The sequence below is a fragment of the Neolamprologus multifasciatus genome, chromosome 1 (genome assembly GCF_963576455.1).
Source record: "Neolamprologus multifasciatus chromosome 1, fNeoMul1.2, whole genome shotgun sequence".
In the NCBI taxonomy this organism is placed as follows: domain Eukaryota; kingdom Metazoa; phylum Chordata; class Actinopteri; order Cichliformes; family Cichlidae; genus Neolamprologus; species Neolamprologus multifasciatus.
In genome coordinates, this window is record NC_140439.1 from 16,971,276 (window position 1) to 17,084,490 (window position 113,215).

General features: G+C 41.6%; 1 protein-coding gene across 7 annotated transcripts; it reads right to left on the bottom strand.

Annotated features, from left to right (window-relative positions):
* Positions 1-3,182: 3,182 nt before the first annotated feature.
* On the bottom strand, positions 3,183-60,992 carry cbfa2t3 (CBFA2/RUNX1 partner transcriptional co-repressor 3). 7 transcript variants are annotated; one of them, XM_085167329.1, is made up of 13 exons: positions 60,846-60,991; positions 46,332-57,421; positions 23,312-23,467; positions 21,016-21,338; positions 20,662-20,751; positions 17,954-18,135; positions 15,533-15,816; positions 14,772-14,857; positions 13,407-13,686; positions 12,767-12,835; positions 12,005-12,058; positions 10,122-10,312; positions 3,183-8,725 (listed from the first exon to the last, which is right to left on the bottom strand). In XM_085167329.1, the coding sequence occupies exons 2-13, from the start codon at positions 46,576-46,578 to the stop codon at positions 8,342-8,344; spliced, it is 2,346 nt and encodes a 781-aa protein (XP_085023455.1). In that variant the 5' UTR covers positions 46,579-57,421; positions 60,846-60,991; the 3' UTR covers positions 3,183-8,341. The 7 variants fall into 7 exon arrangements, with proteins under 7 accessions (XP_085023455.1, XP_085023694.1, XP_085023380.1 ...); XM_085167568.1 differs by having other exon boundaries at positions 13,551-13,686; positions 46,332-60,992; XM_085167254.1 differs by having other exon boundaries at positions 46,332-60,991.
* Positions 60,993-113,215: the final 52,223 nt, after the last annotated feature.

The window sequence follows — 113,215 nt, forward strand, 5'->3', positions numbered from 1 at the left end:
ATTCTACTTGTTTAATATTTGGCAACTGACTTGTCATTGAAGAATATCTTATTTATTTACCTTGTGAAATTCTTGGGTTGCTTTTGCAATATGATTCTAGTCATTATCATTTGCACTGTGAAGTGCTGTCCAATCAATTTTGCAGCACTGGACTGAATCTGAGCTGAGAGTATAGCCCTCTACACTTTACAATTAATCCTGCTACTTCTGTCAGGAGTCACATCATCAGTAAAAACTATTGCTGCTAGTTCCACTGGCAGCCACACATACTCATGCCATAACGTTACCATAACCATATTGGACAGGTAATGTCATCGGATCATGAGCTGTTTCTCTCCTTCTCCATACTTTTCAGTTTTTATCGTTCTTTTACAAGTTCATCTTGGTTGCATCTCTCCAGAAATGTTCAGGCTCTGTTAGATGTTTTCTGACCCCCCTGTTCTTCAGTGGTTTGGACCTTAGTATAAACCAGGGTTCCCCAATCCCAGTCCACGAGGGCCGGTGTCCCTGCAGGTTTTAGATCTCAGCCTGGGTCAACACACCTGAATCACATGATTAGTTCAATACCAGGCCTCTGGAGAACTTTAAGACATGTTGAGCAGATCATTTATCCATTTAAATCAGCTGTGATGGATCAAGGACACATCTAAAACCTGCAGGGACATCGGCCCTCGTGGACTGGGATTGGGGACCCCTGGTATAAACCCTCTGTATTTCCATTCATAATGGCACTTCTTGTTTGTAGACCTTGACAATGATACACCTGCCTCCTTGAGAGTGTTCTTGGCAGAATTTTGCGATCATTTGCTTTGGTTGTACTCTGTAGTGCACCTTTTAAAGACTGTACCAGACAATAAAGTTGCCCACCTTTGGCCACTAATGTTTTTCATATCTCTCTGTCTATTTTTCAGCTTGATGGCTTCCTTCATTTGCAACAACATCTCACATGGAAAATTCCCTTGACAAGTTACCAAATAGGTTCAACACTTGGTATTAACTCCAAATCTTGTGTTTGCTTAATTTCTCATAAATTAACAAGGGAACAGACTTCACCAGTGAAACAGCCTGCCAGCCAGTTACTTTTAACAATTTGAAAATGTGGGACTGTGTATAAAAAAATCTGTCATTCCTAAACAGATAATGCAATATTTCTTGCAAAACCCCTTGAAAAATAAAACTGAAAATGTGCACTTAAACCATATCTTGACTGTGGTGCTGTAATAACTGAAATAAGTAAAGAAGATCAACAGCCCATTTATGCAAGATAATTCATAATTTTATTGAGGGGAGTTATATTGGCTGGGTCTGATTATTTGGGTGGGGGGGGGGCATAACCCCCCTAACCCCGCTGGAAATTACACCCCTGGGAAGAAAGCATGTACAATAAAAATCTCAGAATTAAGCAGCTTAAGAGAATTTAGTCAATAATAATTCTGTTGTTTTATCTTATTTTATGTATTATTTTATTTCGCCAGTGAAAAAGGCCTCATCTGTTGATTTTATGTTCAGGAACCACTCGGAAATACCACAAATATTTTGACATAAGACCAGTTAAACATATGAGAAGAAATAACTAAATAAGAGTAAATGGTGGGGAGAGGTTTTGCAGCTTTTAATAAACATAGCCACATACCAAATGTGTCATTTGAAAATTAAGAAAATATAGAAAGAAACTGCAGTAAAAAGGTGTCTGTTGTTTGGTTTTTCCATTAACATACATTGACCTTTTCTCTTCCCTTTTCTCAGTCCTCTTCTTTTAAGTCACACTGCCAGACTGCATAACCTGCTCCAGCTGTTTAATTCAGTTCAGCTTTATTTATGTAGCGCTAAAACACACACACACACAAAAGTTGGCTCTAGTTGCTTTATATCGTAAGATAAAAACTCTACAATAATACAGAGCAAACCCCAACAATGAGACGACCCCTGATGAGCAAGCTTTTGGTGAAAGTGGAGAGGAAAAACTCGCTTTTAACAGGAAGAAACCTCCAGCAGAACCAGGTTCAGGGAGGGGTGGCCATATGCCGTGACCGGTTGGGGGTGATGGGAGGAAGAAAAAACTCATACATGGAGTGTCATTAATGTCATTTCTATAGGAGCCCTGGGAAGGTTTGGATAACTTTAAAAAATGTAAAATAAAGTTCTGCGGTTTAGATGTAGGGAGGCAAGTCCAGGATCAACATTGCATCTGGCAATTACTTTGTTAAGGTGTCATAGCTTTGCAACTTGGAAAAAAACTGCCGATGCCCACTGAGGGAAAAAAAAATCCAAAAACGGGGTCAGTTAAGGTCAAGGTTATGGATGGGGGTTGGGATGTGATCATGAATGGGTTTAGGGTTACTGGGCTATAGTAAGATTCTATCGGATTAGGCTTATGTTTGGTATGTGGTGTTATGGTGTTTCCATGTTACAAAACTATGACATCACTACAATTTGATTGGTCACTTGTGTTGTTGAACCTGGGCAAATATTAGATTTGTTGACAAACCTGTCCACCGTGTGCCTCATTATAAGAAGGGAAGAAATTGATTTTTTTTAAACCTAGCAGGTGATTCAAAAGAGGCTAAAAGTATAATAAGATTTAATCAGACTATTACATTTACTTTAGTATAAAATCCAAAGCAACGGACAGTGCACAAAATACCTAAAGAAAAAACAGTTGGTAGGGTGGAAAGGGACAGCTTAGGTTGAGCTGTCTGGAGAGAGTTGGAGAGGCTGAGATGATTTGGACATGTGCAGATGAAATAATAAACAGGAAGACCAGACAAAGGATGTTGAAGATGGAGCTGCCAGGCAGGAGGAAAAGACCACAGAGGAGATTAATGGATGCAGTGAAGGAGGACATGGAGAGGGTTGGTGTGACAGAAGGAAATGCTATGAATAGGGTCAATGGAGGCAGGTGTAAAAATGAAAATGGAGTAATGCAGCCGAAAGAAGAAGAATTAGTAGAAGAGGTGACTTTAACACGAGGCCAGAGTTGTTTAGTAATGTTTTTGTGTGTCACTGTTGTAATATACTTACATCATCTTCATGGTATGTCTAGATTTTTTGGTGATATGTCAACATTTGGGATAATGACTCTGTGTTAATAATTATTTAATAACAATGGATCAGTTTCATTTTCTGGGCATGTAATCTTAGAATATTCCCACATTTGAAAAAGACGAGAGAGAACAGCAATGAATACTTCATTTCATGTTTTAATTACACAGTTACATTGTTCAACACAGACAATAACCTGAATTAGAATGTTTTACAGCTTCACACATCCAACAGAGCGAACAGTTAAAGAGCGGTATTAGCAACAGGGAGGAAAGCATGCAAGAAATAAATACAAATAAGAATTGAATTCTTCTGGCACAGTTTACTTCATCTAAAAATGGCAACAGGACCGTTTGAAGAGGGAAATTAAACAAAAGGGAAAAGATCTTCAAAGCGCCATCCTTTCCTACAGAAACATGTTTTTCTGTAATAATGTATTGCACATTACAGTATAGAATGCTTCCCTACACATAAAAAAACATAAACCTTTATTCAGTTTATGTAAAGATAAAAACAAGACCATCCTGAGCCATGGCTTTTGGGAAAACAAGTTCTGTATCCACTGTTTGCCACCTTAGCTTTCTACTGTAGCTATATATTGGAGCCTGTTTCACAGGAAGGACAAGTCAGCGTCACATCTGATGAGCTTTGAAGCTTCTCTGGTTGGAGTTGGGAGGAACAAACACCAACCTGCTAATATCTGTCTTCTCTAAACATGTGTTTTGCCCATATCATGTACATAGTTAAACAAATAAGACACATGGCCAATGCAAAGTGTTTGGAGACCCTTGGATGGTATTCACAACAGCACAGCCCTTATGTGTTTGCCATATATAATATCTTCACAGAGAAAAGTAAATGACACCACAGCACTAATGCACTAATTGCATTTGTTTCATTACCCCAGCTGTTCTTCTGTATCCTACTGTCCACTGAACCTAGGAGGAGTGAAGGACAATTTTGCTCTTTCCTGTGCAGATTCGAACTGCAGTCTCATATCTCACACAATCAATCACAGCTGACGTTCTCTACTGCTGGGACATAACACGAAAATTAGAACCAAAGCGAAATTGAACTGAGATGGTTGTAGCTTTTGGTTGTGTTTTGGTCATTTATAATGGTCTGTTGGGTTTGGCTTTGTTTCGTTTATCTTAGGGCTTACTCACAGACATGGAGGCACACACACAAGCAGTGCGCTCGAAAGATGAACGGAACTGCCGCCACAATGTTGGATGTGGATGTTATAGAAAAACGTGTCACTGTACTGCAAAAAGCTGCTGCTACATACTGTGAATCAATGTGCCACTGTACACGGCCTGGGATGTTTCATTAAAGCTCTGAAGGTTTCAAGTAGTTTGTACAGAGACATAAAGAAAAAAAGACTTACAAAAACACACACACGCAACCATATGCACACACACGCACACACACCATGCATTCATTTTTTATCTCTGCAAGGCTTTGTGACTGTAAGAACACGCAATCAGTAGGCTGTTTGAAAGGAGAGGCTTCTATTATTTTTACAGAAGCACTTTTCAGTATGTAGACAACAAGCGCTTTGATTGCTTGAATAATAATTCTACACTTCTGAAACTCAGCCGGTTCATTGAGGGCGGTCTTCACTCCTGGGCTCTGAGCGTGTGTATTTCAGACACTTTGGTTAACTGGTGTAGCTGAGCTCTAACCTTTATTACTTCTGGTCTGCTGATTCACACCATTTTCAGAACCTACTATGGCAATACAGGAGTACTTTGGTCTGTGCTTTTATTGGTTTTGGACAACAAATGGCATGTCATGGTCAATTCTCTGATCGGTTTGGTAATACGGAGGTCTGACTGCATGTGTGCCTGTTACTAAATTCTAGCAGTATCTGTTTTTTTAGTGGGATGTGTTTTTAAAAAAAGAAAAAGAGAGACACTAGGGTCTGAGAGGAATAAATAGATTTAAACATTATGAGTAAAGACAGTTCTCTACAACGCTATTTCCTTTTATGACGACTTTTGAGCGGGCATGTGTGTGTGTGTCCATGTCTGCTCTCAACCCAGCTTTTCAAAGTCCAGGTCAACCTCTCCTGGTGGTTAGCTGTATGGTCACAGGAGGTAGCTAGTGTGAAGGGAGGGTTGTGAGCAGTGGTTTGTGGTAGTAGTGGAGGAATTCGACATCAGGGTAAAAGGAACAAGTCACAGAAAAAGAAAATAGGCTGAGGTCAGCGCCTTAACATGGTAATTCTAACACACATACATAAATGCTACACACGAATGAAGGGGTACCTTGCAGCTTATGTCATTTGAAATATGGTCTCAGATAGTCAAAAAAAAAAAATCAATCCAACAAAAACTAAAAAGTAACAAAGAGTTTTTGTTTTCCCATGCCCCAACTGCAAAAACAAAGTTACTCTTTTTTCCCCTTTTGGTCCAAGCAAAGGACGCCAAGCATGTAAGCTATACAATAATCAATATAAAATATGCGCACACATTTTTTTCAAGGCTTTTTGACTGTTTAGTATTCTCGTGTTAACCTTATTGCTGAGGCGTGTGGGAAAGCCTGGAAAAGAAAAAAACAGAGCGAAAGAAGTCGTGCTACTCTCTTGGCCTGAAACTAAAGACCTGCCTCCCACCCCGCCCCCCCACCCCCAAGTCAGCAGCTTATACTCAAATTGTGTCTTTACAAATGAACAATAAGCAGCGAGGAGTAAAGAACAACATTTTAAAGATTGGGTATCAAATTAGATTTGTCATGTACTGTAGCTTAACACTGGCGTATCGCTTAATCCTGCACCATGGGAGAAACAAACACTGTTAACCACATGCACGCAGACTGATGAGGACCAAGAGAGAGAGGATCACCACAGGGGCGCTGGAGCTAAACGGCTGGTAAGAAACTGAGTGCTTGACGTGATGTGTCAAGTATGACATTTCCAAAAATTGGTGTAAATGAGAAGGAAAAAACAAACTAATTGAGTTACCACTGAGCCTTTCTATTAATACACACTGTTGAGTCACCTACTGCAGCATGCAGAGCTGTTTTGCCACTGTTGCCAACAGTTTCCTCCACTCAGAGTCACATGACACTTTGATTTGAGTGAAAATTGAAAAAGTGTTTAACTTGTATGAGAGAAAAAAAAATTGATCAATTTTAAAAACAAATGTACTGTGAAAAAAATCTGGACATTAAACTTTAAAGGTTTCTGTTATTTGGCAAACACATTTTTGGACCTCTTTAAATACTATGTACATTCACATTAAGTTACTGATGTTACTTTAAATATATTTATATGTATCTATATTATATGACACCCTATGGGCAGTTGCTGAGGTTCCATTCAGTAGCTGAATTCTCTTCATATTGCACCTCCGTCCTCTCACTGTCTTACAATGCGAGCAATACAAAATATTCTACAAGAGGGGTTTCCATCTCATTGATATAGATTCAACAAATCAAACAATAAGTACAATGCAGGCCTTCCTCTCATAAACATAAGCGTCCTTGCTCTGTCTTCACTGCTCAACCCGAACTCAAAGGAGGAAAGTGAAAGGTAGCAAAACTAAAACAAAAGTCTGTCTTTCCGGATATACACAAGGGCAGCACGTGTGGACATCAGCAACAAGAGACATTATTGAAAAATGAAAAAGAGGAACGATATCTACAAGCGGGTTCAGCCCTACCCGTGGGACTTGCTTTGTGGCTCTCTGTCCAAAGCCAGCGGAGGGGTAGGGCACACGTGAGTCAAGTAGTTGGGGAAGAACATGGAAGGGAGGAGAGGGGTGAGGGGAGGTAGAAAGAGAGAGGAGAACAAAGTCTACACCGCCCTTTTTTAGGCTCTGTCTTGTGTTTATCATGCTTTGGAAAAGGAGGGAGTGAATGTAAAGGTAATTCCTTCAAAGATCTCCTCGCTGTGGAGCGTATATTACAAACAAAACAAAAAACAACAAAAACTTACAAACAATCCTTCCACGTATCTCCATAGTTTGTAATGCCATCTTGGACAATGTTTTCAAGCTTGTGTTGAGGTTTTTTTTTTTCTGTTTCGGCAGCTCCTTTGCCATGTACACACCATCGTCTCCTTTGAGGCTGTGTAGCTTTTTTTCGTTCCTCTTTGTCCTCTCTACCATTTAAACAAAAACACACTGTTGCAGGGTTTCCATCTATTTCATTAAGTCTTTCTTGTAGGTAAGTTCAGAGCATTGTCCATATTCACTAGTCTGGGCCGTCTCTGAGGAATCGCTGTACTTTTACCCAGACTGCAGGAGGCAGCTGCACATCAAAGCAGGTCACAGTTTGCTGTCTCTGGGTCCCGTTTTGCAGCTCCTCTGCAGCCCGGTCGTCTCAGGCTGGCTTATCTGCTGAGGAGGTGATGTTGCTTTGTGTTTGGTTACAAGATGAGTGCTTCTCTTTATCGCTTACTTACTCACTTTGGCAGTGTAATACAAAGGTTTGGATCATGTTATTTTTCATCTTTGAAATCATTTGGGTTCATAATGGTGCAGAGAGGTGAGTCCGGTGTAGATTTTCTTGGCTCGCTAGCAAGGTAGTTAGCAGTTCAAAATTAAGTTATTTTTTCATATCATTACTGTTATCATAATCAACGTCAGCATCATCGCTATTATTCTTTATTTAGAATATTTGGACTTCTCTTTGTTTTCCCTTAAAGCCAGAAAAGAACTTTTAATAAATACTAAGCTGTGTTTCCGAGGAATTAATCGCATTCCAACTTTTACCCCTTCCCTCAAAAATAACAAAAAAGGTATTATGCTCCTTGCCTTTCTCCTATGGGATACTAGAAAAAGTCCCACATCTGGGAACTGTTTGGACTGTTAGTGCACATCTCAGGGCTCATCTCATTGGTGCTAAATTAAAGGGAAATCCTATCCAGGTGCTAATCGGCCTAGTCATCCCCCATTGATGCTGCCTCCTCACAGCCCTTATAGTGGACATTATTTACCATGCTTACGTTACTGAGGGCAAATCTTCAAGTCAAAGCTTATTTTCTCAGCAAACACGTCTGATATGTTTCTTCAACAGAGAAAGGAGACACTGCACTCGTCATGCTTTACACTACATTGAACCCCAGACCACAATCTTTGTATCTGTGGCTGTGAAAGAGAAAGTATTCTGGAGGAAGGTGAGGAAACAAGTCCATCATCAGGTTAAAGAGAAGATGTTAAAGATCGGGATATGAGGGAAATAAGAGGTAAAGGAGGGGACTGGAGCAGTTTGCGATGAAGATTCCTCAGTTTGGTTTTGTGTGGAGTGTGAGCGCTGTCACTTCGGTATGCAGGGAAGGGACGAAGTTCAGACGTCAGCGAGAGGTGGCATCCAGTAGCGCGGGGGTGGCTGGAGTTGTGGAGCGAGAGGCACTGCTAGAACTGCTCTCTTTGGGGCTGGCAGAAACACTTCCGCTGCCGCTGCCGGCCCCTCCCGCAATACTGCTCTGGGCTGCGAGTGACAGGGGTCCTGGAGGAGTGCGCTCGGAGTGAGTTGGGGGCGCGCTGGAGGAGGCGGAGGAGCTGGAGGAGGGGGTTCCTAGAGGGACACTGCTGCCCCCTGGCAGCCCCTGAAGGCCTTGACCACAGACGTGGTGGTGCTTCTCCCAGTCTTTGTGTTGGCAGAAGGAGCCACAGTAGCGAGCTGTGTTGCAGCCGCTGCACGTCTCGCTGGCTTTCCTCCCACAATTCCAGCAGCTCTGTTGAGACAGTAGGGAGAGAGTGGGTCGATAAAAATAAGTCTATTTTGTACTCAACCAAGCAGCGTTTACACTTCCTAACGCTGCAACAAGAGTCTAGATTTGCCAGCAGGAAATATGTTTTTTTTCCACTGCATTACTTTAATATGCAGCTTATTTTTCCAAAAAATATTACAGTATCGTTACGATGTAACTCAATGTGCCGTTTGGGTGATATGAAAACAAAACAACAACTATATTATACCACAAGACTGCACAGTAGGTATGTTCCTCAAAGGCATCAGCTTTTACATTTTTTAAACTTTATTCATTAAAAACAATGCATTACAGTTCAGAATGTACTGTATTTTTAAAACAATTTCTCACATTGTACATGTTAAAACCTAAACTAAGTGGCATTTACAAGCCAGTTTGTGTGTGTCATCCACAATTTGTCTGCTCCTCTTTGCATGGGGATTCGATGTTATGGATTTAATTCTTGGTCCAAGGCCACTGGTTTGTGTTACCAGCAGGTGGTGGTCAACTGCTCACTAATGGCCTCAGCCTGGCACTCTGCTCCAACCATCTGGGTCTGTCTGCTTTTATTTACACAGACAACTGGACTGCTTCTGCAGTAATGATGACAACATGCTGCTGCACCAAAGCCAGCTGCAAGGATTACACAATGCAAGGTAATGTCATGGTCCTGAGTCTGTCGACTCAGTGTTTTGTGTTTCTTTATATTATTCTATGTTCTTGTTTATTCTGTTATATCTTTTGTTAAGGTTTTCCATTTGTTAGGATTTTGTTCTATGCCTGCCTGCTCCCACTTCTCCGTGTTCCCTCTCTGTCCATGGTGTCACACTGTATGCCCGTGAATCTGTCTGTTAAGTTCAGTGTCTTGTCTGGTTCTCTGTGTAAGTGAGTGTGTTCAGTTTACGGTTCCCCTGTCTCGTCAGCTCTGATTTCTCCCAGGTGTGTTCCCCTCCTGTCTCTCATCCCTTGATTATTGCTGTGTGTATTTAAGCCCTGTGTGTTCTCCTGCCTGTTGCAGTTATTTCCCTGCATCACCCTATGTTGGTTCCCTGAGTCTTCCTGGAGCTCCAGTTCATGTCTGTTTGTGTTAGTTTTTCCCAGTTTAGTTAATCTTAGGTTCGGCACTTGCCACCTATTTGCTGTTTGTTCTATCTCCGTCACAATAAAGCTCACTGTCATCAAAGTCAGTGCTTGCATCTTGGGTCCTACGTCCAACCTCCACTCGTCTGCCACTGCGGACGTGACAGGTAAGGGGAGTGGAGCAAACGGTAATGGATCAAGAAAGCCTTGAAACAAAGGGCCTGATGAGTGATTAGGGAATTTAAAGTTCCAATGAGAGGAGGATGAGGCAATATGTCGGTAGGGGGTCTATGATACTCACTTCACTGGAGTCTTCCTGCTGGTTGATGACTGTTAATGCATCCTCAGAGGCTTGCCTCTTGGCTTCGGCCAGTGCCCTCTCCATTTTAGAGCGCTCGGCAGAAATCATCTCATGAGCCTTCCTCTCAGCATCTGACACTGCTTTCTGCAGCTCCGACATCGCCTGTCGCTTCACCTCATTCACTGCCTCCTCTGAGAGAGAGAAAGAGAGAGAGTGTTAGTGCTTATGGCCATCGTCCCATCCAGCCTGCTCTGTCTGTCATCCTTTATTAAGGTTCTTAAAGCTGCCGTCTTGTTGCAACGCGGCAAACAGATGTACATCATCCAAGATTTAAAACTTTATGCCAGGAGAAGTGTAAAAAAAAGAAAAGAAACCAGACTTCAATAATTTATTCAAACACGTCTGGTCACAATCATTTTCAGAGCTGACAACAGCAGATGTCACCAACTTGGTTGTTCATCAAGCACCCTGAATGAATTGTCATCCTATCACAAGAACAGTTTTACCAGAAACTGACAAGAGTTTACAGTAAAGGGCGAATAATTTCCCCCTGCAGCCGGCACACATATCTCCACCGGCTGACTTCCTACAATGTAGGCTTCATCACATGGTCTTTTGTTTTTCCAGCAGGAGTCCACCATATGAGTAAGGAGGCTTTGTTTTTATAACAGGCAGGTGGGTAGACTCCTTTCCAGATGGCAGTCGAAAATAGAAACTTCCTGTAGTTCCTTCTCAGTAAGAAGCAGAAGTGATTACGTTTTGTGGTCTTTCATTACTGGCCTCGCAGCGCACAACATGTTTTCCCGTAGGGCTTCATTCGCCTCGGAAATAGTTTGCCAAAAACACACTGTTTAGCATTCAAATGCTAATGTGGTATGTTGTGATGACAAGATGTGAATTCCTCTAACATATTTTCTACCAGCAAAGACAGCAATATTTTCATACATTGAATAATATTTCTCCAGATAACCCACATGAGCCAATTATAGCAACGTGCGCACACGTATAAAGACACAAATGACACCCTAAAGTGGATTGCTAGGCGGGTTAGACAACGCAGTTCTCTCCCCTGCTCAACATTTCCTCCAGTCAGTGTTTGTTTGAAGGGGAACTCATAAATAACTGTCACTTTTCCTCACCGCTCCACTCCAGTTGTTTCAAACTACTGTGCAGAAAGATAGGGAGTGAGGGGGAGCCTTATCCACACTTTGCTGCTGTGTACATGCGCATGGCAGCATGTGCATGGAGTTCTATGTGAGCTTGTGTGAATTCAGCGCTCTTGTGCTAAAAAAAGTTTGCATTCTGTCAACGCTGTACACATATAGTTACACTTAAGGCACACGTGTCTATGCTGTCCCACATCCCGTCATTCCCTCACTACCTTCATTTTATTCCTACTCCTCCCCCCCCTTACACCCCTCCTTCTCCTCCTCTTCTTTCTTCTCTACCTTGCAAACACTATCTGCATTATTCCAAGCTTCTCAATTATCTGGCCTAATGCATGCACCACTAAGATTAGTTTGCAAATTTAATTAATTCTTATCAAGGAGACTGCATAGCAGATGCTGGGGCAATTAGCACTTAATGGAAAACACGGGGGCAGCAATATTAATGTTTTAATTCTGCAGGGATTTGGCAAGTCCCTGAGATGTGTTATTTCTGTCTGCTTTTTCACACTTCAGATCTTATTTTTCAAAAGCAATGCAGTCTCTCAATGTGAACCAGACCAGAGAACACGTGTCTGGTTTTAATTAAAAAAAGCGAGAGGTGCCGCAGTTACATCAGCACAGACTACCTGGGTGCTGAGATAGAGCTGACACATATGCACATACACGCACACAAACATTGGAGGTGAGATGCTGGGAGTGAGATATGTTACTCACCCTGCTTGTTTTGGAGGTGCTTTAGTGCTGGGGAGAGCGGGATGCTTGTAGTACCTGTATGAAAAACAACTGCAATTAAAAGAGCCTTTTGCTGCCGGTGAAAATGCAGTACAGTATTTTGCAGACAGCAGCAGCATCTATTCCTCCGCAGGGTATTGGAGTATGAATGCAGCATAATGGTGCTGGGACTGAGGTGGAACAAGGGCTGAACCAGACCGCTCCCGGGACAGGCTCTATCTAACATGCAGGTCCCATGCGGTGCAACGCTCCCACCTGCTTCCCTTTGGCAAAATTAGCCAAAAATAAAGCCTTTTTTGGATTTCTTTTTCTTTTGTCTCTATATCTCAGCAGTTTGATTCTTATTCCCTTCAGTCAAAGGTCTGTGTATGAAATGTGAGTGGAAAAAGTGGGATAAAAATTCAAGTGCTCCCGATGATGGAGACCAGTTAAAACTCCACCTTGTGCTGTGCTGCCGCGGCCTACCGTAGGCCCACTGACTGCATTTTCACTGCAGCTTTAACTGCAGTGGCCTTTCATGGTGGTGACAGATGGAGGGCATTTATCCTAATGACACAGAGGACGTCCAATCCTCTGGCCTGATGGACCTACAGCTGTAAGGCCTCTGCTCTGTCTGTCTGCAGCCGGGGTGAGGGCCATGAAGAATGACGACAGTGTTTGTGTTTGTGTGTTTTGTTAGTCTGTGTGAGGTCAATCATGGAGACAATAGAAAGAAGAAGAAGAAGGAAGACGCTTGACTCTTACCAGCTTTCCTCCAGATTTCTTCCGGGAGGTATCCTGAGGGAGGCCTGTGTAAGAAGTCTCGATGGATCTCTGAAACACACACGCAGGCTCACACTCAGTGTCGATTACATGCACACGGCGACAAACTGTTGATCTGCTCGAACACACATCCATCCATGACTGCCCTACAGTTTCTAGTTCTATTTTCGGAATCGATAAAAGGGTATAAAAAGGTAAAAATGTATATATATATATATATATATATATATATATATATATATATATATATATATACATATATATATATGTGTGTGTGTGGCAACATCAGTGCAGTAAACAGGCTGCCATAGACTTTCTCCAACTATTTGTGGGAAGGAAGTGGAATATGGGAGCTAGAAGTGAACACAAATCTTAATTACGAATGAGCATGCTGTCGACATAAGGGTGCAATCAGCTGGTTAAAGATCCAGGATATTGCAAGGAGATGTTTTGTATGCCTCACAGTTTGAGCTAAAATTTGTAAATCTGCTGTAAATATCATCATCTGACTGACTCTCTGTGTCTAAATTGATATATTATGGCGTTTCCAGCATTTTAAGTAAGCCCTACCTTGCCGTGAGTGTTTTGCTTTGCCAAACATACCCTGCGTGTGTTTGTCTACCTGTCTGTCTGCCTGTCTGCCTTTCAGCAGCCGAGGAAGTTCCTACGGGCAGTGACTCGCTGCTGCTAGCTGTGTTGGAGGAGGAGTTGTGGTGAGGAGGAGGAAGAGGAGGAGGAGGAAGGCAGTGCTGTCCGTTGCTCCCACCTTTTTTCATCTCCTCCACGTCACTGTAGCGCCGGATCCAGTGATTCATCTCCTCCCGGTCGGCCTCCTGGCAGCGGCGCAGCACTGTCAAAGAGCGCCTTGTCTTCTCTACCATGTCCATGATGCAGTTGAGGAGCTGCAAAGGCAAATGATATTTACTTAAAGTGATTAATGAACAAGAGGAGACGTTTACTGGTCCCTTCCGCCCCAGAATAAAGTAAACTAACGGGAGGGAAGTTAAACTTTCAAATGAAAGGTTTTGAAAGGGACCAGATTTTTAAATAGATTGTTTTTCCTAATAGCTCATAAGAACAAAACCTCTCCAAAACGTAAGAGCCACTTTTCGAGCCACTTTTCCTGTCCCAAAACCAGACGTGTGCTTGCGAGCAGTGTGTGTTAGTGTCTCGACCTATTTGTTCATGAATTCCGTGCTTGTTGGTGAATGTCTGACAGCATTACGATGATGCAACGATGATAATTTAACAGCTGGGCTGCTGATGACAGTGTTGAACCGATTCCTTCTACCCTTCTGCTCTGCTCCTTGCCAGCTCAACAGATTTCCTTCCCCCTCCACCTCCCCCTTTATTGTAACCAGTGTAACTGTTTTCCAAAGTGCCCTGTCTTTCCAGACATAGAAAGATCTGCTAAATGGGTTTAGCATGGTTGACATTCAATCTATATCATTATTCCCATTCGTCTTTCCCTCTCTCTGTCTCTGACTTCTTTCCCCTGCCTCTCCACCACCTCCCTCCCCTCTGAGTTAGCTATATTTATTTCAGTGAAGTGTTTCTAATTTGGCAGGGGTCCAGGCCTGGCCGGTTCTCTCCATGACTGCAGCTCTTGTCTCAGCTGCTCACCCCAGCTGGAGCTGCTCTCTGCTGGGTCCTGAGCTCCATCTGGGGCCCTGTTTCTCTCTCTCTCTGTGTTTCTCACTCTTGCATTGTGTGTGCGTGTATGTGTTTCTAGCCTACATGGTTTCTCATAGAGTTGAGTGCTAGGAATCCAGATAGGCGTGTGTCTGTTGTTAATTCACCGCACTGACGCAAACCTCGTAAGGTCAACTGTCTGTCAGCAGCTCCTGTCCCTGTCATCTGCATGCCGTCAATTGCACTAAAACAAACTTTCATCACCCGCTGACCTCTTAGCTCCCCCCCATTGTTTTAATTTGAATGAAGTAAAGAGGTGGTTGTCATTAAACACAGCTGCTTTGCAGATTCGTACATTATCGAGGTGCTTCCATTCCTCTGCCCACTCTCGATCTGTAAGACGGTGATCAATCACTTCCTCTTGGCGAGCTCCGAGGACTGCTATAAAAAAAGAAACCCACAAACACAGAGAGGTTTGTGCCACATTATTGTCATGTAGACTTCACACATCATCAACTCATTTTTTTAATAACTGTGTCGACATAATGAAATAAACTCCCTGACTTATTTCTTAGGCCTTACTAGCTATGTCAGTATGGCAGTGGTTGTTAGCTTTGTCCATTAGCTGAGCGCACTGCTTTAATTTTCTTGTTTTTTGATTTTTTATACTTCCTGTACAACTCCTGCTGTATGCATTTTAATGTAAGTCATATAATAAAGCATATAAAGACGCTGAATTATACAAATTTAGCACAAATCAAATTAGAAGAGTCACTGAAACACGCTCTAGCATTAAATCCACTATACATTGTCTATACATTGTTTATAATAAAAACACACGCTCATATCTAATCAGTGAGATTATTTGTATAAGAACCAGAAGGAAGGCATGTATGGTTGCTGCAGGTGACCACATGGGCATGTATGGCTGTGGTCTTTTTATAGACACAGTGCCACAAGGATTATCACACTGGACTGACAGGTGGCCTTTGTTCTCTACATACACCCCATTTATATACACTGAAGCTCACTCGGTCTTGACCGTGAAACTGTGTGTAGTGTCACTGTGGTATTACTGACTTATCTAACCAAATGAATGCTTTGCAGCTGTTCTACCTGTCTGCCGGTGCCTGTCACGGGCTTCACGGTGTTCGTTATGCCTGTAAGCATCTCTGTATTGGTGTGCCAGAGCCATGTCTTCTAAACGGTAGTGCTGGGGTCCCACTTGGGGGTTTGGCGGGTGGGGGATGCCATTGGGAGGGTGTGTGGGGAGTCCATTGAGAGGAGGGTGAGCAGGAAGACCTGTGCTGGGGCTGAAGCGTTGGCTGGGGCTGATGGTGCAGGGCCTCTTAGCCAGGTGCTCCGAGTGCAACCCATCTCTCTCAGAGCTGTCTTTGGTCCTGTGAAAGAGGACAGGGTGGTGGATTAATTCAGTGTTTCTGAGCCCAGATGGCCTGGAAAGGGTGATTTAGCGGCATAGCCACAAATTATTTTGCTTTTTTCTTTTTTTGGATGTCATCAGTGGTAAAGTAATTGCAAATGTATCAAACCTTTAAAACTTTATTCCAATGTTATCTCAAGTGTCATAATACTTAAAAATACACAAAACTCATTATTATTCATCTCATATATATATATATATATATATATATATATATATATATATATATATATATATATATATATATATATATATATATATATCATCTCACTTTGGCATGTCTGCAAGAAAAGAATCAACCTTTATACAGACTACATGTTTCTCTTGTTATTCCATCCTTGGCCTTGCCAGACCACAGTGACTAATATGGAAACTGTGGGATGGCTTTGCAAGCATCGATATCCAATGCCAATGTATTATGTCAGAGTTCAGGAGGGCACAATAAAGTGAAAGCCAGAATCTCCTTTTAGGAGAAAAGACTAGCTCTAAACATGTAGATGTGATTCCTTTTATGATACCTATCCGTTGTCTGTCTTCTAATGTATCTTTGTATTTGGTGTACGGTTAAATATCAAATGGTAACAGCAGAGTCTGATGGATAATTATTAAATGAAGACTCCAGTATTGCAAGTTAAACCTGTTTGAAGAGGCTTCAGGAAGGAACACAAATCTGTCTTTTTTTTTTAAAGTTGAGCAACTCCCATATGGTGTATGCCAGCGCACATACATCCTCATGCACACATCTTGCGTATCCCTGCTGAGAGGTGCTTGTTGTTCAACTGCGGTAAGTCAGCGCCTCTCCAAAGCTTTTGCACAGCTGTACGCCATATGTACCAAACAAAACCAAGTCCAAGCATACACCCTGCATCTCAAGCTCTTAATCTGAATATCCCTCAGCCTACTCTTAGATTGCAAGTATTTCTCCCACCCTGCTCTTGGGCTTAAGGGGCAATATGGGCTGAATGCTGTGTGTTTGGCAGATGTTTAGTGACTCTCATTTGTGTCTGTGTACTTTAAGTGTGTGTGTGTGTGCGAGAGGTTGTGTTTTCAAGCCATCTGGACAGTTTAAATGGGAGTGTTGATATTAATCTGTTTAGCTGGATGGCAATAGCTAGGCATTCAGATGGAAATCACTCTTTATTATCCTGGGGATCAAAGGCGAATAAATGCAACACTGATGATGGTGTGTGTTTATGTGTGTGCGTACTCGTTCTCAGTTATCCGTGTCTTTATTATTGTGCATGTCAGCTATAATCGTACACATCCCTGGTTGTACTGTCTAGCAAATCAGAGGTATAGCTGGCATGACGTAGGCCTTGGCCCAGCTGTACACCCCCACCTCCCGTCCTCTGAGTCCTGCCTGCTGCGTATAAGCCAGAGGTTGTGAAGAGGATGTGTGGGGATTACAGTGGGATTGCATGTCCAGCTCCAACCTCTAGTCCCATTCAAAACCATAGCCACCACCTGTCTCCCCACACCCTGCCTAGGATGTGCTCAGCATTGTGGCCAGCACATCACCATCTGGACACGTCTCTGACATATGGACAGCGGCCGGGAGCCCGCAGGTCAGGCAATGTAAGAAGGGGAGTGAGAGAGCGGGGTGAAGAAGTCATCAGAAAAGAAGGGCAGTGCCAGTAAGAGAAGAAGGAAGAAATGAAAAAGGGAAACGTCAGTTAATTCTCTCGTGTGTTATCCTCTTAGCTGAGCGAATAAATCAGAGAGCCGGGGAGAAATGTGGGACAATAGCTCTGTTAGACCTCCTGTCTGTCTTTGGATAATGTTCAGGACATGTACTGTACTTCGCTCCCTGCGCTCCCCTTTGGATCTCGTTTTCTTTCGCCTCTCAGTCTCTCTTTTTTCTTTTCCTATGCTGCATTTATCTCTCTCCTCCCTCACAGACAGCTGGCAGAGGCAGTCTGGCATCAGGGCTGTCCAGACTTCCGCCTCCCGCACAGAGGATTTATAGCCTCCCCTTGTCGCTTGGCATTCTGAAATACCCTAAAATAATTCATTTACAACAGTCTGTGTAAGACTCTGCCAATGCATGTTCATTTCTGAAGTCTGTGCTTTCTTGTGTTTAAACAGAGAGATGTTACCTGTCAGGGGTCCTTCTCTTGCCATGCTCATTCATCTCCAGCATTATCTCGGAGGAGTCGAGTGGTGAGCTGGCGTTTGCGTCCAGGAGTAGCTGCTCGTGTTGGGCCAGATACTGGGCTGGGGTCTGCTTGGCCAACCTGGCACAGTGAAGCAGTTCTCTCTGCAGCAAGGGCAGGTTTGCCTTCAGTGGAAAAAAGAGGGAAGACAGTATGTAAGTTGTAGGGGTGCAACGATACTCGTATGATATCGAACCGTTCGATACAGTGCTTTCGGTTCGGTAAGCATATGTATCGAACAATACAACATTTTTAATTTATTTTATCAACTTTCCTTCTGACGATGCTGTCTGTGTTGAGCGCTCAGTGGATCTGCGCTCGACAGTGCAGCCTAGGCGGAGTAGTCGAACACAGATTCACTGAGCACAGGGCAAGCTAGCTAGACAGAAGCTAGGCTAGTTGCAACATGGCAAATTGAACCTCCCCCGCCCTCATTCAGATCTGGCGTTTGGAACTATTTTGGTTTTCATGTGACGTATGACCCTGAAGGTAAGCGTGTCATGGACAAAAGTAAAACAGTATGTTGGATGTGCCAGCAATGCTCAATTGGTGGGAACTAGTGTGTTAGCGCAGTTAGCTCATTAATGTGTTGACGTCTTCCAGCCCCACTCATGAGGCGATCCGCGGTAGCTCGTTAACGGAGATTTGCCGTGTTGTGACGTTAACGTCATTTCAGATTAACGCTGACAGCACTAGTGGGAACACAACCAATATGACTGCACATTTACTCCGACATCATCCTAGTGCAAAGACAAGTGGAAGCAGACAAAAACAAGCGCGCATGCTACAAGCTTTACCCGAGTCATTTAGACAGCCGTTAGCACATGATTCTCCTTATGGGGACCTGATATGTTTAATATGCTGCTGAGAATATAGCCCAGAAGAAGCGTATAGTATAGCTTTTATTTTGGAAAGAGACATTTCTCCATAAAAAACTCTCTTTTCCAAAGATGAGTGATTCCTCAATCAGATACAGGGCTCGCAAAATCGCTAGCCTGACGTCCTGGGGCTTTTTTCCAGTCGGGCTACCAAAATCTATCTCTGCCCTGCCCGTCGGCCTATCGTAGGAAGGAAAAATATATGTCAATGCTTTTGCATTCTTTCGGAAATGTAGCTGGGTAATTATGTCATTGGCATCGGCCACTGTCAATATGTGACATACTGAAATCGCGTTTGAATTTGCGCTTGTTTTTTGCTTTCACTTTGCAATCGCGTGAACTGTGAGTGATGATAATTTGCGCACCAATTCCTCTGACATCGTCTTATCAATCGTTAGCTTACTATGCAAACATGACAAGTGAAATCTCCCGCAGCTTAAACATGTGAGAGGTTGATCGCGCAGAGAATCGCTGAGCGTTATGTTAGTGCGTGTGTAAAAGCAGCAGGATATATATTTTAGTTCTGCTGAGCCAAATAAGACAGGTCAGGGTGAAGAAGTGACAAAACGGAAAAGTTATGACAAATCAGACTATAAGGCAAAAAGAAAGTGCAGCTTTATGGTTTCATGGACAAAAGAATTTCTGTGGCTGCAATATGACGAGCTAAATAACCAGGGCTGCACATAAGTGGTCCGCAGGTGCGCATTCGCTGTCAAAATAAAAACCCGCACAAGATAAGAAGTTGCAACGCGTGTTTGCGTACATAAGATTTTCAGGAGGAGGACAGACATTTGTTTAGAACTCTTAAAGATGTCGAAGAAGCTCCTTTAAGCAATTACTGTGATGTTCCTCCACTTCCAAAGAAATGTCAGAAGGAGTCCGAACCACAAAAGAAGCACGTATTCTCGGAAAAGTGGTTGCAGGAGGTGAGCTGGCTTCAAACAAATGATGAACGCACAGAGATGTGGTGCAGAATGTGCCGTGAAAATTTAATAAATGACAAATTAATAAAAAGGCATGAACATTTTTTTTGTATCGAAAAAATATCGAACCGTGACACCAAAGTATCGAAACGAACCGAACCGTGAATTTTGTGTATCGTTGCACCCCTAGTAAGTTGTTATAGGAAGGACATGCCGTAGATTTACTGAACCTGTAGGAACATAGATTGTTGAGTGGACAGGAAAAGAGCTAGAAACTCACGGTGGAATCACAGATAGATGGCGGTGGAATCACAGATAGATGGGGTGAGAGTGAAATAATGCCAGATTAGGGTGAGGAAAAAGAAAGTGATAGATGAAGAGACAGGATGAGATAAGACAGGTCCCTTGACACATTCCTCTACCATGTGTCTCCCTCTCTTTCTCCGGGGTGTGCTGTTGTGTGTCTTTTATCTGTGTGTGTACGTGTGAATGTGTGTGTAACAGTGCTGTCAAATAGCTCTCTCAGACCTGTCTGGTTGATATAACACAGCTATTGCTGCGATGTCCCAGATGTGGAGGATCATCGCACGCCAGGAGGTCTGACACTCACACACACAAACTCACACACACCCTTTTTGTCAGACATTACCATGCACGTCTTACCACTGTTTATGTACAGTATGATGGCTACCGCATGTACACACTGTACACATATAGATTCCCCTTTTTACTACTCTTTGAATACTTTCACTGAAACGCTGTCCTGAGCGCTGACCACAGTGAGAAGTAAAGTTTGTGCATTTAACTAGAGGACATCAGGCTTGATTTGTTGAAATGTGCAGACGTTTACCTTTAAGAAAGGAATGACGAACGGCCTCAGAGGGAAGTTGGTGGCTTCGTGAAGTTTAGAGTGAAATTCTTCAATGGTGAGAGTGGAATTCTATCCAAGACAACAAGAAGAAAAAAGTGCTTTTAATGCTTTATAGATAGCTCGCACAATCATTCCAACACATGCCATTTCCTTATTGTCTTCTCCACATGCTTATATCTGTTTGTATTATGTGCACACATTCTTGATTCTCAATGAACAAATAACACAATAAGTTCCACGTATTAGCTTAATGTAGCTTCAGATATTTATACAAAACGTTGTTACTGAAAAGATTCATCAGGCAAATTCTACACGAGCATAATCACAACTTACCACCAGTCCCAGGACGAGGCTGCGCACTCTCTCTCCAATCTCAGGTGATATGTCGTTGCCAAATTGCTGCAGCGTGGTCAGGAAGCGCTTCAGTTTGCAGAGCTGCCGGGCACCGCAGGCCGGCGGGAGCTGCTGGTTGGACAACGAGGCTGTCGAGGACATGGCCGGCCCGTTGCTGAAGCCGTTAGGAGTGGACGGAGCACCGTTTAGCGATGTAGGAGAGTGGCTGCTCCCATTCAGCACTGCAGATAAACAGACAGGAGGAGGAGGCGGCGTGAACTGGGTCAGTAGTTTCGGAGGGGCCTGAGGGGCATCTGACAGATCTAGGGGCATGACAAGGGCAGAAGCTTTTAAATCCTGCTGACAGAAGAGTGTTTGGCTGAGATGAATTAAATAAAGCACACAACAGATTTAAAGTCGATACCACGCCTCCGGTAAATGACAACTGTAGTGATGCAATTTTCTGCTATTTTTCTGCAGTAACTTCAGCTGTCTCACAAGTGGTACCATTTGACTCCCACCCCGACCCATCCATCTGCCTCTGTATCAGTCTATTTCACCCTGCTTCTCGCTCACTCACTCACTAGGACACAACTATATGAGGAACTTGTTAAAGAGATGCCAAAAATAGTCCTATGGCCTGTGTTACTTTTATTCCAGTAGCAGGTGTGTAGCTAAATCTGGGCCCGCACATGTCCACCAGCTGAAAGTACATTTGCAGCTTTGAGGTTCAGAATAGGCACAGCATTCATACACATTTATACTCACTCGCGTATTTTTCTTAATGCAGGCACAAACAAACAGAGAAAAACAAAAACACGTATGACCTCTCCCCTGAAATGCTCTTCTCCGGTCAGTCCCGTGTCTCACCAATTTGAAATAAATATATTTGCGTCTGTGTATGAATGCTGCGTGTTTGCTGGAATACCTAATGATGACACAACGTGGCATTTTTTCCTAAAGCTGTATATAGCTTAAACTTCACGATAACAGCATATGACAGCACTTACAGTGAGCACAGCATCCAACCAGCTGCATAATCTTTTCAGTGTGTATTTTTAGGGCTCTGTAGTGAGCTACTGTCAGGTATGATACTTTTCCATCATATTTTGATAAAGCAAAGACTATAGGCAGTTCAAATGTCCACTGGTGTGTAGCTGCTTTGGTTCCTCTCAGGCATGCTTGTTGCTCTAATCCACGGAACGAAGGCCTGAACACATATGGACTAACCCATGTGATTCTAATAGGCTGCACTTGTGTTCTGGTTTTAGAGAGCGAGGGAGAGGTGCAAGGAGAGATCTACACTCCTGACCACCCGCCACAACAGGTGAAACAACATAGTCTGCCATTGCTATATAGGGAAGAAAGCACTCTACACACTGAAACACCATCCTGGCTGATGTCCCTGTACCGACTGCCGCCTGACCAGCTGGTAAACAACACAGGCACACACGCATACACAATGCCATACACTTACATAGACACTCAAAGACACTTGTCCCACCAGCAAGGGCGTTATGCACTCCAAAAGACACAAGCACACACGGACGCCTGCAGGGAAACACACCTGACGCACAAGTGACTTCAACACTTGTTCATCAGAGCAGAGAAGAAACACATATTTGGAATTTCTCTTCCTTTACACAAGCGTATAGAGTGACACATGACAAAAGCAGAACAAATGGCTGCGAAGTTCATCACAGACGGCTGCTAAGGTATTACAAAAATGTATGCATTTGTGAAGAGTCTGATCGGCATGTGGTAGGTCTTAACGAATGAATTTTTCTTATTCTTACTGGAATAGCCCTACTTTCGTTTTCATGGCAAATTTAGGGGAAGGAAGGAAGAGTTTTAAGTCCTAGCAAAGACACAATAAGGCCAAAGTCACAACAAATCATAGACATTGTGATTAAAATATGACATCTATATTAACAGCTAAACCACAAACTGATCCAGTTTGGTGTAAAGCAGCTTTTACCCCAATACCAACTACCTAATCTATGCTGTAAAGAAGCATTTACAATGCCTTGGACACCAGCACAGCCACATCCTGTTTACTATGAGATAAAGGTTTAGAGCGACTCCATTCAAAAGTCACCAAAGCAGCACACCAGTCAATGTTTTTCTTACACCCGTCTCACAGCGTGTAAGCGCTCAGTGGGTTATGAACAATTTATTCCAAAAAGTTTGGACGCTCATAGTAAATAAATCACGGACTAAAGATGTTAAAGTATAAAGTGGACGTGTTGTTTTTCCTACTTAAAAATAGGATGGAATAGATAGAAAGGATCCTTACTTGATTTACTAGTGGTAGGGGTGAACGAAGCATTGCGATTGGTTGATTGGCTGACAGCCGGGGGTGGAGGAGGCATGGTGGGTGGGGTGGACCTGGGCTGGGTTTTCACATCCGCAGGTGAATCTGGCATTGTTCCAACCTTCTGCACTCTGCTACCTACAATATGAAAGGAGAAGACAGACACAGTTTGTCAAGAACGAACTCCAGCTTTACAAAAACAAAAAAAGTGTATACCTAAAACTTCAAAGTGGAGACTGGTGGTTTAAAAGACAGCACTGACATCGTCACCTGGGAGCCATTAGATGTTTTCTTAAGCCAGAAGCCCCACATATACAGAACAAAAACAAATCAATGCAGCAAGTGGAAATGAATCCAAACTTCTTTTGTCTTTCCCGATGGAAGTTCATGGGCCTGGGAGACATAAAACACCTGCTCACTAGCTCAGCTGCTGCTGACTGAGAGCCCCCTTTCGCTTCCCTCTTGCTCTCTCTCCTTCACACATGCACAATCCATGTAGCTGTGAGATCCCAATCAGACCCCCTCCACTGTAACCTCCAACACCCACACACTTCCCCCCGCCTGTCCCTTCTCGTTCCCCAGTTCAGACAGCCGGCTTGATAGCCAGTGACAAGTGCAGCTGGATCTGCTGCTGTCCATCACTGTGGACTGGCTTTCAGCGGGGCTCTGTCCTGCTACCAGAGGCTTCACTGTCCTCTGCCAGACAGCCTGCCAGGACCAAACAAGGCAAGGCCAAGCTCTGTAGTGTGAAGGGAATGGATGGTACATCAACGGACATGAGAAGAAAACACAACACGTGGTTTATGTGACATGGCCACACGCATGTGCGTGGACAGATGCGCTACGTTGTACACTAGTGGCAAAGGGCCTCACGTAGTACAGAAAATCTTACACAAAAACACGGTCATGTGAAAAACTGCAAACACTAAGTCGATGTATCTATTTATCTAGCTATCTATAGAGCGTTGTCTTTCTGTCTGACTGTCAGTGCAGCTGCTGGATCCTTCTGCAATGTAAACTTGAGCTGAGGGTGTGATGACTTTTTCAGCTTAAGAAGATATTTTATAATGATGTGTGTGACTGGCAAAGTGCAATGAATGCGCACCATGTCATAAGAAACAATAAAATCACTATTAACACTCAGTTTATGCATACGGTTGAGTACTAAAACTCTATTACTCAAGTAAACCCATCTATTCATGAACAAAGCCTAAGACAGAGGCCCGTCTTCCCTACTCTAGCAAAGCAGCACACTGTAGACTTTATGTGGCATTAAATGCTTCCTACCCCATCCCTCACCTTCTCTCTTTTTCTTATTTTCATCTGTCTTGTCATCACTGGATTTAAAAAAAAAAAAAGTAATAATAATTCTGTCCTGTCTCACTAACACAGACCAAACAACCCAAATAACCCAAACAAGTGACCACAGTAGTTTTCATAGATCTTCATATAGTTGGCAGAACAGTATAAGCAAACCAACTTAGGGGCCAAGAGAAACTGTTCTTTTCCTCTCTTTCCTTAATTTTCTTGGCTCAGTTTATGTATTTTGTTTTCTACTGTTACCATCCAAAATACAATATCAGACCACATTTATGATCTGGTTAAATAATACCACTGGTTTAAAGTGTTCCTGCTGCCGATATCAGAGCTGATGTCACATTCATGTGCACATCATGGATGTTAACTGCATTTTAATGCAAGCACAGTAAGTGAGACTAACTTATTTGTGACAATAAGTATCTCTGAGAAGACAGCGACCAAAAGTTTGAATTCAGATATTTGCCAAATTTAAAGAGATTCATAAAACTGTCTAAAGTTATCATTAATATCTTTATACGATGTGACCAGGTTTCCATTACGTGATCTAATTTTGTGAATCGTTCTGTCATTTTCTAACTTCTTTAGTTGTCTAGCTAACAACTTGTGTGGTTTATCCCCAAATTCAAAATACAAAAATGAACGCTCTATTAATATTGCTAGTTAATATCTGGTTTAGTTTGTATTTTAATGCACAAATAGTGTTGTATTTATCTAAAGAGGGAGCCTTTGCATTGTTAGCGTCCAAATCATGGATTATTTTTTCTAATTTTAACTGTTCTAGTTTATTATTTTTATTCCGTGAAGCTTGATATGATATTATGGACCCCCTAATATAAGCTTTAAACGTTTCCTATAATATGTCCGGTGAGGTCTCGGCATTATCGTTTATATCGAAGAATAAAGAGGTCTGAGAACTTATATACTGTTGAAATTTTAAATCGCACAGTAGTTGTGGGTCGAATCTCCAATTCCTGTATGCTTTAGTGAGATTACGTGCGAAGGAGCAGGTGACAGAGCAAATTTAGAAGAGGAGACAAATAATTATTTGCCACAGACAGCATTTTTGCAAAGTCAATAAAGTGTCCCTTGACTCAATAACTCACAGTCAGCTTCTTTAAGGTAGTCTGGGGGCTTTTACCTTAGCAGATGGTTTTGAAATATCGGATTTTACCATCATTAAACATGACACAAAATAGCGTAACAGATTAAATCTGTTTAAACAGTGTGTTCACACATATCTGCTGCTTGTCTTGGCTGGTAAAATGCACTAGAGGCACAGAGGAGCCTGCACCATGTTACAGCAACATGCCGAGACAATATTTTTTCAAACAAAGGAAAAAATTACACATCACTTTGCCAGTTTCACAAGAATGGACAAATGATTAGGCGTATGATTCACTGTCTAAGTTTATGAACTTTCCCCTGCCGTAAAAACACACACATTTTGAATTTTTAAGAGAGTCTGGAAGTTTCTCCTTTGTCTCTCTGACATTGCGTGCTGCTTTTTCCTTGTTCGCCTATGTTTGAATCTTGTCTGTGTGCTTTGAGGATGTTGTTGATGTAAGAAAAGTGTGGCGAACGCCATTACAAATGACAAATACAAATACAAATTTTTGATTTATAAATTAATGTCATCCTGAGCCAAACATAACCAGTTAGCGATAATGTCTGGTAATGCATTTCTGCTAATCAAAAAGAGCTAATAAAAACTCTACCAGCATCGCTACTGAAGCATAATGTTTAACACTCACTGGGCTTTTTGTATCTTTACCCTGGTGTGTAGCTGGAGTATAGTAATCAGCTAATATATCAAATCACTACCACATAATGTGTTTTTCATTTCACTCCTGCGAAATGTTTTCCTACGCACACCTCCTGCCTCAGTCGGCCTCAGTCCTTGGTGTTAGCCTATTTCTGAGAGCTCCGTTCAACAGCTGGTGTCTGTATTTAAAGAGTGCCACACTGGAGTGTGCAGTGTGAGAGCCATTGACACACTGATCCTCAAGAACACGAGGGGCACTCTGCTGTTTGCCCGATGCCAGACGCTCTAAACATAAACGAGGCTGGTTTGTATAAATAGATGCTCCTCTATACAGCACTAAACACGTAAAAACACATTACATGCTGTTGAATTGGTGGCCTTATTCCTTTATAGAAGCAGCCATATGTTTCAGTAAACCTCGTCTTTGAGCAAATTTATTATGTCACTCTCTGTACAAGATCTTTTCTAGTGTGTACGGTTAGTTTTTGAGAGGAGAGGAGATGAGAGGCGAGGAGGAGAGGACGAGGATAAGGGGACCATTCAGCCTGTCTGCTCCCACCGTGGGATTATAGACAGCTGTTTAATCTGACCAGCTACAGAGACAGGGCGCACACGTACACACCATGCTCTGGATTTTACTTTTAATACATTAGGAAGTCTGCAAGGTCTGCATCCCCATCTGTGGCCATCTGTGCTCCAATTGTGCTTCGCGTTGAAGGACAAAATATTTATACCAAAAGAAGTATAAAAAGAGAGCTGGGTATGGCAGGTGAAGTGGACCTGTGGTTAAGATTCAGGTTTGGACCATGCTATTTCTCCCTCACTTGCACACATCTGAGTCTACTAAGAAGGCCACTTTAGGGACAAATACATCTTTTTTTTGGTCCAAAATATCTCTGAATATTGTGCTGAAAATTCGACGGCACGATACAACCGTTACCTTCCTCTCTGAGGCTGTTTGCCTCTGTTTCTCAGACTCTCTGAACAGCTGTATCTCTCTGTGTTTGACGTAATCAGGGCTAAAAGATTGCTCACCAAAGAAACAGTCCTCAGTCTGAGTTCTAAAAATGTTCTCTGTCTCCTGTTCTCTCCTTGTGCCATGATGAAATGAGATGAAAAACAATTCACTGCAAGGCACACAAAACCACAGATAACATACTGTATGCAGGCATATGCACAGTGCAGTGGTTTGTCTAAGTCATTTGAGGGTCTCATTATAGATTCAGAGACACATGTTTTCATTTTAGTTCCTTAAGACGAGCGCAGATAGACATATAACGACCACCGTGTAATGATAAGATATTAGAAGGTCATTCAGATGCTGGTTGTGCAGCGTGGTCTCATTTTACGCATGCATTTGCCCGCGTGTTGACTGTATGTGTATCTAGGCATTTGTTCTTCCACTGGAAATGCGGCTGAAACTTATTAGCTTTAGCTAACCACTGCAGAACAGTCCCCTTAAATCCCCCCTGTCTATTCAGTCTCTCATACTCCACAGAGACTCTTGTCAGTGACCACATAGCCCTAAAATTCTCTCTCTGTCTCTCGCTCCCTCCCTCCCACTGTAATTCCCCTAGTCTCCAGGAATGCTGTTGTTTTTAATTTCTCCCAGCTGCTCTGGCTGGCTGCCCAGCCGCCTGGCTTTCCACATCTGTTCTCTATCACGCCGCTGTGGAGTCCACACAAACAGAGCCTAAGCCCCTGGCCCCCAGACCCCCACCAGGCCTTAGAATCAAAACACTGGGGATTGCAGGCCTTGCTTTTTGGACCTGGGACTAAGGGCTACAGCACCTACAGTACAATCCATTATTATAGTACCAGCACAAATATCATTCAAATAAAAAGGAAGTGTGAACATCATTAGCACACAATTAATGTCATCTTCCCAAAACCTAGAGCAAGTCAATGTATTTGTTTCTGTCTGTGTGCCTGCTTCTCCATTTTGACATTTACCTTGTTATCTGGGTGCACCGCGCCACAGGTAAGATAGGAATGTGTGTGCGTGCATAAATATTTGTGAGTCTGCACCGAGGCTGCTGCTGCAGACAGATCCCAGACTCCGCTTCATCTTGAGCTGATTTAGAGTTCAGAGGCTTTAAAGCCCTCACTAATGACAGGGTGGGAGGCAGGCCGGTGCAGTGTGTGCGCACACAAACGCGCTTGTACATCTATCTTTATGAGGACTCACATTAAAGTAGTGTATTCCCTGTCCCCATCGCACTAACCCTAATCTAAACCAATTTCTAACCTTAAGTCTTAACTCTGAAGCTGCCTGTTGAAGGTAACTTCATAGCAATGTCCTCACTCCTACGGTTCAGATTACAGTTGCTCAAGAACACTCTCAAACACACACACACACACACTATAAACAGATGCACAGATGGTTTCACACGTGCTTACAAGTTTTCAAAATACGTATGCTCATGCTGTGGACACAAACATGGACATTTTGCCCTTTGTTACTTAAGAATCGCTGTGATATTACACATGTGCAGCATATGGCATAATAAACACGGTGACCAATAACAAACAGGGGAATAAGGAAGGGAGGATGGGGGAGGATGGGGGAGGACTGGTTGTCTTCAAGCACTGACAACAGCCGGGCTGTCTTTGATCAGATTACAACAAGCAGATCATTGACAATTTCAAGCTTTTCAAAGTCGAAAAGATCTCCATTTTCTTTTAAATGATCATACTGGGGAGGGAAGAGTAAGAATAACTACAGGACAAGCAGAAGGTGAGGACAGATCAAAGACAATTTATCCAGGACCAGAGGTGCTAAGGTTAGAAAAGCCGTATTTCTGCCTCTCAAAGCTGCAGGGATGCTGTCATACACTGCTTATATCTGTGAAAGCTGTTGATGTAATTGTATTGAAGTTCTAGCGACCATCTGTTCTCCTTTGGGAGGGCCTGGCTCCTCTCGTCGGCAGTGAAGTGGTTATGTGCAGCATATCACTGCTGCCGACGTGCTCGCAGAGAAAAAACTTCCTTTTCAGATTTTCCCAACGGCTGCTAATAAAATCCAGATGCTAGACTGTTTCTGCCTCACTCCCGCTTCCCTCACTCCTCCCTCTCTATCTTCTGTCCTTCTACATCTCCTCTTTTTGCCCCCCCCCACCCTCTCCCCCACCCTGAGCTATCCTGTCTTCCTACATTGCTAATCATTTTTTTGCTTTTCTTTTTTTTTTTTTTAAATCTACCTGTCCTCCCTTTGCCCTGTTCTTCATTCCCTCACCACCCGTCCATCCTCACCTCCTTCTTTTCTCCAGCCACTAACTCAGAGCCATTCCTAAATAAAGGAAAGTATTTGTGACATTTGGCCGAGGCAGGCTGTGCCAAGAACAACTCCCTGGCTAGCCAGACACATCTGGAGTGTGTTAGGACTGCACTGGGCACTGGTACTGACACTGGCTATCCCACCACACACACACACACACACACACACACACACACACACACACACACAGAGAGAGAGAAAATGGTCCCACATATAAGATCACCAAAAAACCATAAAAATTGCTCTCCTTACATGCCAGAAGCTGCAGGCACAAATTCTCAGTTGTACTTGTTATTGTATCGCTTACACTTCCTCAGAAGCAACAGGGAAATACACAGGTTTTTATGGATAATTATGCAAGTACATGACTACACGCATGCGTTCTGTGTAGGTATGTAAACAGCATCTGAGTGCACGCATGTGTTTTGTGCTTCTGCATGTGTGCAAATGTGTGTGGGTTTGCCTGTGTGCGTGCTTGTGTGGCTCCAGGGTCCCTGTGTGAGAGGAGCTGAACACCTGAACATCAATAACTGTCATGTGAGCCACCTGGGACCCCACAGCCAGCTTGCACCATGGGCACACAGCCATCACCAGCACAGCTGCCACAGAGAGGGGAGGGGATGGGGTTATAGGAAGAGAGAGAGAGAGAGAGAGAGAGAGAGAGAGAGAAGGACTGATGAGAGCAGAGATGTGGGGGAGGAAGTGGGAGACAAGACAGAGTCACAGATATGAGGAAGTGACTGTGCATGTACATCTAGGAATGGACCAGCAAAGCAGGCAGGCAGACAAACAAAAGCAGAAAAATTTACATGTAGCTTCTGCCGTGCATGAAAACTCTCATTTGTTTTTGCTCATCTACATCTTTTTTTCCCTCATCTTGTCAGCCATGCACCTAATTTTGCCAGCTGAGAGCTCAGCCCCAGGCAGCCAACATCATCGGATAAGACTTTCTGTTGTCTTCACTTTTTGATGAGCCCAAAAGTGACATAATTCATCCTCGCAACGAGTGCACTCGTGTAAAATCCAGTTTTGCTGAAGCAGGAAACATTTTTTGTGCAATGTATGGAGTCATGATTGGTATCACAGTAAAGTGGAAGCGTAAACACAACATCTACCTAGGCATCTGATTTTGTTTTAGGTAACAGGATTCAGTAGATAAATTCTATTGAGAAATCACGTTACCGCCTTATCGATCATCTTGAGCATCTAGTACCGATTTCCTTAATGGCCGAGCAATATCAGCTTCATATTTCACTTCAATGGGAATAAAGCCAAAAGACAAAACATATTTGAAAAGAGTATGTTCACGGTGAGCGCACTCCCCCTATCCAAACACCTGCAGCCTCACCCAGCACCAATTAGCTCATCAGGCTTTTAATTACTCTGTTAATTGCATACAGGCAGCGTGAAGGGCAGCCTGGGAATAGGGCAAGGGGGCCTCCTGAGGACCCAGCCTGACAAGCCTGACAAACAAAGAGGAAATTTTCTACCAACAGCAGCCACAACAGAACTACTCTGGAGCCTAGGAGGAGAAGTGAAACGGGAGAAAAATAGCTGCAAGTGCCTTATTCACAGCACTGTGATGTCACTTCCTGTTCGGATCAGAGGCTGAGACCGTGATCTGGGTGATGTGAAAGGCTGGGGCAAGCTGAGATGCAGAGAAAGAGAAGAATCTGAAGGAAGAAAGGAGCAGCACCTTGTACAAAGAGTTATGTGGACATCTGTGAGCAGCCACACCACATCTGGATTAGTTCATGATGGTCACAGGAGAGAGAGAGAGAGAGAGTGAAGGGCTGGGGTGGGTTGGTGCTGGAGGGGCGGGTGAGAGGAGCTAGCGTGGGAATGTCCCACTGTTAAGTTTCGGGCATGCAGGCTTAGTGTATTTGTGGGAGAGTTGGACTGGAGTCTCCACAGTGACCCGTCTGTCACAGAGCTCTGCAATAACAAAAACATCCTCTAAACTGTGCAAACTGGACACACACATTCACATGCAAATATGACTACAAGGCAGCTGATATGAAAACAGTCGGAGCGGCGGGGGAGGAATTCTGTATCTGTTTTCTCCTGCTGCTACAGTGGTTGGCATTTACTCTTCATCCATGTTTTACCGTATCAGAGAGGCCGCCTTCGTGCCTCTCCCTCACAGCAGATGTCCCCCCTTCCATTTCTTCCAGGAGCGGTGTTTGAGGAGGTGTATCCAGGAAACAGTGGCCAGCGCTCACTTCCTGTGTGACAGGTGTGCGATGGAGGCCTGACAGCTGCTGTCCTGCTCTCTCTTTCCCTCTCTGTATTCCTCTCTCCTGTATCTCCCTCTTTCCAGCCAGCTGCAGCAGAGAGCAGTTCTGTTTGTTCTTACGTCACTGCTGCTGCCTGCTGATTTATGGAGCACAAAAGACTTAGAATTGACCCTGGCAACATGCACACACCACAGCAAATGCAGCATCGCTGTGTATCCTTTGCCATAAACTCTTTGCGTGAGTGTGTGTTAACAGAGCGCGTGAACTACGGCTGCCTATTTTTCTCCCCGTGTCTCCCCTCTCTCTTATGTTTTGTGCACCGTTAAAAACCTGACACTGAGCTGTCACTTACAGCTAAGATAGGAAAACAAACAGCAGATTAGTCATTCTCCTGCTTGATGTCTTGTATTTCATTTCATTCTGTGTTAAATGTCTGCTCTGTCACTATGGAGCTGTCAGCGCTGACAAAACTGTCTGTAGCCTGAACTGCTCTCCAGCCTGCCAGCGCTCTCATAGCTCTTCATTTGCCCCGCGGGCACAGTAACAAAAGCTCCTGACATTAGCCAGGCACAGGGAGGGTGTTCTGTATTATCCTGGAGGACCCCATAGGTTTCACACACAGACACGTAAGAAACAAGAATGCAGCAGAGGAGGCGGGGGGAGGGGGGGGGGGAGACATCCATGTGACAGGTTAGAGGGAAGCTTTGACAGTTTCTCCATTTAGCCTACAGCCAGCTCATGCTGGAAGCTGCAGAAATAAATACCAGCAAGTCCTCTGGGACGCAGGCCGACTACAGGACGCCGCCACAAAAACAGAGCGAGTGGCTAAAGGAGGAGAGCGCCCGCTGTGCCAATAACATGGTGATTATGTGAGCTAATTGGGAAATTAAGATGACCTGATGCCGCGCGATGGTCAAGGTGGAGGGAAAACTGCCACTGTAAGGGAACTGTGTAAATTTATGTAAATTTACACAAAACATCTGCATTCTTACACTGGTATAATCTTCCTAGGGAGAGATGACAGGAAAAAAAATCTATATAGTTTATATTAGTGCATGCTTACTAAGTTACAGTTTTTTAGGAAAAAATAAAGCCTAATCCAGGGAAGATAATCTCAGTCTTGTACTTGTCACAAAATTATCCACTCGTATGTCTCCTTATGCTTTGTTCTTCTCTGTTATTACAAGTGCAACTCGTTCATATTACGTAAAAAGAGAGACGCTGTGGAATCAATCATAGTTTCAGGGGAGAAAGTGATATGAGTGAAAACATTACCAGGTGATTATCAGTTCATTTATTGCATAACATTATTTATTATGAGATGAAATTCTGCCACAGACTCAAAAATAATCTTTAAACCTTTTAAAAGATGTTTTCACCAGGTCCAGCTCACCATATCAGAAACTTTGTGGTCCTACAAAGCGTCTTTATGTTTTCTCATATCACATTTATTTCTTTACCTGAAGGTCTCTGGAGGAACTTGTAGATTTCTCCACAAAGACATAACATAGTTTTCAGAAATCTTACAGATGGGCTAATTTCTGTTGGAAGCAATAATTGAAATATCAAACACAACCTCTACACCCTGCAGACGTGACTGCGTCGCTCCTCAAAGTCACCACTACTCTTTGACATATCAAGGAAATCTCTAACCTTCCTCTCTCTACACTTCAAATATATCTGTTTTCTGAAAGGTTGAAATATCAATTTCCAAGTGAAATTAGAACTTTACACGGGCAACACTTTTATCTGAAGGGGCACAGTTTCTCTATTCCTGTGTGTGCGTGTGTGGAGAGACAGACATGCACAGGAAGGAAGGCTGAAGTCAAGATTAAGGTCTGTACAACTAGCTGGTAACACACTCAGTGGCTCAGCCTCCTATTTGAAGAGGGACGGAACCATCTGTGTGGCACAGGATCTGTTTCCAGGAGATAACGACATTTTTAATTTCACAAATACTGTAAGGGGAGAGAGAGAGCGCAAATGTGAGAGACATGCCTTCCTTCCCAATCTCTGTCTGCACGGTCGCCCCGTTGCAGCACTTCCCCAGACGTCCAGAGAGGACGTGTTTTCGAGTGGAGGCCTTAATAACTTCAGTCTGTGTTCCTTTGCGCTTGTTTATCCCACGCCTGTGATAAAGGGCTCGATGTGGGGCAGAAGGAAAGGGAGGGATTCATTATATCATGTAGCGGTGGCGATTTGCACTTCCCATTTTCTCTGCCGGCCTGTTCGCTTGGCGTGATTAAAACACAGCTCGGTGCTACTGTAGATTAGCCCAGCTGTATCCTGTGTCAGAGTCTGATCTGAGCACATTTCCTACAGTGAAGTAGAAAGGGTGGGAGGTGACAAGATGTAGCAGTGGGAATGGGACGAGGAAAAGAAAGGGGTCAAAAGAAGGTCAGAGGTGAGTGACCAGGCGAGGAAGTAAAAAAAGGTGAGGAGGGATAGCGGGAGGTGAAATAGGCACAAGATAAGGAAGGGAGGAGGAGGAAGGTTGTTCTTCTTGGCTGTAGCTGTCAGCATTCCAGCTACATACTGTGGTGACACTGGTTTGAACCTGCATTCACAACCGTGTGTTTATGTGAGCTACAAATGCGCCTCATTTGAAAAATGCATAATTGAGGGTGCAATTTGTGGATGCTTTATATGTTGATGAATTTTTGAAGAGTCAATTCAACAAATAATTTTCAGAAATGCTTAGCTATAAAGGGTGAGTTTTCAACCGTGAATGTTCCAGATAAAGTAATTCAAGCATCTCACCTGCTGTGAGAAAGCCGGAGAAAAGACACCTGATAATTCCAGTGAAAACAGTGTTATTACTAGATATGCCTGTGTGTGTGCTGTGGCGCTTAAGAATATGAGTGGATATGCGCACATTTGGGAGAAAGCAAAAGGAAAAGAGAGAAAGAGTGATATTTCAAACACACAATTGGGGTTTTACTTGGCCTCCACCCACCGCTCTGCTCCCACGCTGTGGCGTCAGCAGGCCAGCCATCCAGCGAGTGTGTTTCTCATTCCATCAGATGTTGGGAAGCTGCTCGCTTCTTGACTCTAGTCTCTGACATTCTCCATCTCCCCAGAGAGGCTGGGCAGCCTTGTCACAGTAATGTCAAACACATGTGGAGCAGACCAGAGAACGGCCGACCAAAAACACACATACACACACACACAAAAGACGGAGGACTGAGCAGCAGGCATCCAGAACCACGCTGGTTTACCCCAGTGTGCGTCAGGATAAACAGCACCGAAACTATAGAGATGCTGCACCTCATCATTTGCTCTCATAAATGTACACAAAAAGCACAAATTTGCATATCACTCTCACTGATCTCACTTCAACTAATAAGTAATAAGCACACTGTTCCTCTGCTGTGAGCAACAGTTCTGCAAAGAACTGCCAGAGAGCAAAAGTCAACTAAGCTGGATGTTTCTCTACATCACAGATGTACAGTATAACTCCCCTGTTAGTCTGAACACACGCAAATATACACTGAGGGCTGCAACAACTGGAACCAACAACTAGTGACTGGCTTCTGTACAATTTGCAGTTTTAGGGTTACTGAAACCATAAGTGCTGTTTTTTTCTCTTTATCTATTAAGGCATAATCTTCTCAAATTAAAGGCAAGGCCATGTGACTTCCTACAGTCAGCTAATCAGAGCAACTGGTGAGAGACAACTAGTATGACAGGGAAGAAGACAATCAGGGGAGTGTACATATGTCAAACAACACAAATATGAACTACTTCAACTTATATTCACCATAAACTTTGCTGCTATAGTGTTTGATTAAGAATTGTGTGTTATTCACATAAGGTTTGCTTCTTAATTAATTAGATATAGTACACACAGCTCCTCCGTTTAATGAGGAAATCACTCACACATAAACCCATCAAAACATCTTCAAAACTGGGATTGCGTTTTTTTTTCTTTTTGTACCACTGACTAAACTTTGCAGAAAAGAGAAGAAGAAATGAAAGATTATCTTCTCAAACCGCCTCGTCTTGTTTATTTCTTCTTCTCTTTGCTGAATAGCGATTTTCCTTTTCAACACACTGTGTTTGAAATTTCCCAGCTACAGCATGAAGAAGAGGGTTTCTATAAATGTTTGTTGACTAGAGAAAGATATGTAAACACACGCAAACACAGGTTTTATATCTTTGGCCTGTGTCAGCCGCTTGACTTGTCTTGTTTGTGATGGCCCAGGTGTCTGTGTTGTGCTGACCACCTGACCGGCTCGCTGTGTGCTTGCAGCTCCCGCCCACCCAGGGCCATCTGCTCCACTCATTAATTAGGAGGCAGCCAGTTTCACCTGCACTGCCTGCATTTAGATCCCAATAATTAACGTGCAGACACACACAAACACACACAGACACATACTCAACAAGCCCACACGCCCATATAACAAACACATAAGCTGAGGCATCAAGTCAAAGTATAAGCGAGAGCCTTTTCTCTGTTAGACACTGAAGGCTTCTATCATCTCCATTTCTGCTGTTGAATGCCTGATATGTAACTCACTGATAAACTAATGAGGTATAACAAACAAAAGAGAAAGCCATCTTGAAGTGAATGGAAGTGAAGTACACTGGCCTGTGGTTTCGCTTGATGCCTTTTCTTCTGAGGAAAAGTGGTCCTATTACTCAAAACCTGTGGTTGTTTCCCTCTGTATATATAAAACAGCAGACATCCTATCCGTGCACCTGTAGTAGATGGGAACTGAACAAACACTCTGCAGGCTCGGGTCATAATGAATGGCCAGCCTTTTAAGAGAGCTACTTAATGATGAAGTGGGGACATCTGCCCTAGCAGGCAGCAGGCCCTCCTGGTCTGAGCGATTGGGCGGCCGGCACTGGGAAGGAGAGAGGACGAGATGCTCACTTGGTGGTGATGGAAGTATAATGTGCGGTGAGGCAGGGTGTCTGCACTGCGGTTTCACCTCTGCAACCTCCCATCTATTGTTCAAGACTATTATCAACTGTTCAATTATTCAGATGATATTTACCAGGGCCAATTACACGGGGCCACATCCTGCAGAGAAAATGGCCGGAGTGTTTTACTGTTGCACTTGCATGCGGAAGAGTGCGCTGCTGAGGCTGTTCAAGTGGGGCTCAGAAACCTTTGGCTGGACTTGTTTTCTTCGCTGGGAGTGTCTCCACACTCACAAGAGTTATTATGAGCCGTCCAGTTCTTTATAACCCACTTCTCTAGTGCCTCCACAGGATGGTATCACCGCAGTGACACGTAAAAGGTTATCCCTCAAAGCTGTTCAAATCTTAACATAAACAAACACTGGTCACACCATACCTTGCACTACACTGTTTTGGGGCACCGAGCAGTTCAGTTAAGGGTAAATGCCTAAATGTATCCCTTCACACCCATTGCCTTCATCCAGACCAAAATCACAGAGACCAAAGATTTTGTGTCACCACTTTGTCTCAGCATCACTTTGATGTGTAGCACAGACTCATGTGGCGAACAACTCATGACCTCCCCTTGCTCTGTCTTTCAGTGTCTCTGCCTTTTTATGTCTAATCTCAGCTCTAAAAAATTAAAAGTACAGGAAAAGAGGAAAGTTCATATAGCACTACTGATATTAATAGCAACAATAATATTAATAGAGTCACTTTTTCCTGCCCCTGTAACTGTCTCTTGTTACCAGTGTTATTCAATTCAATTATATTTACAAGGCAACATCCTACAGTGACCCAGCAGTAACAATCTAAAGACATCATAACACGCAAAGCGACAAAAAAAAAGGCAAAAGCAAAAGTTATCCAGTATCCTGATCTTCACCTTCACGGAGCAATAAAACATTGAATGCTAACCATAATGTGAAAGTTTACACTTGAAATATTTTAGTATTTTAAGCTTTTCCATTTAAAACATCGAAAGAGCAATTAAAAATAATGCATGCCAATAAAAATAATGATAGACATATTTTTTTAAGGGGTTTTGCCGTAGTTTCACTCAAAACTGACTTTTGCAGGTTGTACTTACTTTATGAAGGTCGAGGTCAAGCTGAGGTAACAGTAGCGGAGATAATCCACACCAAATAGTTTCTAAAACCGATTTTTATATGTCATCTCAATCCTCATCATTTGAAAATAATAATAATAATAAAGCTTTGTCGCGGTCTTATTCCTTATTTTTCTGTCTTTGAAATATTGAGAGGAAAGAGCGAGAGTCTAGCAGGAAAAAACAGACGGTTTAACTTTCCTTTGGGTGTTCAGTAGGGGGTCTTGACTTTCCAGGTTTAATAAATTATGAGGTATTTCACTTCTCAGTTATATCGAAAAACGTATAAATAAAATCAAAGCCAGAGCTCTTGGATCTTTAAGCAGATTGATGTCTTTGGTTTTTGCAGTCTGAGTTGTTGTTTTTGTTTTTTTCTTTTAAAGCAAAAATCAGAACTTGTCCCAGGCATGTAAATCCGCACTCTTGCTCATTTTAACCATCCCAGATCGAAGAAGGAAAAACACAGCCGAGTTTCACCTGCAAAAAACCCCAAATATATCTATCTATCTATCTATTTTTTTTAAAGCAAACAAAACTATTAACCTGTCGCTACTGCAGAAATCATCGCATCCCGCAGGCAAAAAAATGAAATTATAAAGATGCGGATCCTCTGTTCGGCAGGGTGCGTCTATTATTCCTCCTGTTACAACTTTAAAACCCTCCTTTTTTAACTTCACAGTTAAGCCACAGTCCGTGGTGTCAGGAGCGAGTCCTTGTACATCCGACGAAACGAAGTGACCTTCTTCTCTTTCTGTCTCTTTTAAAAATATTTAAGCACACAGTCACCCTACAGCCCGTGGACAGGCTGCTCCACCACCACGCTTCTCAGTACGGCACTTCTCCTCCGACGCGCTGTCTTTCAGTGTTGTGGTCTTTAAAGAAAAAAACAGAGGAACGCAAAAAAAAAAAAAAAAAAAAAAGCTTCACTTCCAAAAAAGAAAATCACATTCGGCTGAGCAGATCTGACGGTTTATTTTCCTGTGGATTCACAATTTGGGATTTGCAGACTTGTTTTGTCTTCTTCACTGATGAGTGGAGCTGGCGGGGCCACTGTGCGCAGTAACCGCGGCTCTCTCCTCCTCCTCCTCTCTCTCTCTGTCCTCGCTGTAGCCTTCTGTCTGCGTTTAAACACCATCTGGAGCTCCTAACCTCTCTCTCTCCCTCCCTCTCTCTCTCTCTCCCTCTCTCTCTCTCTCGGGTACCATCATAGGCGAGAGCTGGCAGCTATTGTGCAGGAATCCTTTCTAAATTGAAAAAGATCCAAAATTGCACATTGTAAACCCTGCATTTGTCCAAAGTTATTAAAATTATGCGATTTAACCAGTAAAACCTTTCTAAAAAAAACACACACATCTGCAGTTCTCCAATAAAATGCAGGCAAAAATTAATAATAATAAGCTGGATGAAGATGTATCGTAATGACATTATATGGCTGTATGGCTTGTAATATATAGCCTATCCTTTCCTACCTATATATTTTTTAGAAGTTTTTTTTAGAAGCTAAACAGCTCGAATCCAAAAGCACTGAGACTGAGTGAAATACAACTCTTTTACCGTCCCGCTGTCTGCCCGTGGGGGCCGCTGTTTCCTCATATCAGGACGACGGGGACGACAAGGAAAGCAGACTATATTTACTTTAACACTTGGGGGGAAAAACCACAAGCTTTCTGAGAGCTGAATGAATGCAAAAGAATGCGTCTGTCGGCATGTGACCATACGCCAATAAACGCAACGCGTCTCGTAAAAGTGACAGTTTCCCTTTATGTTCAAGTGTTGTCCTTAATAGTCAAGTCAGTGGACTGTTGTAAAGAAGGATAGCAGGACGATTCGTCTTGTAAAAGAGCTCTATAAATGTGCCCCATATCGTCCCACCCATATACTTGTTTCAACTGCGATCACACGTGGCAACATTAGCATTCCCACTTTGCAATGGATTCACGATTGATGACTGCTTCAACCTTTAATCCTTCTCATTTGATGTAACATCTGTCCGAGGATGATCAATGACAATTAAAAAAATAACAATTCTTTTAAATGGACTAATCTGTCTTTAAAAAAAAAAAAAAAAATTAATCAATTCATTAGCACGTCAATAAAATTTCAGCAGTTTAAACGGTGAAAAATGTCCATCGGAAGTTTTCAGAAGCAAGAAGATGTTCTGCTCTCCGGATCAGCAATCCCAAACTTTTTCATTTATTTATTTAGAAAACGCAGTTTTGTTTTTAGGTTTCTTTTAAATCTGAAAACAATAATATTAAGTACCCATAAATATATAAAGTAATATGAATGCATTGTCCTAAATAGATAAGCAAATACACTGGATAGGCAGACAGAGATACACAAAGAGCGACAGCGAAAAAGGCAGGTACTGTACATCTGCCTCCTCTATAGTGAGAATCCTCCACCTGTCCACACTGGTCTGTTAGTCCCTTTGCCCCACCCACCTGCCCTCTCTCCCTCCAACAGACACACATAGCCATGGAAGGGGACAGAAGACAAAGCTGACACCCTTCTGACCCCTTCTGCGTCGACAGAACAAACAGAACCAGCTTGTAAAGTACACACAGACAGCTGCTGTGCCCTGACTCCAGTCTCACCAGCCTTCGCAAGCACTGAACGCAAATGCTGCCGTCGTATGGAGACTTCTGAAAAAGCCCTCCACTACTGATTAAATAATGTGAGCAAGTGCGCAGGGGGGGAAGCCCCGTTCCTCTCTGACTGGAACAGTTCCCTGCACGGCTGATGAGAGGCAATAACTTCAGGTAACGTCAGCACCAGGTGCCAATGTTCTTTTTTTTCTTCAAGCCACAATATCTGATCAGCTGTTGCTGCAAATGTGATCAAACAAACAAAAGCAGGAGAAATACACCGCAACATTACACACATAAACTGATGCACGGGACATTACAAGGGTGAATCTCTCACAGACTGGGTAGCTAGAGCGAAACTTCAGAGTTTTGGCCCTAAAGCAGCTCTGTATACATGCATGTTGCAGTGTGTGTGTGCACCATTGGTGACTTATTTGCTCTCTGTGCAGAATACTGAGAGATATGTGTGTCTCTGTGTGGCCCTGAGTGACAGAAAGGTAGGCGATGGGGGTTGCATCCAAAGAAAGGATTCCTGTCAAGGTGACAGCTCAGAGATTGACAGGATGCTATTCTCTTCGGGAACAGCGTCAGTCAACCTGTCAGCCTCCCTGTACGACAGCCTCTCACTCCTCTTAATTTGGCCTTTTGTTGAGCGGTCACCGGGTTAGCTCTGACACTCCATGTGGCCAGCCCGATAAACTGCACAATGAAACACACTCACGCAAGGTGGGAACTCGCCTCGATGAACTCTCTGTGGCATAATACTGTGACTGGAAGTCCCTTTGATGGCATTAATGACAAAAACAGCTTTGTCTTCCCTGCCTTTTCACTCTCTATCTCCCTGTCACACCACAAACACCCCCACCCTCCACCTCCTTCCAACCATTGCTCTGGATTCTATTATGTTGGCAGCATCTTCTGGGTAGTTGAGCACAAACTGAGACAGAAGAACTCAGTTCGGTCATTGTGCTGCTTTGGAAATGACTATTTCTGTTTGTGTGTGTCAGACTAAAAGCAAGAAAGAAAGAGAGAAGTTTTGCAGCATTTCCTCCTCTTGCACATTGTAAATCCTTTCCTATAGTGGCAGTCACAGGCTAGTGTGTTGAAAGGAGATAAGGCCCTGAGCCGGCTGAAAGGAACGCTAGACCCATTGTGTCCCTGCGCTCTTCTCCCTTCTGCTATCCTTTCCTCTGTCGTGCGCGTTCAACAGACCACACGTTCGTGGAGCTACCATTAATGTCACCAGTGTAGGCTCCAGGCAGACATGAAGGAGGAAAGAGCACATTTTGATCAAAAGAAGAGGGTGGGGGGGGGTGGGGGGGGAGTTAACTGCACTGAGTTATGCTGTTTGATAGAAACGATTAGAATCATACCGAGCCTCCTCTCCTCTGAGTCACATGCATCGTTTGTGAATATGACTCGTGTACTTTAAACTCTATTTTCTTTGATAAAGCACTTAACAGGATGTTTATCTCTCACTTTGTATTCCAGCATCTTAAATGTGTGCAGGTCCTCCAGCTGCTCCGTCATATTATGAAAGAGAGAGTTTTCCTGTAATATGGCGTGGTGTAACGGATCATTGACCCACCCACTCAAGCACACACGGCAGAATGCTGCTTTTACAAATTGCACCCATAGACCCCCTGACATTTTGTTTGCAATCAAGCAGGAAAGTATCGCCTGTTTGAATCATCCAGACATGATGGGAATCGTAAATTCAATCCATGCTCTTGGACCAAGTACTTCATTTCCAGTATTGTCATCTTCAACTAATAAGAGTACTATCTATTACTGCATTACTGTAGATGCTCCAGCATATGCAATAAAGCTGATTAATTACCCACTATGTGCTTTGGTTAAATTCTGTATTTCAGATGGTTAAATTTGGCACGAGTATCGCAGGGATGTGTTTCATTCATAGTGTTACAACCAAATATGGCTTCAGAGGACTTACACGCTGGCATGAAGTTTTCTTTAACCAGAGTGCTAGGCTATGTGTACACGTGGTCTTATCTGACCAAGAGAAGTGCAAACTTACAAAAGAGGAAGTGACATCTGATCAAATCAAGTGTTGACTCAAGAGCAGGATATGCAGCCTGAGCGAGGCGAGGGGGGACGGACAACGGCCAGTAAAATGTCCGCAGGCAGGTGAACGCGTCCCATACGTTCACATGAAAAAGTCAGCACTAAGTATGTCTGTGTTTCCCAAGAGACAATATGTGTGTGTGTGTGTTTGTGTGGAAGCAGACAGTTGGTGGTGCTGGCACTGGAGATAGTGAGTAGAGGGGGATGAGGCGCTGTATCAAGTTGTGAACATCTGTTCCTCATAGAAACCACAAAGCTGGTACTGAGGAAATAAAGAGGATAACTGCTCTACTGCTCTCTCTCTCTTTCACACACACACACAAACACACACTCATCTCACTTTTTTCCACTCCTTGTTTACTCAGTACTTTTACCTCTTCTTGCATCACTATCAGCATCCATGTTTTTCCAACATTTTTGATCATCCATTCCACATTTATTTGCTCATATCTCTGCTGGAAATCCAGTGATGTAATCATTAAGCAATGGATAATTGCACACAGCCGATGGTATATTTTTATGTAGATGAAGTTTCAAAATACTATTACAAAATATGTCCCGTTGTTCTAGATGCGATAACAATTAGGTAAGCTGGACTTCTAAGAAAGAGTGACATGGCAAAACCGCAAGACCAAGCATTTACAAAGAAGGAGGACAAAAGATAAACTGATCCACAGACTTAGGGTAAACAAAAAACTAAACAAACTAAACAAAAGCACATATGGTTGATTTTCCAATCCTAAAGTCAAAACTGTAAATGGATTGTCAAAAGCAAACTAGGTATTGACTAAAGCTTAATTAAGCTTTAGTCAATACCTAGTTTGCTTTTGACAATCAATAAGATTATTATTAATGCCTCTAGTCACCCGTAGCCTCGTGCAGTCCTCAGAGATTTTGGTCCAGATTGTCATAACACGGTTGCTGCAGATTTATCAGCTTGACATACACGATGAGTCTCCTGCTCCACTACACCCTAACAGTGCTCTGTTGGACTGAGATCTGGTGACTGTGGAGGCCAGTTGAGTACAGTGAACTCATGTTCAAGAAACCAGTTTGAGATGATTTGAGTTTTGTAACCCAGTGGATTATCCCGCTGGAAGCAGCCATCAAAAGATGGGTACACTGTGGTCATAAAAGGTTAGACATGGCCAGCAGCGGTATTCATTTAAGCTGTGAAGCTGAGTTTAATAGTGGTGATTTGATATTAAGGGGGTCAGTGTAAACTATAGCATCAGTTTCCCATTCTCAGATGACAGGTTTTGATCACTGTGGCGTTCTGCGTCTGCTTCATCCGGTCTGCTTCAAGATTTGAATCAAGGTATGCAGAGATGCTCTGCATGCCTTTGCTGTAACGAGTAGTTATTTGAACTACTGTTGTCTTTCTCTGGGCTCAAAACCGAGGTTAAATCCCAGGAGAACAAGAATTTGTGAAATCCTCAGACCAGCCCATCTGGCAGAAACAACAATTCCCTGTTCCAAGTCATTTAAATCATTTTTCTTTCCCTATTATGATGCTCGGTTTGAACTTCAGCAGGTTATCTAGACCATTTCCACAAACCTAGATGCACCGAGTTTCTACCATATGATTGACTGATTATATTTACACTTTACAGAGAAGCAGAACAGGTGTAACTAATGAAATAGCCGGTGGGTGTACACATAGTATTTATTACCGTGCAAAAAGTTTTATAAACATCAGCTGCAACTTAACAAACACGTGGCAGCTCACACATGATTTATAATAGTTATTAGTAAATTCTATTAATGAGTATTTCAGCGTTGACAGTGACAGTAAAACGTTTTAATTAACTATTTAAAATGACTATTATGAAGCGTAATCAAAAAGCTTTATTTAGAGTCTATGTTAGATGACTAATTGTGCAAACAGGTCTTTGGCAAGCCGGATAACAAAGAAAGCATCAAAGTTATGTGCTTATGTACTTATACGAAACTTATTACTGGTGAGATGCCTGTTTTTGTCAAAGAAAATTGTAAAGAATAGCCTCTTCATAGCTATAGTGGATTAGAGTTGGCACAAAATTACAAAGTCTATGATACAGCAGACATGAGCCAAGGCTTTGTTAGGGATTCTCTGCACCTTTTCCATCAAAGACCCTTGATTTAGTCCTTGCTGCTTTTCTTCTTCCTCTCTCCATCTCTCTCACTGCCTTACTGGCTCTATCTGGGCCTGCTGCGAGGTTGTGCGAGCGCTGGGTGGCAGTTCCTTATTGTACAGTGTCTATATGAGTGTGCGTCTGTGTGTATGTGTGAGTCTGTATGCTGTGTGCGACTGATAAGACCCAGGGAGAAGAGCCAGCATGCCGACATATTCTTGCCACCGCGGTTATCGCCTGTCGCAGCTGTGCCTGAGCTCTGCGACATCTGCTCCCTCACAGGAAGCCTATGCTGTGGCTCACAACACCTCTCCCTCAGACACACACACACACACACACGCACACACACCTACACACACACACACACACACACACACACATATGTACATGCATGAACACATACTTTACTCCCGCTTCTCCATACAGTGAGAACATATTACCGGACTGTACCCCCCCACCACACACACACGCACACACAGTTACATCAGGTAAACTACATGAGACAAAGAGCTGTGTTTATAGTTCTCAATGGCACATTTTGTTTTGCTCAGTCTATACATGTGTGCATGTGTGTGTGTGATGAATGGGCTGGAGCACCAACGCTGGAGTTCTACTGGGTTTTTATCACTGAATTACAGGGGGGGATGCTTATGACTAAGCCTAATTATAGAGGCCTTATCGCTGCAACGTTCACAAAGCTCATTACTGCCAAGAGACGGTATGCGCTGCAGGTAATTCACCACGTTGGGTATTAGTCCTCGCACTGGCTTACCGTTTCTACATATTTAGAGTCTATAAAATTAGGCTTTTAATGTCTGATTCTTAATGCATCTCTCTCTTCAAACCCTTCGCTGATTTAAGTGAAGGTTTTCATTTTTATACCTAAAGGCAGTGTTTTCACTTCTTTATGAATCAATTACATTTTTTTCTCTTTTTACTTTTTTTTTTTAACCTCACATGTCTTTTCATGTATTCCTCAGCTGTCTGCTCTCTTAAACCTGTCCATCTGTCATTCACCAGTTTTGACCTTCATGTGTATTATGAAACCATTAAAGCTCAACAGTGAAACTCCAGAATCTGGTTCTGTTCCTTTTAGCTGCTTGGGGAAGCCCAGAGGAAGACACCCCCAGCTCACCCACCCAACCACCAAAAGCTTTCCTTTCCTTTTCCTTTCCAGCGCCCACAGGATAAATGTGCTCCACTGGGCTTGGTAACAACAAGGACAAGTCTATTTAATCTAGACTGGTAATATGAAGAAATTGGGGGGGGGGGGGGGGGGTAGGAGCATGCAGACAAACAACAAAGCGTTAAGAGAGCAATTTAATACCAGTTTTATTTGTTATATAACAGGCCAAAAAAAGCCATGTTTTGATGCCCTTCTGACCTTGAATCCTTTTGCTTCAGTCATCAAATAGCAAGATGAAGAAACCTCACATAACCCCACATAGCATGTAGCACAAAGTCAACACAAACTGATTATACGTCAATCACTTGAACTTAATGAGCAGATCAGACCGCTGCGGGACCCTCCGTCACTCATCGCGATTAACACGATGCCAAAAGACCTTCATAAAAAAGGTCCTGTAAGATGACAAGCTCATACCTTCACTATATCTGTAACGGCTGCTGGCCACCAGGTTGTGATCGAGGCTTCCGGGCTGGAGTATGTGGGCAGCGAATTTATCCCTCAGCTCGCGGTGGCTGATAAGTGTGACGGTAGGGACACGTGGAGCAAACGCTGGAACAGCTCTCAGGTCAGCCCTCTTCTGGCGCTCCAAATGGACCTCAGCAGACATGTTCAGACTTTCCTGTTTATTTGAGAGGTGAGAGGCTTGGAGCAAAAGGGACATGCTCTTTGAAACTCTCTGGCGCACACTGGCAGCTTGGAAGGTTCAACCGTGGAAGCAGCAACAGCACACTTAACACTAAAAGTTAGTATTACCTCCAAAGGCTTTCCTGCTGAATGTTCTCGTTCAGTTTCACTTGAGGATTTCCATGTGTTTCTTTACAATTTCTAGTTTTGCCTTTGAGGGCCCGGTGGATCATTCTGTGACCCGCTCAGCTGTTGTACACATACGGATACGGACTTAGCTTCACTTAAGGCTCCAAAAATTGAAATAGACAGTAACAGCCAGCCTTTCCTTATATTCCTTTCATTCCTTCAGTGAATAAGTTTATCCTGGTTGAAGTATTCCTGGAATCTTCTGGTGTTTTTTTCTTTGCCTCTTGCCTGCGTGCAGGAAAGAGAAATAGATTGTAGTTCTATTCTGTTTTCTCACAAGTAAGTCTTTGTCCTTAACCGCTGTTCCCTTTAACATGGCACATCTTGCATGTAAATCCCCATTTCTTTCTTCTTCTTGGTTCACCCGATCCTCTCAGTCGCTCTTCTCTTCTCCCCAGCAGAGTGTGTGGGAGTTAATCAAGAGTGTGTGTGTGAGTGTCAAAGGCAGGTCAGCTTGTCTTGTGGCTCTGGCTGAGGGGTTGTGCTCTCATCTGAACCCTCCTCCTCCTGCCTGCCACAACAGCTCAAAAGAGAAGTGAGTGCTTGGATGTCACACTATCTGTGTGTGTGGTTATTTTTTCTGTCTTGAGGCTAACACCCCTGGGGAGGCCAGGCAGCAGTGCTGCTTGCGGTGATAGCTGCAGACAGCAGCACGCAGCAGGACCTGGGCCTCAGTCTGGGCTTCCTCTGTCAGGAACCAGCTGTGTCGGCCAGAAGCCGCTCCTTCCCTTACTGCATCCTCCCTTCAGAGGTGCCCTCCTTTGCTTCTGTGCACCTTGCCCGGCGGCTATAATGATGCCGTCTGTGCTCCCTTGTTCAAAATCCTTCCTTGTTGTTCTTCCTCCTGTTTAATTTTTGGGTTTTAATTCAAACCAGTTACTTCGTCATCGGGATTTTTCTTCTGCCTCGCTGCAAAACAACAGACTAAAAAACTTTGGATGTTTTGTTTTTGTATATTTCATGGAAGTTTACAGAACAGGACAACAGGAAATACAACAAAAGCCAAAGTAACTGTTTATCAAACTGTCCACAGAACTGGAACACAGCAAATAATAATCTGCTCTTATACACACAGATGTATCTCAAAAGTTTATAATATTAATCCATGTTTTTGTTTAGCTTTTCTTTTTTAACTCCTAAAAAGTAGATGCTCAGGATTTTTTAGTCCTGGCTTGGTTCATGGTAGACAGATATTTAGTCAAAGTAGTTATGTGACACAGCTACCTATTTTGTTATTTTTTAATATACATCATAGGACTAATAAGCTAGAAGTTGGCCATCAATTCTCCTGACCAGTGATAATATTAATTGTAATAAATGTGTTTATTTCAATCAAATCAAATACTTTGATTTCAGGTTAAATATAAATATTAAAGTAGCATACTAATTGTCAAAACTCATATTTACCATTATAGCACCATAATAGGTCATAATAGAAATATAGAAATGCAGTTAACAACTTCAATATTCTCTTTTTTTTTGCTAACCATTTCACCAGAAATTGCCACCACATGTTACTTTTGTTTTCAGCAGAGTTCTGAGTGGACAGGCCAACCGACCAAATCTACGTTTTACTTCTCTTTTTTTTTTTTTTTCGATAAATGAAGGGTTTCCCTGTGGAAGTTCTTTTTTCCCACTGATAGACAAATGGTGGTGTGTGTTTATCCAAAAGACACATGCATATGTCTGCCTCATATTAGTCCAAAATAATAAAAAGCTTATAACTCATGTCCTCTGTGATTACTGACTGTCTGTATACACTTCATACTTCCTCAATGGCTTTCTGGTGTCGTTGACATCAGCCAAATTAAAGATCGTGACATGATAATTGTTTTGTCACTAATATTTTTTAACTTTTTTATTCATTCCTACTACGTGTGAGCAACATGAAGCTGTTGCTGCAAAGTAGAAAGAAAGTAAGTAGGACTACAGCTGCAGTGGGAAAGAACATGCTGAAACAGGACACATGCTCTCACACACAGGAACCAAAGACATCGACTTTTACCGACTCTGGCCTCTGACCTGGGGGCTCATTGAACAATAACCATAACACAGAGTCCCAGCATTAACCCTCACTGCTGCTACACACACACACACACACACACACACACACACACACACACACACACACTTCCACACAATTTATGTTCGCTTATGTCGTTTACTGATGAGAGAAGTGAGAGGGGATGTGAGTACACAGATGTGCCAAGTGCCTGGTTGAAACTAACACACAGATGGTCATCAGCAGAGAGGAAGTGAGAGAAACCCATGTTGCTTTCTCTGACTTTGGGCGTGGGGAACAAACAGTGTGAGAGAGGGAGACTGAGAGGGAGAGCGAGACCTGATTTCACTATAAACCAACAGTGTGTGAAGAAGATGAAATTTAGGTGTTTTTTAATGTATTTTTATTAGAACAACCATTGGTGATTTCCCAGTCACAGGTATTCAAACACAGAACATCTGCACTCTGTTTTAAAGCTGATATAATTCTGAATAATTACAACAATCAAACTGCTGTTACATTTCATTTAGGAGTTGATTCTCTGACGACATGATTGCATTTTGGCATGGATTTTTAGGGGGGTTAAATAAAAGAGCCCCATCAGTAAAATGAAAATGAAAGCATATGTTTGTCGGAGGATATGACGGCTTCTGAGAACATATGAGAAGGGGATGCTGATCATATGTTTGGAAACACATTACAAACAGCTACTGGGCCAGAAGATGGGGGTAAGTTGAAAAAAGAGCAGAAATTGGCCCTACATTAGCTCTCGTAGGGAAGTTTTGATGTTTGACAAAAGAGATTTCTCTTTGGATTGTTTTGTGCTGTGATTCATAGTTTTTATCCAAATAGAAATAAGATGAAGAAATAAACAGGATCAAATAAGACCAAGTGGAATAAAAGAAAGTGATTTAGGTGCAAAACCTACAAAAAGACCTTTATTCACTTAACATCAAACAACATCTAAATTATTAAGTTCCTTAACTCTGACTGAACTGTTGAATCTTTTTGATTGTAATCCTTTCGTGTGTCTATATGCTTGATTATACATAAGCATGAAGCAGTAATGGGCAGAAAACAGATGAGTATCCGTTAAATGTAATCTCTATCCTATCCTATATATATCCTGTCCTATGTCAAAAAACGCTAAATGTCTTCCTGAACGTATTTTTGGCTTTTTGCTTTGTGTGCCTCAATGTGAACATGTGAACTCACACACACACACACACACACACACACACACACACACACACACACACACACACACACACACACAGATTTCTCTGTTACCTGTTAGAGAAGCCTTTCCTCTCTTGCCTGCCCCCCTCCCCTCAGATGTTGGCAGGTATAAAATGAGTTTTGGGGGAGAGCGAGATAATGATTCCCCCATAATCACCAGAGGCCAGGTCTGGTTCTGGCAGGTGCTATCACAGTAGCGACCCAGTGGTGCCTTCTCCCCTGAGATAAGGTCAGGGGGATGATGCGAGGGAGGATGGTTGGAAGGGAGGAGCAGAAGAGGAGAAGAGAACAGGGCAGAGGGGGGCAAAACGTGAGTTACAGACGAGCGGCTAGCCTCGCCTTATCTCCCCCCAGCGGCTGCCACTGCTGGCTCCCAGATGCGGCGGGCCAGAGCAGCCGTGTCAGAGAGATCCCTCTATCAGCGACACGCAGGCACCCCTCGCCAAATACAACCCCAGCAGGAGGACACACCAGGACTTCATTACCTCTTTAAAACTCCAATCAGCATTCAGAGAGAGAAGCAAAATAATCTCTAACTTTGTTGCCGTATCAGAAATCCAGAGGAAACGCACAAAAACTGCGATTGTTGTTTTCTAGCCAGGTTATTAATTGTCTCGTCGCAACAGCAGCTCCAGTTCCCCTGCCTTAAGAACGCAAACACACACAGAGTTCTTTCAGTATGTTGGTCAGGGTTTAGATGAAGTGCAACTTTTCACCTTGTGCAGCAAAAGTGAAGCTTGTGAAAGTCAGTGGTTGGGACGTCTGGCGTCTGGTGGCGAGAAGCAGCCATATGGTGAAGCGCCTCGCCTGCCTGTGAGACACCTGGCCACCACTAACTGGCTGAACTTTTCAACTCTGCAGCCGTCCTTATCACACTTTGACCGAACAAGGTTCTTCTAATGGAGTGACTGTGCGCAGATGCAGAAACACACAACTTTAATTTGACACCACTAACTGAAGATTAAACCTTCTAAGAAATGTGGGTTTGTTATACTGCTATGAAGCTACTTTTTACAGCAACTTGAACATAAAATGCTTCATGTGTTTATACTTCGATGCTCTAAATTCATAAAGTATCGGAACTGACAGCATTAGTGATACCCACTGAACCCACAGTAAACACAGCTCATGGGAATTTGTTTCCACTTGCAAGCAGTGACAAAAGGATGAATGAGAACACTCAAGGCTGGCGTGTCTTCCAAAAGAGACTAACTACAATGATCTTGGACCAGCGTAAGGAAGAGAGAAAAAAACACAGTATACGCCGACAACCTCCTCATATCAGTGGAAACACCACCACCACTACCAGACAAATATGTCAGTCGAGGCTTGTTCGCCTTTTCTCTCGGTGGTGTTTTTAGAATACACACCTGTTTGGCAGAGACAGCTTCAGAAAAACCTCCAGATCTTAACAGAACTCTATAAGTTAAACCGTCCCCATCTGTCACAGTCGAGCTCCACACAGATGCACACTGAGCGCCTCCTCTTTTTTTATCCTTCTTACAGCAGACTTGGCACTCATTCAAGAACTGTCAAAGCACACCTGCTAAATTAAGCCGGGCCTCATACTTGCACAGACACAGAGGCACGAGTTCAGGAATACACACAGCAGACACATGTGCAGCTGGACACACATCACCGAGTGCGCTCACATGTGGATGCTGATATATGGACACCTTGAGGTGACTGTTGTTGTGAATTGGCGTTATATGAAGAAAGCTGATCTGAATATATTATGATATGGACTGCATGTGGTGTTTTAGATGATCTTCAACGGCCTGTTTAACTAACTGTGTTTTACCTTTGGTCAGTTTGTTTTGACAGATGTGTTACATCAGGAAATTTGCTTTTGAAAAGTGCAATATGTTACTATAATTAGTCATATATAACAAGTCTATTGTGTCCCAGCTACATATAACCCCATTTTTTTTATTGCTGTACACACAAATATGTAATCTATTGATGCCCACCTCTCTTGACCCCACTACACCCAGTCTCTTCCTTCTCTCTTCTGGCATGCACAGCCGCTGAGCTGCTCTAAATAGGTGCCACTGTGAATTGGAGACAGATGGAAACGAAGGTTCCCCGCAGAGTGGTTCCCCTGCAGCTGTGCAGTGTACCCGGTGCCAGGGAGTGATGACAGCTCAGCAAGGGGCACCCGGAGAAATAGAAGACAGCACCATCTCCGTCTCACCCACGCACCCATCACACACACACACACACACGTATTCACACGGGCTGTGCAAAGGTGCAAAGAGGAGGGGTGTGAGCTCCAGTACTAGCCTCCAGGAATGTGAAAGTGGAGATTTAAGTGAGGAGACAAGCGATAGACAGCTATAACACAACACATTTCCACTGCTCTATGGCAACCAAACAAACAGACACACTAACTCATGCCTAAAGACTCATACATTAAATATTAGCATAATCATTTCCAGTAAATGACAATGAAAGGGAAGTAAAGGGAAGTGTGTAGTGTTGGCTCTGAGTGTAAAGCATTTATACGATTGTTTTAAGAGAAAGTGTTTCCATTCTGGACTTTCCAAGATAATAAGGTTGTTAAAATGCTCCACTTCTATCTTCTGTTTGATATTAAATAAATAAATAAATAATTTTTTATAAATTTAAATTTAACATTCAATGTTCAGGTAATAATATTGCCAAGAGTTATATGAGATAGTAGGCTGGCCAGTCCTTCAGTCACGAATGGTTATGTAGAAATTTGTACCACTTTTAACTCCCACCAGTTAACTAAAACACTACATTTTGTTTGTGTAATTACTGAAGTCTGAAAATAAGCATAAATCAAGAACTATTTATCATTAAGGCTTCATTTACTGTATGTATTCAAACACCTACCAAAGAGTCCATTTTTTTACGTACCACTTTGTGGCAGTTTTTCTTTAAACCATGCTGAGAACAATTCAGAGTCCAAATATTGAGTCTTCATAGCTAAATATCACACAAATTTCTTGTTTACGTAGAAGTCTGGGAGAGTTTAGTCAAAGTAGGCACCAGAAGTGAGTAACACCTCTTTGTAACATCAAAATTGTATCACCTCTCAATAATTGCATTTTCATGAATCATTAAAAAAGACTAAAGGTCTGAAAGTTGGAAAACACAATGACTACAGCTCACAGATAGAGAAGTTAGAAAGCCCCTGTGATTACTAAAACAGAATTAAGCACACCTTCAGTATTCCTGTTACATCTGTTTCTTGGCTGCGGTTATCAAGTCAGCTGTTAATGCCAGAACATTCTCAGTTTTGATCTATACACTTTGTCTGCCTGTCAGCATGATGGCCACACAAGGAAAAACACTGCCAGAGGAACAGAAATATCTGAACGCTTCACTGAGACACACGAAGATCTATAACCATTTAAAAATCGGTGGTAACACAGTTGTGGAAGTAATCAGGAGGTATCTAATGAGCCATAGTACCACACAAATTACACCATGGAGAGAGCTCTACTTGGGCAATTTATCTCAAGTACTTTGAGCTTGAGTTTCTGCGACACTCAGACATTGCATAGAAGCAGCTTCTATACTGTAAATACAGTAAACATATCATATTTAAGTGGAATCAACCACGCTGGGTCTGACCCTGTCGAGGACTACCAGTATTAATGCATATTCCTGGGAGGTGGGAGTTTGATGATCTGGGGCTGTGTGAGTGCAAAAGGTGTTCGGTGATGACAATGACTGGCACCGTAAACGCCTGTGGATATGCAAGAGTAGTGGCTGATAATTGACTCCCAGTCTCCAGAAGCTTTGCACAAGGTGAATATTCCAGTATGATAATGAATTAAAGTGCAGGGCTAAATTATGAGTCTCGACAGAAGAAAAAAAGTGAAAGGTAGGGTATGCTGTCTGGCTTGAATACAAGAGAACCAGCAAAGAGCAGCTGAGAAGGTCTTCTCTGGGGAGGATTTAGTCCGTCATCAAAAAAACTTTTGAAACATAAGATAAAAAATTAAATATTTAACTCTCAGTAATAAAAGATGTACTGACGTTTATTGCATTGCTGCTGCTGCAGAGCCTTTTTATCGGAAATGAAGACTGATTTTGTAATTGTGTATAAGAAAGCATACATTATTATTTTCTTTAAATTAGAAGTAATCATAAGGTGATAGAATTTTGAATTACTTGGGATGGTGATGGAGGTGATGGAGGTTGTAAAAAAAAAGGACCTGACCTTTTTGGCTTGACCTTCAGCTTATGTTTTGTGCCATCTTTTCCATCTTTGGAGTCAGGACTTTGAACTTCAGGTTATTTTTTGGGATAATAATCACTAATGGTTCAGTCACAGCAGAGCAAAAATAAAACTGTAACCCTGTTAGCTTTAATCAGAAGATCCAAAAATTCTAGGTTCATGAGGTGGAGGAGGTGAAGTGGATGATCCCAACCACAGTAGTTTCAGCCTACCAGCAACTAAGACTATTTAAAAATGTTGTGAGGTCAACACTACCAGAGCTGTGAGGCAGCATCACGTGGCACAGAAATCCAAGCACTCTGAAAAAGGTTTGTGTGCACACTTGCACGTGTGTGTGCGCGCACGTGTGTGTGTGCAAGGCCTTCAGAATTTACCTGAAGCTAATTAGCCTTGTCTAGCTGTCTTGACATATTGTGTTCAGGGTCATGTATATTTCATGAGAGGAGGCTTCCTGTAAAGGTCATTGTGGAATTTTCAAATGAAGAGACACCTGCTTTATTCATCACATATAATTGTATGTATTATCAACTCTTTGCCCAAGTTTCAGCTCCCTCTCCCATCCATAGTGAGCAAAACAATTACATTTTTACTGTAGAAAATTAGTCATGTGACACTGTTGCCATCATCGAAATGGTTTTCTTACAATAATTACTGCTGCTGTTGTTACACTGAGCTGTTGTTGTTTTTTTGTTGAGGGGAGAGGGGGTATGGCGTGGAGTGTCGGGGTGCTCCCGCTCATTAGAGTTGTATTTTACCAGTAGAAGTGAGTCCAGGGAGTACTTTTGTTTGATCTGCTTTACATAAACCAATCCAATCTAACCTAGCTTGTGAAGAAAAATCAATTAAATTCTCTGTAATTGGACTGACAGTGCACTCCAAAGTAGAGCAGCAATCAATATTAAAGATGAAAAATGAAGCCAAAGGCCATCTCGCTCCATTGATTTGCACTGAGAGAAGGAGGGATCCAGATATTACTGCCACATAGGAACACGAGCCATTGAACTCCGTGATGTTGTTATTGTCTCAGTATTGAAATAAGTACCATGGAAGTGAGTGTGGCCTGACAATTTCAATTAAGGCTCAGTGATCTGTAAACAGAGTTGGGTCAAATAATATTTGCAAAAACTTTCTCTGCTTTGTTTATTCTTCTTCACCACCATATGGTTAGCGTAGCAGAATAAACACATGTCCAAGGTGTTTTACTTTTATCCTTTTATATTTACTTTTGTCAAACTTTTCAGTGGAGATGGGAGATAGCAATACCCACATTACCTACCCATGGCAATCTATCTACTGATGATGAATAATGAGGAGGTGTTAGAGAGCACTGCATGTCTTCTGTTTTTGAAGGAACATTTTGAGATTATAAAACATTGCTTTCTTGCCAAGAGTTAGAAGACTGACTCCACCTTCGTGTCTGTGGGGCAAACATGAAGCGTCGAGCAACAGTTATTTTGTTTTGCATCACAGAAACTGGAAGCAGGATAAATAGAAGCACACAGGAACTGTCTCTGAGCAATAAAGCCATAAAAGCCTTACACTGTCTGGCCCTGTGTAAAATTTCTAATTTATGTAGTCAGAAATACTGTATTTGAAAAGAAGAAGGATTATTATTTCAATCTAGTTTCATGATTAGGACATTTTTATTTATTTTGAAACGGATAAAGATGATTATCTAACATTTAAAACAGAAACAGGCTTGCATGCAAATACTTTATTACTGTATCACCGTTAGAGAGATTTTCAAGAACCACATAGTAATATCCCAGTGGAAATCTATGTGGATGTATATGACTTGCTGTTTTACATGGTTTGTATGTTGATCCCATTTAAAATATTATCCAGAATGTTTTTATGCTGACCCTGAAGAAGGCCATGAGCCAAAATGCATCAGTCAACAAATAAATTAGTCTATTTACTGCAAAGGTTGCTGGAGCTCTTCACACTTTATTATTTAGAATTTATTTTGTTGTCTATGCACCTTGAAAATTTACTCTGCCTGGATAACACTTATCCACTTGGAGAAGATGGATTTTCCAAGCAAGCAGAGAGATTTTATTTTTGCAGGGTGTCTAATTACAGCAGTACATGCCCCAAACACCTCATCTAGGAAAAGCTCAGGAGGCATCCTGGTCAGATGCCCAAAGCTCCTAAATTGACTCGTTTCAAAGCAAAGGAGTAGGATCTCTACTCTGAGCTCCTCATGCTATCTCCACTGTACGTCGTCCTTCTCTCCAACTGCAGGATAACAGGGCGGTACCCTAATGTTGCTCATGTCCCCTACACCTTGGCTCCAAAAACTGGCAGATGGATAGACAGACAGCTGTGCACTAATCAGCAGACAGATGGATTGACCAACCATCAAAAAGGCAGGCAGATGTTCAGATAGTTAGACTTAAAAATCACTTTTTTGGTTGTTGAGGACCCAAAACACACACACACAAAAACCAAACACATCCTGTAATACCCCAAGAGGGTGCACTACTTAATCTTTATGACTGTTGAACCGTAAGGCTCTGTTTTAATTTTGAATTCTGCAAAGAAGGGAAAAAGGTAATATCATCTGGTCCTGTGAAATTCTGTGTCCAAAAAGTGATTAAACAGGATTAGACAGGATTAAACCCCACAAAAGGTAAAATGGACACAACTTGAAGCATGCAGTGATGCCCATTACATAATAAGGGTAAAAATATGAATGACCAATTTGTGGTTTTAGACCTGTACTCTTGAATTGTGTCTTTTTTTTTCTTACAACGAGCCAGCATTTCTGAGTGCACTGTTTGGTAACACTGTACAGTAATGTGATTACTCCAGTCCCAGGGCTAACTGTATATTTGAATAAATATCACTAATATAAGTTAAATAATTGCATGTTTTAAAAACAGTTGTACAGTTTGGATTGTTTGCTGCAGATTTAGATCAGTTTGGTCTTCAGGAAGTATTTTCTTACTATGTGCAGCAGCACTTTCCAAAAAGAAAGTCTACGTGGCCGTCATGATAGTCACGGACATTAGTGCTCAGACACCGAAAGTACTCTCCATTGTCAACAGCCTTACGTCCCCACAACACAACCCAATCCTTCCACCTCTTGCTGTCCTCTCTTGCCCGTCAGCTTATCAGGACCCTGGCAGACACTCTGATCAGGGTTGCTCTGTGCTGCCCATGTGTTTGTTTGCTCCTTATCCCACCTCGTGGCATAGCAAGCGGCATAGTGCGCCTCAAGCCCCTCAGCATATCCTGCATGCAGGCGAGAGATAAAACAAAAAAAAAAAAACTGCCATGAAGATTGCAGTTGTAGAAGAGGCAGTCATCACTCTGAGAATCTTAATGTCCTTCCCTTTGGAGAGGAGAAGAGAGAATAACAGAGCAGAAGAGAGGAGAATGGTGGATATTTCAATGTCACTTAATTCAAGCCTTTTGTTGATGTTCTTCACGTACGGATAAGTGGCAGATTAAAGAAATAAAATTGACATTAAAAGGTATTAGTGAGGTGCTGGTCCATCATGTGCTGCAAGAACAGCTATAGAGCACCTTTGCATTCACTGAAAAAGCCTCTTGAAACAAATATTCACTTAGTCTGTGTTTTGAAGATAACTGTGACAAAAATCTCCCATAGGTGTTTAGTTGGATAAAGATCTGGTGACCGCAAAGACAACAAGTCACAAAACTTTAATAGTCATCAAACCAGTTAGTGACCTCTCATCTGTTATTGATTGGGGTGTTGTTCCCATCAGAATTTGAATGTTTTATCACAGGCTAAAGTGTGAAACAACTTTGCTCTGATTTCTGTGACCCTTTCTTCTGAGACCCAAAACCAAACATGTCCCCCACATCAAAACAGCAGCAGCAGATCACCTCACTGCAGTTTCTTTAATTTTTCACTCATCAGTGGGTGTGCCAGTTAAATCTCTGAGAGCTTTAAGTAACTGATTGGCTGCCAAACTCAATTCCTCTCAGCTTTACTTGTACTTGCCTGCAGGTTGTGATGCAATGAAAGCTGGTGCACACAGCTGCCTGGTGATAGTAGGGCGAGTTCTTTAAAGGAATCATCCCTTTGGGGCTTTCACCGCATCTGGTGCCTCTTGGCAGACACATTTTTTAAAACTCGGATGTCTCTTAAATTCTTCCGTGCCTTATGTTGGATTTTATTGTTAAAACACTTCTCCTCAAAGATGCAATCCTTTAACTGATAAACTGCTCTACTTGTCGCAGGACCATTTGTGGTGTACAAATAAATTTGAGTTATTTGTACTTTTGTGTGTGCGTGGATAAAGACAACCAAAATGACGCTATTAATTCATTTAAATGATAACAAGGTCAGATAACTCTGAAATCCTGCGTGCATGAGATGCTTCATTCTTACATCAGCAGCAGTTCAAATATATCACAGCATCCAGTTATATTAATTCACGACACGGCATATAAAGTGACATTTCTTTATGACTACAACACGCGTAAGAAAGCCAGACACACCCTGCACTACCTGGAGTAAGTGTCGTGGCAGAGCAACAGGAGATAGGCTACACCAGCATGTGGAAAGAGGCAGGGTTAAATGAAAGGAAGTTGCTGTGGCCTTATGTCCCGCTATGGGATGAAGAGGATAAGAAGAAGAAGACTACACTTATATCTACAGCTCCTCCTATTATTATTATTACGTTTATTAATCTTGTTGTTAGTTCTACTAATAGCATGTCTGCACGAGCCAGATAGAAAAAGGAACAGAAAAGCAGCAGCAGCTTTAGTCCCTTGTGCCTCTATAGAAGGTGTTTTCCCTTGCATTATGGCAGTGCTCAGACAGCGACACAAATCACTGCTATTTGTGTAGAAGGGAAGAATGAGACTATTCATATTTTCTTGAGTATCATGGCAGCAAAGACAGTTTGAACGTCACGGTTAAACGAAACAAACGTCCACTTTGGACTCTGATGTTTTCATGGTTTAAAGTGTTTGGGCCAGTTGTGCATGTTGTCATGTAATGTGCCTCATTTTGTCTATATTATCTTTATAAAAGTGGTCCCTGTAGTTCATAGCTGCTTGCTTATTAGCAGGCAAAGCCATGTCCAGAACTTTATGTCATGGTGAAGGTCATAAGAAGAGGCAGGACAAAAAGGTATACTGCAAAGAGACAAACAGTAAAAAAAGAGAAAGATAGGCATAGCCAAACAGAGAGAGAGAAAAAGAAAGAGGAGGAGATGAGAGACAGCGCGATGCCCGGTGGAGGGAGAGGAGGAGGCAGTGAGTAAATAGTCAGCGGCTCTAATAGGAATATCAAGCCAGTGAAAGGTAAACAGGCTTCTCCAGGCAGATACAAAGGGAATGTGGCGGCTTTGAGAGCGCTGGAGTGCCGGCACGCCACTGTGGCACAGCGATAACGGCCCCAGGCCTGCCTGCATCCCAGAGATAAGGCCGAGCGCTGGCATGTGTCGCCCCTGATCCCAATTTCACAGTCAATATTCATCCAGCCCGACAAACAAGCAACATTTAAGATAAAAAATAAATATAGAGTCCTTCTGCTATTACCTCCTGTTTATTAATCTGCACACAGCACCCACTGCCTTTTAAATAGTAGTAAACACCCAGCCCTCATCGCCTCGTCCCCTCCCTCTCTCCCCCTCGCTCCCTTCTCACCATCAGAATCCCTCTCTCTCCCCTCCTTCCAGGCACTCCACTTCTCCCAATCCTCTCTTCCCTGTCTTCCCCCCGTCTTCCTGCACATCTGGGGATTTGCATGGCTTCGCTTATTCTTCTCAGATTGCCTCAGGCATGTGTGTGTGTGTGTGTGCGCGCGCACACCTGTGTGCAGGTCTCTGTGTGTATGAGCTGATGACACCTGTACTTGCATGTGTACACAACATCCTTTTCAGATATATTTCTGATATGTACCTGTATGACCAGTTTCTGATTGCTGCAATAGGTGCGTGAGAGTGTCTTTATGTTTTGAGACATGTTTGCCTGCAGTGATTTTGTGTGTACGGAGTCAGACCCCAGCTGTATGCTTGAATCACTCAGTGTCTTCATCTTATCCTTCGCATTTTCTCACCTGGCACCTGTACTGGCGTAAAAAAAAAAGCCACTCTGACAGGTTGTCAAGCCTCGTGTTCAGTCACGAAACCTGCATTTTCCTAAAACACAATCACAAATGTTCAACTAGTTCTTGTAGAGCTTTACTTTGAAAGAATGCTCACTAAGAATTTCTACAGAACAAAAAGAAAAACGATGGAAATTATTAAGTGAAATGATCTCATACCACTGGAAAAAAATAAGGTTAAATACTGTATTAAATCACTTGCTAAGTCTGATTTTACTTTGAAACGCTGGCCCAAACTGCAGCCAACAAGCCAGCTGGGGTCTGATTACCATATGCAACAATCACAGAGACGAGTAAACCAAGAGCTAAGCAGAGCTACTTGGCCTACAGCTTGTTTTATTTCTTTTTCTGGACTGAGCACAAAGCCTCTCTTCAATTAGCATCATTAATTTTGTGACACAGAGCGGTGAGAAAAAGGAAGCAGAGCAGTGAAGTACATAAGCCAGGATTGACACAGGTACATGTCACATTACTGCAGCTGGCACAGGCCCGCTGTAGTATTTACGGTTACAGGCATGAACATTACATTACAGTTCCATAATTTGCTGGCAGCTGGACTATAATCATTCTTACCAGTGCTCTTTATTGCTCCCTGACCACCAATCCTCAGCTCCCATATCATCCTCCCCACTACGCCTGACCTGCTTCATCACTGCTCATTTACTCATCCCCTTCTCTGTGGCCTTCTCCTGCCCTTCCTTTCTCTCTGTGGTACAGACCTGTCCATGCCTGGCCAGCTGGCCATATCCCTTTAAATCTGGCCTGAGCTGAGCCGCTGTCTCCAGGAGATTACTGCACACTCTCCTCGGCTCCACAGATGGGAGAGACAGGCTGCCAGCTGGCACAGGGACACCCACTATCCCCACTGGAAACTGGCCAACAGGCCTAGCTCTCTGCTCCAAACACTCTGCCCATTCACACTCTGTAGAGCTAGGCCTCCAACTTCCTGCTCTACATTTTTTTTTTTTGCCATCCCCTTCTGCTCTATTCACCTGTCTCAAGCGGCCATGTCTATTATTTAAGTGAAGCTCCATAAAGTACATATTTTGACCTGTGCTTTAGATATCTAATAGTTGCTGGAGTGTTTTGGACTTTTCCAGATGGCTTTAATTGCACTGAATTAAACAATTCTGTGCAATTTAAAAAAAAAAACAAGACCCAGAGAGATGACGTTATCCAGCAAGAAAGAAAAAAGGCCAAATAACAAAATAACAATAACAGCAGAATTGTTTTTTCTTCCTTATAACATCCATCAGTCATCTCTTAACCGTTCAGACATTAGTTGTTACACAGGCAGTTTAAATTACTTTCCAGCCTCCTTGTACTCTAATGAAGTCACGCAGTTTGTCAGTATGTTAGCTGCTACACACCATCCAGTCATTTAAGTGTAACTGAATCATCCAGAGCTCTTTTTATCTTATGAATGGAGAGTGTTTTTTTTCTTAGTGGAATAGAAGTATTAAGAACCACATAATGTAAGTATCTATAATGCTTTTTTTCATCATTTCTGTTCTTCTAACTACTTCACACACATACATACACTCGCTCTTTATCTCTCCGGCCCCCATTTTAGAGCGCAGTGAAAGGTGCAGACTGAGGCTTATTGAAAGGTGTCACATGTGCAGATGTGATAAGAGTACCAGGTAGAGATAAACAAGCCCCCTTCATCACTATGTAACCACACACATGCTGTCCTCTTGAGTTAAAACAGAACACACACATATGCACCCACACACTCACATGTATTTAATGTACCAGGGTTGAACAAGTTCATTATCCCTGTGTGTGGTGGCTTGATAAGGCCCGGATCTCCTGAAATAGCTTTGCTATTGAGCTAAGACCTTCCACTGTGGAATAGAAAAATAAAAGGAACCCAGAGTGGAATATATATCATTATCCTCTCTGCTCTGTTATCTGTCACCTTTCCATTACAGGAGAATAAGGTGGTTTTGTCCCGGAGGCAAACAGCTATCAGGAAATATGTTTTCTGATGCAGTCAGGACACACTCTCGTACTTTGTGCTACAACAATGGCTGTTGTTCCTGCTTACATCGACCTCCTGCTGTACTTCCTGAGCTGACTGAACCATTGCTGGGCCACTTCTGGCACCTTGCACTTCCACATGTGCACCCGCCATGGGAAAGTGTCAAGTGCACTAAAACGGGGGACGGTACTGTCAACACAGCCGCCTGACCACTGCAGATAGTAATGAGATAGGAAAAATACTCCCCTACATTTAGATTTGCATAATTCTGTCCAGTGTAACCTGGTTAATATTGAACTTTATCTATCTATGCACACAAATTTAATTTTGTGGTACCAGTCATACATGGCATACTTACACCGCATGCGCAGCGTTAACCGATCGTAGAGTTGTGTGGAGCGGAATAGCCTTTGGTGGCTAAGAGAAGAGAAAATGCACAAAAACCTTGCTCCCCATCCTTCTACGGGACCACCTGCTGACCACTGAGATGATTACAGTGCAAGATTGCTGTACCAGATTACTGTGACCCCAAGGAACCCTCAAGATGGATGTGCACACACACAAATACACACATCCACACACGCACCTACAAAAGCACCTGCCATCTTCATGTAGAATACTTCTTACACCTTTAACTGGTGGCGTTGACTCCACAAACTGAGTATACTTCATTTACAAATTCTCAATCACCCGTCATGGCCACTCAGGAAATAGCTTCTAGGGAACAAGTGAGCAAGGCAAGTGAATGTTATTGCTGATTGAAAGGATGATCAAACCTAGAAAAAGGTCATATAGCTCAAACCTGAAGTCTAAAACTATTTTTAAATGTTTCAAATACATTTTTGAGCAACATCGTAAGCTCTGTGGCTAAGAGATCAAATCTATAAAATATATATAGAATAAGCAAATTAGAAAAGCAAGACATTGCAAATAGGTGTGTGCTGATGTAATCGTCAGCATGACTACAAAGCAAGTTCAATAATCCTTGTGTCAAGATACAGCTTCTGAAACATGTATTTCAATATGCATGTATGAGAATAATGAGACACCGAGGCTCAAAAATATCAGTTTTTGCCCACCTGGGGACGTTTAGTTCCCTATAATGATCTGTTATCACAGTAATTAAAAAGTACCACATAAAAGAGATATCGGCATAAATGTTTCCGCCAGCTCTAGACAAAGCAGCAGATTTCTATCAAAGGAGTCTATGTAAGATGAAGCAAGGGAGAAAAGGGAGAGGTCTACGTTAACTGACTTGACAGTGCATCACTTCGCATCATATGTGACGGACTGTCTTTATGGTTCACATCCAACTGCACAGCTCTCTTTACCAGACTGTGGACGTCACATAATATCAGTGAAACGGAGAAGTTAACTTGCGGCTCCTTCCCCATCCCTCCTCCTTACATACGCTGCTTCTCCGAACCCCCTCGTTTCTTCAGCACCAGCCCCCCCCCCCCCCCCCACCACCACCACCTCCTTCTTCCACCCCTCCACCTCCTTCCACCCCTCCTCTCCTGCCATGTTTGCAAGAGCGAGGGCTTTGGAGGGTGGCACTCTGATGGCGTGAAGCCAGATGGCAGCCACAAGGCAGGCGATGTGGCACAGAGCGAGGAAGGGTGCACATGTACGCACACACCCGTACACAATCAGTCACTCACACTTTCTCTCCTTAATGAACAGCCATGAATTATTCATCACGCACACATGCACACACACACTCACACATGCCTCTCACAGGGCACGTACACAGCTCCTGTCAGCAACAGAAGGCTCTGCGACTTCTCTCTATTTTATTATCATTTCTCTAGGCATTTTCCTTGGTTGTAAAGGAATACCAGGTGGTGCTCGACCCCTCAAACTATCAACTCCTCCTCCTTCCTCCCCACCATTTCCTCCTCATTGCACCCCGTCTCTCTTCCCATCTCTCTGAGTCCTTGTCATCCTCTCCCAGCCTGTTTTGCAGTTTTGCTCATAGCCTCTTCCATCTCTCTTCGACTGTCCTCACCTTTCCTCAGATTCTCACGAGCAGGGTGTGGTACGAACTAGGGCTGCACAAGTAATCGAGTTTTAATCTCAATTACGATTTCAGCTTCCCACAATTAAATGAACAAGATCAAGCGATATTGCAAATGCATCCTCCAACAACAGAACCCAAAACAAAACCAAATCAAGCTCTCACTAAATTACCGCCCGATGTGCCAATCACAACTGTTCCCTGCACCGCGCAGCTTGATGTTTCCTGGACTAGTCTGGATGAGTAACACTATGTTAAAAGACAGATGTACAACAAAAACTAAATGTCTGGCACAGCAGCAGGTGAAGAGATTGTCTCTCAAAGTGATCATTACCCACTGTTTGGAAAAACTTTTAGTTTAAGGAAAAAGATGGTAACCAGAACAAATCATACAAGTAGTTTATTCAGTAGCCTGAACATCATACATCAGAAAACGCAGCATCATTAATGCATGAAGGTCAAGGCAAACAGCCCAATGCTAACACGTATCATCCAACTTCAACTGAGATGCCCATGGAAGGCAGCATGTACTGTGCATCCAACTCACAAAGACCCACTGAAATTACCAATGTAATTATATTCTGTTTTGCCACAGATAAGTGTCGAGTAAACACCGAAATGATGGCTGTGGGAAAATGGTCAATACACTGGACAAAAGTATGTATGTAAGGAAGAATTGGTACCATGGTACTTCAAATTGCACCAAATTCTGCTTTAAAGTTGAAGTCAAAATTGTCAGGATCAGATAACCACTGATTTACTGTTATTTCTGCTCTGTCTTTACAGTTAATTAAAAGTGTGTTTTTTGTTTGTTTGTTTTGGTTTTTGCAATGGTTAAAGCTAATAATAAGTGTCTGTGTATTGTCAATGAGGATAACTTGCCTAGAAAAAAAAACAGAGGGGGATTATGGGATGCCGAGGCTGAGGAGGACCCTGGATAGCTCACTCATACAAACGGTAGCATGATCACACACTTGTGTCTTCAACACTTTGACACACTGCTCTTTGTGACGGCTACAAAAGCAGTGTGTCTCAATCTTAGGGCACAGTCACTCCTACAAATCTTGATTCTTGCAGCAGATATCTTAAAATGTTTCAGTACAAAAATCATTTTCCACATTCATAATCTTCTTTGACTGAGGTGAACCAGCAGATTGAATATACCGTGTATTATTAATTCTTGTCTCAGTTATGTGTACCCAAAAGTGCTGTCTTGCGCATCAGCTACAGATTAATTGGGATGATGGGGGTGCTGTGGAGGGATGATAACAAGGTTTGAGAGGTCTTACTTTGTGTAATCCATGTTGTCCTTATCATTCAAGGATCAGACAACAAAAAAATGTATTTGCATCACAATCATGTTCAGTTTCAAAGCTAACTCATTTTTCCTCTCTCATGTTGTCCTCTTGACTTTGTTGCAAGCAAGATGGTTAGTCACTTGGCTTCTGCCTCTTTTCTCAGCAGTTGTGTAGAGGGTGTAAAATGATGGTGACAGATACTGTACGATGGGGGGATGGCTAAAGGAAAATGTGCCCTTGCTGTCAGGGAGGTTCAAGGTATAAAAGGGAGATGTGAAGGTGAAGGGATGTCAGTGATGGGATGGAGGGAGGTGCAGAGCTCTCAGGGGAGAGGGAGCTATGAGGAAGCCTGATAAGGTGTACAGTATGTGGATGAGAAGAGAGAAGGAAAGCGCTATAGTGTGACAGAAGGGAAGGGACATTCTGTGCTGCTGTGGTAAAGGTCACCAGTCTCCCCTGTGAGGTTGAGTGGTATTTGAACCTCACTTCTGTGGTCACAATGTCTATCCACTGTGTCTGTATGTGTGTGTCTGTGTGTGTCTTTGCAACTACGCTTGCTTCTTTGGCAAGGGAGACAGACCAGTGCTGAGTTTAATTGTCTGTAACAAAGAGCTGACTCCTTTAGGATCCATTGGTGTGCTGAGCATCATCTGGGAGACCGCAAAACAAAACACACAATCATACGCACAGACAGGCACACACACAAAAACTTCAATGCATGTTACGCACGGCACAGCACGAAATGTTTCCAGGAGTGTGTAGGTATCGTTTCACCTGAGGACTGTAGTCTCAGCAAGACAACCTGACACAGGGTAGGAGGGAAAAGGCCAAAGGATTCAGCTGAAAATAATTCAGAGCACTGCTACCTTCTTTTCAAACTGATGTCCCAGAAAAAAAGGCTTATCCACGCCTGTATCATCACTTAATAAGCACACTATCCTTCTCTGGGATCCAAAGCATGTCATGCCAGAGATAATCCTTCTAGTGCTCTCTGCCTCAGCATCTGGGTCTCCACAAAGTTGGACATGGTTGGTTCAAAACATCTCAGCACCAAGAATGAAACAAAACGTCCTGATTTAGTGCAAAAACCAACTCAACTGACACGTCTTGAGTCCCGAATGGTAATACCAGACAGCCTGTGTCAGAGTAACCTGACAGAATAAACACTGCACTTTATGTATACATAAAAAAAGTCAGTGTATTTTAAAATATATATTGTACTTTTTATAGTATAATGCCTTTATATGTAGACAAGTTTTCTTATTTATTAAATAAGTTAAATAAATAAAGATTAAATAAAGTCTATGAATATTGTTCTTATTAGTAATTGGTGTTTCATGTCATAAAAGACAAATATTAAACTGTATCCTACTTTCCAGCAGAATAAAAATGGCCAACTAATTGATGACAACTGATGAGTTATTTGAATCAAAAATGAATTTCTTTTTTGGTCAGCGTCTCCTTTGTTCCAAAAAACTTCATGCATAGGTTGGTTGTTTTTTTTCCCATCAGGTAGAAGAGATTGTTTTTAAATATTTCATAATATTTTTACGAGGCACTGTAATTATGAATTTTAGGAATTGTAGAGCAATAGTACAGGTTCAGTTTCTTCAGTTCATCTTGTTTTATTTTTTCTTTAATGCAAACTCATGTGTTATGCAGTGACAGATTGTAGGAAATGCTCTTCCTGCAAAAGGACCGTTATGTGGGTAATGTAAGGAACAGAAGCCAAAATGTCAAAATGTTGATAATGTTCCTGGATGTGGGTTAATGTTTAATGCAGCAGTCCCACTGCATGTATGACACAGGATTTATATGTGAAATTTAGCTTCAGTTGCTCATTTCTGCAATCATTTTAATGACTGAATTTGAGGTTAAAATCATTGTATGATATGAAAACACAGCAATCTGGTGATAATAGGAAAGAACAGCATTTTTCCTGCTGCTTTATTTCTGTTAAAGTAACTGTGACTAATTTTGAGGGACATGCAAAGGGTGGCTGGTGTGTATACGTGAATGAGTGGGTGTTTATCTGAGACAGACAGAGTGTGAAAGCAGCAGGAGGCCTGGAGAAGATGCTTAGAGACAATGGAATCAAGAAGACCCGAGACAAACAGAGAGGGCAGAAAAGGCCACAGTTATTATCACCTGGGCTTTATTTCTGTGAGACTTCCCTCCGCACACTACTCACCACCAGAATCTCATTTTCTTACCCTTTTAATCAATAGATCTTCAGTTTGAGTGGTTACGACTGAGCCTTCTGACCAGTCACCTGTGAAGAAGAAGTAGAGGATTGCCTTCCTTCATCAACCTGCGCTGTGGCACTCTCATATACATGAACACACAAAGATCTAATGGATGTTGAGTAGAGTAGGAAGCAGAAAAAAAAGAAAATAGAAAAGATGATTTAGATATTTTGAGATGAAAAAAAATTCAGTGTGTTAATCTTTAACATCTTTCCTTAAGGATTAATAAAGTATTTGGATGATTCTGAGTCTCTCTTTTTGAAAGAGAAGCAAAAACTGAACTTGACAGTCATACAGGCTGTACTGTGTATTCTCCAAATGAGTCGTGTATGAGACAAACATCACTGCAACCCTAAAGGCACAAGCCCCCACAATCGGACTACGTCACAGAAGACAGTCTATAAAACCGCCAACCGGACACTTCAAACTTCAATCAGGTCAATCAAATTCCCACATAAGTAAAACTTTATACCATCAACAAATAATATATTTCTAAAATGTTTCCAGAAGGGCATGATGCAAATGAGGACCCAAATGCAGGACAACAGATAACAACTAAAGTAACTAAATGTGTAATAAGGAAAAATATTTCCTGGCCTGGTGTGACAAATCCGCTGCCTGATAATTGGTGTATTGGTCACAAAACACAGGCAGGCACACAGATGCCCGCACAGATAGTGTGGACAGTATAATCCCTGCCTAAAGGCCCAGTCAGGCGGGCTTAGAGAACAGTTTTGCCTCAATTTGAGTCAGATTTTGGTTGTTTTCCATTACAATTGAGTAGCACCTCAGTGTGAGATGGGGTTGTTACAGCAATGCCAGTAAACGTCCTATGACCTCATTTGTACAATACAACAATGGGGAATGTCAAGGCGATGGTTTCCCCTCTCCTCAGTCTATGTCTTTTAGTCAAACTTGGGGACCATGGTGTTGTTTTTCTGTGCAGCCATTTCAAAAATGGTGGTTTTGATTTTCATGATGGAGTTACCGCTGACTGGCCAATGAGTGGCATGCAGTCTATTGACGTCATACTTGCAGAGTACCTCAGATGGCTTGGAAACCTGGCTGAGCAAGTACTAAAAATGGACCTGGTACTGTTATGGCAAATGCAGATGGACCCAGGAAGCAGAACGCACGGAGGCAGAGTTGCGGTGAAGACAGTTTATTTACAGTGAGGGGGAGGTATTTACAAGGACAAAATATATACAACAGAATGGGGACGCCGAGCCAGGATGTGCAGGTGACGAAAACACATACAGGTAGTGCACTCGATTTGGTACTGTTTGATGCCAAAACAAACCAGTTGAGGCAAAATCCTAGGGAGGAAACAAAACTCATTACAGTCACAAAAATAATCCAAGGGCTCCAGCAGGCAGGGGCAGAATTTCAGACGCTCCTAGGTAGCTCCTAAAGAACACTTCTGAGGAAAGCATCTGATGAGTAACAGGTGTGCCAGGTTCAGTGACTCACTGCCCCGCCTACCTATACAAAAAGGGAGGCACTAAAAAACACATACAAACAAAAACACCACATAACCAGAACCCAACTCCTAACAGGTACCAGGTTCCTCCACCTAATGGAAAACCCTAAAAACCAAGTCAAGTAGGTACTGGTGGAAAAATGGCTTTAGTGACCCACCTGGTGAGTGAACTGATGAGAATCATGGAAAGAAACACAAATATAGGCCAAAGAGGTTAGAAAGCAAGCTGACAAGAAGGAGGAGAGGACTGTGACTACACAGAGGGATCACTGAGTGATTGAATACAAAACTAAGTAATTCTTTCCTGACAAAAAGAGAAAAAAGAAAGACTGGAAGTAAGATTAAATGGCACACAATGTAAGAACTGAACAAACCAAAACAGGAATAGACAAGTGATAGTGACAAATAACGAACATGCAGACAAACAGAAGAAAAAAGCTAAGAAAATACGGTCAAAAGGGGAAAACGTGAAGAAACAGATGCAAAAAGTACCAAAGGAAAAAAAAACACAGGAAATGTTTTTTTAAAATCAATGAGGAAAGAAGTGATGATCTTAGGGAAACATGCTGTAAACCCCACAACATGGAATCAGATGGAAGGAAAACAGTAGGCAACTTCGAATTTCAATGACTGATATCAGTCATCAGGTATAAAAGCTGCCTGGACGGTTCAAGAAAGCCGATAATGTTCCCTTCCTTTGTAAATGAAAGGCATGCCCACCTGCTTCACCTGTTTAATATACATATTATAATGTGATCATAATGCACCTGTGTGCAGATGTGATGTGATTTAATACATCCAGACAGGCATGGGGTTAAAAATTGCATTTTAATACATTTAAGCTGAATACATTTATGGATCCATCCACTAAACATTAAGTCATTTTCCATATTCACACTACAATCTCAGACTTACAAGCATTAGTGTAAACATGATGTAAGCCCTTCTCAGGTCCTCTATCATGTGTTCTGAGAAGGGCTCTTGGTTTTAAGCTATGTGCTATAAAGCTGAAGCCTCTGGTTTGAGAGTTTTAAGGGCTGCCCCCCCCCCCCCCCCCCCCCCCCCTCTGTGTTTGTCCTAAATGGCTATGTAATTGCAGGGCTGCTGGTCATGGACCCCCTGCTGTGTGGAGATGAGAGCTTGACTACTTCAATCCTGACCCCGTGATCCCGCCTCTCTTTCCATCTTTTTCACTCGCTCCCCAGCTTTTTCTGGCTCTTGCCTCTTAATTCGTCCCTTTCTCTCTGCCATTCTCCTTGTGTCTCTCTTACACACAAACACAGTGAAACAAGCACAATGACCACACAGATACATTTCTGTCTGTGGTAAATAGTCAAATGTTCAGCACAGCAGGGAGATGAACCCATGCAGGGCTGCTGCCGGTCAGGGAGGTTTGTTAGTGCACAGGGGTTTGGAGGCCTACCAGGTGCAATTTTTAAAGCCTTTAAAACAGTGAGACCGAGATAAGGAGAAAAGCAGATAGCAGACTGCATGGGGATCATCCATTAGTAAATATTATTGTGTTTATTATTGTATTGTTGTATTGTATTATAATATTGTGAAAGATCCAATGGCTTTGTGTTATTAAAAAAAGTGCATTTTGGGAGATGAAAAGGGTTTAACTGGCATATTTGACATTTAAACCTCTATTTCTAACAAATTGATATTTTCTTTATACACTTTTAATGAATATAACATCATACATTTATGAACTATGAACTAGCACAAGCGTTGTGCAAACAACAAAACGATTACATTAACCTCAAGTTTCATGTAAGATCTAAACTCCAATCTCCCACCTGACAGCTCTGCACTGCTTTCTATGAAAGACTGAATCTACTATGTCTTCTACCAGAGGCTCCAGAGGAAATGCAATAGTCTAGTTCCCACTAAAGTTACAACATGCTTAAAGGTTATTCTGGGTTTTCTGCAGTGATGGGAATAACGGTGTTACAAGTAATGGCGTTACTAACGGCGTTACTAACGGCGTTACTTTTTTCAGTAACGAGTAATCTAACTAATTACTATTCCTATCGTTACAACGCCGTTGCAATTACTAACAAGAAAACACGGTCCGTTACTATTTTTCAACAAACAGACGGCTGAAGCTGTGTTCAGCTTACCGCAACTTATATCAGTTGCACGGAAGTAGCTGTAAGTAATCTGGGGCTACTTTAAGCAGCTGCGCGCTTAAAGCTGTTTTTGGCACAACACCTGGAGCTAAGGGGGCAAAACAATAGCATGAGTGCTGCTGTTTGGCTGAGGAAGAATAAAGTAGTCGTAGTAAGCCAATAACATGACCACTTAAAGACAAAGCAACAAGGTGATATATACCAGTTTATAAATTGTGTTGATAGGCCACGTAAAACCAGAGTCATGATAAACAATATATACGTGGCGTTTTTTCCTCAATCGTTTCGTCACGTTTACTGTCTAAGGACAGCGCTAGCAAGCACTCTGTAGTTATGAGCATTCCCCCCCCCCCAAAAAAAAACAAAAAACAACAAACCGGGAAGTTTTAGGAGTGACGGAGAGAGAGAGAGAGAGAGAGAGAGAGAGAGAGTTTGAGATGTGAGAGATTTGTGACGTTTAGCGTGTTTGGAGTGTGTAGTTAATGTGTTGTCTTGTGTAGTTAGTGTGTAGTGTTGTGGATAGTTTTGTGTTGTGTGTCAGAACAATGAGGTGACTGCTGGTAGCAAAAGGAGTGACACACCTGCTGCTGTCAGACCTGCAGGTATCGGGCTGTGATGTTCTCCTTTATAGTGGACAGAAATTATTTTTTTGGAGTGGCACAAATAAACCCAAAAGGGAGGACGAACAACCGCTGCTTAAGTGTAAGTACAGCTGAGATGCATATTTTCAAAACACCATGCCCATTTAGCTTTCAAACAACAAAAATTGGCTATGCCAAAAATTGGCCCTCCCAACACAAGCAGAGTCCCCTTGCAGAAACAGGGCAATATAGTGTATGTTGTATGTTAAGTGCCAAGAGGATTGCAATGAATTATACATTGAGGAAACCAAAGCACCTCTGGCTAAATGGATGGCACAACACAGAAGAGCTACCTCATCAGTCCCAGACTCTGCAGTCTATTTACACCTACAGGGCTGCAGCCATTCCTTCAATGATGAAGATGTCCACCCCCCCCCCCCACCCCCCCCCCCAAAAAAAAAAAACATCTTGTAATTGTATTATCTGTGTGTAGTACATATGACCATTATGATTGATAAACATCTGCAATGAATATTTGTAGAGCTCATGACATAATCTACAAAAGTGGTGGATGCCGTTGCCGGTATTTAAATGTGTATGACCCTGTGCAGAGGTGGGAAGTAACAAAGTACAATACTTTGTTACTGTACTTAAGTAGAGTTTTCAGGTATCTGTACTTGAGTATTATTTTCTGACTACTTACTCATTACTTTTGCACTAATGCATTTGAGGAAAGTATTATTACGCCTCCAAACATCAAACCGATTTGAGCCTAAACAGTAACACGGTTCGTGTATTAATCACCAGAAAATATCACATAAATAGAGATGACGTTTGCCAAAGTCAGGGGTTAAAAGTGGGACAGTGGTGGGGTTTTGTTTTGTTTTTTTGGCACAACAGTGGAATGACTGCAGGTCTCCATAAGTTGCATCTGTGGTACTTCTGCATCTAGCTAGCCCTACTGAAGAGGAGCGAGCATAAAGGGAGTGACTTTTTAAAGTAGCAGATTATTTGAAATGCAGCGTTTATGTCAGCTCAACAAACATCAGCAAACACAAACTGTTTGTGTGCATTTTGTCTCACAGTGTGTTGCTAGCTAAAGGTCCAGCTGCTGTATTTCACAGGGAGAGAAAAGAAAGAGAGCTAACTTCACTCAGAGATGGAGAAAGATAAGAAACACAGAATTGGAGAGGAAGAAGAGAGGTTAGATTTAAAGGTAAGAACTGCTCAGTGGTATTTAATAAACTGGAAATTTAAAGCTTACAGGTAAGTCCTCATGTTTTTAAATCAGACATTGGGTCTGTACATAAAACATTATGTTTTTTCATATTGTGAAATAAGCCCCAAAACAAACCGAGGTAGGCCAACTGTTATTTAAAGGTTGCATGTTAGTGCAAGATAAACAGGTTAGTTTGCTGTACTGTGATGGATTTAAAGTAAAGAACGGTGTGCGTGACTGTGGTGGGGCGTGGTCTGCGGTGGCGTGCAGGGAGGGCGGACGCACCTGCACGGCATCCGCAATCACGCCCGCCACGTTAAAACACGGGGACTCAGGTGTGTGTGGTGAGAGGTGTTGTGAATAAAATGTCTAAAAACACTGATCCCTGGACCCGCCGTGCCTTATTCCTGCCACAGTGACTCATGCAGAGTGGCTGTGGTTTCATGATCAGAATTAGATTACATCAAGTGTAGCTGAGACTCATGAATTGTAGCTGATGATGCTGAGATCCATTCAGTAAATTTTAACTTTGTACTAGAAAAAAGACAGTAGAAACAGTGTATTGTCAGTGAAGAGGATGGAAATCGGCCAGGACAATTCATGAAACATCTGCTGCCATCTGGTTTAATTAAGTTGTGTAAATCCACAAAGAGCAGCAGGTCAGCTGATCACAGCCTGTACGCTAAGAAAATCTATTGGAGCTCTCAATAGAAATTATTTTGACTTATGATTCTTTTCCCCACCCTGAGCCATTACAACCAATTTTAAGGGTTTCCCCACCTGCTGAATCCACTTTAACCCTCAACTGTACACATTTTACTGTTTAGAGGCAAAGTCGCCCTCTAAAATGTAGACAACAGAAAATAGAGATTTTTGTTTTTTAATTTTTCTTCTTTTTCTTCAGATTCAAGCTGTGTATAATCATTTTTTTAAGAAAATGTTAAACTACAGTTTGTAGTAGAGAATAATATCTACTGATATTATTTTATCACTATGTTAATATAGCACAAGCTTCAGTTAGCTTTGCACAAAAATAGAAACAAGTAACAGGCTGGAAAATTGTTTCCCTAATAGGTTGTGGTCAGTTTTTTGGGAGGCAAACAAATTTGTCCCTCTCGTTTTTCCAGGTTCTTTGTACATTCCTTCATTTCTATTTTACAGTTTCAGCAATCGCCTTCCAGGACATTTTTCAGTTCTTGATGCTATGATTATTATTCATTACACTGATTATTATTCCTTGTATTATGTCACTGAAACTGAAATTTGCTTGAAATTAACAAGGGGAGTGGATGGTATTGACCAGCCCAGCTGCAGTAGTAATGTGGACGTGACATGTAGTTGCATTTCTAGGGTGATGCAAGTTAGGTTAGGTTAAGCCACAGGTTAATCCCTAATTTAGACTTGGGCGTTATTAAATTATGATTTAACCAGAAACACCTTTTAACTTTACACCAAAAAATTCCACGTAACCTGACGTGCACCTCCTATGAAACTTTTCTACACGACGGTTCGATAAAGCCTGCAATCATTGAATGGCATGAAAGGCTAAGGCATAAAAGGGGTCACACTATAAGTTATGGTGTAGATTTGTTGTCACTTGGATGAGTGATGAAACGTTTCTTCCACTGAAAACAATGAATCTAAATGAACTGAATAATCTTTCTGGGATTTTCTTACCTGGATTGTAGAAAATGCATCAAAACGTCTATTGGTGCCAAAAACATGCTGCCATGAAAATCTTTAAGTTCATGAAAAAGACTGCTGTTGGATGAACAGATGGGTTGAGAGACCAGTCATTGCTTTTTGACACTGTAGCACATCACGGTCAGTGTCTTTTTTTTCCCTCTGGGGCAATAAATTCATGTACGCTTAACAACAGAAAAACTGCAATAAAGTTCAGACGGATTTAAAAAGAAAAAAGCTTTTAAAATTAATGTGTGCAGCTTGACTTCGCACCAACTGCTGACATAATTACAGAGAGGGAAAAAATTTGAAAAACTAATTTCAAATTTAATGTAAATTATAGTTATTGGAAGAGCTGCGGCAATCGCCATTCATGTACGAAGGAAATATGCGTGCTTCGAGCTCGCGTGCGTGCACTGGGAACGGCTCATATAAGCCATCAAAAAACCATCAGATACAGACATGAATGCAAAATGCATAAACAAACAAGAAGACCTTGAGCAAGAGGAAAAAATCTGACAGCCATACTGCAGCAAGTAGTAGCAGATATAAGGACCTTTTTGAACACACAATATTTTCAATGGTTATAACTTTATTTGTATTAATAAAGCTGTGTGAGGCTACATTTTCATTAATGATGCATTTGTATACTAGAATCCAGTTAAGAATGACTCACAGTTGTCAAATAAAAGGCAACTTGTAATTACATTAAATCCCCTTTTCATGATCTGTGTCTTGTTTAGCTGCTCAGAGATGTTTTTGCAGGGTTGTTATTTAATATTTGCTCTGCTCCTTCGGGTGACTCTGTCATCATTATTTATCGTTCGCTTAATAATTGGCTGTCTTTGTGCAGATATTTATCCATAATCCAAAGAGTACAGCGCAAAATAATAACTATGCTGCGGATCTTTAATAGTTAATTACACAAAAACTGAAAGTTTAATTTCAGAAGTTTCTTAGTTCTTGTTGTTCCCTCTGGTCTTTATTTTTAAGAGTTTGATTTAATTGACAATGAAATGCCAATAAAAACGTCTAATGAACAAATGTCTTTGAAATATTTTCAAAACATCTGCAGACGCACTTTATGCTAACATCTGCTAGGACTGTAGTGAAACACCCACCAACTCACAGACTCTGCCGTCTTGAGCAGGTCCGACTCATTGCACACATCAAACAAAATCATCCTTGTTTAGACGATAGTATTAAAAAAGCATTCCTCACAACTGTTATGACAACTGTTGATCATTTTTATGGTTGGAAAACATTCACAAAAATACTCTGGGAAGACCTTTGGCTTGACAAAAGCGTTGTGAATATGATGTTTTACAATCAGATAAATCAAAGGACAGAAACATCACACTGCATATCTAAAGGGTCATCTATTTTTTGACAGGTTCTTTTATTTTTTAATTCATATTTCATGCTCTTGTGATTTATTGCTCTCATAATAGAACTAAGCAGCTGTCACATGAATGGGGATCTATGGGGATTGGCTCGCTTTTGGAGCCAGTCTCATCTTTCAGCCTCTTGTAGCCTTCCCGTCATCTCTGGAGTAGTCGTGAGGCTACATTAGCTACTTCTACCTTACCACACCCAAATCCAGTCAAGTTTAACCGTGACATGCGTTGAGGTTTTCTTTTGTATTATTATTATGATTTTAAAAGCTATAACAGGTGATATCTGTGATTTCCTGCATCAATTCTTAAAACGTGTCCACATAAGTCCAAAAGTGCTGTAGCCTTCAACTCCAGAGAAAGATTCATTTAATATTTCTTTCTTTTTTTTTACCATCACTGTTTGATTTGCACTCAGCATTGACATAAACCCACACAGGCTACACATGATGGGACGCTTATGATACAAAACATTCCTCAATGTGAAAATATGTTCGTCTTGTTGTGAGTAGCTGCACCAGTTCTATAAAAAAAAATCTCAAGAATAACATACAAATATGTTCATGAAAATCACAAACATACTTTTACACAGACATAAACACACAGATATATTCCTCTTGTGTGCTGGGCGCCTGTCACTCAGCATGTCACCCTGGCATCTGGAGTACACCCGCCTCCACCCAAATTAAAACAAGGAGGGAAAAAAGATATTTTCCAATTCAGCAGATGTGAGTCATTTCATCTTGTGATTCAAATGAGTTTTGTGTTTTGTGTGAACAGATGTCCGTACCCCGCCTCCTTTATCAACATTAGCTGATTGGGTTTTAGCATGCAGCTTGTCGTGCCTCTGCCTCACAGGTACTAACACACTAATCTGCCTCTGCACAGCTGTGCAGCACAGTGGAGGAGGGAAGGGAGGAAAACAAGAGTAAGGGCAGAATGGGATGATGGAGAAGGGCTGAAAGGGATGGAGAAAAAGATGGAGGGGAGGGAAGGAGGGTAAGAGGGAGAGCCAGAGGGCGATAAGAAGAGAGGATGTTAGTGAGACAAAGAGAAGACTTTGAGAGAAGAAACAGACGCTAGGAGAGAGGGGAGAGAGGATGAAAGAGAAATAACAAAGAAGAGGAGGGCAGAGAAAGTGAGAATGGAAAAGTGAATGAAGGAGTTGATCGCAAAGTTTTCATAGCACTGTGTGTGTGTGTGTGTGTGTGTGGTGAGGGCAGTGGCTCTCAGATAATCCTTCAGCAGCTTCTTGGCCTGTGGCTGTTCATACAGAGAGCACCTGCAGCACAGCGAGGGTCACACCGTGGCGACACACTTTCTGCTCTAATAGCGTGTGTGCTCGCAGGTGGATGTGTGAGTCGCTTCATCATTGTGTGTCGCCAGTGATTGTGCGTGCGTGTGGCTTCATCATTGTGAAGCAGATTTGTGTGTCCCGCTCCAAGCCATCTTAAACTCAATTCTGCACTTCTCCTCTGAACTGAGATGTTAGATATCTGAGGGTGTGATTCTGTTGAATCTGTGTGTGTGTGTGTGTGTGTGTGTGTGTGTGTGTGTGTGTGTGTGTGTGTGTGTGTGTAGGTGTGTGTGTGTGTGTGTGTGTGTGTGCGTGTGCGTGTGTGTGCATGTGTGTGTGTGTGTGTTTGTGACAGGACAATGTGGCATGGACCTCTGGTGCGTTTGTTTACCCAGCCATCGTGCCACAACAACGGGACTCTTTCTGTCTGCGCACCTGTTCAGCAGTCCTGACATCAGCAGCACTCAGCACACAAAGACCACCTCTGCACCCTAGAGGGGAGCAGCAGGAGGGGAAAATGAATTAGGGCTTTGGGAGGAGCGGACTAGAGGGAGGGAAAGTGCATCCAGTGATGAGAGGTAAGAAAGAGCGAGAGTTCGTGGAGAGAAGTTGAAAGCCTCGGTGAGAAACATACGGAGACAGAGGTATGATGTGCCAGAAAGCGGGAGAAAAGTCTATAAGAACAGGCTGAAGACAGGGAGCAACACAAAAGCTAGGTCTGTAACATAGTTGGTGATACTAAAAAAAAAGGGGGGGGGGAAGGGTGGGTGACAGTGAGGTAAGGTGGTTGGGTGCTGTGTCCCTCGCGTCATTCTCCTCCACCCCGGGAGTTGATCGGGTGCACTCAGCTTGTGAGCTCATTAAAAAGCACCCATTATCCCGACATTTGCACGCATCGCATGCAAAACTAATTTACTTGTAAGAAATTAAAAGTTCATTTTAATTGAGCTCGCGCTGCAGTATGCAAATTAGGAGTACATAATGTACATTGATGCGGAGCAGACAGCACACTGAAAATGGACTTAACCCTTTCATAACAATATGGGGAATCCTTAAGTGAAAATTATTAACAAAGACAACTCCAAAACATAGCTAACCTGACAGTGAATGACAGAGATAGAGTGACAGAGTGTGTTTTTATGTATAAAAACATAAATTAGGATAGATGGATGGTTACCTCAGTAATACTGACAAGGCAGCACAGTATGAATTGCTAAAAAATAGCAGAACCCGGTCTCACATATAAAGTCTGTGCTGGATTCTTTTTAAAAACATTTTTCAGTCTGAATCTGAATCACTGGGCAAGGTGTCTATATACTTTTTTCTTGTGTGATGGTCTATGTGACAGCAGCGTTTAACGCTCAGTCGGGCAGTGAAATAGCAACAATCTATTTGTATATTGCCCAGGTAGAGGTCAGGTGTGTCAAATAAAGATTGGGGTCGGGAAGTGAATAAGGTGGAGCTGAGCTTTCATTTCTTCTACACTTGTTTGTCTCTCATCTTAATGGGAACTCCGTGCCCTGACCTTCTTGATCTAGCCTTCAGCCTGTCAATAGCCAATACTGATCAATAAAAAGGCACAGTCACCTGCAGTTTTCCATTAGCGGACAGATTGGTTGATGAGTCATAGGGAAGCTTGTGCAAACATCTGTGAGCACCGATATGGATGAGTCAAAGAGTGCAGCGATTGTAAACAGATTCGAGCCTTTACTAGATAAAATGGCGTAACGAGCGATGGATCCCTTCTTGCTTTTAATCTGTGCTGATCGCTAATTAACACTAAAGCATTTGTTGCGATGGGTCTGTTCCTTTCAAATCAAAACAGGACAAAGAAGAGATTTAGCTCTTTCACCACTGTTTGTTGCTGTGTCAGTGTGATCTCAAATAACCAAAAATCTGCTCTATTTTCACACGGGAGTAGCAGCTTTACTACAGTGGCCCTGAAAGGTCAAATGGAGTACAAATGAAAACACCAGCAAATAGAAAAACGTCTGCGAAAAGCACAGAAAAAAACATATCAGAAGTTGAATAAAACACAGCAGGAAAAGGATAAAAAACAAAAAAAGAAGAAAGAAAATCTCAGAAAACACAGCGGAAGTGTTTCTGGGGACACAATAACATGACGGACTATGACAGCTGTGTGTGTGGCAGAGAGGAAAAAGATACAAGGTAAAGTCTTTTAATCACATGATTCATATAATGCTGTAGATCTGTGTAAGCTCTCAGCTGCTCTTCGGTCGCATTACTGTCTCCACAAAAACACTTACGTTTTGTTTCATGACCTTTTTTTTAAATTTTGATTTTGACTTGTGTCCTTTTGCAGCTTTTTTTTTTTTTTTTGTATTTGCTGGCGTTTTTCTTAAGATGCAGTCCATTTGAACTCACCACTGTACTTTGGACATATACACATTACAAGACTTGGGGAGTGTTGGGAAAAGCTTGGGATGGGTGAGGTTTGTACAGCTAGGAACACATTTCTGTTGTAGGGAAAAAGGAGCAGGAATGGAGAAATGAGAAATATACTACATACACTGAGAAATGGGGAACAAGAAAAGGTTTTTATTGTTATTATTTGTTTCACAATATAATCTTAATGTTATTAAAGTAAAGCTTACTGGCCTCACATTTTCTACACAGAACACACAAAGAAAGGAGGCAGATTGTGTAATTTAAAGTCTGCTGAATCAGCACTGACTCAGCAAAGTGTTTCCCTCCATGCTGTCGGGTTCACCCAATGATGACAGGTGAGTCTGGCACTCACAGGGCATGGATGCTTGGCACAGAGGGTCGGCTACAGAGCCACAAGGCGGGTACGTTGCTAGCTGGCATGTGCAGCCTCTTAATGAGCAAAGTGTTGATTTGGCGCTGATCCTAATAGGATCAAAGCTGTCATTTGGCTCTCCCGATGGCTGACAGGAGGCCAACCCTGGCACACCACCAAGAAGGAAGAGCGAGACGACAACGCTTTCACAGGACACATCTACACAGAGTAAAACTGATCATCTTCTCTATTTGCTGTCTCTTTCTCTGCCCCACCACCACTTTTTGCTTTTAACTCACATTCTTTCATTTCTTTATCTCCTCCCTTCGATCTCCTTTATAGGCACGTCTAATATACTCTCTCTACATAAACATATGCCAGTATACAAAAGAGCTAATGGAGCTCCAGTTCATAATTGTAACTCAATTGTAAGTCAGGATTACGATATAGCCCTGACGCATGTTCCTCTGTATTTGAATGTGCCGTCAGTCTACTGGAAAAGCCTCAAGGCCCCTATTTCTAGCAAACAGAAATCACCCACAGTGAGGGCAATAGGAGCAATGTTTATTGAATGTAGCTAGATGATATTGTAATGCACTAAGGGGTGTCTCAGCTGGCTTCAGCTCATTGAGAAGAATGATTTATTGTGCAGGAGTAAGTGAGGTTTATTTTGGCTTGGGAGTGCTGCATGCCCTAAGGGCTGGTGATGGATTCAGACACACACAAACCCACACACACGCATGTATTGTCATTTACAGATACATACAGAGAGGACTAGGAACAACTTAAAGGCGGGTGTAGTCACATTAAAATAGTGTGAAATAGTATGCAGAAGAAAACAGATTTTAAAATCCCAAAAGCAGATATAATAAAGAGAGCAAGGGCAAAAGAAAGGAGACAAAGACAAAGAAAAAAAATCAGTCCCCCCTCTGCTTTCAAATTAAAATGCAAATGTTTTTCTTTTCTTTTTTTTTGTTATCATTATTTGCCTCATCCTCTTCATCCCACATGCCACCCCCACCCTTTCGCCCTCAAATCCCACCCAACCCCCCACCCCCTCGTCTCCTCCATCCTTTTGTCTCAAAATTAGTGAAGCAGAGTGCTCGGGCGGCTAATTATGTATTCAAATGAAAGAGGCTCGTTAATGTTGCACTGGGGAGAGGCAAGATGATTGGGAGAGGGTGATGGAATTGAAATGAGTGCTGGGGTGTCGTTCGCTCACTCACTCGCTCGGGTGGCGGTGGCTGCGGCGGTGGTGGAAGAGGCAGCGGTGCATCTGGAACCAGCCGAGCGCATCCCGGCAGATGTCACCTCCCGGGGGGTGATTGGAAGGCAGGGTGGGGAGAGAGAGAGAGGATGAGAGAGAGGGGGGGTGCTTGGGGAGCAAAGGGGGTTGGGGTAAGGTAGAAATGCAATAGTTGGAGGCGTGGGGTGGGGTGGGGGTGTAGAGGGGGGTGTGATGTTGGGGGTAAGGAGAGGGGGAGTACACGGTCAGACAGGAGACGCACACCTCACAATGACAGGATGGGTGGGGAGTAAAGAGGGAAAGCGAGGCAGGGTGGGAGGGAAGGGTGATGGGAGGAGGGGTGTGTGTGTGTGTGGGGAGGGGGGGCAACATGGCTTTGTTTCTGCAGAGGACACACAAAGAAGAGAAATGGGATGGTTAATTTAGCTCAGTGGAGAAACAGGGAAAAAAACAGAAATGAGCTAATGAGTATGTTGTTCTTGTCTCTCTATATGCTTCCTCTGCTATGTGACCTGCTGCAGCACGTATCTGTGAGGATCTGTGAAGTTCTGACTAGACACCTGCACTCAAATAATGCATTAAAGCGCTAAGCAGGCATGCATTTGTGCTTTTATAGCAGGGATTCATCACTCGGTGAAAAAGGTATAAATCTAAAACTTTAGAGACAACTTTAGGGTAGCGAAAGCGTTGTGCACACATCACCAATGCAGAGGCTCAACATGAGTTTACTCTGGGATTCAGCGGTTCTGTGGAGTCGAGAAGGGAGTGAGCATTGAGGTGTATAGTCATGCTGCAGAGGAAAAATTTCACATTGAATGATGCACAGAGGCAGGCAGAGATGAGGTGAGGTGTTCATACTGCTCCAACCAGCCATCTGCTCTCTGTGTCCTTCATCTGACATACTTCTCAACCATATTGGCCCATACACACACACACACACACATGCAAAGTTTACTCCAGTCCTATCCTGTATTCATGAGGACTGTTCTGCCAGCTCTGTACCCTGAGGCCTCTGGCCCCGTGGCCTGCAGCTATCATTAGAGAGAGCCTGTACTCTCATTATTGATCCCCTGCCTGATAATCAAATGCATGCTCTGTCCCTAGAGGGCACCACTGGGACTGGTGTCCCCCACCTGCCTTGCACCTCTGTTGTAAGGGTGTTCCATCAACAACACATCAGTTCACGCACACACACAAACACGTAGACTCAACCTCCCAATGCAGCAGACAGGACAGAGAGGCATCTATCTATCTATCTATCTATCTATCTATCTATCTATCTATCTATCTATCTATCTATCTATCTATCTATCTATCTATCTATCTATCTATCTATCTATCTATCTATCTATCTATCTATCTATCTATCTATCTATCTATCTATCTATCTATCTATCTATCTATCTATCTATCTATCTATCTATCTATCTATCTATCTATCTATCTATCATGTTTGTGTCTGTTGCTCACTCCCTTTCTATTTCTCCTTCTTTCTCTCCCTTCCCTCCCTTTCTTCCTTTTTTTCTTCCCCGAGTCTCTGACGGAGATGCATGGTGTTTCTAATTTGGCATGCAGACATTAATTCCAGCACAGCTGCTGCCTCCTCCTCCTCCTCCCTCCATCCTCTCCCCACCTTCCTCCGCCACCCTCAACCCCATATCTCCTCCTCCCTCACTCTCTCCCTGAAGGCTTCTCTCTAATGTGCAGCTTCAGAGAGGCGCGGCAAATTAACACCATTTGTTCTGCGGAGCATGCCTTCTTCTCAACACTACAAGCATATCTTATGAGGTTTTCTAAATGTGAGAGGGAGCAGAAATGAGAAATCCACAGAAATGATACAATGTTGTTTTTCCCCCTATTCAAACCCACAGTAGGTGCGAGTGCAAAACAAATCCTGTTTTGTTGTTTTTTCACTTTTGTACACAAGAGATCTCAAACCATGTTGCTGTCTTATCTCCGCAAAGTTGTGCCTTCAGCGACAAACGCTCTTTTACTTTTACTCGCCAGCAGTGACATAGATCAAAATGTGTAAATTGTCTCTGCTACAACAGTCAACATCTGTGCAACTGCTGAGATCTATGTCGCCTTTGTTGCACTAGCACTATTTATCCATTAGCGCGCCACATTATGATCTCTTGAAACAAATGTTTGATTCAATCTTAAACCCCCTCCCATTAGAAGCAAATATCTGTTTTGTCAGAGGGATAGCAGCTGAAATGGTGAGCCATATGCGTGAGCGGTGCAAAGGGAGAAAACAAAGCAAAGAAGGTAGAGGAAGAGAGGTAGGGAGAGGAAGGTGCAGAGAGGCAGGAGCATCTGTATACTCCCAGACAGGTTGTTTTGGTATTCTAAGTCCTGGCTGACGGGAATATTGAATATGGCAGACCTACCTTTGCATACTGCACACAAAGAAAACACAGCCACATGCGTGCATACACTCGCACAGACACATATACACAGCCCTCCAGACTTTCACCTGCCCCACCGCCCCCTGCCTAGACCCAGCAGTGCTCCCTCTCTCTCTCTGTGGGCATAGCTCTTTTTGAACCATGGGCTAATTCCCTCCCTCCTTCCTTTCCTGCATCCCCCTCTTCTTGTCCTCTCTTCACTGTACCTCCCTCCTTTTCAATCCTTCATCATCCTCTTTTATTTGCTTTTATTTTCTCCCTGCACTCTTCAGTCCCTCTCCCCCTCTTATCCCACATCGTCTTGCCTCCCTCCTTCTCCTCCTTGCCTCCCAGATAACAGCATTATTAACTGGCCTAGTTGACCTACACTCCCGATAAACTCATCCCGCTGAGGATCCCTGCTTTCTTTCCCCGCTGCCGTGTGGGGTTTATATCTTATGGAGCCGAGGAAACCGCAAACACTGAATGATCACAAGAAAGTCTAACTGTGAAGAGATTGGCGATAGAGATACGCACGCTCATGCAGGCAGAGAAAATCAAAGTAAAAAACAGGGGATAGAGAAGGACATTCAATGTAGCATTCACAGCCAAATGTTTGCAATAAAATGTTTAGAGTAGCTAATAATTGAAAAATTATATTAGCAGCTAATTAGCTGAGAATGTAAAAGCAATTTTGATTAGCTAGAGTGGAAATGGTGCCGGATGTGGGCCAGAGAGTAGTCAGCTGTGCCTCAGCTGGCAGAGAGCTGAATAACCTCTTTACCACAGGTGCATGCTGGGAGACTGCAGGGGGATCTGTCTTTGAAACTAAACAAATGCTCGGCTTCAGAAGAATCTCTTACTTAAACACAGACGTCGTCTTGTTACGTCTTTCACAATTTTTACTGTATAGGGAAAAGGAAAAATCGAAGTGTGTAATTAAACACGTAGCTAAACTGTTGCGGAAGGAAAAGATGAATGAGGCATGCAGGGAGAGATGGTAATGGAGCAACCAGATAGACTTGCCTGTTTTTTTTTTTCTTATTTTAAACCAGAGAAGAGGGAGAAGAACAATGCAAACAAGAAAAAGAACAGGGGAATAGAGAGAAAGAAAGGAGGGATGAAGTGTTGCTGCACTTGGAAAGCTGCCGCCACATCTGCTCGTCCATGATGTCTGCGCGGCAGCCGTCAGCTGTCATTTTGGACCGCAGTCAAGTGGAGCAGAGGTACCGCCTGGCTCCCTGCCTTCCTGCCTCCTTTTGTACCCAGAAAGCTGGTCTTTGCACATCTAAAAAAAAAAGGCTCTTTTTCTCTCCTTTAGCGCTTGTTTTCTAATCCTGGAATAGGCTTCCTTGAAAACAGTTTTACACCCCCCTCCACACACTTTTGTTTTTCCTGGTTAAGAAGCACATCATATCGGTGCATTTTCTTGGCTTCTTGGGTAATAATTTGGAGTACCATCACTCTGCAAGTGAGGCCGATTATAAATGTTACTTGGGCTTCTATCGATAAATAATTGCCTCCAAACCTTTGTCCAAACAACAAGCTGATCCATCATGAAAAACATGCCACTAACAGGATGCATTACTGTAGAGCATTGAGCCCAATTATCACCACCAAACAAAGAATTTAAGTGTCCAAATGCATTAGGCAGGGTTGTAAATAATGGCATTGTATTTAAGCACCACCATTAGGATTCACAAACATCAGTTATTCAACACTCTCTTCACGCCCCACCCATCTGCCTAATAAAACTGACAGAGAGAGACAGGAGAAGCTCAGTAGAAAGAGAGAGAGAGAAATCAAGAGCAGGGTAAGGGAAGGTAAGAAAAACAAAGTGAATACAGACTAAGACATGTTTATTTATCCTGTCAAGGAAAGGAAAACACTGAAAATGATAGGAAGGGGCTGAGGAGAAATGGGAAGGTGAGAGGACGCTCTTGTATGGTGAACTGTTGTTGTGCATTATACATGCAGGCAGCGGGGTGATGAAATAAATAAATAAATGGTCTCTGGTCTGTGCTGTGCTGTGGTGCCTGGTTGCCCATGAATATTCCATGAGGCAGAGAGTGGGGAAGTGTGCTGCCTGGAACATCTGGTCTAGTCCACAGGGACCCTTGTGGCGAGAAAGCTGCAACTTCAGGAGGAAAGAAGGGAAGGAGGGCAAAAATGCCAATAAAAATAAGGGGGAAAAACAGCAGCAATCAGCAAGCCTGCTCATCATATGGTTGATTTGTTTTGCTAATTTCATTTTAAGACCAGCGGTCCCAGCAAGAACAAAACAAACTAAATGAATAAATTCACAGTACACAAAATAAATCCTGCACAAAAACATCAGGGTCATCCCGTCTTTTTTGTGTCTGATCAAATACGTATTTCACGCTGCATTTGTATGTGAGGGGCATGTTTGCACACTGATAACTAAGAAGCTAAGGATAGTTAGCTGTCCAGTGAGACTGAGTTATTTAATTTTGTGCTGCCTTGAGCGCACTGCATGTTTCAGAACTCTCCAAGTTGCACTTTTGAATATTACGTTTCCATAGCTTGAGGTTGAACATGCAAAGCTGTATTCAGTGTTGCTCAGTGGCTATCGGGATGAAAGTGTGAAAATGGTAAAGAGCCATGTCATGAGCATAATACATGTGGCAGGGTGCAAAATGTGGCACAATGGCTGTAGCCTTGTGAGAACACTTTAGCTACATAATGAATGTGATTGACTGGCCTTAGCAGAAAGATCACCCTATTGACGGGAATGAATGTCAATGCAGACCTTGACGTACATTCAGCAGGAGCCTAATTCATGTTTAATGCCATTTTTTCTATTGCTTTTTGCTTTATCTGCACATGACAGCTTGGTATCATTTATTGCAGTGACAAAAAAAAATTAACGATTGCAATCACTCGTATATTCCTCCTGCCTCCTTAGAGACCGTAGTATCCTATTACACGAATGAGCGCGTCAGTCTCAGGGTGCAGGCTCCCTTATGTTTGTTTGTTTGTTTGTTTTTAGAGTTTCAGAAAGTAAAATGGGAGACAGAGCTGCCAGTTATCAGGGTCTTTCACTGAGGAACCAGGTTAAGCATGAAGGTGATAGTTTGAGCCGGACCCTTTCTGCAGGTATTTCCCTTTCAGTGAAACGCCTGAGACGACTGTTGTTGTGAAAATGCTTTCTCTCTTGCTAAGCTAAAAGCCAAGTATATATGAATTACATACACATCACATAAGATTTTTATTTTTTTGTGCTATTTTTCTGCTACTAGACACTATAATAAAAATTATGGCTGTCTTATTGTACATTCCAAATAGCTGTAACACGTGTATAATACATGTATCTTAAACTACAGGTTGACCTCACTCACCAGATTATAAGGAGTGACATTGACACTGTAGGTCTATAGCTCATGAAGATCCAGCATATATTTTGTTTACCACGTTCTTACTCTATGAACACAAATACACAAGTGTGTTTCTCACTGGATGATGATGACATGCACGCTATATCTGACCCATCTTCAGTGAAAAGAGCATTATAGAGGAGAGGCCAAATGCTGGAGTGAAGACAGACTCAGTGCTGTAGTAACTTTCTATTTGCCTCTTAAAGCACATGGTTTCATTCTTCTTTAACCTTGGAGAAGGAAAACATATTTTTGATTTATCTGAGTGTTCAGAGAACTGAAAAACAGCCTGTTTTGTCATTAAGCAACTTGTTGAAATGTAAATAATTAAAATTGGTCACAAACACAAAGTCACACCAAGAAAATTGCTTACAAACACATCCACACATCCACACTCAGTTTATGCATGCACTGTGAATCCAGTGAAAGGTTCTCCTTCTTGCAGTCATTCCAGCCTTTTCTGATTCAAAGAGATTACAGTGAACAAATCCTAATTTTCTGAGACTGAGAGATTGCTCTGAATGTTATGATGAAGTTCTCCACAATGAAACACCTCAAGGTTTTTTGCTTTGGAAAGCATTTGACGTTCCTATTTAAGCATAAGAATGCCAGCCTTTTTTTTTTTTTTTTTGCAATGCAGTCGTTGCAAGGTTAGTTATAAAACCTTGCACAGAATGTCTTTGCATTGAAAGCAACTGTCCAAGAAGCAAAAGAGAGCAGGTTGAAATTAATTAAGTTGTCTGAGTCATTGTGATTCCACTTGTGACTTTCAGTCAAAGTGAAAAAAAAATGTGTTGTTTGTTTTCAGGTCTTGTAAATCTGTGAGTTTATGTGAATGCTATCGTGTTTTCCTTTTAATCAGTCTGCCATTCAGGAATCAAGAAGAAGCAGAAGCAGCATTCAGGTACTGTTCCAGCAGGTGCTGTCAGAGCTACTGCAATCTGCATCTAGATTATATTACCTCACTTGTTTTGTATTATTATTTACTAATTTTGTCAGTATGTTGGCATTATTTTGTTGTTTTTAATAAAAACTAATGTGATATTCAGTCCTAGTGAATGAATAACTGGTGACTTGTTTTTGTTTTTTTTCTTGTGATGAATTCAACTACTAAATAGCACAGACCCACCCTCCCGACTTCCTGGTGAGAAGCCGCAGTCTGCCATTGCTATTTACAAGTATTTCTTTGCTAAAGCTGTTTCTGCTACCACTAACTCTAAAGTAGAGATGGCACGATACCACTTTTTTATGTCCGATACCGATACGTAATATCGGATCGGTCCATCTCTACTCTAAAGTGTTTCTGGTAAAGTACACAAGATATTCTGTTGTTAGCCTCAAGATCTACAACGATAGCCTTTACAGTCCCAGCATCTGAGGCACTAAAGAGCCAATGGGTATCCATTTGATGGCATTGTCAACAATGTCATCAATGTCAGCAAATAGCACTAGTTAGCGTTAGCATTAGCACTTTGCACATTAATGCTGAGGAAAGTGGCGAAAGACTGATTTGTCGTGTTTGCATATTGCTTTTTGTACATCAGCAAAAATTCAGCTGGCTTTTGTCAGCCCTTACATCTGTTTGCTTCTCTCCAACTCTTAGGTGCTCACATATTTACTGTATTTTAATGCAAACAGAATTCCAGTACAGCTGTTCTCATTTACACATTTCTGTTCTCAGACAATAAGTGTGAAACAGTGACTCAAAGGTGGGACATCGGCTACATGATAACTAGCTATCCTTTACAAGCCGTTTTCCAAGTCTCTGCTCTGCATTACTAAAATCCATATATGCAAATCACCATCAGTTAAACTTTGAAGCTACAGAGCAGTGCAAAAGGCCTCAGACATCCCTCATTTTTTATATTTTGGTAGGAAAATAGGAAATAGGTTTAGCAATTTGTTTTAACGTGTGAAAAATATAATGAAAGTAGAGTAAATAAGGAAAAAACAGAGTTTGTACAGTTCTAATGAGTTTCAAAGTCAATATTTATCACTGTTAAATCTCATTCCTACAAGACTGATCAAATAAGTCATTAGTAACCTTCACTAACAGCATTAGTGAATTCGTTTCTGCTTGTTAAAAGAGTGTTTTTCCTTCCCATTGTCGCTAAGAGCTCACTCAAAGGGGGTTGTTTGATTGTTGAGGTTTTCTCTGTGTTATTGTAGGGTCTTCACATTACAATATGAAGTACTTTGAGGTGATGGCTGTTGTGATTTGGAGCTATATTATATATACAATTGAAATGAATTGTATTTTGACAGAAACTTTTGTTTTCATCAGAGCTGTTTGTCTAAAAACCTTGTTTACTTTTGAACATAAGATCTAAATCCTTTTAGTTGTAGTTGACTAAGTATCATAAGAATATAGAAGACTACATTTGAAAGTTGATTTAGTTGACTAACTGGTGAGGATTGCTCCTCACAGTTAGCAAGGCAACTTAATATCCATGACATTAAATGTGAAATGTGTGTATAAGAAATTACTTCTGATTGGATTTGACTGGAACTCGTCCCGCCCTTCTACACAACTTAAGGGGTTTTGATTGGGTCTCGTCCCTCCAGATTTTTTTTCGTTCATTGGCAAAAGTGCCAGTGCATTTCATAATCTTTTTTGTCCTTTTGCAATACTTTTTAAATTAACTTATCATCTTGTTTTCATCAGAAAAGTATGATGAAACTTACTGGTCAACCAAACATTGGCTAACACATCTTCCTGAATCAAGTTGTCTGTGTAAAAATTCCATGTTGTGCCTGTGAAGCTGTTTTATCTTTGGGTGTCTTTTTCATAGATTCAACTAAAGAAATGGGAACAAATGCAACAGGCTGCGGAAAGATACAATTTAAAGCAATAAAAACAGGCAATCTAAACTGCCTGTTATGGGTTGGCACAACGCTAGTTCACTCCTTAAGTTAGGTGCCTTTTTTATGCTTGAAAGATTCATAGGTCAGTGTTAAGTGGGTTAACAAACAAAGAGAAAAGTACTGAGCTGAAAATGAATGAAAACAGCTAATGTCCAAAGACATTCACTGGATTGAAAGACCTTCAGAAAGCCTGAAGAATTATTGCTTAAGACCATTTTTTAAAAATGACAAGAAAGTCTGGATCCTTGGAAATAAAATATGAAGAAATGCGACATGATGTTTATTGTAAAACTAACAGGTAAAATGCTAAAAGCGATATGAAGTCTCATTCATATCTATTTCTGCTACCTCATGGTCCACAGAGTGTGTTGTCTGCTGCCTCCATTGGCTCCATTGGGCAGCAGATGGACAGTTGAATTAAAACCTACACCCAATGTAACAGTTAGCTTTTTATTTATCTTCTGCCACTTTTTTTTTTTTTTTTTAATTTTATTCTAAAACCAGGGGTTATAGGTAAGGTATATGAACTGTCTGTGCAGTTTCTTGAGCTAATAAAGCTGTTTTTATTGGAAGAGTAATTTGCACCACATTAGGTTTTCCAGATGTGAGATGTGAGAATGCAAGTATTTAAATCCCTGCCAAGTAATTGATTTTAGTCCTAAAAGACTGTATGAGAAGAGGTCAGCATAGCTTAACCTGTGTGTGTGTGTTCTCAATTTTCATTTTGCACCAGTAGGGCATAGTAGCAGCTGGTGTCCAGAACTGGGAGTACTGGTGAATGTGGGTCAGGGTACCCTGTCCTGGATACCAGATCATGGAGATCCCTTCATTAGATAGACCCAACCCTGTGAAGATTGGCCCTCAAGACCAAGCACCTGAGCACTACTCACTGCCTTGGCTCTCTCCTAACAATAACACTGCTGCTGTTGCCTGCTATGCTGCCTCTCAGAAGGCTTCATTATTATGGCAGCTGGACAGTACTTCCAAGTGTGTTTATCTCAGGTAAGCGTATCATTCGGAAATCAAATAAAGCATTTTTACTGTGGAACTTTTCTATGGAAATACATATTTTATTGTACACTGTGTGTCACCTGTCCAATACTGATGAAGTTTATGTGGTACAGAGTACTGACTCGCCTCATTTTACCTTCAGGAGCTGTTTGGTTGTGGAAAACCATGTCATGAATCTCACAGTTTTTGTGTTGGTGTTAATGCCGGAGGAGCTTTGGAATTCTGAAATTATTGAGTCTGCAAAGCTCTGGCAACGTTTACACACTATACACCTCAGCACTTTACAACGTTATGCAACATTCTAACTTTATGTCCTCTGCCTCTTTGTGGTTGAGTTTCTGTGTTTTCTAAACACTTCCACTTTGTAATAATACCACTTACAGTTGATTGTGGAATATTTAGAGAAGGGAAGAAATTTCACAAACTGACTTGTTGCAACAGCGGGTTCCTATTACAGCACCACAGTCAAAGTCACTGAGTTCTTTAGAATTACTCTTTCAAAAATGTTTGAAAAGGCAGACTGCATGGCACGTGCTTGAAAAAGACCTGAAGTCAAAGATTAAGAGGTGTGGACAGCAATTTTACACATATATTGTATATTACAGTAAATACTGCCTTTAAAAAAAGCATTTTTAAAGTAACACACAAATACTAAATATTCTTTTTCTATGTCCAAAAATATTTTACAGTAGCAATATGTCTAGTTGGCCTGTATCAGAGGAGCTTATAGGCTCTGTCTCCTTGTTTAAATATTGTTTCGTTAGATTTTGATTTGTCTTTTACCTTCCACTTTTTGCTGGGTCACATACATGTGACCAGTGACTGACAAATGAATACACTGCTTTTATATAGCACGTCTTCTCCTATTGACTGAAACCACTTTAGCTTACAAGATGCGTTCATCCTTTCACACAAGGCATTTTCTATTGCATGAATGCACAGAGGGCAGTTTTTAGGTTTTGCATCTTGCATAATGACACGAACATGCAGGCTGTCATGGTTCCTTTTGTGCTGTCAGATCCTGACCCAACTTCTCTCTCTCTCTAGCATGTGTGCGCATGTGTGTTGGGTAACTATGCTTACCACGTCGCAGGTATGAGTGTGATTTCCACAGTGATTGCACTTACACTCACCTGCAGTGTATAACCTCTGATTTCCTCTCCATTCCTCACTGGATTGTTGAACTGCATTGACTGATTTTGTCTTGATGTGACAGCCTGGCTGACCCAATCTTGCCCATGAAGAGAAACTAAACCTGTTAAACCAGAGTTCACTCAAGTAAGCATTCAGTACTAGACTTAATATAGGCTTTGTATTTTCTTTTTTTCACTTTTACTTTTGAACTCAGTTTAGTTTCAGTCAGTTTCCTGAGTGGGTTTGCTCACTTCAGTTCATTTTAATTGTTTAAAAATAATTAGTTGATGTTAGTTTTAGTTATTTTAATAATGGATTGCATTTATATAGCGCTTTTCTAGCCACCCAAAGCGCTTAACAATTCCACTATTCATTCACTCTCACATTCACACACTGGTGGAGGCAAGCTACAGTATTTTAAGTATTATTGTATACACGGCGTATGCCAATGGCAAGATCTAGGAAAATCAGTACAGTATTACAAAAATGTAGACAACTTTTTGAAACCAGCTGTCTTGTAGACAAAGCCCCAAGAAACATGTTCATCAAACCCTCGTCAGAGAAATTGTAATAAAAATTTTACCAATGAGAAAACACTAAAACTACTGTATCATATCCAAGTTCACAAAATTTTTTGTTTTAATTGTTTTCAAGGTTTTTTTTTTTTATAAAAAAATATGTCTTTCACATATTGAAATGTTTCACATATGTCCTTACCTGCGAGATACTATACTATACTTACCTGAGACTACACCAGTAAAATCACTATCAACTTATTAGAGCTTTCACCCACTGTGAAAGCTGTGAACACTTACCTTCCAAACCATCTTGTGATTTATGGACCCATCTCTGTGACGAAATAGAGAACAGTATTACAAACACTCACCTTTGATTAATCTGAATTGTTCATTAAAATCTTTGAACCTTTTCCAGCATGTTCGGCAGTTTATGTGGCACAGACTGCAGGAGCTGGGGATTTGTGGATGACCTGCTCTACCTCCTGAGCTACAGTCTTTCAAAGAAAGACTAATGAAATCAGCATGGTTAGATGCTGTCGGCCTCACGACCAAGTGAGGATAAAACACTCTGATTTGGCCTTATTTACTTCTTTCCTGTTCCTCTTACATTGACAAATTGGCTTTAAGCTTTTCTGAAGTTTACTGTCAGATCTATTGGATTTTTATTAGATCCATTTTCATGATGCATGTAATGTAGCATGCATCACGAAAAGCATTTGACGTATTACGGTTTTCAGAGAGCATATAGAGAGCACACTACATGTCTGCTCTACAGCATGCAGGACTGATGGGAGTGGAGGAATCCTCTGGTCCAGTATTCACTGATGGATTGCCTGTTTGACCATCATATTTGCGGTGAGCGACCACATTAGCGCACCCCATCCATCACACACCATATTCACCTTGCCATCACTCCAACTCACATATTTACTTCTCCACCTGAGACCTTTGCACAGACAAACATCTGTCCCTAACCCTTCCTCCACAACAGAAGTGACCCCTCTGTCTTCACCTCTCCCCTTTATACACCCACACACAGCAGGACAAGCAGAATCAGGTCTGCTCCCCCGACCCCTGTGGTTTTGTCAGCGCTTCATAAAATGTGAGTGGTGCATGGCACTCGAGTGTAGTTGGGTGTAACCTTGAGCTATTCAGAACAAAGTCAAAACTATTTTGAGTCGTATAACTGTAAACAACAAAACTGTAAATTTGATAAAATTTTCCACAAAGCCACATTAAATGAAAGGATTTTCATAGAAACTATTCAATACTTTACCGTGGATGTTGCTCTTCATAGTTCATCGAAGCCAAAGTTCTACAAACATAGCGTGCAGCGAGTGATCAAATCGCTTTTGGTTAGCAGTCAAGTAGGGGCAAGAGAATACAGTGCAGTATTTATTCAGCTGCATACTTACAAAGGCAACTTTTCAGTATGTGGAATCGTCTTTGGGCATATTGCTCTTGCCTTTTGTAAGAATGTTATAAAAGAGATTGAAATGGCTGGATTGTAGCCCAGCAGTGCGCAAATCTTAATCTGTTTTTGTAACACAACCCAAAGACATGCAGTCTTGTCTGTGTACTTTTGCCACAATAAGTGAAGTCACTTTTTATTTATATAGTGCATTCAGTCCATTTCACTTTCCTCAACTAAGGATTCAAGTGTACAGAAATACAATACAGAATAAGTGGTGCAAGGGACTGTTAAAGAAATAAAAAAGACGATAACTATAAAGCCAGAGAAACACAATCACACATAGATAATTAAATGGAAAAGAATAATAGTAAAAATAATGCAAGAAATTTTAGTCTCAAATTTCTACCCTTGCTGTCTTTGCTAAGGTATTAGCAAGTCTAAATTCTCCATTCTGTTCAGGACAGTAGAGTAGCCTACCTTCACATTAATTGTGTAATTAAGTGCAAATGGATGAAACCTTATTCTTCCAATTATATTCCCCCATACATTCTCAAATATATTCCCTTGATGATGGGTGGTTCTGTATAACATGTTGGTCACAACTGTCCCATAGGTGTTCACTTAGTGGCTGTGAAGGCTCTGGTATATAGAAAACATTATTTTTTAATGTTCATCAGACCATTCAGGGGTCTATCTATTGCTATTATGGGAACATTGTCATCTCATAAGAGAGCATCACCAGTGTAATATAAAGATTTAACCACTGAGAATGATCATTATGGTCACTCTTCCCTTTAGAGCAACCTCTTAGACCGAGACGATACCAGCAAAAAGTTTCCCACAGCATGATGAAGACATGTACATTTACATGTAATCATATCTTGGTTTTGAATTTTATAGCTGTTTCTACATTTGCTCCTTGCCTCTGTATTTAAAAATTCCTGTAATAATCTTTTAATGATTATAAACCAATTATTTACAACAACAAAAACAACAAATTTATGAATATCTGGATTATATGAATACATTTTAGTTGTGTAACCTCAGACTTTCAGCAATTTATTCCGTGCAAAATATGTATTATTCATATTATGTGTACATTTCGGTACAGTGCATGCTCCCTGTATCAAATCAGCAATTTAGATAGAATGTTGGTCTGTTTTCACAGCAGACGCAAGAAGTAAATTAAAAGCAGTGGCTGACAGCGAACCATATGGTAGCGCTCTCTGCAAGAGAAAAACACAGCAAAGATTAATTGATAATAGCTGGCAATTCCACCACCTCCAACAGGGACATTAGTGTTTGTACGCGTGTGTGCGAAAGTGAATGTGTATATGCATTGCAGCACATGTGTGTACGCATCCTGATCGCAAACAGCATGCTTTTATTGAAAGGCCCAGGAGGGGGACCTGTCAGACTAGATGGTTTGTATTGTCTGTAGCGTCAACATGCCTACATTTTTAAACTTGCCATCTTGTAAGAGATGCTGAAGACTTAAACAAGCAACACATTACTCATGTATGAGAGCTTTTGGGGCATTGTGTGTGTGTGTGTGCGTGTGTGCGTGTGTGTGCTTTTTCCCTTCTTTTTTTTCACTGTGTCTGTTTTTCTTCATGTAGCATGCAATTTATTCATCTAACAACTTGGTGTTTTCTCCTATGGTTGTTACAACAGGAGGCAAAAGATGCCATTTACTGAATTACTGGGAATGATTGAGAGCATTCGACCAGTGGTTTTCTTACTATAAACTTTAAAAAAAAAAATTATTAAATGAAGAAGAGATCTCAATTATTTTCACGTGTCTGTTTGGTCAGTAACCCATCCAACTCAAGACTGTCTGAAATTAAATCTGAATGTCAGACAGCTGAAGCCCCCTGCAGAGGTGGAAAGAGCTGGAAGAGGAAGTGAGGGAGGAAGAGATTCTCTTTGATTGGGTGGACTGATGCAGAGAGAAAAGGAGAGAAAGAAGCAGAGTGAGGGAGAGAGGGGGGAAGAGGGAGAAAGACCACTCAGGGGAAATCAGCTCTCTCCACTCATAAACAAATTCATCATCAGCTCTGACAAACCACACGCCGCATAACGATGAGCTTAAGTGCACAGAGCAAGAGGAGGGGAGGATGTGTGTGTGTGTGTGAGAGAGAGAGAGAGAGAGAGAGAGAGAGAGAGAGAGAGAGAGGGAGGAAAGGGGAAGGATTTAAGGAAAAACACAAGGTATATGTATAGAGAGCAGTGGTAACCACCATGCATTTATCCTTGATGTGTTACTAACCCCTGCCTCCTGAAAACAGTTCACATATGTTATGCATGTGTCCTGTTTTGAATACATCCAACCATCCATTTTCTTAACCACAAACGCAACTGATCCATTTTAATATAAGGCGCAGAGCGTGCACGGGGGGCCAGAAAGGCAGCACTGTTTACATTTACCTCTAGATCTTACCCTAAAATTAGTTTGAATGGCAAAGATTTTAGGTTAGCCTAATAGTCGATTGGGGATCATGTAGGTGTAAGTCACACTGATATATGTGAAAGTGATGGTAGTAAGTGATGGCAGTCTGGGTGTGGTGAAGCAGAGGGGAGGACATGGACCCATGAGATGGGAGAGCATAAAGGGTGCCAGGGTCTGGACTGACAGCCCATAATTACGGCTCATTTTCAGTCATTAAGCCATGGAGTGTGAGCAGCTCTCACACTTAGGGAAGGGCTCTGATTAATAATGAAGCCCCCCTCTATTTCTTCTAACACACACGCAGATATAGTAACACGTGCATGCACACACACACACACGTGCTTATCTCGTGACGGGCACTAAAGTCTTTCTTTGGGTCTCTCTCTTTCTTAAACGGTTCAGAATATCCAGACAAAAAAAAAACAGATTTCTGCTGAAGACCAAGGGAGCTGTCCAGGAAACTGGTGGTACTGAATCTAAACTGAGCACACAACAGTGTCTCCTTTCCTTACTCCCCTCTTCCCCTCACTTCTCTCACAGCACCTCTTGTCTTACCCCATTCTCTCCTCCTCCTCCTCCTCCGCTCTGTTCTGGCTGGCTGTCAGAAGGCCCGCCGTCTCCTTTGAACTCCTACAGCAGCACCCTGCAACGATCAAACTTCGAGCTGCTCCCTGCCATGAAATATTTACCGCACAGAAGGGACATATTCAGTCAGTGTTGGTCGAGAGCTTGGTACAAAGGTGCAACATGAAAGATAGAGAGAATATGAAAGGAGGAGCGGAGCAGTTTGAAGCTGAAATCATCAAACCGAAAAGGAACATGACTACTCTGTTAGCATTTTATTTAATGATGTAATATTTTGGCAAGGGATAAATAATGCATCATTTTCCCAAAGAGCGGGAGGAAAAACAAGAAGAGGAAGAAGAAGGCGCAGATGAAATATGAAAGGTTCCTCACTGTCATCCAAACAAGACCCATACTCTATTACTTTGTTATCATCTATGTTTTTGATTAAAATCTACTCCACACTATGGAAAATTTAGAACAAAGCCCAACAGTATAATGATGCTCAAACAATGCTTCAGGCCTTGTTGTTGAATTTAAGCATCAAATGTGGGTGTTAATATAAAATTTTGAATCCTAAGACTTCAACTGTGTGTCTGAGAAAGGAACATTAGCTCACAAATCAGAATTCCCAACAGCAACTTTTCACATACTGTACAGAGACACAGTCTGTTTCTCCACTTCTGCAGCATCAGTATCCACCAATGGCGCTTCATCATTGTTATTTGCAGGTGTCACTGTCTCCCTGCCACCACACACATACCGTAAACGCACACACCCACACCAGCAGCACCAGCACGGAAAAGGCACGGGACAGAGCCGGCTGGTCCCAGCTGGTCCCTGCTAACACATTCCACTGCACCCTAATGACAGCAGGCCCCCCAGCTTCTGTGACCCTGGCCCTAACACCCCTTCATGGGCCCCCAGGGATCCCGCAGGGCCAGGAGGGGTGAGGAGGAGGAGGAAGGGTGAGGGAAAGAGGAGGGGGAAGTAGTGACACAGATGAGGGAGGACACTCCAGGTGGTTGGACAGCTCTGAGGGAATTGGAAGTCATGAATATATTAACTGACAGGAGGGGGAGTAATGAATTCAAATTAAATTATATGTGCTGAGCACCACACGAATACGAGCGAACACGCCGGGGATATTTCAAGGGGGTCGACATAATTACACCTTTCAGGAAATCTGATAAAAAGGAAATATGTGTAAGACAATCGGAGATGCCAAGCTTGTGCTACAGTCTTAGAAAGTAGATACTATCAAGCGGAGAAGTTTTACAGGGTACTGACTGCCTGGGTTTTGTTAATTTCTAATATCTAATTTCTTTCTCTAATCTTTTATGACCATCAAAGCTTTCCTTTCAGATTTTACACATTTGTATTCATCAAGTCGCATCAGTTATTGCCACTATAAACAGCACCGTGGCAGTCTTTGTACATACTCCAGTGACCTACGGGACTGTAATCCCTGATCAATCTGGGCTTTGGTAGAAGGCCTCTCTCTTGGCCAAGTCCTATAGGTTTTAGTCATGTTCTAAGCCGGGGACTTGGTCCTTATGGCTGTGGTAACAGGGCTGACCCCCACAAGCCAGGAGGTGAGAGGGAGTCCAGCTGTCTCCCAGGGCTGGAACTGACTGAGGCGGCTATGTAACCCCCCCACCCCTCTTCCCTCCACTTTGTCCATGAGTCTGTCTTCCCTTCGCCAGAGGCTAAACTGTCAGCCTGAAATCTCTTCTGCTGTGGTGTTGAGCCAGGTGACCAGAGGGCAAACAGAGCTGGGGGACGATTGGTCCAAAACAGCAAGCGGGACTTGAAATTGACTACGGAGGTGAAGGGGACAGATTGGAAAGAGTGCGAAAGGACAGGAACAGAGGGTGAAAAGGCAGGAAGGGAGATGTCAAGATGGGGAGAAGTGTTAGTTTGAAGGAGCAGAAGGACTGAAGCAGATAGGCCTGTCTTCCACAATGCCAGAGGCAAAATAGAGAGAGAAGAGGCAAGCTCCCCTGCCTATTGTTCAGCTGATCCTTTAACCGATATCCCAATCCTTGTTATCTGCTGCGTATTAGCCTGTCCATACGGGCCTCGCTCCTTAACACCAAGACAAACCAGCCAAAGTTAAAGATTTATAAAACCTTCTGGACATTTTGTTCTCCTTGCTGAAACCACTACATTCTTTTTTTAATGCTTTCTTTACTTTAATTAATTCATTTTCCCCTTAAACAATGGATGTTAAAATAGTTGTCTGATCAGTAAAGGCACTAAATAAATCATCTTTAAGCCTACGTTGAGCAGAACAAAATGCAACTTTCATAAATTTCAGCGAAGTGTTACATGTGAAAATGTGAGAGCAAGTAATGGCAGCCAGTGTGTTGTTCTGCACATTAAGGAACTGTGTTAATTATGGATTCTGAAGACCAATTAAAAACCGCAGTCACACTGGGCTTTGTTTCAAGGTTTCTATTATTTGGGAAGACAGCAAGATGAGGAGAGATACAGCTAGAGGCAGACGGAGATAAGCGTAGAGTGAGATGACGCAGGGATAACCAGTTATCTCAGCTTTCACACGCCTTCAGCTTTGTCCTTCCTTTACCCTCCTTCCCGCACTTTCTATCTCTACACTTCTATCACTTTTCGATCTTTCACAAGTAATCTGTTTCATTTTCTCCAAACCCATGTCCTCGTGTCTTTCACTATAACATGCTTATTGGTATGTTGCGTCTAATAACCATATCTCACCATCTAAACATTTTAACACACCTATTTTTGCAGGGTATAGCTGGTTAGAAATAATGTAGCTTTAGTTGTTTCCTGTTCTCTGGTCGTGTCTTCCTCAATTGCTTCTTGAAGTTAGAGAGAGACAAAGGGGGCGCAAATATATATATATTGACAAGGATATTTGATTTATTATTATCATGTGTAATTAGTTACATTATTTGTAGTAGGAAACGCTGACCTGGACGTGGATAAGCTGAAGAAAATCAATGGATGGATGGAAACACTCACACACACACTCACTGTGTATGTGTGTGTGTGTGTGTGTGTGTGTGTGTGTGTGTGTGTGTGTGTGTGTGTGTGTGTGCAGCAGATTAGGAGGTGCGAGACAGCAGATGGATATGTCTACAAAAGCCCCAAGCTCCCCACACCAATCAGCAGTTGCAGGTTGGGATTGATGTTAAGGTGGCAAATTATTTAATTAGTGCAGATAAAAACTGATTACAAGATTATCAAAATCACACCACAGAAGTAAAATTTAGTAAAAAAAAAAAAAAATGTAAAATTTAAAATCTAAGGAAAGACAGCATGAAGACCAAAATCATTTATAATGAGGACTATGATTGGAATATTCTGAATTTTGTTTTTGCTTTAACAAGACAGCTGCTCATCCAGCCTCATCTTTCTTTCATAAAAAAGTATACCACTGTATTTTTGCTGTGCTTGTTCCATGTCTGTGTGTGTGCATGTGTGTGTGTGTGTGTGTGTGTGTGTGTGTGTGCATGTCTGACAGATGAACATGGACTAGTGTATGAGCACAGTGGCTGATGACAATGACAGGACTTGATGAGCAGAGATAGCCCGTTGCTGATGCCCTGACCATATGGACGGGTATTGTTGTGCCTCCCCCTCACCACCACAGATGGTGCCCGCAGGAACACAACACAACAAAACCTAAGCCATTGTTTTACCAGTAGCAATCATAATGAGGGGAAGGAAGGAGGAAGACAGGAAAAATAATTACTTCTGCAGCCAGGAAAAATCTGTCCTTCTCTCAGAGCTGGTGTCCAGAAGGACAGATTCCTGAGAGAAAGCAGCCAGAGTGGTTGTTGGTAATTGACTGATATGGTAATGAGTGCCTAATTATACCCGGTACACGGGCGCAGAGGGCCGCCTCCACAGTGACTGCCCCATGACCCGCTTTCTGACAAACTGTCACTTTATCTTGCCACATCACTCAAGGGCTTATCAAATATGACCCTAAAATAGACAAGCAGCAATATACACACAGGCGGAGTTGGACATATGCAAAACATACCCTAATATGTACAGTGTGCTTGCAGGCGTGGTTCACACAGACATATGATTGGATTGTCTCAGATTTAAGTACATGTGTGTACATACTTTGACAATCATTGGGTATACTGGCACTGGAAAAGCCCAAACCCTTGAAAAAAAAAAGAGCAGTGTTTTTTAAGAAATAACCTATCCTAGGTTGAGCTTGGATCCTGAACTGAATACATCCCCAGGAAAATGGATGATTGCATATCTGTTAATGTTCCCGCTTAGATTCAGTATTCAGTGTGAATCAAAATATATGAAACCTTTTTCAATCGTATAACATCCTGTCTCACCCCGATCAGCATATTCAGCCACATTATATCTGTGACACATTATAGTCTGTGATTGCAGAGTGATCCGACGTGGGCATGATTTAGTGTTTTGATAAATAAAGCAGAGCCCAGAGATGCAGACTGTTATCGCTGTGCTTGTCACCTCTCCTGTAATGAATCAAAATACGTATGCCACATAATTACAAGCCTATCACATAATAAAACTCTCTTTACATGTGACTAATGGTTGCACCACTTCTTATTGAAACCTACGCTACAAAACATTAGCTGTTGAAAAAAAAAAAAGAAAGAGAAAAAAGAGTAGAGCCGTGGCAGTTTTCAACATTCATTCAAATGGCTTGCTATTGTTCGGAAGGCATTCATGTAGCCTAACATCTGGTTTTATTTTTGACAGTGGTGTGAATGATATTCAAACATACACTGCAGGGGCTCTGAATTAAAAGCCCTCTTGACCAAAAGGGCTTTTAACTCAACAGAGTCCCCACAAGGCTGCCAACATTAGTTAAATTAAAGTTACGTTAAAATTTCATTGAGTTCCTTGAGAAGGTAAACGAAGTGGGGAATTATACTCATAAGGAGGAAAAACTAAAAATCAATCCTAATATTTAAACAATTAAAGATAAAACTGAAAATATAAAACTGAACATATGAGTACGTAGGCCTGTATATAGCTTTTTTGGATTAAAAAAAAATAGACTATAGTATTATCAGAGGTGAAAAAGCCTCAGCCTTGCTACAATCAATTGATTGTAGCGAAATCATTACAGTCATTATATTATTCCATTTTCTAAATCATTCAGTCAAATTCAGTCAATCAGCCAGTAATAAAATATATTTTCAAAAAGTTTAATAGAACTAGGTGCAGGTCTGAAGTATGCAAAATGTGCCATTAAAATCCACAGAGAGCATAAAAGATAAATGTAGCTATCGGGACGCCATCCACTGATTTCGCTAGGTTCTGAAGCCTTGTGGTGAACATTTCTGCCATCTTGGTTGCAAAAAACACAAGTAAGTGTGACTAAGGGTCTGACTGTGGATCCGCCCGCCCATTGGCTGATAACTTGTGACTAGGAAGTCATTAGCCAATTAGTGTGAAGTGTCATACTGCAGGTAATCATTTTCAAGCATATTATGACAAAAATAAATATATACAATACAAAGAGAACCTTGTAAATAACTCATGAATGAATAAAGTTACGTTGAAACCAAGCACACCATTGTTTTTCTTGTGACATTACCAATAGGTTTGATGTGTCACATGGACCTCTTTTTATTGAATAAACAAAAGTTGTATCCAAGATGGCCACCATGGTCACCACCCATCTTGAGGAGTTTGCCCTCTCACATATACTAATGTGCCACAAACAGGACTTTAATATCACCAACCATTCCCATTTTATTATGGTGCATCCATATAAATGGCCCACCCTGTAAGAATTTATTTTAAAAAAATTGTCAGTGCATGCTAATTCACTTATATTGATCTCCTCCTTTACACTGCCATCATATTCATGCTTTTAGGCCCACAGTGTAATCAGCAGATCGCTTTGCATCCCACCACAGTCAGAACAGATGGTAGTCAGCACAGATTATACTTTCTTTTCTTTTTTTTAATTTACTTTCTGGAAAATGGTAACCTAGTACCTAGGCTTTTTTATGTGGAAGTATTTTACCTGTCACGGTTGTTGACACAGACACACATTTTCACCCACTGCAAATATGGTACAATGGCAGCAGAAGCCTCAAGATGTTGTGGGAAACTGTGTTTATAGTCTTGCAGTGGGTAATGAATTCACAGTGAACAACCCGGCAACTGATCACAAAAATTGCAAGAAATGTTTATGATGACAGTCCTGAAATGCACAAGGAGATAACACTGAAATGGAGACGCAAGTCTTGAATAACAACACATCATATCCTAAAGACCTCATTGTCCCATTAGAGCACTTAGCTCTCAGACTACAGGCTTACTTGTGATTGCTAGAGTATTTAAAAGTAGAATGGGAGGCAGAGCCACATCTGTGGAACCAGATTCCAGTTTGGATTTAGTAGACGGATACTCTCTCTACTTGTAAGATTAACTTAAAACTTATAGTTAGGGCTGGATCAGGTGATGGTGACGCCTCTGCTAGTTACCCTGCAACTAGGTTCCTGGTGCTTCCCATGATGCACTGAACGTTTCTTCTTCACTCATCTTTTCTTTTGGACTCCATATATTTTTTACACCACTATTGCATTTAATTATTAATAATTAATTATAGCTGTAACTGTAAAAATGAACTTTTCTCCAACTACAACGGTTGCCTATAAATTGTCTTTGAATAACCAATGTGTAAAAGACAGTATGGTATGGTGTTTTTTCATTCCTATGTGCCTTTTCTCAGAGCTTCATTTTCTACTTCTATTTTTACTTTTATGTTTCTACTAAAACCAGCTGAAAAACAAAAAGTCTTTAATGTCAGCAAAACCCATTAACTACAACAGGGGCTTCAACACAAACACTACATATGCATTAAAAGCACACACACGCATAGCTGTCATGCAGTATTGCAAGCAGAATATGGAAATTTGGTCCTGCAGAAACATCAACTTGCAGGGCTGATTATAAGTGTTGATTGGCTAGCTTGCCACTTGCCAACTCCTTTATCAGTTAATTTTAAACTACTGGAAGTTTGTGTAGGTTACCACCTAATTGTTCGCCAGCAGTGCTGGGGAGTAACAGAATACATGTACCGGCGTTACTTATTTAAAATACAAAATATGAGTAACTGTATTCTGATACAGTTACCACTTAAATAGTTGATAACTAAAATACAGTTACTTTGTTGAAACAAATGGATTACACAGTGATCTTTTCCTATTTCACATGTTAGGCTATCCCCTCTCTAATTTTGGTAATTCCACGCATCGCCAGTGGACCCGGAGCCAGCACAACAGAGCCAGCAGTGCACGGGCAGGAATGCATTTCTTACTTGGAAATTCCAACACCAATTTGCATTTAAAGAAGTAAGGGATGGGCGAAATCTGACCGTGCAATGCAAACTCCATTTGCCAGCAACCAAGCTGCTCTCAGCATCAAAAGACTCCACCTCCAACCTAAAGAAACATCTGGAAGTAAGTTCTTTTTAAAAACTAACATTAGCCTTCTGCAACTACCTTGTTTTAGTTGTGGTAGCTACCTGGGTTATGCGCCACTTCAGTATCTTCAATGCACTATTGCTGTGTGTTTTATTACTATTAATGAAGGCTACTCATCAGCGAGCTAACATTGTTAGCTGGCATTAGCTGAGGTTAGCTCATAGGCTGCAGACTGTTATACTTGATGGATAGCATTAGCAACCTGCGAGCTACAAATAATCATGTTCAGTTCAGTAATAGTAATAAATCACACAGCAATAGTACATTCATGTAGTTGTGAAAAGCATGACAATATATTAAGTGTTCAAAATAAGTTACTCGCATTGAGTAACGGAATAAGTAACCTTCCCAACACTGTTCACCAGTACACTATTCTGAGATCAGACAAATAACTTTGAGAAATATTCACTTCAGCCTCTGAACTCAACAAAACTCCAAAGTAAAATAATAGAGAGTATTGCAAACAGGTGTTTCATTATGCTGAGCAACTTTCCATTTTCTCTGCGTTAATTGTGACATAAAAAGAATTGAGCCCCTAGAAGGTGGGGGAAAACAAATGTGAAAATTACACCACCACTTGCATTAACAGTAAATTGACTGTTGGGAATATGTATTGTAAACACACATTTTTGGAGTTACTGTGCACCACAGCTGGTTTATTAAATGCTGAAAAATTCTGGTGATTTTTTCCTTGCTGGACATAAATGTTTTCTCAGTTACAGTGTGTTACAACAGAGGTAAAGTGCTAACAGATGGAGATCTTAAAGCTGGTGCAGCCATCTAAGCACCTTTCGAATAGTGGGTCCATCACAGGCCACCAATCTGCCACCTGCCAATATTCACATGAAAATGCACTGAAAGGGAAAATATTGTTATATACCCCAGTTTAAAAAAAGGAAGAAAGAAAGAAAGAAAGAAAGAAAAGCTGGGACAGCATTTAAAATGTAAATCTCAATTGTGTCAGGCATGGTGAGGCTGGCAGGACAACTGATAGAGCCAGAGGGAAAATAAAAACAGCACAGAAAAGGTGAGAAGTCGCAGGTGAGGGGGAAGGGATGGAGAGAGAGAGACATCAAGTGTGTGAAATTAGGAGAAAGGTAACTAGTGTATGTGTGTGAGAGGGTGCTAACTTTTTGTTTAATAATAAAATGTGGCAGAAATCATTCTTAGTCTCTGCTGACACTGAAAACATTTAGTGAAATTTACTTTTCTGGACTTGAAAATGTGCAGATTAAATTTATTTAAAACTCTGGAATTATCATTCATTATCTTTGCAGTGATAAAAAACTGATTATTTATGGCATTTTATTTTATTTTTTATTAAAATGAGTAACACTGACTTGTCAGGTGTTGTTCCTGTGACAGCAATGAGAGAGATTTACCTTTTAATTTTCTTGTGATTTTGTTTTGTTTGTTTTTTTTACATAATGGGTTCTTGGTTTCTTTTGTTGGCTTTTCATTTCTAGCTGGCGACTATCGATTTTGCTGCTAAGAAATTACTTGAAAATATTTGTATTATTGTTGTATTGATCTCAGTTTTCTTCATAGTAACACCAAATATTCAGCTGAAAGGAGACAACAGAAATAAAGGAGAATAAAGGAGACAGACAGACAGAAGGACTCAGACATGCAGAAAGTTCTGTGTGATCATGTGATCATCTATCGTTGGTCAGCATGCTGGGTCAGACCCTTGCAGGATCACACCAGAAAGAGATGGCCCACCCTCCAGATGGCCTCAGTCCAACAGGTGGTCCCATAGTGGGGGTGGGGCTGAGAGGTCTGACATCTGCCATCCTAGGCTAACCCTTCACACACACACACACACACACACACGCACACACACACACACACACACACACACACTAGCACAGTTTGCAGCAACACATTTTCCTCACCGTTCAGCATATCTGCTGTGGTGAGATCTTGAGGCCTTGGGGCTCAGACTCTGACTGTCTGTCTGTTTCCTCTACAAGATTTCACACTCATCTCACACATCTCCGCTCAGTGTGAGCTCGGTTCCATGGCTCAGGCTTCAAACAATGACAACTCATTAGCATGTATTGTGTGATATTAGATTGCCATGAAGAATGAATATAGATTCAGTGTGCAGGGGCTTTTGCTTTATTCTCATTTGCTGTAGCTGTGCTCTGTCAGAGCTCTACCAGTTACTTTAATGATCTTCGTTAAATTGTAAATCATAAATAAAATATATATTATAAGAGGGGTGCTACACACATGATACAACTGACTGGCACACAGTTTGTGTCACTGTGGAATATTTGTGATAAAAAAAGTAACCCAGAGTCTTGCTGTGTGGATTTGTTGCCATATAAATTGCTGTTTTTGTTATATTTGGTTTTTTGTTTTTAATATTCATTTTCAGCATTCAAAATTCAGTATTCATTATTAAAACGTTTTATAGTTTTTAAGTAAACTTGAAAGTAATGGCTGTATGTTATCAGTTTTCAGGATGATTAATATTCCCAAACAGGTTGATTAGTCATTGCTAAATTAGGCGATTTTAATTCAGCATTAAAACTTTAATAAAGCTTCAGATTTGCCTACAGAGATTAACAATATTTAGCTACTTATTATCATGCTTATTTGTAGTCTTTTTCTACTTTATTACTCGTTACAAGAGGTATTTTAACAGCTTAACAAATAAATAAATACTTAAATAACTAAATTTCCCCAGTAGCCTCCTATTTGCTAGTTATTGTTGGAAAGTAAAAAAGTGTGTTATGTGTTATGATCTTGCAGTACATAGTAGGTTAGTACCAAAAAGAGTAGTAATTCTCTAGTAGTAATAAATAACTCTCAATAATGTGATAACTAACTAGGTAAATAATGTCCAAATAACCCCAAATTAAGTCTTTCTAACTCAGAATATGTTTCCCATCCAAAAGTGCAGCTTTGCAGAAGCAATCTGAAGCCTATTAACCTCCATTTTAGTAATAGTGAAGTCATCATAGCCCACTTTCTATTTATAAAATCTTCATTATTGGTTACACCATTAAAAAAAAAAGTCCAGTGCACATGTACTAGTTCCACTGAATGGCAGATGAAGATTATCAGCACATGTATTTCACCAGAGATTTTAGTACTTTAAATATTTTCTTTTCTGAGGCTCACCTAATCTTTCACAATAGACTAAACCTAAGCAACGAATGCACTGTCTGCAGAAATCTTGTCTGCAGGACGATTATGGCAAAGAATCAAAAAGAAAATGTTGTCTAAGGATACAGAAAAGTCCAGAAAATGTCACATACTGTGAACTCAAGCTGTGAAAGTTCAGGTGAACTTGCTGCTTAGGTTGAATTATTCATCAGATGTTGCCATTCTTTTCTACCTTCAACTGACAGGTGTCTACAAGTACATATGGCATGTGTGCCTGCATACACACATATACAAGTAGAGCTGAAGGTGCTCCGGGCTGAGAACAGATGATTGGTTCCATGTCATGAGTGTGTGTGTTTGTGTGGGTGTATGTGTTCACATTGTGGAGGTCTTGTTAGCACCACTAGTGCATGGCTAAATTAGTCTCCTCTATCCCATCGCACCTGCTCTCAGACCCTGCAGCTGTCACCATGCAATCCATCTATCTGTTGGGATATAACATATTACAGCTATATTTCTTTTAAATGCAATTGTAGGTAAACATTGAAACATTGCAGTTAAAGTTAAAATACTTGTTAACATACTGTAACAGTGAGGTTTGTATAGATTATGTAAATTAAGGTTACTTAAATTATTTACTGTCACTTGTTTTTTGTTGTTGTGTTTTGTTCGTTTTTTTGGGCACTTTAGGTACGACGTTTTGTTTTCATATTAACATGAACATGCTCTATGCTACAGTGTTGTTGGGCTTATTTGTGCTGTTGAAAAACTGATATACTTAATCATATTTTAAAAAGTAAATAAAGAAAATGGACGTGATAGATTATTGATTATTGAAGCTGGTGCAATGTGGTGGCAACCACCAAGCAATGGGGTAACGGGGTCAAATACAATCATGTATAATTTAGCTTTTGTGGATATAAATGCAACGTTATTGTGGTGACATGAAAAAGACAAGATTGTTTTGCAGCGTGTTATAGGTTTATAAATGCTAAAACCTTTAGCTCTTTGCGAGGTGGTTACCAGAGAACATGATTACAGAATAATATCTGATATAGATGAAAACCTTCAGATGCCCGAGATGTACCTGTGTGCCAACCTTGGTTGCTTAACTCTTGATGGTCTAGAAAGAGTTTGGGGACAAAGAAACAAACACAGAGACAGAGATTTCATGTGTAAAAATTAACCTCCTAGGACCACGCGTCCACATATGTGGACATCACATTTTGGGTTATGTAGACCACAATACTAAATCTTGCTCTACAAGGGCCTGATATCCACTTATGAAGACATTATACTGCCACTGTCCTATCGAAATTTAAACGAATATCCTCATATGTGGCTCTCATTTTTCTTAGAAACAAAAATCAGGTAAAACAAAAAACAAAAAAAATCTGGTATTTCTTTGTTTTTGCATTCATCAGGTCCCAATCAGCCCAATTAGCAAAGAGAAATTAAAAATGCATGCCATGGAAGAGTTTGGGTCTTAGGAGGTTAAGGTACTGTGTTTTAGAAGTAACTATTACTCTATTTATTGTACTATACGTTTGATAGCTTTAATTCTGAGTCACTTTACAGATTAACTGAGTTAAGGTTTGTTTAACTTAATTAAACACCTAGCTTTGTGAAAAAAAACCCAACTAAATTCCAAATTTGTCGGATCCGAAGATGCCGTGTATCGTATATGCACACCGAATGCAGTATCCTCAAAAAATGCACTGTAAAAAAAATCATGATGAGGTTGTCCTGATGTTTCTGAACAAGAAAAATAAGAAACAGAGATTCTGGATTCATGCAATTCTCAAGAGAAGTCAGCAGCAGGGAGAATTGCATAAATTGATCTAGGAGTTGAAGTTTTATCACGTATTTCAGGATGTCAGTGGAACAGTTTGAACTTGTGTTGTTGTTGCGGAGTGAGCGCACATCGCACATCTGAGGAGGCAGAGAAATAATTTCAGAGCCGACTGACCAGCAGCACATGGCTGTGTGTTTGAGGTAAAATAGTTGTATTTTACTATTTCCGTTATTATTGTATACTCAGTACCTTTCAAGGTATAGCACACTTGTTGCCAAGTGCAGCGGTCTGATTGGTCAGATCGATTTATTCGGATCCAAAAAATTGAACTTGGTTTGAAAAAAAATCATGCAAATTCCTAAGAGTCCTAAAAAATATATTTTTAACACACAAAATATTAGCATGGATTCTACATGTCCAGGCCTTTAAATCTTATAAAATAATCCCACATGTCTTACATGTTAATGTATTAGCAATAAAAGAGGTTAGTAATTTAAAAAGTGTTTTTGTTGTTTCTCAATTCATATTAGGTTTGCAGGATTTTTACAGCCAGACACTGGAAGGTTAGGTAAGTAGCTACATCTGCTAATGTTGTTCAGACAGCTCTTACTGAAAGTCAAGAATGATTCAAGGTAAACAAGTCAGTAAGCACATTTTAAATATGTTATTTGTATAATGTAGGTCAAAGGAGAAACATTAATATCTATTCATGTTGTTACAGTCACGATAACAAATCATAACTTAATTTGTGACATCTATTTCATCTAACTCATTAGATTTTCAGTAGATGAGAAGAATTTTCCTGTGCTGGGTAACAACTGTCTCTGCTTCACAGTCCTGCCGTTTCTGACCTCAACAGCCCTTTTCTTTCTTTTCATTGAAACATTAAATTGCTGTATCTTCTTGCTCAGGTCTTTAATGTCTCTTTTTCCTGTCATCTCATTAAAAAGAAATGTTATGCCTGGCCATGGTTTCTCATCCCCTCCCCATATTGTTCAATATTTGGAACAAAGAAAGAGCAAAGAAGAGCAAATGCACTGGAATGAAAGTATACAATAGACCACTGAAGTAAAAGGTTAAAAGGGCGCGTTGGTCATGACCTCTGTAGTCATTTAGTATCAATGTGGACTGTGCTGCCACCACCTCAGATGCTTGTTATTGCTAGTGAGGTCATCTCTCCCTCTCCTGTTATAGCAGCTTTACAACATATGAGGAAAATGTTAGAATAGATATAGATCTTTAAATGTCTGAATGTAAAATTATGTTTTTTTGGCGACTTTTTGTATTTTGTGTTACTTTCTTTCTTAATACCCAGGCAGGCTTGCTAATTGACATGGTGTGACCTCCCTCCAGTACACAAGCTGCCCCCCTAGAGTTTTCAGAGACCTTCACAATATTGCTTTTGAACAAGGTCCAATAAACAAACAATTACAAGAGAGGAAGATGTATCAGGCTGAATTGGTTCACGATGGTGAGGCGTTTAATTTCTGATTTCACAGTCCTTTGGAAGAGGGGACAGGGGGCCAAGCCAAACAGCAGTCACTTTCCCAGAGAAGCACACACACACTTCTCAGTCTGTTAAGCACACACACACACACACACAGTTATTTCCATTCCCTACTGTTCTTGAACGGCCTGTAATTATGTCTCATGGCCTAATGTCATGGTTCCCCATTTTCAATTTTATGTATAGATGTAATGCGCCGCAGTCTGAGGAAAACATTCATCTCTATCTGTTTTTTTTACATGCTGCTCATAACTGAATCACATATTGAATAATTCAATTTGCAGCCATATATAATCACTACACATTGTGGAGAGTGACCACAGTTTCAATATTCACCTAATGGATTGATTCAGTTATAACAGTGGGCTGGAGTAAGTAGTTTTTCCTACTGGCTTGTCTGACCGCAGTGTAGCCATAAAGACCAACATTAAGCTACACACAGATCAATATGTACCACTGGAAAGGGGGAGATCGTGAGTAAGGCCATGATTAAGCCTTTCCTTGGAGAAAGTTTAAATGTTATTCCACTATAAGAAATCTTTTAACACATTTGCCTCTTGTGTGAGTTTCGTTAATGTTGTGTAACATTAGCTACACCGTCCCTGAATCGAATGTTTGCTACAGCAGTGGTCAAAACTCCCAAAGAGGTGACACAAAAAAAGAAAATAAGGACAGCTACATTATTTACTTATATTTTCTTTTATTGAAATGCCAGGGTTTTTTTTATTCCCTGGGTGTTCCAAAATGACCCTAACAAAACAGTTTGTCAAGAAACTTTTGACTGTGTGCAACTTACACCATCGGTGTAGACTTTAATGGGTTACATGCAAACCACAAATCTACAGCAAATTCATAATATATTAGCCATAAATGCTTATCATCTGTAAAGTGGTGGGAAAAAAACATTCACATCCCAGGCTACTTAAGAAAAAGTGGCAGCACCACAATGTACAAACAGTCCATTAAAAACTCTTGCTTTCAAACTTTATTTGACGAAAATTGAGGAAGCATTAGCTGTAAATTTAACTAATGTATTATAATGACTCATGTAAAAGACCAGTTCCTTTCAAGTTGTTAAATATTAATGATTCTGAGTGTAAGCAGCATTGTAATGGTGTATTTCATCCACGTGCGGCCACATCTAAATAATGCACATCAGCCACTAGTGAGTAGCTGTCATTTTGTATCAAACCACTTTATAAAGGTAACAACTAAAAAAGAGGCTTTATGCACTCTTCTATCAAGTGCAGTGAAAAAGTCTCGAGCCAGATTTTCTTGTAAATTTTCAATTCAGACCATTTTCAGAGGAACATTTTTTTAATTTGTTTAATTATTTAGCCACTTAACAATGGCCTGTGAATCATTCAAGCATGACAAACGCACCTTAACAAGTGTTGTGTCTACATATTACACAACAGCTGCACACTGTGTTATGCACTGTGTTCTTACCTGAGAAACAACTTTAAATTGTATATTTCTCCACTTTGTTACTTGAAGCCTGTCCCGAAAAATAATTTGTTCCCCCGTTTTTAGTTGAATCTACAAAAAAGCCGCCAATGATGCAGTTTGATGCGCATGAAGTTGTTTTTACACAAACAAGGTGATTCTCAAGGAGTTATTAGCCAAAACTCTGGCACATCTCAGCATGGTATGCAATGTGTACTTAAAAATTTGAGGAAACTGGAGGACAAAAGAAGAAGTGTCAGGCCTGAAAACTAATGAAGAGCACCTGAAAGTCATGTCCTTATGAAAAGAAAGAATCCAGCAAAGACCTGACAAAAGACTTGAGAGATGAATCTCGCCCTTCAGTTGATCTATCAGTTCACTGAAGTCTCATCGGAAATGGTCTCAGTGGAAGGGTGGCTGTCAAGAAGCACTGGGTTGGCTTCCCTGGAGTCTGGACCTCAACATTATTGAAGCAATGTGACATCATCTTGACAGAGAACAGGACAGAAAGGAAGCCAA

Coding starts and splice junctions, on each gene's coding strand:
- cbfa2t3 (XM_085167329.1), bottom strand. CDS start 46,578: ATGTCCCTTTTGCTCCAAGCCTCTCACCTCTCAAATAAACAGGAAAGT. Junction 14,858..15,532: donor TGACAGGCACCGGCAGACAG/GTAGAACAGCTG, acceptor CTTTTTTTATAG/CAGTCCTCGGAGCTCGCCAA. Junction 8,726..10,121: donor AGCAGGAAGACTCCAGTGAA/GTGAGTATCATA, acceptor CTGTCTCAACAG/AGCTGCTGGAATTGTGGGAG.